Here is a 144,179-nt window from a genome sequence, read left to right on the forward strand (position 1 = left end):
TCTGTATATATTCCTAAATATTTATATTCACTTTCAAATTGAATAATATTGCAGTTATAGTAAAATAGAATTTTATTATGCAGACAGTTGACATTATGGGCAATAAAATTTTGAAGTATAATATACAGGTGTTCTTTAAACCCTGTCACATCCGAAACCACGATGATCAGTATAAGCAAGAAGACATATTATCACTTAAATTTTTTTTAACGAATAAAATTTAGAAAAATAAAACATCATTAATGGCTCCTTACTTCTGAAAGGATATTAAGCAACTCTCCGATATCCAGTCGGATAGTAAAATTAAGCCGGGTAGCCGGATACTGGACACCCCAGTGAGGGAACATTATTCTGTATAAAAAAAAAAATACAAAATTGTAAAAGTATAAATAAATAAAGCTGTTTCATCTCTAATATATACAGTCGTAGTCGAATTCAAAGTATACAAAATATATATTATTATTTTTGTCCCGTTTGGTCTTTGATATGAATATAATGTAATGTAAATTAGTCTCCTGGAGATGCACTCTGGATAAAGTTAAATGAACTGACACAATTAGCGCCGAACAATCCTCACCTTGAGAGAAACGTAGTCCGTATTTTTCTCCTGAATTATGGCACTAGAGCAATGATTTTTTTTACATACTATACTTGATTTTGTATGTTACTTATGTATTTTTAAATTCGTTTTGATTAATTAAAAAATCAAACAAACCTCAACCCGTTCTCTCAGTAATTAAAATAATTACTATGGAGGATTTTATGCGTCCATTTTGGTAAAATAAAATAAGTAACTACGATTAGTTATTTTAAACCTTTACCAGATTAAACTTTTTATACTTTGCGGGTCGTAGGTCAGTAAACTTGAATAAAAGTTACAAATGGGATCGGAAAAGTCATTATTCATTTTACTTGTAACTGTACGCAACGCAGCGGGGAATACGCGCATTCTCAAATAAAAATTATAAAAAACCTTTACTAACTTATTGCTGCTAGAAATTTCTTACAATCTGACCAAAAACAAATAAAATATATAAAGATGTTTTCTTTTTAACCTTTCCTTTTTTTATTTACATATGCTAGATCTTTACCTACTATTTTTTTCCTTTTTTTTCTAATGTTTAAAATATGTTCATATTTATTTTTCTAATATATTCATATGTTTGTTATTCTTTAATTTAATTGTAATTTTTTTTCTCTATTTAGAAAAATAGTAGATAAGTAGAAACTTTTTAAAAAATGTTTTAAACCATTGAATCTGGTTCTTAATATATATTTTTTCAAAGCATCAAAAACAACATAAATATACTTATATTCATTATTTTACATGTGTACAATATTATGTTTGTACTCTTTAATTTGAACATTAATTAATTAAAAACAAATGTATGAGCACCCGATGACAAACTCGGGACAAATATGTAATTACGTTATGTTATATATTGAAATAACATGTGTATTTATTAAATAAATACTCTATATAATACTAAAAGTAAAATATAAAAATAATAATAAACAATTAAAATAAAATAATAAAAAAATTAAAGTTTAAAGTTATGGTGTCTGGTGCTTACATTATTTATATTAATTTACATTTACTCCGTTGCATCTTCCAAATATTCAGAAAAAACCTCTAAATTATTGGAATTAATTCAGGACTTATTATACTTACTAGTACCCACGTCAAAAGCTAAAGCGGCGCGATATAGCAGAATATTCTAGCAACGAAAAAGATTATTCTAGAAAGATAACACAAAATAAAGAAAAACAAACCTAAATAAATAGCAAAAGTGACGCAGTATAACAGCAGGCTTATTCTGTCACAATTTCGTTTCGTTAGTTCGTTCGTTCGTCCATTTCACTCTTCGACGCGACGCATCCGAAGCAATCAAAATCGTTCATATTTCGCCCTCGTTCACTCTCATATGATATTTATATTAATGAATTTACGAAACGAGTTAGTTAAGATTATTATATTATAGAAAGAAGCACAAACACGCGCATGGCACAAGACACAAGACACAAGAGTACGCAAAGTACCTACTTATCACCATGAGGAATTTCAGCCCTACGGGAAATTGGATACAAAAATGTTTTCTTGCACGCGGTAAAAATTAAAGCATTAAATTGCACGACAAAGTTTCTTGAAAATGCGGGAGAAAATTTAAAAAACGCTCTACTTTGAACGACGTCACTGGTTCATATGAACCAACCAACTGTACGACAGCTGTGACGGATATACGGTTTGCTTACCGTAAACGAACCAATCGTCAGAACTGGCAGAAAATAACCTCTGCGTCGCACGTGGAGTTATTTCAGAAACACAAAACTTTAAAAAATCATAGAGCTGATAATACTACAAAAAGCTTTAATAAAAATTATGTTAAGAGTCCCAATTCGTAAATCATCATGTAACATCTGTTAAACAACTTAATGTAAAAGCTCTGTTACTGTACGTACACAAACATTATTCTCTACCTTCCATAATTCATTTCATAAGTACAAGAGTTACTAGATAATCCACCCCGATGCTGCAAAAACAATTTAAGATTAATACAACTTTCGGTCAAAGAGGATTAGCCTACTACTCGGTTAAAGTGTACAATCTACTTCCGTTGTCCATAAGGAAAATTAGTAAATACTTACAATATAAAATTGCTATAAAGAAGTGGAGGTGGGATAGCCACGGATCGATGAGTGGATCAAGCCAAATCGTTAAAAAAATGTGTCTTGATTATGAAATTTTGTTTAATATGAATTTATTATGATTTTTATAATTATTTTAGTTTATATTGCTTATTATGTTAACGATGATAATTAGGTTAATTAGATTAATTGCGTTTTTATTTTCTTATTATGTTAACTATGTTAAATAACTAATTTAAGGCACGTTTCATTATACTTATTGTAAAATGTTTCCCTCAGCACGGACCCCAGTGAGGGAACATTATTCTGTATTTTAAAAAAATACAAAAATTGTAAAAGTATAAATAAATAAATAAATACAAAAAAAAAGAAAAAACAAAAATGGCTCAGTAAAATAGTCTATTAACAAATAAAAAAAACTGAGCTTCCTCATTAGCTACCTATAAAACCAATAAAACCGAACTGCTTTCTTACTGTGTAGACACATAGTACCTACATACGTACGTCGTACATGTATGTACATAGGTAGGTATTTGTTGAAAAAGTTAAAATATATCTCAGAGCAGAATAACTAGATCATAAAAATATATTAAAATTTCGAAATGTCTTTAAGGATTTAATTAAAGATGAAAGCAATTAACAGGACCATCATTCCAGAGATAAATCTAAAATAATCGAGTCATTGATTCTGAACATTTATTTGCCTACAAAAGTATGATTGATGTTTTCTTCTTATCTTTCCTCTCCCCGATGGACCTTGGAAATCATCGCAGCAATTCTCACTTTGTTAGCAATGTTGGCAGCTGCCCTGAACAAGGACTAAGTGCTACAATGGAATCAGTCGCGCAAGTTCTTTAGCCGAGAGATGCGCCTTCTACCCGCACCTAGTCTTCCTTCAATCCTTCCCTGTAGAATGACTAGTAAAATTTTATGTTTTTACACGTCCTCAAGTTTTTGTTTCTTTATGGTCTTCAGTACCTCTTTACCTCATTTCATCCGTCGGAGAACGCCATCGTTTCGGACTCAGTCCATCCAGGAGATTTTTAATATATTTATGTAGCACCACATTTCAAGGGCTCTTTTTTTAAATGTCCAAGTTTCGTCGTAAAAAAGTACTGAGAAGACGTAACATTGTACAATGCCCATTCGGAGGTCTAAACTAAAGTTCCTACTGCAAAGGAGGTCACGTATCCGAAAAACCGGCCTCGCCCCATCTCTATTGTTCCTTTGATCTCTTATAAGTGATCCCATTTATCATTCAGCCAGCATCCTAAATATTTATATTGATAGACTTGCTCAATAACCTGCGCTCCAAATTTTAAAGTCACTGGGAATGTTTGTGGCTTTTTCCGAATAACCATATATTTAGTCTTGGAAATATTCATTTCTAGCCCTTTGTTCAAACTAGCGTCTGCTAGAACAGAGATTCCCAACCCAGTGCCCGCGGGCACCATGGCGCCCGCGGAACGATTTGTATGTGCTCGCCACTATTCGACAGAGACATAATTTTTTCATAAACATTAATTAAAAATGTGAATTATTTATATTTATCTGTTAGAGTTTTAATTTTATTGAGTGCCTAGGTTTATTAAATACGTTCGTATGTTGAGTGGTTCCTTTGCTGAGAGTACTCGTTGCAACTTGTCTAGCGGCGAGCCAGAATGCACTCTTCATGCTAGCCTGGAACGGGGAGTGCTATTTGCACATCACTCCTTGTACACGCAGAAAACCCGAAGTGAACTTGAAATGATAAGCTCTGTAAATTCATTTAAAGCTAAATTGGATTTGTTGATATCACATCTGCAAATCATTTCTCTCGTGCATTTCAGACATATGAAGAAAATGCTAGGTAACAATGAATTAAACGGGTCATTATTTATTAAGCATCTTCAAGTGATCAAAAAAAACAGTTTGAAGAGAGATTTTTGCAGTTTACACATCGAGCCAATTGTTTCCTTCTGTATTAATCGTTTTTTTTCCAAATAAATGTTATGGAAATGGCCGCATGTTTTGCAGATTTTGTTCAAGGTAAGACAGAAGAACTAGAGTTAGAAATTTTGGACCTTAAGAATGATATTTTGCTGAAATCCTTAATATCAGAGGACTTTTGGAATACCGTGGACAGAGAAAAGTTCCCATTTTCGAAAAAAGCGGTACATAAAATTTAATCATTTTTCGGTTCGACATATTTATGCGAATCATTGTTTTCAAACATGAACTTAATAAAATCAAGATATAGATCTGGACTCACCGATGAGCATCTTTATGATTGTTTTCTAGCGGGATTATCGCCATACTCTCCTAATTATGAGGCACTGGCCAATGATATGCAGTGCCAAAGATCACATTGACATATTGATATTATATTTTTTTGTAGAATGTTTTCTTTGTATTTGTGTTTTTTGTTTGCGTTTTGTAAATATGCGATTTGAATAATAATTTTGTTATTTTGAAATATTTTTGTTTATTATTTATTAATAAATTATGAATATAAGAAAATAAATTATGGGAAAATGAGAAGTTATGGAAGGAGTTTGTCGATTAAAAATAGGCGGTGCCCGCCACCCTACCGATATTTTAGAATTCAAATTATTTATTCACAAAATAACATAACAAATAACAAACGATTTAAGACGTTAAATTGGAACTTTATATCAAACCAAGAACCCCTGAGCAATGGTTCGACATTATTAAGGTATAATACTCTCTAATAGCAAGAGTATTTGCCTCTTAAACATAGTTTCACTAATGTGAAAGATGTCGATCTCCAAAGTTATAATGTTCAGCTGCTTGACTGCTCTTCCAATCGGCATGACCAGAGGCAGGTTGGTTCTGGAAACCGGGAGGTAAAACAGTCTGTGCTGACGCTGTCGGAGATAGCCATCAGGAACATAAAAATTGATACTCTCTAAAATGGCCGAGTTATCGATGAAACCCCTTAACAGTCTGAAAAGTTCAAAGTTAAGTTGCAAACTATTGGTCCCAAACACACCCAAGAGGAACCCAGTGGGATAGAGCCACGGATAACTACCAGAATGTGCTCTAGAGTACAAAAAAGGTTGGGAACCCGTGCTAGAAGGACAGTATATTTTTTAAACCATTTATGCCAATGCCGTCAGTTAATTCGATTAGTGCATCTCTAAAAATAAATAGTAAAAAAGTTATTTTTTAGTGGATAAAAATAACTTTTTTATCTGTTTATAGTTTTATTATTATTATGGTTATTTACACGTTTTAATTTATTTTATTAACTTAATAATTACACAGATCTCAATCGCTACGTGAAATTAAAAAAAATACAAAGTTCGCTGAATAAAGTATTTGATTGTACAAATAATTCATTCTTGTTTTTAATTCAATTTTTAGACAGAGAATGAAGACGTTCAGTGGTTTTCTTATGAACAATCGTAATTGTTTACTTGTTCACATAAGTTATTAATTATTGTAGAATTGCCAAGCGATTTCGTCAGTTTCCATTTAAATTGCTCGCCGCTATGTCAGCTATCACCTTCCAATCAGCAAAAACCACGCGGTATAACGTATTTACACATATGCATAACAGAAACCAGAACTATTTAGGTACATAGATTATTTTATTTTATTTATTTCATTTTATTTTATTTGGGATTTTTACAGCTATTACATAAACAAAATAATTAGAAAAATCTTAACAATACTAAAGCCAATTAAAAAAATCCACTGTAAATATAATGACACATAATATATAGGAAAAGAAGTTTAGTAATTGTATTTGTGTGACGTTTGTATTCATGTGTATGTGAATGTGTGTATGCGTGAATGAATGAGGGAGAAGATACAAGTGCGTGTGGGAATGAAAGAGGGAGAGGGTGCGTGTGTATGGGTGCGTAAGTATGAAAATAATATATTTGCTTAAAACTTGTAAATTGTATTAAAAATGGTACAATAAAGAGCTTAGTAAAAAGTTAGAAACCTTTTTGTTAAAATTCAAATGACGAAATGATATAAATTGTTTTTTTTTTTTTTTTTAAGTATGTTAAATTTCAAAACCGTATTCTGAAAAAAAAAAGCATTTTATTTTTTAAATTAAACTGAAAATTATTCTAGAAAAACACTATTAAAATACAAGCACGGTACCTACATACTACGCACCTACCTAGCCCATATATATCTTCTATCTATATATATAAAAATGAGTTTATGATAAATAGATCCTTTCCTTAATAGACTCGATAACTACTGGACGAATTTACATGCGGTTTTTTGCAAAATAATCCAATTCACGTGGCTTAGGTTTGTGAATAATAATTTCTTCGACATGTTCATCGGAAAAAAAGTTAGGAGCGAATATGCGTTTTTCATCGAACCCCCAGGGTTGCATTCGACTGAAATGCATATTCCAAAATATTTGGAGAATGTTGTTTTTTTCAGTTAATTAAAAAAGTTTGTAAACCAAAATATGTGTAGGTAGGAAGTAGGTTTGGAAAACATTATTTCTTAAGGACTATTTTTCTTTAAGATGATACTTTTGACATATGACTCGCAACATATGTGGTGCTCGACGCGGCCGTTTTTGGCATTATTAATTTCTAGAAAAAATCGGCCAGTTGACATTTCAATCGTAATGAGAATACCGAAAACTGACTGAATTAATTGTGCTATTTTTTTAAAACTTTTACATAAGTTATGTGTTAAATTAATGGACAATATAGCTACACAATATAATATATCACAAAGTTGCGTCGTTTGAGTTGATTTCATAGACGAGAGTTGTTTGTATCACACAGAACCACAGAATAAATAGCAATTTATAGTAGGTATCTTACATTATATTATGTACCTACTATGTAGGTACAAATAAACGATATTTTTTATAGCTTACTTGTAAATAAAATCACCGTTCGCCACTGCCGCACGTCACTGCTTTACATACTTATATTTTCTGCATACTCCGCGTATCAACTAACCCCGCAGTCCCCTACATAACAATTATATAACAATACAACACAACACAATACAAAATCCTTTTTTATTCTTCTACAAAACACACAGTTTACCCTGAATATGGCTCCTGCAATGGTAGCCGAACGTCGGAATGAATCCAACTTGCAAGAAAATAAAAATCTACAAACTATCACGCCGTTTCCCCGTAAGGGTAGGCAGAAATTATAGAACGCCACATCACTCTATCTTTGCATACAGACCTCGCTTCCTCTACATTTATTCTTCTTCTCATGCACGCACCCCGATTATTCCTACCTTTGACATGTCCATCTTTAAGTATTTGATGGAATTGATTTTGCCATGTCTTTCTCGGTCTTCCTCGTTTTCTGCATCCATCAACATTCACATTGTAAATATTTTTAGCCGTTCTTTCGCTGTCCATTCGCTTTACACGTCCAAACCAACGCCTCTGCGCTCTCTCCTTTCTTGATTTTGTCGTTAATGCTTACCTCAGCCTTACATAATGTGCGGATCTCAACATTTGTGCATTTATCGTACATAGTTTTACAGCACATTCGCCTGAGAGATCACATTTCGACAGCATTCAGACTACTTTTATTCTTGCTTTTCCAAGTCCATACTTCCCTTCCATACATCAGGGTCAGGACCAGGACTCCATTGTGAACTGCCAATTTTGCCTCTTGTGACAAACATTTATTTGCCAAGGTTGATTTAAGTGCACCGTTCACTCTATTCCCGGCACTCACCCTCCTTTCAATATCTTTCTCAGTCATTCCATCCCTAGTAAACATACTTCCCAGATACACACATTCCTTTACTTGTTTTAGTATAACTCCATTCACAGTGATTTCACATTTAGTCATACTTTCATTTGTTTCAAAAACCATCACATTCGATTTGTCGACATTCATCAGCAAATCGCTTCCCTTGCATACATCGTAGATCTTTGTTACCAAGAATTGCAGTTCATCTTTGGTGTTAGCAAGAAGCACGGCATCATCAGCATACAAAAGACAATTGACAGTTAAATCACCCATTTTTGCTTCCATTATTAAACCTTTCAGTTCCTTCATACAGTTATCGATGTATACGTTAAACAGCTATGGTGACATCACACATCCCTGTTTGACTTCTTTATGAATGTCAAACCAAGATGAGTATGATCCATTTACCCTAACACCTGCTGTGCTGTCTTCATACAGAGAAGCAATAGGTTTCCGCTTACTCCATACTCCGATAACACCTTCCATAATTTTTATCTGTCAACTCCATCAAACGCTTTTTGCAGATCGACAAATGCGCAGAAAAGCTTTTGGTTACTAGCCAGATTTTTTTCTGTCATGTTTCGTAAAGCAAATATTTGATCCATACATCCTCTTCCATTCATAAAACCGCTCTGTATATCCCACACTCTATCCTTAGTAACTTTTCCTACTCTCTTAATGGCTTACAACTAATAAATAGCAAAAAATATACATTAAAACGAGGTAAGAATAGTCTCGTGAACCAAGTTAAAAATGATACATACATGCATTATATCGACTACAATTATGTAGGTACCACTGTGTTTTAGTTAGCATATTTTTTATAATGTATTACAACTAATTAGGCCTAAAAACTATATACATATATTAACTCATTACAACAGAGATAGAGAGACTTTAGTGAAGGAAATATGGAAGTCTAAGCATTTCAAACAAAGGCAGAATGGTGAATGTTACACAGTGTGTAATGTGGCCACTCAAATCAGCCATGATAGGCCATAAGTTCCTGTTAATGCATAGACTTCTATATTTCCTTTTCTAAAATTTCTCTGTCTCTGTTGTAATTTGTAAATCTTAATAGCGCCCTAGTAGGTGAAATCCAGTATTTTGTCTACAAACATTTGGACAAACTGAAAATATTGACGAAAATCTTTACAATCTTTACTCTCCACAATTATTCTGTTCGTTGGTTTTGCCTACGTTACACCTACTTCATATTTATTTGTCTCCTTGTTTTATTACAACGTTGCCAAAAACTATAAACATAGCCTTTTCTCTTTCTCTCTCATTGAAAGGGGAATTCAGTGCTTCTATAAGGCTACTAAAAAGTCGTAAAAATATTAATTTCAATTAGATAAATTTTAAATCCTATTTTAATTATTATTAGTAATTCTAAAAGCAACACAACACATTATCCTATTACTAAAAATCTGACGTGGATAATGAGGAACTTCAGCCCTACGGGAAATTGGATACAAAAATATTTTCTTGCACTGGGTAAAAATTAGAGCATTGAATTGTTCTGCAAAGTTTCTTAAAAATATACGAAAAAAATATTTTAATAAAAACGCACAACGATTTCCGGTCTGCTTGCCGTTTCTGGCCCAACGGGGAGAACTGAATGCGAATAAGCAGAAATGAACCTCTGACGTCACACGCGGAGTTATTTCAGAAATACAAAACTTTAAAAAATCGTAGCACTGATAATACGATATATAAAAATTGAAAAAAACATTTCTTGGCTTAGTTTAACAGGTAGTCTATTAACAAATAATTTTTTTTAAACCACTGAACTTCCTCATTGATTTTTTTGTTTAAACTTCAAGTACAATTGTTAAATTAAAATAAAACAACTTTGCTTTTAATCACAAGTGTTTAAAAACAAAGCAGTTTTGTTTTATTTTTTTATTATGATAAATAACAACAAAGTAAGTGATCCAAATTTCTTATATTATTGTTCTAAAAATGATTGATTGTGCCTGCCATGTACGGGCCCGTTTCACACTTATTGTGCAAATCCACTTGGTCCGATAAAATTAGGGTGGGTGTATACTTATTTATTGTTTTTTTTTCGGTTTTATGTATTTAGTTTCTAGTATTTTATGTAGTATTTTATGTATCTAGTATTTTATGTATTTAGTTTCTAATATTTAGTAGAGATTAGTCGGTTTTATGATGTACTGTTCCGTGTGTTTATAAATGAAATAATAATTTTAAAAAATATTAATAAATACACCCTATGTTATTTTGTGGTGCCGTGCTATGTTGAACGTTCGACTAAATTGCCGAATTAGAATTTGACCTATATCCTTTAAGTAAATCAAACTCATTTTCATTTGATAAAATTTTTCGTTTAAAGCTCATTTGGTATTGCACCGTCTAAGAGGTCAGACAGCCGTCTCTCATATAAGGTTGCATAGTTCGAGGAGCGCTTTTATGCCTTTGTCTCCTAATTTCTTCGATGGCTTAGCTTGAATATTATCATTCCCAGGGGATTTGTTGCATTTGAGTTTTTTAAACGCATCCCGAATCTTTATTTCCAATATGTCAGGCTCTTCACTTTGGTCATTATTTTTTGGCTCTCATTTGTTGAAATTTCTATATAGAGTCCAGAACAGTATTCTCGCTACTTCTCTAGGTGTAATCTAAAGCTAGGGTTTCCTAGGACAGCGGTGCCCGCATCTTAACGGCCGTAGTGAACGGTGATGCGGTGAACAGCCGTCGTAACATCGACTTGAGAGTGGTTTCCTAGGGAAACGGTGTTAAATGGTGTTGATAACACCGTTTTCCTAGGAAACCACACTCTAGTCACCGTTACGACGGCTATCTACCGCATCACCGTTCACTACGGCCGTTAAAATACGGGCACCGCTGTCCTAGGAAACCCTAGCTTAAGTCACTAAAAATGATTTTTAAAATCAACAAATAAAAAACAATAATACATTGAACAGTAAGTTTGAGATAAAAGTAAATGGTTAAAAATTTAACAAATATAGCAAGGTTAGCAATATGAAATTGCAATGGCTGATAACCAAAGGGTAGGTATTGTGGGTGTACAGCATCCGCTGTCCTCTGCCTATTTAAGTAATATAAAAAAAACAGTTTTTTTTTCTAAAGACAAAGAAAAAAAACATTCTTTCGAATTAGCAACTTTTTGTCATTGAAATGAGGACATAAAGAATAAATATAAAATATATCTTACACAAATAATGTAAATTTAGTTAGAAGAATTTTTTATTGAACTTTATCAAAAACCTTACGAAAGACTCTGTAGACGACATCAACCTTAATATTGTCTTCAAAAGCTTTAGTAATAGCAGTAGTAAAAGAACGCTGATTGGTTGTGGTTGGTTGTTGATCAATTAATACATTTTGAAAACAAGATGTTATTTTTTTTATTAAAATAGATTCAAACATTTTTGGAATAATAGTTAACATTGGTAAATACATGTTTTAGCTTATTTATTTAAATACCTTGTAGGCATGTTTTACATATAAAAAGACAGGCATGTATTTTACACAAAAGCAGCAAAAAATACAAATGAATTAAGAAGAATAAGAAAAAATATATTTATGAAAAAACATTTACAAATTGGTAAAAAATATATGGTAAACATATAGTATATACATTTATTGCAGTGGAGAGAACAGAAGTGCATTTTTCCTATAAGTTATATTTAAAAGAATCTAAAAATTAGAAGAAGTTAGAAAAATAATAATCAAGAAAACAGATATAAGGTTATAAAAGGTACACAATTTATCACATGATTTAAAGATTGATCTGATATATATATGAAGTTTTCCAAGAATAGGAAAATGTGTCACAAGAAAGAGACAATTGTCGTAGCGCCGGCAATATCTATTAAATGATTTTTCGTTTTTAAAGGTATTTTTAAGTTCTCGTTAAGGTTTCACAATTTTGTTTCAACGAAATATACTTTTAAAACAAAAATTAAAACTATATTATGCATTTTTCCTTTTGTGAGCAATAAAAAAATATGCGGAAAAAATCTTAAAAGATATTGCTGGCGCGACGACGATATTAATGCAAATGCATATCAGTATACATTTGTATTTACTTAGCAATAATTCAGGAATACCATCAGGACAAATCTTTTTTTCTTCCTTATTATAGTTTAAACAATGGAATGCTTCACTAATAGGTATTTATTTCCCTCTTACATGTATATCAACAGTATAAAGTACACCAAAAATAACAAAACTGAATTTATACATATTATATAGGGCTATAAATTGAACTCTCTGAAATTATTAATATAATTAACATTTGAATGATTTTATCGATTGGTTCATGGAAAATATTTAGTCTACAAAATACAGTAAGTAACTTTATAATCACTGAGTATAATACGGACACGTCAATTGATTAGGGCGTAGTGAGCATGCGCGTCCCTCTCCATTCTCTCTCTCCCCTCCCCTTTCAGGCGGCGCGCGGCGGTACCGAGCTGGCTCCGGTGGCTACGTGACGCCGCACATCAGTCGGAAAAGAAACATCGAACGTTGGGCGCGTACTATGGATCGCTAACACAGGGAATTATTTGTCTTTCCACACAGCAGGGCCTTTGTCCGCCGATTCGCATTCTACTTTTTCTTTTCTTCATATCCTTTCTTCCGCGTAGTGAAATACTATCGTATTTTGAGTGCCAAATTGATGTGAATTTTAAGCGGCTGATCTCTACAACTGCTTTTTGTTTACTTCCCGATTCTATTGTCATAAAATATTTTGTTTTGTGGTATTATCTTTATTCTTCTTCAAATAATCGTCATCTACCTATCTACAATGGTTGAAAAAATTTTGGAAGAAGCCAATTACGAAGGTAAGCCTTTTTACCATTGCATCATTTATCGCCTAGTACCTACAATATTTTTTTATTATTTTCTAGTGTTGACTGTTCACATAGTTACTATGACGTTTATATAACAGATTACTCGCGTTTTATGCTTTCATTAAGTAGGCAATAATAGGATCCGCGGCTGAGTTGGCTTCTTGTAGGTTGTAGGCAGATGTGTCGTGTTGTTCTAATCACCTGATCACCGGTCTATCGTTGTGTAGGTGTGTACGGGCGTGAATGTGGCGTTTTGTGTATGTGTATAAGTATAATAGTGCTTGTACAAGTGTGCGACTAGTCGCCGCGCCGTACTGCTGGCTGTTGCGCAGTTTCGAAGGCGTCGGTGTTGGCCCTTGTGTAGAAAACAAACCCAAATACTCTGGAATACCGGTTTCTCTCGCTTATGATATACCCACACCGGTAGGAGTGCCTATAATATTAGCGTAGCCGCGGATCAAAGATTGTGTTTGTTGTACTGCTTTGTACATGCGCTCGCCGAATCCGACAGAGTTTTCCAATTTATGCGAACGCCCTGACAACCGCTTTCCCAATATCGCCTAAAAATGTCAGATGTCAAATAACGCCGGCTGTAAAATGAACTCAATCGGACTACCGTTGCAGTTTTAAGGAATGGCTTTCGGGATAAGTTTAATCCATATGTTTTTTATTTATGCTTCAAATGACATTCTTATAATTTTAATGCAAAGTTACTTAATTATCTCTCGACGACGTGAGGTAGGCATGCCTTACATTTTGTAGTACTTGCGTACATCATATAAATACACAGTTACATCACCCTCGTATAATAAATATTAGGTACGTTTCAGTTTTTTGGCAGGTGCGTACGGTACCCAGTTTTGCCTGCGAAACCGGCTTCGCCGCTGTATGCGTGATACCTGCATACCTTATTAATCGAAGTATCTCGATTGAACTACTACCAACAGCGGTTCCCTATTCCTCATATTCAAGCTGTGGACAGCGACGGTAGAACAATATCAGCCAACGCAACGTGCGATCGAGTGCACAATGTACCACTCCCACTTACAGTTTATTCTCTTCTATCTTCTAAGTCGATCTACGACGAATTCAACGCATAGGAATAATTATTGTGCGTTTATCTCTGGCGTTTTGCCGGAGTGTTGCCCCTTATTTTTATAATTAGGACTCAGGACGGCTAGCTCTAGCAGATGCTGCCCATTTGCGCTGCGAACGAACGCGTTCATCGAGTTACAAAATATCTGCTAGGAAAATCTTTAATTCCGTCGTGATTTTACTATTTTCCTAAACTTTCCCGTAGCGGTACGTAATCGCTTATGAAACTGGGCCTAGGCACGTGTGAAATTACCCAAGTTTCAAATCTTTTCGCTACCCTCTAATTTACGTGAAACTGGAAATGTAGCTTAGCAGTTTCTTAGCTTATAATACTTAGCCAATTCGCGGTACATCGATGTTTATTTAACTATCCCACGGTTGTAAACTTAATAACAAAAATATATTAAAGAAAATAAGACTTCGAGAAAGTAATGTTGATATTACACATGTCCAATTTATTCAACAATAGTTTGAGAAAAATAAGATACACAGTACGATTCGCCTTAGCAGATCCTACAGCAATCTCAATAGTAGTATTTAGTGCACTGCACAATCCGTTTTATAAGAAAAAGTTAAAAATTGATCAAGGTGCTATTAATTCGACTGGAATTCGAAAAAATGCTAACAGTATTCTAGAAGTTCGGAGTTCTGTAGATCTCGCAATTCGCAATGCACGCAGGGCGGGTCAGCAACTGGCAGTGCTGGCACTTGGCGTCAAAATACATTTTGGCACTTTCTTCACCGTTCACGTAATCGGATCTTCCATTTTGTCTATCGAATACAGCTCTGTGAAGACAAGTATCGAGGAAATTACCGTATACCTAAGATTAATAATTCGCTTCGCTCAAAGAGAAGCCCTTTAGCTCTATCGCATAGAACAATAGCGTTCCAAATTTTCGGTTCGGTTTTTTGTTTAACAACAAACGTGTAACGGACGGTTTTCGGCTTGCTTGCAATTCTCGACCTGAGTACATACGGCCCGTTGTATTACTATGAACTGTATGTACCTAACTCGGGTCCCCAAAAAGGTAATCGAGGGGAGATCATTGTGTAGTGATTGACGCGTTCGCCTACCATTCTTGAGGTCTCGGGTTCGATTCCTGGCTGGGTGGACGTGAAATGTTGATTTATAAGGTTTTTCGAACTGCAATATTTTATTCTGATCAACATTCCTTCGTGTAACAGGTGATCGAACTACGCTGCATTTGGTTTACCAGTGCTCTATGCACCGTTAGGTACGGAAGGGGGGATAGTGATGAATAGTAGTGAAATTAATTGGTCAAAATAGCGCAAATTAACTTACAGGATAAATATCGTTAGTCCAAAGCAACATTGAGATACTTTCCGAGTAAACCGGACTTTGAGGTTATAGTATGCAAAGGGCTGACTGAATTAAATTATGAATTTATATTTTCACATAGTAACCTATCTAACTTCAGTATTTTATTATTTGAAAACATTCATTTATGATCATATCTACATGCGTATTTTGAAATTGGAAATTTCCGGTTTATCTCACTGTCGCTTTGGGCTAGCGACATGTAGAAGAATGAACTAAAGCAGAAACGGCTGCAGGAGCGACTATTGCTGCGGAAAGTCGGGAAAGGGTAGAATAAAATAACGGATATTATAGTGAGATTTTGTACCTAGTCACTCCTGCCGCATTTTATATTCTTATTGTCATATTATTTCATAAGAATTATTACTGCTTGGGTACGTTTATTGAATTTACTAATGACCTGCTCCAAAAGCTGAAATATTCTATTCTCTAACTATTATGTGTCGGATCCTTGGGAACGTCGGAACCGAGTCACTATTTTAAAAATAGGTGTCGCTTTAGCGCCCATAGTAACCATTAACTACTGACCCATTTTTTAAACAAAATTGTACCATAATTACTAGAAACATACCTTGTATACTCATACTCGCCTTAACATAATATATTTCGTATAGTGAGCAAAATAAAAATACATTTGACTTCGATTATAAGTTATAATAATTGAACAAGTATGTTTAACAATTCGATGGAATATTATTTTGTGGTATCATTCATTCATCACGAAAGGGAGTAGGTATTTTATACGATGCACAAAAACACGTTTTTCGTAGGTACATGTATCAACAATGCCTCGAGCGGCGCGACGTCTGTCCGGCTCCAATTTTTATCTCAGACTATTTAAAAAAAAATAATTAAAGACTAAGCGTTCGACAGATAATAGTTTACTCCGTACAAATTTATATGAAAATCGCGCACATTAAAATCAATGAAAATGAATAATGTATAAGTAAACGATAGAACAAATACACGTAATTTTTTTAAAAGTTTTATAATGTTCATATTAGTTTTAGTATTAAGGAAAAAAAAGTACTTATAATACTTAATTTTGCCCATAGCTAAGGCATTTTTTAACGTTTTTGACCATTTGTACATACGTTTATAGATTATAATATGTTCACGTCTTACATATAGACATAATAGTTTGTTTATAGTAAACTTAACGTATTTTTCTTAGCGTACATATTTTCAAAATATATATTTAACAGTGTTTTGAGTATGTCCAAATGCTTGCAGACTGGCTGGATCCTCTCTCTAAGGAGTTGTTCATATTTAAATTTGTTGCAACAGAGAGGGGAAACACTTTTGAGAAGGGAATAAAAACCAGCTAATGACAGGTCATTGGCTGGTTTAAGGTCATCTGCCCTGTAAATGCCTAGACTCCCATATTCCCTTCTCAAAAGTGTTTTCCCTCTCTGTTTTTTTTAACAAATTTAAATATATATTTATTTGTTTGTTATCGATATCATACAGTCTTTCAATAAAATACAAGGTATAAGAAAACAAAAAAAAGTAAGACCAATTGCAGATTTCGCATTCACATTTATTATATAGGTAGATAGAGAAAGAAAGGGGATTTTTTTTTTCATGATTAAAAATTTATTTAAAATATATAAATGGACAAGAACAGTAGTTACAGCGCCCACGTTATTTCTCGCCCTTATTTCTGTTATTGGGTGAATCAAAACTCGTCATAATTCGACCACCCTTGTAATAAAATCATGTTTCGACTTTTCGATAGACAATGACCGTTATTGCCTATATTTAATATTTATCCCCGCGGTACCACGCCCCCTAGTGATCATGTTTTAAAAATAAAACCATTTTTGTATTGCGAAAGGGGTTTTAAAAATAATTAAAATTAATTACTTTTAACGGCGTCACCAGTTCTCCGAAATGAGTTTTGTAATAGATTTCCAGCTACCGGGAAATTAACTCCACAATCAGGACACCTCATCAAAGAGAACTTGTGTCGTCACAGGCGAGTAATTTCAAAATCGCAAAACTTTTGAAAAAATCTTAGCGCTAATAATACGATACATACCGTATTTATCGGACCACAAGACGCACATTTTTAAACTGAAAATGGAGTGCGCCGTATGGTCCGATGCGTTTTATCGTTCGCAAAATACGTTTTTTTTTTTTTTTTTAAGAACCGCGGCAACGTTGTGTCCGACCTTGTTACGTTTATTTTAATCCTGCGATAGATAGTGGTTAGTGGCTGTATATTATAATGTACCTACTGAGGTAATGACTAAAAGTATAAAAATGGTTATACCTGCGGCGGACTTAGGTACTGCGTCCTGCGAACGTTTCGCGAGTCTGCTACTTTCTACTTTACTTACGTCTCTCTCTGTACAGTATCTCTACGCATCGAATACTGGTCGATTAATTAGAGCTGGCGCGTTCGCAAAATTTACACAAACGCATTTTAAATCTACGGCATGTTGATTTTTAAAATGTCATTTCAAATTTTTACCAAATGTAATATCTTTCAAAAAAAATCAGTGCTGGAGTAGAGGTTTTGTGTGTATGAAAAAAAATACAATGGGTTAGAAAATGTATAGTATAGTATTTTGTTTTCATCATTTTCGACAAACAAAATAATAAAAAGGCTTGATTTTTGGCAGATTTTTTTTTTGGGAGCGACACGTTATTAAATTTATATATATGTCATTTTTTTAACTGGTTGTTTTTTACTCCTTATCAAAAAGGGATTAAAAAAAAACAGCATATTTGACTAAACTTAAATATTAAGGTTTTTTTATTTATCAATATTCTGTACATTAAGACTGTTTTTGTGTAAGTTTAGCGAACGCGCCAGCACTAGATACTCGACCTATACATGATTAGATTTAAAATAAAAAATGTATTTATAAACCGGTGTTTTTAATCCATAGCTAAACATTGAATATTTATTTTTACTATTACGAATCGCAGCTAAATTAGCAACTAACTAAGCAATAGTAGTCAATGTCACGAGCGCGAGAAAGACGGATATTATTTTCATAATGCGTATGCCGTGCGATGTCATACCATGAGCTTATTCACAGATACTACACAATGCGTTTGTGTAAGTTTTGAGATCGCGCCAGCTTTAAATAATCGACCAGTAGGTACCGTGACGCATGACGCTATTAGTACGACTCCGCTTTGCTCGGAAAAACAATAGCGAAATTCACAGTGAATAATGTGAGATATCGGGAAATTCTTGGAAAATCTCGCTCACTTTCACTGTCGTACAATATATGCTATCCCTAATAACGATAGGCCCGTTTCACACGTGTCGTGCTGATCCACCCGGCCCGGTAAAATTAAGGCAGGTGGATACGTATTTACTATTTTCTTTTTTCGTTTTACTTCTCGTTTCTACTCGCGGGTGATATTTTGTCGGAAATCGAGTGAAGATCAGTCGGCCTCACGGTGTACCGGTTCGTGCGTTTACTTGCCAATCAATAAATAAAATGATTTATTATACGGTAAAGGTCAATCAATGTTTTTTTTTTATTGGGCCGGGTGGATTTTTTACTTTGGTGTGTAGACGGCCTTACGCTCGTAATATATTTTTTTTACGTTATGTAGGTAGCGGGTATTTTCGAACCAAATAAATTTTAATAAAAAAGGTTGTTGACACCCTATAAACATACTCGACATTTGGCGATCGTCAAGCTACGATAAATTAATATCGATCGTTCAATAATGTCGCGGGTTGCCACCAAAATGATATGCTCGATGTTTTGCGGTCGTCATTTGTCGCAGACACGTAGCCACTAGATATGCTTGAAATTGACGATCGTCCAGGTTGGAGACAAATATCGATTATGTTTGCATGGACTAGGTTAAGTGATTAAAATATTTAGGGAAATCAAAAATATGTCATTGATAACTGGTTTCAGCAAAATGTGTCGATGTCCCCTGTTTTTTACAACCAAAATGAATTTTCTCATTTACAGGGCAGGAGCACGAGGGTTCCTTGAGTAACTCCGGCAGTGAGCGGGAGTGCGAGGGGCGCGGGGCCGGCGGAGGCGGGGGGGGGCACACGGGGCCCGAGTCGGCCGAGGATCTCCAGCGCCGGAAGGAAGAGGCGCGCCGCCGCAGGAAGAAGAAGAAGCGCGCCGCCAGCTCCGTCGTATCCTCTTGCTTTCAAGGTCAGTTTTATATTACTCGCTTAATCTTTTCCCTTTATGTTACGAACCTCGGAACTCGGAACCTTAAAGCTCAAATTGTACTTGTTCAATTGCAGAGTTGTACAAACTAACCGGGGAAGTGTTGGGCGAAGGTGCTTACGCCTCCGTGCAGACTTGTGTCAACATCTACACGGAAATGGAATTTGCCGTGAAGATCATCGACAAAGTGCCGGGACACGCTCGGGCGCGAGTCTTCCGCGAGGTGGAAACCTTCCACCATTGCCATGGCCACCCCAGCATCATACAACTCATTGAATTCTTCGAGGATGAAGAGAAGTTTTATCTGGTGTTTGAAAAGGTACAAATTATTTATTATTATTGTTTTATTTAAAAAATATATTTATGCTTTATTAAGTTAGTTCATAACATCTTCAGAACTAATATAAACTTTTAATAACATGACATTTTTAATAAAAATTTATCATGAGCGTATTTTAAAAAAAAATTGGTTTGAAATATTTCAAGGCTTTCTGTTTTATTAGGTGTACAACTTTGATTTTGGCATTTTCTTTTCCAAAATTCGAGGCCTTATAGTAAGAAACCGGTTACACATTTATAATTCTTTTTAACACTTAACACTTTTTTCTCCCATCTTTCCAAGTATGTCCTGACCACTTTCACATCGTAGGGTCGAGCATTGTCATGCTGCAAAATCAATTTATTGTGTCTCTCGTTGTATTGCGGCCGTCCGTCTTTCAATGTTTGGCTCAAACGCAGTAATTGCTTTCCATAACGATCGCCTGTGATTGTTTCACTCGGTTTTAACAGCTCAATACAATACGCCAAGCTGGTCTCACCAAATACAGAGCATGATCATGAGTGAATATTCGTTTTGGCCATCAACATGATTTTCTGCTTTTGGGGTTATCGTAATAGACCCATTTTTCTTACCCAGTTGCAATGGGATGCAGAAATCCCTTCCGTTTTGCCTTTCAAACAACTGTTCACAAGCAAACAAACGCCGTTCAACATCTCTCGGTTTCAACGCGTACGCCATCCAATTTCCTTGCTTCTGAATCATTCCCAATGTTTTTGAGGCGTTTTAAAATCGCTTGTTTAGTCACTTCCAATGATTTAACTTTCACTCTAGTCTTCGTCAAGTAATGCCTCCAATTCAACATCTCTCGGTTTCAACGCGTACGCCATCCAATTTCCTTGCTTCTGAATCATTCCCAATGTTTTTGAGGCGTTTTAAAATCGCTTGTTTAGTCACTTCCAATGATTTAACTTTCACTCTAGTCTTCGTCAAGTAATGCCTCCAATTCTTCCACTGCTATGACTGTCTTCGATGTGAAAATCACCATTCTTAAAGCGTTGAAACCACTTGCATATCGAAACAGAAAATTAAAACTTCCCGCAAATTGTGAGAATTTGGCTCGTAAAATGGCATTTTCAATCGAGAATAACTTTATTTATTATTTAATAACGCCCAAAAGCCACAAATACAGAGGTTATAAACATTATACAAATATAAAAATACAATTGAAAATTTAAAAAATATATTTAAAAAAAAAACAAATAATAATTTATGATGCAGAAACAAATATGTTTGTTGACAAAAGTTTATTGCATGAAGTGTATGCTCTATTAAAATTTATTTTAACAGAGAGAGAAAACATTTTCGAGAAGGGAATATGGAAGTCTAGGTATTTACAGGGCTTATGACCCGTCATTGGCTGGTTTAAGTGGCCACTTTACACAATGTGTACCATTCACCATTCTGCCCGTGTTTGAACATCCATATTTCCTCAACTCTTCCATCTGTTGACTTATGTGAAGTAAAAGAGCTGAAACTTTTATCACGTGGGTGAGATTCATCCGGCTGAACCAAATCACCCACTAGGCAACGCCTGAAAACAATTTTCCAATTTGTATACTTCTTCTTTTACCAGGTAGTTAATTCAACAATGTTTGAGCATGTCCAAATGCTTGCAGACTGGGTGGACATACTCTAACATTGTTGTATGATCTAGTTATTTGGAGCACTATCTACGGCTCGCCACCTACAAGAAAACAGCAGAAGCAAAGTTGTGCACCTAATATTTATTCATGGAACTCACTGCGTAGTTTAAATCCCTTGGTACAATGAGTTTCAATTTTTCTCATCATTTATTTTTATTTCATATGTGTAGCATTGTTAGTTAAATTTTATTATAATTTTAGTTTGATACAACCCCTTAATTACTTTATGAATGAAAATTGACCTGCGGCAAGTGTTTAAATTTCACGATTTCCATTTGATATTAATATTCTATAAATCTTGACAGATTGTAGGCGGGCAACTGCTAACACGGATACAGGAGCACCAACACTTCTCGGAGCAGCAAGCAGCGGAGATCGTGCGAGAAATTGCTTCCGCCTTGAGCTTCTTGCACGCTAAAGGTATCGCTCATCGTGATCTTAAGCCTGAGAACATCTTGTGTGTGTATCCTGATCGTCTCTGCCCCATCAAGATCTGTGATTTTGACCTCGGCTCGGGGATCAACTTCAGCGCTAGCCTTACGAGCCCGCTGGCTACTCCCCAGTTGCGCACTCCGGTGGGCAGTGCGGAGTTCATGGCCCCCGAGGTTGTATCGCTGTTCGTGGGTTCCTCGGCCGCCTACGATAAGCGCTGTGACCTCTGGTCTCTCGGAGTAATAGCATACATTCTGCTATGCGGGTACCCGCCCTTCTACGGTAACTGCGGCGCGGATTGCGGCTGGGAGCGCGGGGAGAACTGCCCCCAGTGCCAGCGGCTTCTCTTCTCGTCTATCGAAGAGGGTCGCTACTACTTTCCGCAGGAGGAGTGGGGCCACATCTCCCCGGAAGCCAAGGACCTCATCGACAAGTTGTTGGTGCGGGCGCCGTCGCGGCGCTTGAGCGCGGCGCGTATACTTCAACACCCCTGGCTGGAGCGCTGGGGGCAGGAGAGCCCGCAGCTAAAGACCCCGGCCAACATGCGGCGCAACCGTTCTGCGCGGGACCTGTCCACTTTCGCCGACTCTGCCATGCAGGCCAACCGCGTAATCATGCAACACTTTTCCATGAATTACTCGTACATGGAACGGCCCAACATATACCGACCGAGGGCGACGCAGTCAGTCTACTGCCTGCCTAGGAAGCGGCCCGCAACGCTCATCCGCCGCAGCAAGCACGTTCCCCAGGATGTGAATAGCATCTATCAACTGGAACTTCACAGTGAAAACATCAATTCGGTAGATTTGGAGAACAGAATTAAAAAGAATGTCGCTTTTTCCAAAGTTCGCTGCGGAATGGAGAATGCAAACAGCCTATATCTAGCTGACGGTGATGATGATGCATTTGCGGATGAGCCTAAATTACGATGTATATCTCAAACTTTAAGTTCGCAGGAACAGGCTGACAGCGATGTTAATGGTATGCTGAAAAGGCTTGAAATTTCAAGTGAAAAGAAAGTTTACGAGAATTGGCGCGACCGACCTTCGCCAATTCCTGCGGAAACTAATTGGAGAGCTTCTACAGATAAAGCTACTCCGCTCGGGCTGTCACCGCCCGCAGAGTCTCACCTTATGAAGAGGAGACTTAAAGCTCATACCTCTGTGGATAAAGTGCCACTAGGTATTTGTTAATTTCTATACTCGTTTAAATGTTCTCTAAATTATTTTAATATTCTGAAAGAGTTAATATCCAATCGGAATGTGACTCTACAATCTTACGCTGTGAAGAGAACATTTGCGAGAGTTCTACAAAGTATTTTACCTTTTTTTTTTTGGATTTCATGGTGAATTTTGAAAAAAAATAATGATTTGCAATACCCGTACTCTTTTTTTTTCATTTTTGTAGCCTGAAAACAGTTACAATGTCAGGTTAAATAATTATTGTAAACCTCTTCGTTATCCCATCCACACAAACTGAAGACGTTCTGCTGCTGCCTCAGTAGTGGTGTTAAATTCATTCTGTATTTCCTACTCCAGTGGAATCTCTAGTAAGGTATTATTTGAGGTTTTATTAGTTCATTCACCGGAATCGGGTACAAACCAGATTCATTTTTTCATGTTTCTATATTCCAAGCAGAAAGACAATATTATCAAGTCTTATTCTAATTTTTCAAGTCAATTAAACCATTGTTTTAATAATTCCTATGATTGATTACCTGCGTCACACTTAGTGAATGCAATACTTGATAAATTTCTTTAGTTGATTTTCCTTAGTAATTAATGTAATGTTTTGAATTTTGGGACTGAATAAAAATATATTATGTACGATTATGAAATGTATTTATAGAGGAAGCGCAACATATGATATAAATGCTGAGCGTGTGTGATTCTTATGGCTAAGATATTTCTCGAGTTCTTCCTTAGTAAGGATGCTGAAACTGGAACGAAGCATTTATTATTCTAGTAATGTAGTTCTGTGGTATTTATTGGTATTGCGACCTATGTTAATTTTTAATTACCGAAATAATGATTCAAATCAATAATTTTTGTTTAATGAAATTTACATAAAATATTCAGTAACTAATTTTAATTTTCAACATTCTTAGGATTGTGGTAAAGTTATTTTTTATATAACTACTTCAGTCGAAGAATCTCTGCAAAGACTAATTAAGAATAGCATATTCATCAACTATCCAATATTCATTCAGAAAGAATGAGTTTATTTTCTCTGTGCTATTTTGGTTTTTGACTTCGGGGTAACGATTTTAAGTATTATTAAGCAAATATTTCATTTTAATTTGCATTATTTTATTGTCTATATTTTGATGATAATAATTCATTCCATACATAAAAAAAATAGACTATCGTATATTCAAAATTATATTTTAAGCAACGAGAATGTATGTACAATAACAATATTCAAAACTCTGCCAAATTTTGTTATTTTTGTTTATATGTATTTAAAATTCCTTCAATTATTATGAAATATATATTTCGGGAAAGATTTGCCGCACAACATGGATTTGGTAATGGTAGTGATTGGTAGTGAATGATGGTGGTGTGAATTGTGATAATATACTTTCTCTCCTCCCAGTGATTAGGATTCCGCTCCTAATGCACGAACCTGTGATCTTTTGCCGATGTGTTTCTTGTTCGGGATTAACATGGACTATTTTCTCTGGATTATTGTTATTGTGTCGGTTGTAAAGGAAGCAGAAAACTTTATTTAACATTAATATAATTCTTGTAAGGAATAAGTCCGAAATATGTTACACAAGTTCACTACTAATTTGTACATTTAAAGTGCACTGGAATGTTGAGTTATGTTTGAAATATTCGATCAATTCAATTTTGTACTTGAAAACATATTTAGGGTTTAATTCTAAAATATCCAAAAATTGTATTATTTTTTATGTACTTTTAAGAGTGCACTCTTAATATGATCACCGTTGTTGACATTTAATTTACAACCCATGTATGATTTGTGATATATGCATAAGCAATAATGAAACGCCGACATGCGGGCATAGTAAACCTGGTTGTCGGTATTCGTAAAGTAAAATATGTAATACTTCTTCGGTCCAACAAATAGTTTAGGTTTGCAACCAGATTATTGGTTTGTCTCTTTATGAATAAAAACACGATTGTTATTATACCAGTCATATAATATATGTAAAAGCTGGTCATAAATTTTACTTTATCGAATAATAATAAATTTTAATGTTCATAGATATTTTATAAACAAGTAAAAATATACATTTAGTTTTGTAATTTTTCTTCAAAGTCACCGTTAATTTATCAATGACAAATTGTATTGTTGGATTTTATTTCCTCTATATATGTTGATTATGAAAATTTTGTTAGATTTTAAGGTCTTAGCAGTCTACTATAAAATTGTGTACCTTATAAATGTAACTCGGGTTATCATCGTCGTACCTGCCCGAGGTGCTTGTGGGAAGTTGTGCCCTGTTCTGTAGAACTGAGCCGGTCGTCCAGAACGGACGTGTTCTGGAACAAGTCCTAAACAGACTCCTGAAGAATGCTTACTAGTTTTAAGAATTAAAAGTGTACAAAGATATTTTTTAAAAACACAAAACTTTTATATGTCTGTAAGATGGTTATCCTTAAATGTAGAACTCAAATGGTTCATTCTATACTGTGGCCTGAATAAAGTAAAAAGTTACATATTTGCAAACCAGTAAAGGTAGAAAAAAGTGATAAAATGACCATTTTGAGTTTGGAAGTCCTAATAGTAGGTAAACCAGCATTTCCAGTGTATTAAGGTGTTAAGTGAGATTGGAATCGGTGCCATTTTGGAATGGGTAAACATCCCACGTGAGGTGGTTATAATATACAACAATTGCACACAAACTTCTTGTGTGCGTTTGTTTTGTATTGTCGACATATTTTGATAGGTTTATATATTGTTACATCTATCAAACTGTGCTTTATCTTGTATTTTTTCCAAATAAAGCAGTTTTTTTACTGGCTAAAATATGTTTTATTGCGCTTCAACGTACCCCACTTATTTAATTAATAGCAATCAAAAAATGAATCTATACAAACCAACTGTAATATGAATTAGACTCATGTAATGTAATATTCAAATAGGGACTTAACTACTATAGGTTTTTGAATCAGCTAATAGCTAGATCGAGCTTTATTAAAATGACGAGATTTTGTCCAATGAGAGTACAAATAAGAAAGAGGAGTGTTTTGTTTTCAAATATTTATTTGTCAACACTACAATTATTTTTTAAATTCCCGCTTTCATTTTTTGACATCTAGTTTTATGGATTCTGTGGAATTTTTTCAAACCGGCGTTTATGATTGGCAAACAAGTGAATGATGATGACATGGCACACGTACTTTAAATGTGGTAAATTTTAGTTTCACCGTACAATAATATCCATGTTTGTCATCGGGTCCACGATTAGTTGGTGAAATTTCTTTGTGGAATATTATTGCTATTATACAATAATACAAAAAATATATGTATTATTAAATAACAATATGGTGGCATTTTTTAGTGTATTTATAAAAGTATTAGAAGGTGTTTTTCTGAAAGCACCTATTGGACGCAATTATTTTTCAGTGTTAAATATTTGGGTTTTGTCAAATTTTATAAACGAGACAGAATTGTAGTCATTATGTCATTAAGATGCTAATAGTGAAATTATGAGTAAGATCTATTAGTTCACATAGATGCGTTCTATATAATAAACACAAAGGCTTAGAGTTCGCAGTAAACTGGCATCTACGCATTTTGCACAGAAATGTTCACGCGAAAAAGCTCATTTTTGGAACATATTTTCAAACAATCGTTCTATTAGGCATCATCTCTTTTTAATTAGACATAAAATTTATGAAAACTGTTAATTTATAAATATTCATACCATGAATTTTTAAACAGTCTGGACCATATTACGTCTAGGCATAGTGGTAGAATAAGGATGGTATAGCAGTGGCCTCGTTTATTAAAAAAATATGCCGTACTATGCGCATATTTGCACACACATCTAATGCTTGTGTTGTTCACTCCCTCCGGAGGCAGCTACATCATAATATCCCTCTTGTGTTTCTCTCGGCAACTTATTTGTGTAAAAAAACAAATAATTTCATTTTGTATATCATGATGGGTTATATTCGATAACTTTAATACAAACAAAAATCAACAGAGACATTGAGGAAGAGTAAGGTAGGAAATTACTGTGTTATTCCACCGGGTTCTACAAACATTGGTACAATGAAAACAAACACAATGTATAAATTGGCATTTATTAATTATTAATAAAAGTATTATTTTTTACTTTTAGACTTGAAATTTTGTCTACGAGATTTACCTGGCCTTTGGCTTTTACCAACTGTTTTTTTACCTTTATTAGATTTATGGAAGTCTCCGAAATCTGCTGAAGACTCTCTTGTATTTAATTTATTTCCTCGTTTTTTGCCTCCAAAGCCATACTTGCTATTTTTCATATTTCTTTTAGCAATACTCTTGTTTTGAAGCATCATATTTTTCTTAGTCGTTTTCTTATCCATGAAATCATCTTGACCTTTGAGGCCTTTGCGAATTTTCTTAACTTGATTTAACATATCTTTCTTCTCAGTAGCTCGCTGCTGTTTTGTTTGAGCCTAAAAACAAAACACACATCGATTAAAAAAGTTAACATATAACAGCAGTAAGCGAAAGGCATTACACATTTGACAGATATCCCAGCGGGGATTGAAAACGACTTTCAGAAGAGATTGTGGAAATCTAGGCATTTACCGGCTTATATATTACATACTACAAAGCTCAGTAATACTTAATTACAATCTCACTCAATAAAGTTTAGCCCTTTTTACTAAACAAAATCAACATAAAGAATAATTGAGGAGGTTAAATGCAAAACCACTACTGTGCATTCTTTTTCACGACGGCAGAACGAATATAATGAAGGTATTTTACAATGAACTGTAGAAAACATACAGGCTACAGCGTAAGCTACACCTATTAATTACTTGCCAGATATGAGGCCACTAGAAGCAAACGTTTAGTTTAAACAGATGTTCAGATTATGATGAAAAACACTATGTTATTGTATGTTTTTGGTAAAAAAAAGTAGCTTTACATAAAATAATAATAAGCCAATTTCATTGTGAGGTATTTTTTTTCTTAAATAAGTTGAATTGTGGTTACGGAGAACGTTTCATTAAAATTTACAAAAAAATTATGACACTCTTACCCCAACTGGCCTTAATAAATTTTAAGTCAAATTAAATGAAATACTGCAAAGGAATCTCTTTTGTAAAGCGCCTTTGAGGTATTATATAACAAAAATGGGGCTAGAAAATGGTTTCGAGGCTATTTGGGAATAATATGTATTATGTAAGGCTGAGACAAGCATTATCGTCGAAAGGTGTGCTGCATTTTTTTGGACATGTAGAATGAATAGACAGTGAAAAAACGGCTAAAAATATGAACGATGTGAATGTTGAGGAATACAGAAAATGAAGAACAAAAAATATGACCAAATTCAACAAATACTTTAAGATGGACTAATTCTGTGCCTTGGGACTAAAAGGCCGATGTCGTAAATTGCAATATCAAAGGAGAGTAATTTTTAAGCCATTTTGTGGTGTTTAAATAAACTATTCTAGGTTTTTGAAACTAGTATTAATAAAAAAACACTACCCCATACGTATGTGTAAATAAAATAGTAAAATATATACTTTTGAAAATTACCATTGACCCTCTACAAAATGTTGGCAAGAAAAAAAATAAATCTGACATTGGCCCTTTTATACCCAAGACACGTAATTGTCACATTTGTAAGAGGATGTATGAATGTAGAGGAAGCGAGGTCTGTACGCAAAGAAAGAGAAAAGTGGAGTCGTATCCACTCTGCCTATCCCTACATAAAATTGCATGATAGTTTATTTGTTTGAGATTTCTAATTTTGGATTCAGTGCCCTCATATTTCAACATGATAGATAATTTTTTTGAGAGGGTAATTTGGAAGTCTAGCCATTTACCGTGCTTATGACCTGTCATTGGATGGTTCAAGTGATCACTTTATACAGTGTGCAAAATTCACTTTTCTGGCTATGTTGTAACAGCCATATTTCGTGAATTCTCCTCTGTCAATTTTCATGAAGTAAAATATAATTATCCGTGTATTTACGATATTATTTACTCACTTGAAGCTGCTTGCCCATCTTCTTTTGTTGGCGCAGTTGACGTACCTTCTCAGCCCTCACTTGTCCAGCTTGTTTAGCCATAAGATTTTGTCTTACTTTTTGCATATGATTATCTGTTTTCGCCATTTCAGCGAAGTATGTGTCTGGACTGGAAAGCATATTTATTGGACATGATTAACTAGTGACCGTGATAGTCTTATATAAAAAAATATTAGCAATCTGTACAATATTAAAAAAATGCAGATTTTTCATATTTCCATGTAAACAGGGTGGAAATCTCTCCGCTTGATAAAATCTTTATTATTTTAATAAAATCTGGTAGTGAGGATCACATTGCACAACTATGGCTACTAAGCAGAGAAGACAAGGCAGGGTGAAAACCAGTGAATAATGATGAAAAAAAATTTTCAACAGAGATGGAGAAAAATATTTGTCAATCTAAATGAATTCTCCAGCGGATCAAATCCATTAATTGTCTACACACATTTCAACATATGTACTAAAAATACAGTTAAATACCTTAAGACATAAAGTGTAGTGATAAAACAAATATTTTAATATTTCATGGTCCATTACCAATAGAGATAAATACTCTTTAAAATGTTTGAAGTTCCACTATCAATATAATGTTCCTATCCACTTTTAATGGTGTATAAGCCACTGCGTTGATTCTAGAGGTGGTGAAAAAAATTAAACAGTTGTTTAAAAGGTGTTTCACAAAACGGTTTAATTTGTGTAACGGTCTCCTTTTCAATAACCTTTTAAATAACACCAACCGTAGCCTATATCGATCATTTTTCATTACACGAAGGAAAGATGATCAGTGATACATTCCAGATGCCAGTCCAGAGTGACAATTACAAACGCTATCGTCATCGGTATGTATTGAGACGGTAAACTTAACTTCCCTACTATCTTTACTAACCCCAGTACGGTGAAGCTGGCTATACCGACATGCCAATACATGTGCCATTGCACCTTGCGAAGCATGTGCATTATGTCATCTGAAACGTCAATGATCTGATGCATGCTCTGTAATTACCTGGAATTTTCAAATCTTAACCACTAGATGGGGCTAACTGTCAAATTTTACTCCCCGTTTAATATAAAATAGTGAAGGCGTGGCTTCTGTACCTTCCAATTGTAATCGCCTCCCACGGACTATTTAATATTCTGGTGCAAAATCATAATTTTTAAATAAATAGTTCATGGCAACAATATTAAGAATCGAACCCTAGACCTCTCACATGGTAAATAAACACACTGACTATTAGACCACGAGGTAGACAATTGAAGTTTCAACTTCTGCATATAATTTCTACTACCAACAAGCACACAAGCACATTTCATCAACGCAACCATAATTTATAAAAATACTTCTAACAGAATATGTGTTTATTTACTAACCGTTTGGTAACGATACCTAATTGTTTAAGCCGTTGAATACCTTCAACAACACAAGCTTGCGCTTGTCGATGTAGTAATGTTTCCCTTTTAAATTCGTTTACAACAGGATCCTCGCTTACGTTTATTGAAGGCAGTTTGGCATTATTAGCTCGTATATTCCTAAAAAAAAACAATTGGTATTATTTATTTTTTACAAATCATACTTACATGGATTGCCTAGTATATTTAAAGCATTTTTATAGATAATTACTAAAACAGAAATGTGGTATTTTCAATAAGGTTACATTTTAATATCACGTTACTAATTTTTATGAGTACAGTAACCTTTTCAGATACTGTAAAGAAAAGTATTAGAAATAAGATACACACATTTGTCTTTTAGCAGTTTCTTGGAGTTGGACAGCAACATCAGGGGCCATAGGTGCAGGATTACTGATTATATCCATTGTCTCAATCCAGGGTAATTTCAAATGAATCTCATTTATCTTTAACTTCATATCAGGAATATTGTTAAGAGTATTTTTTTTCTCCTGGATTACAACTCTGTTGAGGCCAGGTTTAATTAATCCTTTTTCAAAAGCATCTTGTAGCTGTAAAAAACAAACATGTTTTCAACCACCTATCTGAAAAGTCAGAATTTTTGGAATAAAAACAATTCAAATTCTTTAAGATGACCCGAATTGACGAGACCCAAATAGCGTATACTACATTTGGTTTTAAAAAAGGCAAATAATGATTTTAATTAGGCTCAATATACCTACAGTGGTGATCAATAAAAAAACCTGCATTTCAAAGAAACCTTAACTATCAAACTCAATGGTAATTTTACTATTTATAAAGTAATTTTTTTTTTTTTAAACTTATGGAATACATGTGTTTGTTATTTTTAATTTCAAAAGCAAGCAAAATGAAGTTACGAAAGCTTAAGATGATCAAATAAATTACAATTATGTTCCAAGAACTGATATCGCCCAATATGGGCTTGACTCGCTAAGGAGTTAACAATAGTTGAATTTTCTGCTTTTGTTGTAACGGTATAATTTTGTTTTCTTTTGTGTTATATTATTTGGTACTTAAACTCTGCATTGAAATTAATTTATGGTAAATACAATTCTAGTATTAATAATATTAATGATTTAATATTTTGTAACATCTCCCTTATTCTCAATAACAAATTGTATCCTGTTAGGCATAGATTCATACTGTGAACTAAAAATGTTTTGTCTCTTTTCTTTCTCCCAGACATCAATCATTAGTTTTTTGAGCTCTATGATGTTTTCCCCCTCTTTTTTCGGCTAATTTTCCCTTCCTAATTGCCCATAAGTTTTCAATGGGATTCAGGTCGAGACTGTTTCCGGGCCATTTCATAGACGTTATTATATATTAGGATTACTCTTTTACTACGAACGCAACATGCGACACATTGGTAAGCTTTCTATTGTATTGGTGGTATCTCCGATTTTTTTATAAAACGCTTTTTATGTTTCCAATAAGCATTAATTATTTAATGAAAAAAACATTTTTACCGATACGTAAATGTATAACGAAGGAATATCGAAAATCTCAACCCATCATTTATTATATTTAAGGAGATATTAAAGTTATTAGATGCAATGTGTACTAGCTACACATCACCGGGAAGGGAGTTAATAGAAAATTATATTTTGTAATTTTCCCTAGTATATTATATTTTCTAGGTGCATTCTCAAATGTAAGAATTATATATATATATATATTGTGAAGTGTCCTCGGCACGGGTTATCCCCCAGTGAGGACATATTATTAATTTTCAATATTTAATTCGGTATACATTTCAAAAATTTAAATGCTTCGTACATCAAAATATAAAAAAATAAGCTCAATAAGCTAATGAGTTCATATCTCATTTATAAAAGTTTATTTTACTATAAAAAAAATTGATTTAAATGAAATATTTTAAGTTTATTAAAAAAATATATAATGAAAAAAAAAATGTGGAAGATCGGGTAGATTGTAATTATTAAGGGAAGATTTCGATTTATTGTGGTCCGATGATGATTTCAGAGAAGTAATTCATAAATTCTAAAAAAAAACGTTTGGTCATTGGACAGTCCAAATCTAATATTCGAATAATAAATTCGATCATGTAACTATTTCTTATTTACCTCTGTATCAGAATCGCTTATTTCTGAATCACTGCTATTCATTTCAAACTCAGACATGTCTAATTTAACAAAATCCTATTTGTAATTGTATATTTTGACAAAATATAACACGTGAGTAACCCGGAGCTTTTTGTGTCAAAGTTTCTATGGCCAATGGCCATAGAAATTCAAATAGAAAAGAGTGACCCCTCTCTATTAAGTCCTCAGCACTGCCAGAACTCATAGCGGCAGAATTTGCAAAAAGATACCAAAATTGTCATACTTCAACATAATATTAATAGACTTAACTTAATGCACAAAGAGGCGGGACGTCGGGTTAATAGTAATTTATAATACGAAAATTTTGAGAAATTACGAAAAAGTGCTAATTTATACAGGGCTCTTATTGCCTTTTTTATGCACATGTGTAATATTAGCCTTTTTCCATATTTCAGGAAACGTGCCTTCCTTTATTGATAATTGAAAAAAATAAGTAAGAGGACGCGCAAGCTGTTTACTACATTTAGAAATAAAAAAGGGTGTATGCTATCAAAGCCAGCACCTTTGCTGACTTTAAGTTTTTTGAGATATTTTGTTACTAATGACTTATTTATTTCTATTGCATTAAGATCAATTAAAATATTTTCATCGGCAGGAACACTACAACTAGATGCATTAGTTTCCAAAAATTCAGAATGGAAATATTCCGCAAAAGCATTACAAACATTCTGACCGCCAATCACCAAATTATCTTTGTAGGACATTTGAAGAGGCACATCACACTTAGCTCGCTTGGACTTGACAAAAGACCAGAAAAGTTTAGGTTCTCGGTTAGTGTTATATTCAGCAGTTGTGATAAAATGTAAGTAACATTCCTTATTCTTGCGTTTTTGTCTTTCCCCCAGCAAAGAAAAAGTATGATAATCAGACGCTTGAGAGTACTTTTCCATTTTTTGCGAATTTTTTTTTCTGAAATTTACTTAATTAACGGTCGAGTGTACCATGGAGGATATCGGCAATTGTTATTTGTGAGACGCTTGGGAACAAAATAGTTTATAACTCCATTTAGAACAACGTAAAATTGCTGGGTTGCGTCTAACATTAGACAAAGTATCGAACCAATTAATATCATCTTAATGGGCACAAACATCATCGTAGTTTGCCTTATGAAATAAACGAACAAATCTTTGATTATCGGGAAGAATTTTTAATTGTAAATTGAGCAAAATTACAAGAGTCTTATGATGGGCGTCTTCCAGTGTTAATGGGGATACACATTCGGTGACTCCGCAGTCAAAATTGGAGATAACTAGATCTAGAATACGGCCACGAGTATTGGCATGCGAATTGAACTGGTAGAAGTAATTAAATGACATAAAATTCCATAAAGACTTGCTAAGTGGATCATCCTTAGGATCGAAGGTGCAGTGAGTAAAACTGGAATTTGAAAGCCAGGCAGCATTAGATTTATTGAAATCACCAATAATCAGGAAAATTTCATTAAGGGTCGTTAAGAGTGTATCGGAAACTTTGTCAAAAAACTCGGATATCACTCGCAAATGTGAACTTCCATGAGGAAAGTAGGAACAGAACATATTTAAGGTTTTGTGATGTGTGATTGTGTTTACTTTAATCCAAATAACTTCCGCCGTTAGGTCCCAAAAATCTACTACAAAACATTTTTTTGACAGCTATAAGCACGCCTCCACCGAGAGTTTGTTGTGTTTTCTCATAATCACGGTCTCTTCGAAATACGTTATATCTACTATCAAAAATTTCGCTATCATTGATACTTGGAAGGAGCCATATTTCAGATAAAAAATCATATCATAATCATTAATCAAGACGTTATTTAAAAAATCATGAGTTTTGGAGCGAATGCCGCGTACGTTTTGGTAGTAAATAGATAGACTATTTATGGGATTAGCGCCTGAGAATCTTAAAATATTTCAACCTATTAAACAAAAAACTTAAAATACACCAGTAAAATTCATTTAAATTATATTATACCTGTAAAAGGAGTCTCTATATATAAATGCAGTCACTAAAAACAAGTAGTTCGCTAAATTAAACACATTAAAAAAGTTGAAAATAGTACAAAGAAAATGTAAAAACAAAAAATAAGGATAACAAGAAATAACACTAGTCAGCTGCTTCAAAAGTCATATTATTTTTTCAAGATCAGCGTCTGATGAGATTTTGGATATGGGTTGATCCTTCATTTTTCCTAAGAAATATGTTGCCATTTTTCACCCAAAGGAATGCGTACTCTTTATCTATTTTCAACTGCCTCGCTTTACGCAGTAAAAGCTTGTTTGCGGGTGAGTGGATTATAATATGGATAATAAAAACTATCAATGATATTCCGATTGCAACGGTCTGTCATTTTACTATTCATATTTTTCTCTTACAAACTATAATTAATAATAACGTGACCTCACTGGGGTTTCCCGTGCCAAGGACACTTAACAATATTGTTACGGACGTCAAACGGAAAGCGGCCCTTGTAGGGACCGCCCCTGCGCTATATTAAAATGTTTAGACTTAGGGATCTCGGTATGTGTTAGAAATGAGCTGCCCCTCCAATAAAGACTAGTATTTGTCACTTTTGGGGGTGGCCTTTTCCATACCGAGACATTTAGAATAGGCATTTAGTTACAAATTAGTTTTAAGTATATTTTTGAATGTGCATCGTTTCGCGCTGCGTTGCCGCCGCAAGAATGCCGTGAGAACTGGAGGGGGTAGTGCCTATATACGTGGAGGGAGGGAGACGGATGGAGCGGGCGTGCGGCCTTCTCTATCGCTCTCTCTCTCTCCGCGCGGCATACGACGGCTAGACCCGCTCGGCGGGGTGAATGGTGGGGCACGTAGCGCGAACGGTATATAACGTGTACAAATGAAAATAAATGACACTTCTTCTCTGACGTTTGGCTTTTACTCATCTCTACTCGCTTCTCCCCGACCCGGTTTTCTACTCGATTCTTCTTCACTTCGCTTGACACCTTCGCTTCACCCTGGACTTGGATTTTGGACTTCTCTCCCTACGGATTCCTGACCACGGCGAACCGGCAACTTCAACCTGAAATAAGAGGCCCTTCTGAGGACATCTCCGGCCCTGACGAGTTAGACAAGATCGCCTAGCCTCTGCTGCCTTACAACCAGTGGATCGGGACGTGTGCGTTAGTGACTGCAGCGGAACCACAACACGACGCCGGTAGCGCGTTAGCTACAAATATACTTTTTTAATGTGTTCACGGTTAAAACACTATATTGCTCACTTGTTCGTCCTCTTTTAAAATATGCATCCGTGATCTGGTCTCCCTTCTATGTAGGCCGGATAAATCATATCGAATCGGTGCAACATCGTTTGCTAAAAAAAGTAGCATGCATGATTGGCCTCGAGAGGGGAGACTACACTTACGGAGAAATGGAGTCAATGTTAAAAATCTCAAGTCTACAAAAACGTAGAAATATCATTGACTTCATATTTCTGTTTAAATTGCTAAATGGCTTAATTGATGTACCATCGTTACTGGAACAAGTGGCATTCAATGTTCCGATCCACCGGCTGCGAAATAATAATGTGCTGTTCCTCGATCAACACACACAAACTATAGCTTGCATGCACCAATGTCCCGATTGTATCTTATTGTAAACTCAAGACAAGATCTGGACTTTTTTGGTGTAAGTCTTTATAGATTTTAAAATTCGCTAAGATAGACCGGATCTTGTTGGATCGATATTGTTTTTTTGTCCTAGATTTAATTTTATTTAATTGTATTTTATTTGTGCCTGTATTAATTTTAAGAAATTGTATTTACCATTGTTAGAATGAACTGCATAAGTCCGTTAAATAAATAAAAAAATTAATAGAAATAAAAATAACAAATCGAAATGATAACAAAAACTTAAGCTGTATAAATAATAATAATAAATGATGTTGTATAAATCTTGATGTTTATGAAAACGATTTTTATGAAATTTATCTTTAAAAATATCTTAAAAATTAGATAACCACGAATCAATTTTCGTAGATGAGGTTGTTTTAAATATTTGTTGTTTTGAAGTACAAATTAATTTAAAACTTTAATTTTTTTATGTTCGTTTGAGGTAGAGTGGATATTGGCGAAATAAAAAAATTGATAGGCAGTGGAGGCTAGGTGACCCAGTAAACTCGTCAAGGCCGTAGATATCCTCAGAAGGGCCTTTTACTTCAGGTTGAAGTTTCCAGTTCACCGTGGTCAGGAATCCGTAGGGAGAGAAGTCCGAAATCCAAGTCCAGGGTGCAGTGAAGGCGTCAAGCGAAGTGAAGTGAAGTCGAGTAGAAAGCCGGGTCGGGAGTAGAGAGTAGAGATGAGTAAAAGCCAAACGTCAGAGAAGAAGTGGTGTTTATTTTTAAAAGAACACATTATATACAGTTAGCGCTGCGTGCCCCACCATTCACCCACCGAGCGAGCCTAGCCGTCGCATACCATGTAGAGAGAGAGAGAGAGAGCGGTAGAAGAGGCCACCTGCCTGCTCTATCCATCTTCCTTCCTCCGTGTATATAGGCATTACCCCCTCCAATTCTTACGGCATTCTAGCGGTAGAAGAGCAGCGTGAAACAATGGACATTCAAAAATATTCTTATACTAATACGAATTATTAATAAATACTTATTCTAAATTCCTTGGTATGGAAAAAGGCCACCCCCAAAAGTTACAAATACTAGTCTTTATTGAAAGGTAGCACATTTTTTAACTCGTACCAAAGTCCCTAATTTTTAGTACATAATCTGGCTCGGTGGCGGCCGCCACTTAGTGCAATGCGTAACACTTAGTATTCATTATTTGTCCAAAACTTGACCTTGAATGAAAATCTAGTATTTGAATGCAAGTGGTAAACTACGGTAACTTCAAATATTATGAAATTGAATTATTACTACGCCGAAACTAAATGCTTCGTCCTCTAATTCAAGGTAAATAGCATTAACTTCTAATTTCTTCAATAACAAAGATTAGGTTTATTTTTTTGCTGTAACTCCACACCACATTAAAAGTAAAGGACAATGAGAAAACATATAGTACTAAAAAAAAAAAAAAAAACACAATTAATTTGTTTCACAATTTTTTTTTTACGAAAAATCATTTATTAGAGTTCTTTGTTTTCTGACAAAATTACATTATTCTTGGTTTATCAAAAATCTAGACTAATTTTGTGTGACAATTAACTCTTGAAAATTAAAACCAATTTTTGGTATGTAGGCCCCTTTTAACATTTTAATAAACTATATATTATCTTTACAAAAGATATTTTTTACTTTTCATAAATGACTTTTTTTTTTACTTCTGTAACTACCTACTTATCAGATAAATAAAAATATTTTACACCTACTACTTCGATAATACAGACATTGCAGTTTTTATCAACTCGTGATGAAAATTCGTATATTTTTCCATTACTAGTTTATTGAGCTCAACAGAATAGCTATTAGTGAAAAATAATAATTTCAAATATTTCAATACCTGTAATATTTCTCAGTGCTTTGGTCTATATTTTCTTTATTTTGAAAAGAAAACCCGACTTTTTATTAGTTTATCTTTATCTAAAGGGGCGTATTTTATTAGAACTGCATATTTCTACAAATACTGATTACATTTTCAGGGATGGTATTCTAAATCATCTCTACCCCCTAGAGAGTGGTTAATTTTGATTTTTTTTTTAAACGACGACACTTTGCTTCATTTAATTACACTGATGATTAAACGTCAAATGATGTATAAAACTGTTAAAAAATGGAAAAAAAATCGGGTTGTGGTCCGTGGCTAGTGTCTCGGACTCACGGATCAAAGGTCCGTGGTTCGAATCCCACTCTACCCCAACTTGATTCCCATTTTCTAATAGTGAGCTATGTACAACTTGCTGAAAATGGCCCTCAAAATTAAATATTTGCGTAAATTATAAGAACAAAATATTTATAAAAAAAATAAAAATATATAGTTTGGTCGATTAAACTAATTAAGTGTTTTGTGTAATTATTATTATGGACAACTTATAAAGCGCCGGTTTTACTACTCGCCATCAAGGGCGCTAAATTTAAGTTATTCTCCGTCATTGTTTGAAACGTTATCATGCAAATTCATTTTACTTAGGTATAGTTCAAAATTTTTTTTGTATTTAAATTTTTCTTCTTCTTTTTCTATAGTTACTCTACCAATCACAGGGATGCATTATGGTCTGAAACATTCAGGCATGAGAATAATCAAATCAAATCCGGAAGTCGTGTGATAGATTTTTATTATTTAGTATATTAGGTACATAATGCAAAGTACCTACTCAATCCTTAGACAAATTCGTAGAAGTCTACTTTATGATATTACTTCTTATTTTTCTATGACCACTATGCATGTATCATGCTTATGGTTACATCATCCAATCAGAAGTTGTTATTTTGTACGCCCTTCCAATAAAATGGAGTTACCGGAAACCGGATATGGGTATTCTGAGGGTTTGTGGCTAAAAGTGGTTCTTTTGTGAAGGCCCCATGTTTTGTTCATAGATGAACTATGGCCGCCATCTTTAGTTTAGATGTATGTTTTTCGACGTTGATTGAAAGAGTTTTGTCAAATATCGTTTTTCGTCGAAAGTGTAATCTTATGTGAGTCTGAAAAGAATATACCTACGTCATTTCTTCTCCGGACAATTATAATAAAGCCGATTGTTCCGAGTTTTTACGTGTTTTGACTATGTTTACATCCATGTTAGAATTTTTTTGTTGTGTTGCTGTCAATTAAAAGGTAAGAGTTTTGTATTTATTGCCTAGAAATCTTTATTTTTGTATTACTTATGTGTTCAGGTAATTATCTTACTTCGTATTTTTCTTTAAATAAGCTACGGGTGGAATTCCGTTAACCGTTTTGATCTATTTATGATAATTGATATATTTTTCCATCTAGTATTGCTTCTACGTGTCTTAATTCTTTTAGATTTTAATGATAATTATCTTAAATTATCAAAGGCAATAACACTGAATTGTGCAATTGTGAGGTTACCCCCATAGTTAATAACATACCCCTTAGATCAGTATTGTCAAACATGCTAGTCGCCTTACGTCTCAATTTTGCAAAACATTAATGATGTTATGAGTATTGTTTTGTTTTTAAGTTATAAATCCGTTCCTTGATTTTATATTCTTAGCCTTTTGTTTTTAAGTAGGATCCGACTGAAGTCTTCCGTTTTTTTTGCAGACACTTCGGTGTCTGTAGGTAGTGTAAGATTAAGCCTGATATAATTTTATGATATAAATATAAACAAATGATATTAACGTAATACATTGGTGAGATTTATGCTCGTACGTTTAACTAAAATAAATCTTCACTGAATCAAGTTAAATAATTTAAAATGTGTTTATATTTTGTTTTAGTAAAAATAAACAAGTGAACATCTCTTAAAAAAAAATATTTTACTTCTTTATATTAGGAGTTATTATATTGTAGTATGTATTTATGTTTCATGATTATAAAGCTTCCCATCATCGTATAATAATGTATTATATTTATAGTCCTCAGATAAGTGGGTATCACTTCCCCGCCATCTGCATTTAAAGTGAAACAGTTTAAGGCATTTTGATATCAAATTCATAGATGGCAGTACAGCACTACCTACCAATAATAATAATAAAAATAATTTAGATAATATTGATCCTCATTGCCCTTATAGATAGAGCTGAATAATAGTGTGTTACTTATGTCTGGGCTGATGTATTAAAAAAATACAGTACTTTGGAACGGGGTGACTTCGGATATGGCAGGCGAAGTCAGACAGCGGCATATAGATTCGCATTACTGGTATCCGTGGGAGGGTATAACGCGAAGCACAGTCCTCCAGCGTCAGTACACTCGGAAAGGACTGTCCCCGTGCACCTGTGATTTTGTTGCTAGTGTTGCAATTTGTTATTTAAAAGCAGTTTTACTATGTCTGCCAAACTTGAATTTTCGTAAAGTTTTCACTAATCCCATGCCCATGCCAGTACAATAAAATTATATATTTTTTGATTCACTGATTTGATTTACAGGTTATTCATTAACCCTTAAGGATAAGTTTTATACAAATATCGTATTTTGCGGGATGAAGTCGGACATGCCGCGTTTTATACAAGCGGAAGGTTGGAAGACGATAGATCTAGCATTACGATTTACAAAATATGAATACCGCTATCTTGGAACTACAGGGCAGTAAATTATATGTTTGAAATGCAGCTGCCAAGTTTTCAGTATCAAAACGTACTTTGCTGGACAGATTATCAAAAAAATACTTAAAAACATAGTGGTTAGACAATTTTATTGGAAACTGAAGAGTTTAAACTTAATAAAAGAAGTTTAGAGTGTGCTAAGTGGATATTTCCATTGAAGGTTATTTATGTGTACTGGTGCAATATTATTTGAATACAGTCGAAAAATGGTAGAAGTGCTTTAATAACTGGTAAATATTGATTTGATTTCAATCGGTCAATTATGTGGTCGATCTGTCAATTACAGAATAAATTCCTTGATTCTGTACAAGCGTAACTGTAACTGAGGTTTTATGTTGTGTCTCTCTTAGCTAACCCACCCTTTTATATTTTTAAAGATTTACATGATTTGAATGGTTTTAAAAATAATAATTGTTTGATTGAATAAACAAATATTTTTTTCCATTCAATTGTTATATTTCTTACTTTTGTCAACCCTTCGTTACTAACCCAGAACAAACATTTTGGTAATTTCATTTTGTCTACTTGTTGAAATTATTTTATCTACCCGAATCTTCGCAAACTTACAAATTTAGGAGAAAGTGTCCAGAGTCACCCTGTTCCGTGGTAACTCGCACGATGGAAGCTTTCTATTTAATAAAAAGCTTATGCAAGACGTATGATCTTCACCATCATCAATCCCTTATCCACACCTAATGGTGCATAGGGCACTGCGTTGGTATTTGAATCTCAGCGAATCGGCAATCATTCAAAGGAAGATGGTCACTCTTACGAAATATGAACTACATACCAATTAAATAAGTCCTAAATATGCATTCTTTACTCATGGCCTGGAGTAATGTTGATCTGACATCAAATGCACACTATCTATTGCGTATTGAAAATTACTGCTAGTGTAAAAATCAAACGCGTGTTGATGGATATCTAGTGTTACAGATTTTATATGCCTTCGATTGGATTCTTGTTAACGGATTCATCAGTTTCAGTACACATTTTCCACATTAGCCGCCTGTGCTTTTATCCACGTCGTTCACATTTATTTGATTTATTATCTCTTTTATAGATATTACAATAGAAAAGAAGAAGGGAGTATGGAAGCTCAGGCATTTACATTTACAGGGATTATGACCTGTCATTAGCTCACCTTGATCACTGATCACATTACTATTCTGCCTTTGTTTCAACATACATATTTCTTCAGTTCATTCATATGTTGATTTTTATGAAGTAAAATAGCCGTAACCTTAATTGATGCGGGTGAGATTCTACCTAATTATTTCACCTTAGTACTAGGAAATGCCTGACAATACTTTTCATTGATTGTCTCCGTAGGGGGTATAATCTAGTCTTGGACATAGATTTGGACGAAGATTTAAACATAATCTGAATATTGTACATTCATTATTATTGTAATTATACTTGCATTCCTATAAGAAATTCATATAAGCCACTTCTGTGCTGGCAGTGCCTAAAATTGGAATTATTGATCACCTATGGTTTATGTCAAGTGACATTTCCATGGCAATTTTCATTCCTACTCGAATATTTTGCTATTGCTCCTATTTTATTCATTAAATAATTTGTACAAAATTTAAAATTACAGTTTTAGTGTCCCTTTATTAATCCAAGAAACTGTAGATTATAATTTATACAATAAATAGTAGTATTGTAATTAATTGATTAGTTATAGTGAAAAGTAAATCAGCGGAAACATCTAAGAAAAAATAATAAAAACTTCATGGAATGCATTTCGCCTTAATAGAAGCCATGAGTCATTGAAAGAGCTAACCTCTATACTGTAATGTGCGTTCGAAAAATGTTTTGAATGTTCTGTTTTTTATCCGGGTTTTTTCTTTAAAAAAGCATTGTTTGGAATAAATTTCTTTATCCTTACTGATTTTCTATACAATTTTATAGTAAAAATATCAGTCCCGAAGATGTCACGAAAGCGATGAAACCAGTTGGTTATTTTGAATTTGTTGATTTAAATATGAATAAGTACTAGTTTCTTATTTCTTAATAAATTACAATTTTATCATTAATGATATAATACATCACTAAATTATTAAATAAAAAATTTGGATCAATAATTAAATTTTTACAATATGTCGGTATTCTAGCTCAAGATATGGGTTTATATCCAGAAAACCTTTTTTTCCCCTTCGATATGTCTAATATGCTCGTTCGTATGTAAGTGAATATCCAGAAAATCTTTTTTCTTTACCTTCGATATGTCTAATATGCTCGTTCGTATGTAAGTGTATATCCAGAAAATCTTTTTTCTTTTCCTTCGTCTAATATGCTCGTTCGTATATAAAGGCACAAAATGAATTAAATGACGATGTTATAAAGGTAAATAACCTCTCCTGTTTTTAGGAATGTCATAAAACTCCCGCATAGTATTGCGACTTTTTCTTATTTCAAGTTCAACGGGAGACTTATACTTAAACCACATGTATTGTGTGATTTGGAGGTATTGTTCCTGTTCTGTTAAAATAACAGGGGGTTAAAGTCCAATTTGTCTTCATATTTAATTAAAAACACAGAAATGGTTTATTGATTCACGCTTCTGCTAATAGTCTTCCATTGTAAAGAGATTGTGATGTTTAAACTTTTCTTTTTTAAATTAGCGCAAAGTCTCGGTGGCATGGAAAAAAACTGTGTCTAGAGCCGAGGAACTTTTATTTAATACTTCTAAAGAATACACAATTTTAGTTTAGTTTGATTTATTTATTTTTTACACAAAGAATAGATTTAGAATAGACTTTACATAAATAAACAAATTGTCAACTGATATTCATAGTCCGATTCCTACACGTTGATACGAAACCTGAATTAAAACAAATAGCAAAGTCATGTATGACAAATAATAAAGGTAACATATTTATAATACACCGCAAATTAACAATGCGGATATTTAAGTTGTTTGATAAAATATGTTAACATGACAACAAAATTCTCAAAATAATTCAAACTTTACAAGACTGTTTTCTTCTTCAATCAGACATTAACTCTTTTAACCAATGGTGTAAGGTCAATAAATTAGAACTAAATATTAAAAAATGCAAAATAATGTTATTTCATAGAACAAAACAACCGATTTCCTTCGAGTACCTATTAGAAAACTCCAAAATTGATGTAGTCAAGTCCATCAGAGATTTAGGAGTTGTTTTGGACTATAAACTGACATACAACGAGCACATAGATAATACAGTAAATAAATCACTGAAATTAACAGAATATCCTCTGATTTTACTAATGTCCGTACAATCAAAACTCTTTATTGCTCAACTGTTCGTCCTCTTCTAGAAGATGCCTCCGTGGTCTGGTCTCCATTCTATTTCATTGCATACATCACATTGAATCAGTCCAACATTACTTGCTTCGAAAAGTAGCTTGAATGCTTGGAATAGAAAGGTAATTGTTCTTATGCTGATATAGAGTCAATGTTAAATATTTCTAGTCTACAAAAACATAGAACTAATATTGATTCAATATATATGTTCGGCATACTAAATGGTATAATCGATGTTCCATCATTACGGGAACAAGTAAAATTTAATATTCTGACTCGTAGGTTGAGAAACAATGAAGTACTATTCATCGATCAGCATAGAACAAACTATGACCTTAATTCTCCAATGACCCGTCTTTGTCGTATTGTTAACTCACGACAAGATCAGGACTTTTTTGGTTTTAGTTTACAACGATTTAAACGAGCACTAAATAAATAGTCCAGATCTTGTCTCGATGTCCCTTATGTTTGTCAATGCTTCTTTTCTTTTTTTTTATTTGTTTTAAAGTATTCTTTTATTGTAATATTTAAACCCTATATATTGTATACATGGACAATGTCCGTTTATAAATAAATAAATAAAATAATCAAGATTGTGAAATTTATTCAACATCCCGATTTCTGGTCATATGCTGAATGCCATAATTGGTCCCGTGATGACCGAACAGTATCTCATTATTCCCAAGCAAATTTTTGTAGACAGGGACTGGATTCAACTCCCTGGGGAGCTGTTTATATTAACATATCACAACAGAGATGAAGAACATTTTAGAGAAGGAAATATATAAGTCTAAGCATCTACAGGGCTTATGACCTGTCGTTGGCTGGTTTAATTGGCAACTTCACACACTGTGTAACATTCACCATTCTGCCCATATTTGAATATCTATATTCCTTCGATCCTTTCATCTGTTGATGTTTGTGAAGTTAAAGAGCTGAAACCTTTATTTATGCGGGTGAGATTCATCTAACCCCTTTAGACTCCTAGACTTCTATATTACCTCCTCTAAAATGTTCTTCATCTCTGCTGTAATATGTTCATAATTTTAACTTCATTAATACGTGATTGTATTATGGTGGTTGACGTAATAAATTTCAGGTAGGTACCTATGCCATGTAATTATAAAATGAAATTTATTATGCAAATAATACGTATGTAACTTATGGTCACCCTGCACTCTCATTTATTATTATTATTATTATGGTACTAGATACTAGACTAGCTACTACCGCTAGGTCCCGGTAAACAATGAAGTAAAGCGAGGCAAAACCATTATTTACTACTATCTCGGAGCGAGTATCGTCACTTTATAACATCGATCCATATAATAGACGTTGTTCCATCATTTCTGATATACTACTGTCGAAATTTTTGAATAATTATTTCTCATATCAAAATAATCAAAACGGTCTATATTTTATTGGCAGGATTGATTCAACTGTGCCAAGTTAAGTTTACAATTACATTATGTTGGTAGGTCGGTCGATGTTGCGCGCGCGTCGGCGCGGCGGCGAACGATCGCCGCGGTCTGGCGGGTGCGGGTGGCGGGCGGCGCGAGGCGGGCGGGGGGTGAAGAGAATCACTGCCCGTGTTCACCCAGAATAGGCCTCTACACTGCGCCGCGCCGTACGCCGTACGCCGCACATTAACTTTACTGTCTTCATGCGTTGGAGCAGGAACACACACATATATATATATATATATAAATATATAAATAAAACAGGGAAAAAAAAATCGAAAGAAAACCTTGTTTGTATTTTTTGAATTACGTCAGTAAAATGTGTTGCTTTTATAAATTAGCACTATGCGTAGGAACTTTTTATGGGGACAATATTTTTGCTGTAAATTTCCGTAAAATATTTTTGCCGAAGAATAAATATTTTTTTTCTTCTAATTTTTTTGCAACATAGAGGGAAAACATTTTGAGAAGGGAATATGGAAGTCTGGGCATTTACAGGGCTTACGACCTGTCATTGGCTGGTTTAAGTGGCCACTTTACACACCGTGTAACATTCACCATTCTGCCCACGTTGAACATCCACACTTCCTCAACTCTTCCATCTGTTGACTTTTGTGAAGTAAAAGAGCTGAGACCTTTATCACGTTCGTGAGATTCATCCGGCTGAACCAAATCATCTACTAGGCAACGCCTGAAAACAATTTTCTAATTTTTATGCTTCTTATACCAGCTAGTTCGATCAAGAATCCAGCCTGTCTACAAACATTTGGACACACTCAAATCATTGTTAATTACTTTTTTCTGTTAACTATTTATTTTTCAGCATACACATATTGAATTTTGTTCTTACTTAAACAAAACAATTCTTTGTTCCTGACCTAATCACCTCACCTATACTGATAACCTGTTCCATCTAATAAATTAGTTCTTTTTATAATAATATTTAATGACTAAGTTGTGGGTTGCAATGCTTATCCACCAAAATATAATTTACATGTAAATGTAAACACATATAATATTTTTTCTTTGTAAAACTGAATGCTACTGTTATTGAATTGGTTAACATCTACACCTGACTAGTAGTATACATATTTTAAGTCACATATCGGTATACATAGGGGTCCAAACTGACCCTAGTTATGTCTAAACTGACCCGAGTTATGTAAGTCATGCATACTTTTGCATAGTTTAAAATGTATCTTTTTTAACTAGTGACCGACCGAAACAAGATTTTTAACCGAAATTGAAACCGAATTTCGGCTTCGGTTCTAGTTTCAGCCGAAACAAAAACTTATTTAAATAAGTTCAAAATCATTTCAAAATGCACAAAATTTGACTTTTTTATTGTTAAACCATATAAGTTCGTTAAAATAAGTGTTTAATAAAATACACAATGAAATTGAAGGCATCAATTTAATGGGAATATTTGGTTTTATTGTTAGCGCTTTTTGGTTCTTTGTTGTGATATACATATACAGTGGCTTGCCATATTATTAGACATGGAAAAACCGAGAATTCTCCATACAATTGATTTTTTGTGGTTTATTTTTCTGTTTATGAGCTTTTTTTATATTTAGAGCTTGGATAAATAAAATACACAGTTTTTTTTTTTTATTAAAATAAAAGTATTTAATACACAAAAAATAATAGTAATTAAAATTAAATGATATTTTTAATATTTTGTGTGATAACCTTTTGCTGCAATTACGGCTTGTATTCGTTGCGGCACGCTCAAAATACAGCTTTTTACCGTGTTTTGCAGATCTTCATTGTGGTTCCAAACTAAAAATAATCTTTCCGTTAATTGTTGCTTGGTATTTATTTCATTTTTAGACATTTCTCTTTTGAGAAGCCCCCAAACATTCTCTATGGATTCATATCCGGAAAATTTCCAGGCTAATCCAAAACATTAATTTTTTTGTCTAGTGAAAATTTCGTGATGAACTTGGCGTTATGGCATGGTGCTCCATCATCCATAAAAATGTAATTTTTGCCATTAGGGAACCATTGTGACAGCTGTGGCAACAGTCTATCTTGGAGAATTTCCCGGTATTCGTCTTGCCTCATTGTTCCTTTGATTATTTGAAGTCTTCCAGTGCCCTGGTAGTTAATAACGAACCATATCATGATAGATGGGTATTTCGTTGAGAGACAGAAAAACCAATACATGGATTAGAGCGAGAACAAAGATCGCCGATGTGGTCCATAGGGCTGCCAACCAGAAATGGAGCTGGGCTGGTCATATAGCCAGAATCACAGACTCTAGATGGACCAAAAAAGTCCTGGAATGGCGACCCAGAACGGGTAGAAGAAGTGTCGGCAGGCCTCAGACAAGGTGGTCTGATGACATAAGACGAGTTGCAGGAAGTGGTTGGATGCGGTTGGCTCAGGATAGGGAAATATGGAGACTAAAGGGGGAAGCCTATGTTCAACATTGGACAAGAGACGGCTGATGATGATGATGATGATGATGATGATGATGATGATGATCATGATAGATGAAGATGTTCCGCTGTTGGCACAATACAGTCCGTACTCTTCTCCTGACAAAACTCGATTTATCAGACATTATTTGAAAAACTGATTCATCCGAAAAGCAAACGTAAAGCAACAAAGAAATGTTATAAAACCTACTTAAACAAATAAAATATTTGAAATTTAGAATTGTAAATTATAATTACCATTTTCTAGTCATGTACTGTAATTTTTTTATATTTTTTTGCCCATTCCAGGCGTTTCTTGACTGTTGTAGGAGTTAACTTGGGTTTGCGTGCAGGACGACGAGAAGTCAACCCAATTTCTTTAAGGCGTCTCTGCACTGTGCGTTGTGAAATCTCAATTCCCTGTTCCTTTACTTGTTTGGTCAATAAATTAACAGGGTGTTTTTTGACAGTTCGAACCTCATATCATTGCCTTGTAGTGACCGATATTGGTTACTATGCAATATGTAAATTTTTTAATTTAAGCAAATATTTCAATGCAAAAAAAATATTATTTTATTCAAATAAATCACACAATTATTTTTTAAATGTGTCTGAAAGAATCGAGGAAGAAAACAGACAAGCATATCGGATTATTAAAACAATCATTCATTTAAGGATCATTTCATTTTCAGAAATAAAATACTATTAATATAATAGAAAATTATCTAGTGATCAGCATTATATTCCTGGTATCCCTGGATGATTGTTTTCCTTCGTGCAGATCAAGTGGCGGCATGGCATCACTATTACAAACATAATTATTGTGTCTATTTTTTTATATAAAATAAATAAATAAAATATAAAACCACAATGCCATCAAAAAGTCAGTGCTGGTGAAGCCAAAAATAAGAAATCAATTTCATGGGTTTTTAGCTATTCCCTTTCCATATCTGATGGTGCTTAAGGCACTGCATCAGTCTTACGCTTCAGGTTCCAATCTTGGGAATTTGAAATATTATTGTGTAAAAATGTATACATATTATATAGGTATATTTTAAAACCTCGTGCATGGTAGGGGATACATGGTACACATTGCCCATCACACGAGGCTGACTGGTTAATAAAACTAATAACTTGAAACAATTTAGGTAATAGTACTAACATTTGAACAATAAAAGTAAAACTTTGTACCCTAATTTTTATTTTTTTTTTACAAATAGGCCTTTTTATTTATTTTAATTCAATCATATTTTCTTAAAATAAATAAGGAAATAAAATAAGGTATACATTTCGCATGAAAAATAAAATTTACTCGGAAGTTACAAAGACAACTTATTACAACAACAAAAAAACATAGAGTCACACAGGTTTAATCAAACAGAAGCAATTAAAATTCTTATTATGGATAACTTTGAGAATTCGGAATATACCTCAACTGCACACGCGATAAGGAATTACGTTAATTAACACGCACCAAACTCTGCACTGTTATTTGTTTTAACAAGACAATTCTCACTGGAGTTTTTGAAAGAGACACAAATTAAATGGGATGATTAGGAGAACTAGATAAAAAAAATGCAGAATACATAAAATAATAAATACAATACATAAATAATAATATCTGGTACATAAAATCATTGAGTACGATAGACATACATAAAAAATGTATGACCAGTACAAAATAAAGTAATAAAATAAAAGTGCCAATACCAAATAAATAAAAACGCAATAACCATGGCGATAGGGAAATTTTGTTTTCACCATATTTCATCTATTTTGGTTTTCCACACATTATAATCTCTGTTTATATATTCGGTTTTGAGAGGTTGGTTAGGTCCACTCCATAGAATAAAATCACAGGTCTTCTTTTCTGCAATATGGAATTGTCCTCGGACTTGGTAATGGGCACCAGTCCTAATTGGAGGGGCCAAGTGGCCCTGCGGAGAGGTGCAGTAAGAATTAAGAAGATGGGTTTGAATCCCAGCGGATAAGTTAAATGGAATATAAATATCGACCCTATACGCCTCGGTTAATCAGCTCTTCGGGCCTTAGTTAATTAGGATTTCGAGCACCTATGAATATCGGCCCTATGGGCTTCGGGCCTTAGTGGATTAGGATCTTAGGCACCTATAAATATCGGCCCTATGGGCTTCAGAATTTGTATTTTGCTGTTCAGCGCAGTCTAAATGTAAAAAGAAGAATCTCTCACTCAAAATAATGCTAGCAATACCACAAAAAATTTCCAGATATCTTCAATATCTACATAAAAGTTTGGTTAGTAAGCAATTAAAATGGCCGATTGTTACATGATACTCAATAAGTCAGCCCCGCGGACTTAAATGCATCTGTCTTTTTGGCCTCATTATATTGACCCTACACCCGCCTTGGTTAATTGGAATCTTGGATGCGCTATATTAGTTATCCATAATACAAATTAAAATCCTTATTCACGAATGCATGTGTAAAGTGGCCACTTAAACCATCCAATGACAGCTCATAAGCCCTGTAAATGCCTAGACTTCCATATTCCCTTCTTTAAGGTATTTTCCATCCCTGTTTAATTTGTTAATCTTAATAATTAAATATATCCGCATTTATAAATACATTCTCTGAGTCATTTAAATTTTATCAGCAAATAAAGAAGATCGTAGAATTAAGTTATTGCATCAACATTATACTGCAAAAGGATCTCTCGGCCAATTGTGGGCAAAAATAAAACTAGACATAAAACCAACTTATAATTCCTTGATCTTCCTTTACAGATAGAAGTGCTGGCACTCAACAGAGCTGCTGTTGGGTGTCTGTGATCCGATAGCGGTGGACACTGCAAAATGAAATTGATGGCAGTATGTTTGCTCAAAAAGGAGATTATGATACAGAGTCCCGGCTGGTAAGTAATGGATATGCAAATATTTTAGTAAATGAGTATCTATCAACAGAGATTAATAAATAAATTAAGAAAGGGATATAGAGGTCTAATCAATTTATACGCTGTAAACATTCATCATTCTGTCTGTTATTGAACTTTCATACTTCTTAAACATTTGTATACTAGGTGTTTGTCGGTATGTTTCTAAAAAATAGGTAGCTAGCTTACAGTCTCCGACTTATTGATATTGGTACTTGGTACAATTAAAACGATCTGAAAAATCAAATTCACCAGCTAATAACTTTACGCTTGTCCAGAGTTCTGGTCCTTTTTTACAATCAGAACTGTATTTTTTATTCTCCTGGACACAGAATACTATGTAGCAGTGGCGAGCCGTGATTTATTTTATAGGTAATCTATTAAAAATGTTCATTAATTTGTACTACATATAAGTACTTACATAACATGTAAGTAATGTTATTATAAATTACTACTTTTTCTGTGGTTCTGTGAAAATCAACTCAAACAACAATTATTACTAACCACGCGATATTGCGTAGCTTTTATCAACACTATTTTATTAGAATACTAAACTTGTACAAAAGTTTATTAACACATACCACAATGACATTCAACAGATATTTTCATTATGATCTGTCATTGACAGTACTGTCAAGACTTGAGCACTGGCCGATTTCTTTTAAAATGAATAATGCCTAAAACGGCCACTGCGAACGGCACCTGTCCTATGTGATACATAATATGTCAACGGTATCCCATCAAAGAAAAATAGTCCTTCGGAAATAAGGTTCGAAATACTAGTTTCCAAATAGAGAATCTTCTAAAAATATTTGTAATCTGCAAGTTTGTTTTAGTACTAAAAAAGCCGACTTGGGTTAAAGACGAAAAATACAGTGTACTTTTTTGTATGGAAGAATAAGCTGAGGTAATCGGCTAGTTTTATCGTACAGTGAGAATGGACTGGGCGCTGGCGCTGGGCGCACTTCATAGATATTTTTTTGTAGAAAGATATAAACGGTGATTTATAATAAATAACAATTACTTTATATATTTTCCCATAAACATGGTTACTATAAATTATTATAATTTAAAGTCAAATATAATGGTAAGCTGTGCATAATCGCTTACTTTGACGATTCGCCCCTGCTATGTAGTAGTGAATAAAATTAAAAACAAGTGAATCTATAGCAAAGCGATATTATGATATAAATTTGAAAAATATGTTGCATTTTGTAATAAAATGTGTAAGTTGAAAGTAATAATGATAGTAAACTTTGTATTCATTTGAAAAATTATAAAAAGAGTCTAGAAATTAAATTGAGAAGGTATGAGGTAAAAGTATAATGTATTATCAAGATAAACCGATGACATCCAAAGTTAGGAATAAGAATTTGTGATAATCATATTCCGATGATTTCTCAAATTTATAATCTTTAAAATATTTTTCTATTAGAAAAAAGGTAAGGTTAATAACATTGACAGTTACAGATATTATTCTAATTCCAGGACTGCGGACCGGCCGCCGCCGGGGAAGGCAAGGCACCCCCGATGGACCTACTACTAGTGAACGGTCTCAACCACCACAGTATGGATACTTGTACCCAAAGTCCAGTTTCAGTGCTCTCCAGTGATTTACATGCTGCTGACTCGAGTATTCCTTACGAAGAAGATAGTGATCAATTTCAATCATATGTTAAAAGTGATTCAGATAATAATTTAAACCACATTGACGATGATATTGAACCCTCTGAACATTCAAACCAAGTTTCCAATTTGCTCTCCATTGAAGAGGGAGAGGAGCGAGACACTTCTAACCGAGTCTCCGATCTGATCTCTATAGAAGAGGGATCGGAACAACCCCGTTGTAACTCATCCAACCAGTTCTCCGCACAAGAGGCGACTACTGAAAATACGACCTTGTTTTCTAACAGCCTGAAAGATGATGCTCACAATGGGCAACTCGAATCCGGGTCTGACGATGCTTGGGAACCCGTGGAAAGTATTCCCAAGTTGACGTTGAATGTCGGCTCGGCTGTTGGGAATATTACAGCTATACAAAATGTTGTTCAGAGTGTTTCCAGTGGAAATCAAACATTGTGGCTGCCTACAATAATATCTTCAAATGCCTCATCCATTAATGAAGATGCGGGAATACAAAATGAAATGGAAGGACCATCCACCACCGTGTCTCAAATTATTCTCGCAAGTTCGGGTCAACATTTCACTACTCCTCTATTATCTAGCCCCAACTCCAGCAATGCCGTATCTCACCATAAATACTCTCCCAAGGTGCAAATACTCAGCAGTATAACTATTCCCAAGCATGGCTCCATAACTTCTAATATGAAAGGTGTTATACATACTAACTATTTAAGTCCTAATGACATCAGCAAACTGAATACTGGAACATCGGCTCAAAATTCTAAGCAATTGGTGCATAATTCTGTACTCAACAATAAATTATCGAGCAAAGGTTCGGCTAGCAACTCTTGTGGCAGCGGTAGAATGCAGGGTGGCCATGGAAACACTAGAGGTGCATCAGTCACCACATCGGGGGGTTTCCAAATGAAAAGTGCGACAAATAAACCTGCGAACAAATCCAACAACGGCTTGGCCAATAGCAAACCCAATAGTAATCCGCTGTCAACTGGCAATACACACAGTCATGTGCTGTCCAGAGTTGTACCTGGTCCCAAAATGTCTTTACAGTCTATGGGAAGAGGATTAAAAACGAACAGCTCTTTTCAATATAGTCAAAAAGTATCCAATAGATCTGGATCATTTCCAAATATAGTTCAATCTCAAAATATTCATTCACCAATGCCTGTGAAAATTGTACAGCAGCAAAATACGCCTACTCATATTAAAGGAGGTCTGAAAACTTTGCCACCTTCCAGAACTGGCATAGGAAGTAAAGGGTCCCACCACCTTCATGCGAAGTCATGGTCAACAGGATCTACTAATTATTTCAATCAAGCAAACATTAAAAAATCAACCAATTACCCGAAGAATCTGTCTGCAAGTATTGGTATACAAAATAGTAAGAATACTTCGCAACGATTAATGCTGCAGCAAGCATCCAGCCAAATGATTTCCTCCTATTCAGCACAGAAAAGTAGAACAAATTACTTCCAACCGTCGAATGGTGCAGATAATTCTGTTAGATATATCCAAAGCTATCTAGGAATAGAGAGCAATCAAAATAGTGTGTCTTCTAATCAGAATCTTACAGCTCAAATATTGCAATCCCTTTCTCATCCAAAAGGTCATCATACATTCTCCCAGCAATCGTCGCAACCTTCTGTTGACGCTCGACGACTATCTAGACATAACCACAGCCACACGATGGATCAGCGCGATCAGTGGAAGCAGTTACAGTGAGTAATGCATTATTTATTATTCAAAACACTACAAATTATTACTATTCCTGTCACCCAAGTATTGTGCTAGTACTAAAATCTACAAAAATGAAGCAGACATTTAAAAAAAAGTGCCCTGTCAGTTTGGCACGCCTTAATAAAACTGGTTTATGAGCAAAAAAATTATGTTATTGAAGAGTTATGGTTAAGGTCAGAGGTTTAAACCCAACTACCACAACTGTTTTCCTCTTTCTAACAGAGTTCTTTACGACTCTAAGAAAAACTGAAATATTTAGGTAAATTGTAAGAATGTAAATATTCCTTTTTTAATTTATATAAAAAATGTATTTATGTAACATTTATTGAGACACAAATCCCAACTCCATGAAACCAAAGTCCTGTTGAGTTGGGACAAATATATGCATAACACTTAAACAACATACATATCAACATATAAAAGAACATACAATGAAAAAAACATTAAAAGTACATGAAAAAATCTAATTGAAATAAACTAAGTCAAATATTTGAAAAACCATCAAGGAGTTACAATTAATTCAATCCATGTGTTACAATTAATTGTATTTTTATTTACAGTGGAGATCCATCAACATTGTTACTTTCTGATGACATACCCGGGACAGAAGAACGGCCAAATTTATCAGATGATTCTTTGTCATACCATTACTATACTTTGCAGTTAGTAATGTTAGATCATAATTATGCGGGGACTCCTCAAGCCACCAACAGTACTACCAGTAGTGCTGTTACTGTGGCAATAAGTAATACTTCCCCAATTAATAATTCTTCTATAATCTCACCTCTCAATAGTCCCATCAAACCCACTTCTATAACTCTGTCCTCCCCGGTCAACTGCTCGCTATCAAACCAATCTCCGATATACACTACAGGCACCCTGACAGGTCCAACTATCGGTTGTTTAGTTCAAAGCAGTTACCAGTATAGCAGTCTCCTTCCTCAGGAAAAAGATGACGATGATGCAGCTTCTGTCATATCATCAATCGATGGAGATGAGAGGAGACAAACAGAAAGAAATGGGAGTGATACAGAAACTGCTCCCGAAGGAGAGGAGGAGGGGAAGACACGTTGCGTGTGTGATTTCACCCATGACGATGGCTACATGATATGTTGTGATAGATGTGGCGAGTGGCAGCATGTAGATTGCATGGCCATTGACCGTCAAAATATTCCTGATGACTATATGTGCGAAAAATGTCAGCCCAGATTGGTAGATCGGAAAAGAGCCCGTTCAATTCAAATGAGGAAACGAGAGGAACTCACGGGTCTCGGATCGTCAGGTAGTGAATCATCTAGCATATCTTTTAATGTTCAAAGGAATAAAAAACTTATAATCGGGGGAGTCCCGCAAGGTCCACAGAAGAAACGCCCACTAACGGTGACAACATACAGCAATACCGTGGGTGGTATTAGTCGCGCTGTACCGACACTTCCCCCCCATCCATCTCCACTGTATTCTTTACCCGCTGCGGTGGTTCCAGTCACTGCCGGTAACACTAAGCGTGGATCCAAGCGCCCAAGAAGGGTGGATAATGGTCGTAAAGGTCCAAAAAGAAAAATTCCTGAGAAAAAAATGAAAAGAAAAAGTGATATAGCCAAGTACAGAAACAAATACTTCTCTCCACCAAATTCAATCCAAGTGAACCAAATGAATGAAAGCTACGAATTAGCTACAACCAATCATTATAGTCCAGAATTAAGAGCAAAAATAGCTCGGTACTATTCCAACAAAGCAATAAGTAATCCGTCAGCCATGTCTGTTGTGCTCACCGCTCACAACTGCACAACGGTGCCCCATGCAGGAGCAAAGATACTTATAGCCACTAAAGATATGAAAGAGAACACTCCTATTATTGAACTGCGCGGTAAATATATGCTATCCACTCAACACAGGCCTCAAGCGCACCCCGCACCGAGGGCAGGTAGTCAAAGACCAGGCCCTTATTTGTTCTTTTATCGATTTCCAAAAGATTCAACCCAAGTTTGCATTGATACTCGAACTTATGGGAACGAAGCCCGTTTTGTCCGACGGTCCTGTAAACCCAATGCGGAACTTCAACACTGTATTGTGAAAGGTGCCTTGCATGTTTATTTGGTCACTATAAATAGTGTCCAATCCAATACAGAAATAAGTATTGGGCATGAATCATCAGGAAGCTGGCAGCCTTGCGCCTGCGGTAACCCCAATCACTGCAAACAGACGAGTCCAGGAAGCGCACTATCTCACCGAAATAATGGCGCCACTTCTGAACGAGACCGCCGTGGACGAACTCGTCACTCCAGTTCTTCAGCTCCTTTCTCCCCGCCTTCAGCTTCAATGGCAATGCCGAAAGAAAACATTTCTCCTAAACTCTCGAGTCCTAAAAAATTATCTACCTTAAAAATGGATAAGAGACGCCGCAGTGAACAAGACTCGGCGTTGAATGTTGTAGTGAAGCAGGAGATAGAAGATAAAACTTCAGCTTTTCTTATTAAAAGGGAAGAGATAAATATAGAACCGAAAATAGAAGCCATTTTAGATCTCAAGCCACTTATTGAAAATGAGTTGTCTGTTTCCATAAAAGAAGAGCTTATTACTGTAGTTGAAATGGATCTTGCAAAAATAATAAAAGAGGAAGTGAAAAAAGAGAAAGACTTATCTCCTGTATCATCCCCGGTAAAAGTACAAATTATTCCTAAAAGCCCAGAAACAGTATCTGAACTGACGGAGGTAGTAAAAAGTGAACCGGTTTTCCTAACTGAATCAGACGCAAGTGAATTGGTGGAAACCATTTCTCAATTTATTCCAAAGGAGTTGGAGAAACCCAAGGATAGTATTATCTCTAATCGCAGGACTTCCACTCACTCCACAAGAACTACTAGAGCATCTGTAGCGGCAACTGCAGGCGAGTCTGGTGATGAAAAGAGCGACTCTCAAAGCGAATCAAAACCACAATCGACCAAGGATAAAAAGAAAATGGTTAGTCAAAAATATATCACTTCATTCACTTTTTTAAATATGAATAATCTTTTAATTTCTGTATCGCAAATCCTATTTACTACAATGGTTTGTGCCTGGAATATGGAAATATTGACTTTTTTTTAAAAATTACAAGTATGAATTAATGGGTCTATGAAATACAGTCAAGTAATTTTTTTTATTATTAGTAGCAAAAAAAATATTTTTAAATTTAAAGTTAAGCAAAAACGCTTCATTCCATAGCCCATGCCCTTAATGTCACGATTTGTTAAATTTTTAAAGGTCGTTAGTGACCATTTAAATAGACCATCGTATACTTCACAAATTTTGACACCACGATTTTCAAGGCCAATCTTGTCGCGTTTCTGTGGAGGCATGTTTTTAACAGTTTTATTTTAAAAATTATGAATGAAACAACCCTTTTTCCACAATATCCATAATGATTTTTAAAATAAAATTATATTTTTCTTTCATATATTTTTATCAGTATTCGTAGTATGTAATATTTCCCCATTCTACTGTATTCTATGGATGATTTCAAAATAAAAGTGTTAAAAAATTCAGTACTCCCTTTAATCTCTCTGATCTGGGGTAACACTCGCCCTCTTTCTTCTGCTCTACGTAGCCGCTGATCAACTCATTATTATCATCATCATCATCATCATCAGCCGTCTCTTGTCCAATGTTGAACATAGGCCACCCACCCCCTTTAGTCTCCATATTTCCCTATCCTGAGCCAACCGCATCCAACCACTTCCTGCAACTCATCTTATCAGACCACCTTGTCTGAGGCCTGCCGACACATCTTCTACCCGTTCTGGGTCGCCATTCCAGGACTTTTTTGGTCCATCTAGAGTCTGTGATTCTGGCTATATGACCAGCCCAGCTCCATTTCTGGTTGGCAGCCCTATGGACCACATCGGTGATCTTTGTTCTCGCTCTAATCCATGTATTGGTTTTTCTGTCTCTTAATGAAATACCCAGCATTCTCCTTTCCGTGGCTCTGTGTCACTGATAATTTGTGTAATTTTTTTTTCATGAACACAAAAGTTTCACAGCCAGCACAGGGAGAACACAAGCATCAAAAAGTTTCTTCTTTAAGTAATGTAAATACTTCGGAGATTTTAGGATATATGAGAGCTTACCAAAGGCGGCCCATGCTAAACCTCGCCTTCTTTCTATTTCTACCTCTTAATTATCTTTGCCGAGCTTTATTTCATGTCCTAGGTATATATGACTATCAATCTTTTCAATTATTTCTCCATTTACTAAGATGTTACATAATTGGTTTGCATCACTCATTACTTTAGTTTTTGAAGCATTCATTTTCAAGCCTATTTTCAGGGATGCTGTATTAACTTCGTTCATCATGTTTTCGAGTTCTTTCTCATCTTTAGCAAATAGGACTATATCATCTGCAAATCTGAGATTGCTAATGAGTTCGCCGTTGATGTTAATACCCTTGTCGTTCCAGTCAAGAGTTTTGAAGACATCTTTCAGAGCTAGTGTAAATAATTTTGGGGATATTGTATCACCCTGTCTTACTCATCTTCTTATGCGGAACTTTTCGCTTGGTTCATGGAGCTGTACAATAGAGGTGGCATTATTGTATATGTTTTTTAGGAGTTCTGAGTACCTGTGATCCACTCTACAATTATCTAAACCTTTCATTACTGCCCATATCTCTACAGAATCAAAAGCTTTCTCAAAATCAATGAATTCTAGTTGTATAATTAGTTATCATATAATTAATTAATTTTTAGTCCAGCACTTTTGCCATTTATTGCATTCTCAAAGCAACCATCTTATCAACTCTCATAATGGACACTGTAACGCGATCTAAAATGTCAGCAATGGTTGCAAATGACACGGCATAATAACCCAGGAAACTCTTATAGTTAATTAAAAATTTTATTTAATTTTTCTAAAACTTTTATTTAACATCAAAACACACAAAGGAAAAAATGGAAATTCAGGTTGAACTTGTCAAAAAAGAGTCAGGCTCTTGTGTTTGGCATTTGATTATATGTCGAAACTTTTCTAAACTGCACAAAAAATAATCACAATAGACAGATATTTCAATAGTAATCGAGAACCTCAGGGCATATTACCGGGCTTATGACCTTTCATTGGCTGGTTTAAACATTGTAGTATTCACCACTCTCTTTGCTTTTAGCATTCTATTTCTTCTGTCAGTTGACTTCTTCAAAATAAAAACTTTATTGATTAATCTGTGTTACACATTTGTAGTTTCAATATATGCTACAGTCCCGTTTAACAAATTTCCGGATCAACCGAATCACCGAAATACTTTTTGTATTACCATATTCTATACTGCTTTCATACAGTCTCGCTCGCGCGTCACGATAAAGAAGAAAAGAAAGGGCCAAACCATTCAGAAGCAACTGGGATGTTTGAAGACCTCACGGTGTACCCTGAACAACAAGAGGAAACATCTCCAGTTGAGTTGCTTCTCTTTAAACGCCTTAAGAGATGGTGCTGCAAAGAAACATTCTTCTCATATGAAGCAGAACAAAATATCACATGTTTTTACCTCCTCGATTTAGTTTTGTATTCTATCATGCAGAAATGTTTTTATGAGTTTTTAGAAATTTCATATCTTTACTCTTTTATGCCACACATTTTCGCCATGTGCATATTTTCCGGTTTAACCAAAATTTCTTTTAATCGAAGCCCCATCGGTCCCATCAAATTCCGTTAAACGGGACTGCGGTGTACCTATTTATAAACATTTATAAATGTTTTCTTTTTTAAATATGAATTATGTATTTGTCAATATTTGTCCAAATGTTTGTAGACAAAAACTGGATTTCCCCCTTCTCTTATATTGTTTTCCATTTCTGTTCTAATATGTTAAGTATTTTTTCTTTAAATAATAGACGCGTGAAGAAAGAAAAATGGAAGCAATAGTGAAGGCTTTCGAACGCATGGAGAAAGCTGAACAGAGGAAGCTGGAAAACCGTGACAAACAAACCAAACGCAGGGAATCTGACCCACAGCAGTCTTGTTCTGTTACCTCTACTAGTGATTGCAAAGAGAGCTCCAACCAACAATCAGAGGAGTCCATGCTGAAAGGCCGACCGAGGTAATCAATTTAAATTATGTCAATATGAATTAAGTTGCTAACAATTTTAGCTAGTGAGGATGCATATACAGGACTTTTGAACTAATTTCGGCACATCACAGCATATTTAATATGGAATAAGACAGATTTTGGAATATAGCTAGTGAATAATGTCAGAGAAACATTCAAATATAATGAATTTTTAATGCAAAGGATGTGTTTATTTTGCCATTAATTTTTCTATGTCTGGCTCTGTTTTACAAAATATATTTTATAAGTTTAAAATATCGCATTCCTCCTTTTTGCTTCCATTGCCCTATTTCCTACTTTTCCCAAGACCAGCATTGCCTCCTTGCGCCCCCGATGAGCAGATATCACCGCTTTGGGATCCTGTGCTTTAGATCATTGTTTCTCAATTTCTATGGGGGTCACAACCCCCAAATTGAGAAGATGCCTTGGATAAATTGATATTAATCACCAGAATTTTTGTTTACTGTTACAGGCGAAAAGGAAGGGCTCGTACTGCAAGTCAAAATAGTAGTAATAGGCTCAACTCTGTGGACAGTGATATGCTGACCTCTGAGGAGGAGCAAGCTTCCCTCATGTCTCCCCCCCGTAGCACTGCCCCTCCCGCCGTGCTCGACCACTTCACTCCCGAGGACACTTTTCGGGAACTAGCCGAGACCAACATTGCTCTTGGAGAATCCATTAATGTATGTCACTTAACACTTCATCCTTATTATTATTTGGTAGTTTTTTTTCAGATTTGAAATATCCTGTAAATTGTAATCATTTCGACTGATTATGTGATTATGACGTCATTAGGAAATGAGATTATAGTCTATTTTTTTAAAATTCATCCAGAGTGGGTTTTGTAACTTTACGACTCATTTTTTTCTCAATATTTTGTGTTCCAGAGAATGAAAGCAGGCTTAAGTTCCGCATGTCTGCTCGTCGAAGCAGCTGTGGGGCCACTTGAAACAACCTTTAAATTTCCTAAAACAAAGAAAGCCATCATGAACGAATGGCTCAATCAATCTCCCGAATCGCACACTTCCTACGACTTGAGCGCATCTGCAGAGTACTCGAGTCTCACTGAGAGCGACCGTTTCTTAGAAAAACAAACATTTCTAGGACGAAAGTCAATTGAAAACCTCGTAAAGGTCGCAAATACCATGATCGGGACTCTGAGTGGAGGCACCATCAGCGCTGACTCTTCTCCAGAAAAGAGCCAGCAGGAATCAGAGGCTGCAGTCTGTGCCGACTTATCCTGCTCTCGGTCACCATCTCCCGTGGAGCTGAGGCGAGGGAAGCGGGCCGCACGGGAGCTGTCCATGGCCAGCAAGCGGCCGCGGCGGGGGGGTAAGCTGGAGGCGGGGAGCACCAAGCGTTCCCTGCGCAGTGCGACATGCGCAGTGCCCCCACCTCGCTCTCCGGACCCCCCTGCGGCCCCGTATCTCCCTCCTCCCCCTCAGCACTCTGCCAAAAAGCGATGGTTGAGACAAGCTATCAGTGAAGAAAGTGACTCTCCTACTACTGGTAATTTGGTCATTTCATTTTAACAATTCGGTATATTTTATCAAAATGTCAATTTCTGTTCCAAAATTCTTTTTTTTTTTTCAAATTTAATAGTATTTTTAATGTGCATGTTTATTGAAGGTTTTTTACAGATTGAATTTTAAAAAAGTATCAGAAAATAACCGTATTTTGCGGACGATAAGATGCACCTCAAAATTTATCTATCAATTTTTAGAACAAAATATGTTTTGGACGTTAAGACGCATCGGACCATACGACTAGACGCACCCCAATTTTGGTCAACATTTATTTTTTACAGTTCTGGGTCTGTTCTTTCATTAGTTTTTTTCATTACCAAGGCCTTCAGAAAGTCAATGTATCGTTCTGCAGTAGCTTCATTTTTAATTCCTCTGGGTTTTCAAAAATTTGGCAAATTTGGCATTCCAACATTTGTTTGCAATTCAACTTCTCGGTGCCAAACATAGGACAGTCGTGTAATATATGGAGGATGTCCTGAGAGATGAGTCCATCGCAATGCCAGCAATCATAATCTCTTTTTTTCAATCTATGAACATATTTTCGGAAAGCACCATTTTCCGAAAGTGTTATATACGGGTGTTTGGTAACCCTATCACATCTGAAACTATGATTATCGGTATGAACAAGAACACATATTGGCAAATTAAAAAAAAATATTTAGTAGCGTTTCAAATCCCAAAAAAATATTTTAAAAAACAAATGGTTACTTACACCTGCAGGGAAGATCGGGAGTGCGGTGGAGGGGTACCTAGATGCTCCGTCTGCCATGCGCCCCTATTCCACCCGCTTTCCTCGCTCCGTAAATCCGAGCGGCAATGTGTAGTGAAAAATTAAAAATAAGAAAACATTGTTTCAATTTTACAATTTTAGATGCTTAAAAATTGAGTTATTTTTGATATTTGATTTATTCATTCATAAATAATTGCTTTGTTTTATATTTTTAGCAAAATAAATTTAAAAAATAGTTGCGTTTTCTTTTTACACAGCTAACTAGCTTTGAACCCTCTGGAATGTGACTTAATTTGAAATAACATTGATTTTGCTGGTTTCTTCCGCATATAAAGCATATTATAACGTTTCTTCCGCCTACAATAGGTGCATTTTCATATTTATCTGTACTTATAATACTATTCCTTGCTTATATATTCACTATTTTTTTTTTAGTCTTTTGTAATAAAGCAACTTTAAAAATTTAGATTACTTACAAATACGGGAAAACCTTATTTATTAGAACAACGATAATTTGGAATTCGTATTTTTTGTGCAATTCCCAGCTCTTATCAGAAAAGTTTCGATGAAATTTAATAATTCGAAATTTTAGGTTGGCATCCTTCAAATTTCATGTTGAAGTTTTATTTTGACCTAAAAAATGCAGTGCAAAACACGTGCGGATATTCCCGATCTTGAAAGCGAGATTTTTATGGTATGTTTTTTTTGTCAAAAGTAGAAAGTCTATGAGATTTCAGTTCTTTGCTGACATTTTCAAGAATAGTCACATTTTTTCATTCATTTTTTGTAAAGTAATTTGTAAATTTGAACATTTTTTGCGCACCATATTCGTATTTCGGTTTAAATAAACATTTTTTATAAATAATAAAATAATAAATATAAATAATAAAATAATAAAAATAATCATTTTTTAATAATATACAAGCTAAACCCGGCAATGCTTTGCTATTGCTAGTGATATATAATTTGTGTATTATTATCAACATAAAAAAATAATTTAATGTAGTTTTTTTCTGTTTTTCGCAAGATGGTTTGTAAACTTATAATAATAATAAATATCAAAATGACTTGAATATTTTATGACTTTACAAGCAAACAATAAATTCGTAATATTACATACGTTGAATTTACCAGATACATAAAAAAAATTATGCGAAGTAAAAAAGTGTAAAAGTGAGAAGTGATCCATCATAGATTGCGAATTTCAAATTAATAAAGCATTATTATTTTGATATATTTCCTGGGTGTCGGCGGCAGTTACCACAAGTCGGCTGTCAACTAAAAAAAGTACCTAAATCTTATTTATGTTTACATTGAAATTGGTTTATTATTTATTTTGTTGTTTTATTCAATTTATTGTTTATTTCACCCTTATGTCTTGGTAATGCGAAAATATATATAGACAGTAGGGAAAACACAACCGTCACAATCTCAGAGTAAAATTGGCATGCAAATTCAAACTTAGTGTTTGTGTAATTCGTAATTTGCATTTTCTTTTTAGAAATTCGGTCCCATGAATTTTGAATTGATGTACTTTTCCTGTATGCAAAAAAAGATAAGCTTTGCATTTATCGGTCATATTTGATTTTTCATAATCATTTAAGTCTTGTAAAAACACCTACTCAATATTTTCATATAAGAAAATAAAATCATACTCCAAAATATGTCAAAATTTATAGCAAAAAATTTACCTACTTTATAATATGTAAATGTTTATGTATTCATTAATAAATATTACATTTATATTATATTTTTATGTTTGGCGGAAGAAAATAATAATAAATTGTAGGGGTAGTTACAGAATGTTTATTTTTTTATAGAATCTCCACCCAGTGAAATGGTGACTCCACTTAAGAAGAGGCGCCTGGCTCGAGAGTCTTTATCACAAGAACCAGTTACCTGCAACAATGTAAGAATCTTTATCTCTATGTGTTTTATTAGGTTTTTTTCAAAAATATGATTATCCAAGGTTTTGATAAAAAATGCAGTTTGTTCCATCATTGAAAACACCTCATGAATTCTGTTTTTGAAATGGTGTTCAGATGCTTCTGCGATTTTTGTTTTATCTCCTCTTTAGTTTCAACACTTTGTCCATTTATTGTTCTTTTGATTTTCGCAAAATATAATTTTAAAATCCAATCGCCATCATCACATATTGTCACTAAGTAAACAAATAAATATTCGTATAGTTCATACAGATAATCAAAAAATAAAACTATTAAGGAAAATTATAATGAATGCTAACAAACATACTACAGTAAAACCTCGTTTTTACGTTCCTCAATTTTACATTTTTCCGCTTTTACACCGAAATGTTCAGGACCCATTTTTCTTCATACATTCTCATACAAATATTCCCCCCAATTAACATTTTTTACATTTTTCATCACCCCGGTTTTACATTTAATTTTTTTCGGAATTCATTTGATGTGTCAAAATAATGTTGTAATAATGGTGCCGCGGTCTGCGCGCCACCGCGTGTGCTACCCGAATTAAGAATAAAACAGGGAAACCGCTAATAATGGATAAATTATTGTCTTAACCTAAATGCAAAGCAGGTGCAGTGTAATTGACATTTTTGTTCAAGTGTCTTCATTTAGAGTTTGTTTTAGTTTGCATTTGAACAAAAACGTCATATTGACTTGTACAAATCATGATACGCAGTTGACAAACATTAAGAAACAATAAAGTTTTGATATCATTAAACTGCGATGTTTAAAACATTTAAAGAAATATTTAAAGTTATAAAAACCCCCGAAATAAGGATGTCATTCATAAACTACAAAAGAAGTTGTAAATTATAATGTGGTGCGGAACCATTACTTACTGGGTACTTAGCTTGAATTTGCCAGTACTTTTTTTTTTCTACAGATTTTTCACACGCTATTTCAACCATATGTGATACTTTTCAATGTTGTCGGCGAAAACACCAATTAGGTACTTAGACACTTATCTATTTACTTACTAGACACAATCCTAAGTAAGCCGCCGTTTAAATTTTATTCTCTGGTTCTTATTTTTAAAATTATTTTTTAAAATGATTTAAAAGTTTTTGCTCAACTGTTGACAATATTTTTTTATTACGAGAATTAGCTCGTTATAAAGGTGAATAAATGTATGGAGAAAACCATAAACTAAAATGCCGATGAATGTTTCCTTGTTACATCTGAGATCTTGCTATTTCCGTGATCATTATAACCAAGTTTGGCTGGGTTACATTTTTCCTCATCTTCCTGAAAACATGTATCGACATGTTGATAAAGCTGGCTTTTTAATACTGAGGTAGTTAGAGGTAGAGCCTTCTTTGTAATACCGAGGTAGATAGAGATAGAAGAAAAGTTAAGCATACCATTTTGGGAATTGTCAAATTTCTTATAAAAATCATGTTCAAGCGAGCCCTTCTTGCAATTTACTTAAATTTTGAATTAAACGTGTAGTGACAACACCATCTATTGGTTGAATTTAACTTAAATAAACTGAATTAGTAGATAAACTAAATAAACTTAGTAAGTGCAAATCAATTATTTTCTGTCAAAAAAAAACCCCTATTATGTATGGATACACTATAAATGACATATTGCTTGAAAGGGTGAGCGAAATAAGAGACCTGGGTATAGTGTTTGATGTAAAACTAGATTTCGTTAACCATATTAACAACATAACTAACAAAAGCATGAAAACATTAGGTTTCCTGCTTCGCATTGTCAAAGACTTCACTTCGCTTAAAGTAATAAATATTTTATACGTAGCACTAGTTCATAGTAGCATTAGTTCGTAGTAGAATATAATTCCACTGTGTGGTCTCCTCAGTATAAATTACACATTAGGAACATAGAGAGAATTCAAAGAAAGTATTTGAGATTCGTAAATTTTAAATTAAATATTCCCTTAGAAAACATAAATTACACATATCTATTAGACACTTTAAATTTAATTTTATTAGAAGTTCTTAGAAAAATAACTTTCTTTTTTTATTTTAAATTTTGAATTCGGAGCTCGATTGTTGTTAACTCCTAAATATTATTAACTTCAAAATACCGAATTGTGTCACTAGAAGTACGGAGTTGTTTGCAATTTCATTCGTCGGTACTAACTATACACGAAACTCTCCGATTCTGCGTTTACATTCCTCAGCCAACAAATTTACTTGTTATATAGACATTTTTAATACAACAGTTATTCATTTTAAAACTAATTATTAGTCGTAATAAAACTTTCTTTTTCATGCAATTTTTTATCTGTTTTTGAAGTGTATTATCTTATCTCTTTCTGAAATTAATTTATCTAATATTTTTGTGTACCATATATTATATTATTATCTTATATATACTAACTGTAAACTAATTTTTATTATTTGTTTTTAACATTAATTTGTTAATACCATTTTTTTATGCGTAAATATATATATATATTTTAAAATTCTTTACAAGTTATTTACAATTTGCTTTTTAATTCTTACATTTTTCTTATGTCCATATTTTTTTCTTTTTTACTTTGCAACGTCTCACTTTTTATTTTGCATTGCAGCATGCTTTTTTTTTTCTATATGTATACAAAAAAAAGAAAAAAAGTGTTGTTTATTTTTATTTTATTTTTTACCTGTATAATTTTTGGAAATGCCCCTTGGGCGTATTGTAAAATTAAAAAAAAAATAATAAAATAAATAAAATTTGTAAACTCGAGGTTGTAACAGTGCATGTTTCAGATCATGTGATATTTGAGATGGCATAATGCGCATGCGTCTCAAGATGCAATGACAACACTTTGTTAAAAATGTTGCCACTCAGAAAAATAAATTAATATGGTAATCCATTAATTTTTTTTTTCATCGACAGTCCTATCTTCCTGAAAATGCATATCAACATGTCAGTCAGATCAGAAGTCGTCATACCAAGGTAGAGAACGATAGTAGAAAAGTTAAATATACCGTCTCAATACGTAGGCCCAGGGAATCCATATAAAACTAGTGCTGTGGTTTGGATATTGGTTCTTTGCGGAAGGCCATCTGCAACATGTCTGCCTCACTTAATTGTATTTTTAATGCAAAATTTAATGAAAATACTTCGATCGGTTTTCTCAAAAAATAAATCATCGCAGTGCATCACAAAATTTGTATTAGTCAATTGGCTATGAAATAAAAACTTTGCACTGAATATGTCCAAAACTTAACAAGTTCCCAACGTGTTTCTCTCCATCTGAAAATGACTAAAATATTGAGGTTCCGTGTAAGTCAAGTTTGCAATAATCATATTTATGTTTGCAGAATGAAGATGCGCAATACCGTTTATTGGGAACACCGACGAAGGAAAATCGAGAAATTCTTTTCCCCCTTAACAGTTTGTCAGAAAAACCGCTGTTACCAATTATGATGGCCAGTTTTCAATCGGATAAAAATTTGACCCAGGACTTTACCAAAAATCAAATAGAAAAAGCGACTCCAGAATTAATTACAGAAGAAGTTCCAACTGTAATCTCCGAAACTAAATTAGATAGTTGTAATAACAATGAAGACTTACCTATTTGTCTAGAATATTCTACAAAGGCGGAAAGAGAAGATTCTTCCTTACCTACGGATGCTGAAATTGTTCATTCGGAAAATAGTAATCATATTTTAGAAAATATTCCTTGTGTGCAAGGTGCCGTAGAAACATCCGTTACAAATGATGAAACAATTGATAAAGTCTACGGGGATACAAAAAGTGAATGTACTAGTATTATTAATTCCACCGAGACCAGTGGAAATTCCTCACCCGTGCTAGATGAAATGGACGATATACAGAAGAAAATACACTCTTTTCACACTGAAAACATTCAGATACTTAAAATTAGAAATAAGAAAGCCCCCAAGGAGAAACGCAAGAAAGTCAATCTTAATTTTGATTTGAGTGTATTGGATGACCAAACTGTTGAAGTTAAACTAACATCGGAATTGAATACTCTGGAAGAACAGATGGAAGATGGAATTCTGAAATCAGATGTAGGAGGATTTGGTGAGGATCAAGCACAAGAGAATAAGCTTATATCCCAAGTGAGTGTGCTACAAGAGAACTATGCTTCTGGCAGTAAACTGCAATCTGATGAAGTGATCGAGCCCACTGTGGATGGCAAAATATGTGAAAAGGAGCTGACTACGGATTTGGATAGTAAAGAAAAACAAAAGGAAATATCACCGACTATATTTCCTTCGATCTCTCCTGTCAATAGCAATTTAGATCACAGTTCAGACCGAGATGATAGCGGCATATTCAGAAACTCTGAAGACATTTCTCAGCATCAACCCGCACTTAAAAAAGATTTAAACTTCATTGAATTAACTAATAATAATTTTCCATCAGCAAACCTGTTTGCAGGAAGTTATCATATGAAAACATTTGCGGAAAAATCTCCCGATTTGAATGAAGATTCTCCATCTATTCCTGATTTGAATGTAATTAAAAATGCGATAGACATGACGGCTAGTTTGGAAAGTAGCGTGTTTAAGGATGGAACAGTGTTGAACCCAGTGGATGAGTATAAAAACGTTCAAGAGATACTCAGTCATGTAAACCAGATGGATTCGCGCAACAGTGTTCTCTTATCGGGAGTACTGAAGGATACCAATCAAGGCATTGGTAGCGAGGCAATCACTCCCACCAAATTGAGTTCAGGCCGCTCCAATGATCCCCGTCTAAATCCTCCACCAACAGAAACGCCAAAACCTGTTAGGAGAAAGGTTTGTTCAATTTTGTAGCTTAATATTGGTTGTTTGTTGTGGTTCTTTATTAGTAGAAATAAGTTATTATTTATCTAAACATTGATATTTCGCATAAACATATTCTGAATAAGAATTGGATATAAAACTCTTTATTTATCTATTTGAATATTAATTTGTTTATAAAAACATGTGACGTTTTCATATCAGAGGTACGATTTACCACTTTAAAAGGGTTCCAGGAATAGTCATCATCATTTCTTTTTTTTTGTTGAGAAAGTGCGAATAATATCCATGGCATTATCCCACTGAGTTTCTCCAGGGTATACTTAGTTACACCAGTTTAAAGGGCAGAAGGGATGTGTATCTAACTTTCTGCATTTCTTTCGATTGTTGCGGGGGGGGGGGGGGTATTGTCGACAACCCTGAAATTGTGCAGAGAATCAGTTCTTTTGTTCCCATAATTACCTTAGACAGTGTCAATATGTACTGCTCCACATCCTAATATACATGACCAACCTGCCGATGGTTATTTATGCCTGTCGGAAGGGCTACCTCTATGTTGAACGATATTACTAAGGACATTGATATTTTTCACGTCTCCGAGGGAGTGTTGTAAAATACTCTTGCTTTTTTAACATATTCTCAAGCTATATGTACCTATGTGTATTTTAAACTTATTTTTATTATGTATGTATGTATGAATTAAGATGTAATATTTTGTAATGTATGTATATATATATATATATATATATAAATAAATTAAATAATTAAATTAATTAAACAAATATATATATACATATATATTATATTTACGATTATCTGAATAAATTCCTGAAACTTTTTAATTGGGTGATGTATGTACTTATTGTGCAGACAATGAAATATATCGAGGAATGAAAATTTATTCTTCCGTACTATTTTATTATTTATTACAAGTAAATTTCAAAATCAAATTAAACAATATGTTCCCATGTCCTCGATAGAACTCTGCAATTTGATTATATAAGTAGCTCAGTGGTGTTGATTATTCAAAAATTAAAAAAATAATAATTTGTATCTAGCTATCTATAAGCGAGTACCGGCGGCGATACAGTATGGCCAACCCTTCAGAGAGTGGTTCTCCCCCTTCTACTCCCGGAGACATGACAGATATGGCTGATGAGGAAGATATCTCTCGGCTAGAAAAAAACCTCGAGGATACCATCAACACTCTCAGTGTGCTCTCTGACATAAGCATTGGTAAGTTCACGGAATTACTTTGTAACTGCTATTATTTTCCAAGAGCAGATACGAGTGTGCTCACCATGTTATGTATCATTTAAATAAATGTACAGTATAACTTGCTGAAAATATGAATGCAATTTGTAGTAGTAGTAAATATAGACAGTAAGCGGTAGCTCTTGCTCGGTGTTCTCTCACCGAGTACAAGCCTATGTCGTCTGTTGTTAAAGACGTTTACCCCGAATGCTGGTAATTTGCATTTTGTTCATCTATGAATTATTTATAGCTAAGTGCGCTACACTATTTACAAGTATTAACTGATTTTTAACAATCTGTTACATTTTTAGATTGCCTCGACAAACTAAAAAAAAATGCTCTCAAAGTAAAGTTCTGCGATTTGTTAGATTGCCAAATATGTCAAATAAATTAACTATGTTCGTAAAAGAGGTTGAGAAAAATTTTTATTGAAAAAAATGATTATGGGTAACAGTCAGTAAAATGTTGTAGGTGTTTATAATGCTCAACCATCAGTGATAGGGAGACAAACAGAGAGAGAAAAGCTTAGTGACAGGCTCCGAAGGGAATTTGGTCTTTCACTTCCTGAGGATGAAGAAGCTCGGGCTGCCACACTGCAAGGTAACCAACACTCTTTAGTCATCATGTGAACAGTCAGACATCTTGCATTCTAATTAGCTTGTTATCCGCTGTACGGTCCCCCTTCCGGCGTAGTGGCCACTGAGAGTGCACGCTCTTGTCTTGCAGGAGAGAGTGAAGGAGGCGAGGAAGCGAGCCTGAAGGACGACCGCACTGAAGCTGCGGCCGCAGCTCTGCACCCTCTCGTCCAGTCCCCCGACTAGACAGACTACTTCACGTGCTCCGCAGAGTGCACACAAATTACTACTCTAAGTGTTATCCTCGCATGTAAATTCCTGTTGTATATTTGTGTATCTGCTTTTTATATTTCTGCGAGTACAAACTGTAAGTTCATAATTTTGTACATATTGTTGTATATAATGTTTATAATAATTTTTATAATATACCCAGTTATGTGACTTCGTGGTATATTAAGTTGGTATTTAAACTAAATCTGTAAGTAATGTATATATTTATATCTACTAAAGTGTGAGAGGATAGCGCGACGAATGTGCCCATAAAGTGATATAATATTTGTTAGTTATATGTGTAATGGCACCAAAATAAAATTTGTCCTTGTCAATTTAACTGGTTATATTATGTTTATGTAGTTCCCTCTATTGCATTCTGGGGGGCAATTACAACCGGAAGTTAACAGTTATCTTCGACTGTCTATAAAGTATAATCGATATTTAAGTATGAAAATATGTATATTTGTATGAAAATTTAAAGTATCTTCGTCGGTAACTTGTAATTGAACATGTTTAGAAAAACAAATTGTATGCGTATTCTATTTTTCGTGCAGAAAACTTAAATTTACTTTGTAGATAAAATTGAAGGTAAATTTTAACTCCCCATTGTAATACGGGCCCTGGTCATATTATAAACAGAATTTTTATTTAATACATCAATATTATTGAAAATAATTTACTTACTTTAAGATTGGTCCATTTACAATATTCCAATCACACACTGTGATACAGGCAAAATAAGTACTACGCGTTTTTGATCAGAATATATATTCATTAATGTTTATCTTTCAATTCAACGTTGGATAGAATCATAGAAAATATTTTCCTTCGCATTTCTCCACTGTAGGAACTTTCTAGTTAATAACCGATATAAGAAATATTATATTACATACAAATTTTTCTGCGTAATCTGTACATGAAGTTTGGGTGAAAGCTATAAACAGGAATATTTAATGAATGGTTTCTCAAAATGGCCAATTAGAAATGATACGACTTAAAATTTAAATTACTCTTGGATAACAAAAAATTAGTGACAAATATGGCAAATAAAGCCCACTCCACCTCTTTCCATAGATCTTTCAACATCAGTATAACATCTGCCTATTTGAATATCCATATTTCTTCAATTCTTATGATTTTTGTGTAGTAAAAGAGCTGAAACCTTTGTTGATGTGGGTGAGATTCAAACGAATTATTTCACCTACTAAGAAACCCTTAAAAAAAGACTTTTTAATTTATATATTTCTTCTCAGACCGGCAACACGGGCCCGAGCATTGTCATGCAGAAGGCATACCCTATTTGTCAGCATACCACGCCTTTGATTTTTTCTGGATCTGCGCAGTTTTTTCAGCATCTCACATTAAAAGGTCACTTTGATTTTGGTCCCCATAAACGTGCAACCCTTTCCCGTCCCACAGTGGCCACAACCTTCTGAGCAGATTGTGTTACTTTCACCCCCTTTTTTTTGGAGAGCGAGTTCCTCCACTCGAGTGATAGCTGTATCGACTCAGGTGTGAAATGGTAAACCCTTATTTCATCGATCATTACTATGGTGTCCCAAAAAGATTCTTCATTGGCATATCGGTCTAAATAATAAGCCGAGTTTGCATTGATACTAGTCGGGAAGTTCCGGGAAATTCATTGTAAATGCGTGTCCCGCGCAAACTAAGCATCCAATCGGCTCACCCCAGGGTTAATTGTAAAGGGGATACGCTCGACTACGTAGCAGTTTTGATAATTTCTTCGAACCTTACTTTTGGTACATACCTTAAGTAAATTGAAAAATTATACACACTTCAAATAGATGCTCCCTTAAATGTTGATTAAGAAAAGTAAGATCATGTTATTTTAAATAACAAAATATTTTCAGTTTTTGTTAAAATGTAGTGTGAGGTAATTGCATTTTGTTTGAAATGATATAATTTGTAAGTAAGGAAGTTTTTCATTAAATTTCTAATGTTATTGTGAGATGTTTCTGAGATTAATGAAAAATTAAATATTTATAAAACTGACACTACAATTTTTTTTGTCTACTTTGCTGTGTTTTCTTTCTTCAATTTAAATTCGCTCTATAGATCTTATTTTTATATCAATTGATGGAATGGGATTTTCCAGCTTTATTTAAATATATTTATGTTACAATTTCAGTTTTTTTACAATCAGATACAGATCAGAAATAGTATAATCCAAGATTTGGTCAATTAAAAACATTATTTTTTCCTGAGGATATTATCAGTAATAAATGACACAAATACAGTAGAACCTCGTTTTTACCTTCCTCAATTTTACTTTCTCTCGTTTTTTACACTGAAATGCTCAGGTCCTATTTTTCTTCATACATTCTCATGTAAGATTCCCCCAAATAATGTTTTTTTTACATTTTTCATCACCTCGGATTTACGGTTAAAAATTTTCAAAATTCATATGGTGTATCAAAAAATCCAAACTTATGTTAGCATAAAAACACTACTGCACACCACCGCGTGTGCCTAAACTGAAGAGTAAAAGCAGGTTAACAGCTAATAAAGGGTTAATTATTGTCTTGAACTAAATTCAAACTGGATGCAGTGTTAACTAACTACGTTAAGTGTCTAATTTTCTTAAAGGCTAATTTGTGACATTCCGATTTCCTTTAGAGTTAGTTTTGATTTGAACAAATTCGCCATATTGACATGTTACTAATATGTGACATGTTTACGAACAATAAAGTCTTAATATCAATAAATTTTGATAAAGTTTAAAAATGTAGTAATAGAAATATTAAAAGTTATAAACATGATGTGAAAAGAAGGTGGTTTAAAAAGTTATAAAAGTATGAAATTTCCGCTATCTAAATTGGCCTAAATGACAGTTGAAATTCCAGTGAATTTTAGTAATGCCATAATAAGAAAAGTAATACCATATAAATAAAATTTCCCCCTCGTTTAGGGAAAAATAATTGTTTGTATTTTATGCTAATACAAAAAAATTTTCATGTCAAATTAAAATTTGTTTTTAAAATAAACAAAAAAATGATATTATATTGTCTAAAAAAATATCAAAATCTTTCTAATGAAATCATTAAAGAGGGAACAATATTCAACATCCCCATTTATGCCGGTTTTTACAATTACAATATTATATATTTTTTTATTTATTATAGAAATAAAAGAAGAGTGATACTTTCATCCACAAATTTGGAAAAACCAGTTGCCGGTTTCATCGCTTTCGTGACATCTTCGAGATTGATATCTTTATTATAAAATTCAACATATTTATAATAAAAAGTAAGGATAGAGACAACATTATATTATTTAAAATTATATAAAATTATCTGTATCACCCGTCTTTTATTTCTATAATAAATTACAATGAACTTCCATCAAGGATTTTCACTTACAAACTTGAATGTTTTTACAATATTTATAGTGGTATATTTACATGTCTGGAACATCAATTAAATATTTGTGTAATTATTCTGTTTTTTCCCCATACATTTAAATTTTTTATCACTTTAGCGTTTGCCTCAGTTTTATACTTTTTTTGTCCCTCCCATTGAAAAACGTAAAAAATGGGTTTTACTGTACTTTTTTATCTGTCGAATGCTTCTGGTCTGTATTATTCTTACTAATACAAACCGTTACAGGTACATTTACAATCTTTATATGAATAACGTACCTTGTTTTGACCAAATATATTTTCTTAAAATTGCCACCATATAATATAGCTACTATAGAAGTTGAAAAATACTCTGTTAAGCAAAAACAAAAAAGGATAAAATTAATGCTGTTGAACTAATCGTTTTACAGATGTTTAACCGCTTATTTACCTTAACCGACAATTGTGCATTTTACAGGAGATTAAATAAACATTATTGATAACCATTTTTATGATAGAACATTTATTTGAATAATAACAACACGGTTACCAAAGTGTCTGTTTTATGACATAATTCTATTTTTCTAAATTATTAGCTATCGAAACACTTTTAAAATGTGTAGGTGGTCAAAATTGTCATTCAAGATATTTTAGCTGCTAATCATTGATATTAGTGACCAGCCAAGCGAGAATTGTCCCTTCATCAGAGTTGGTAGTTTTTATTTCACGTTACACAATAATGGGTGGTATAAAATTGAGTTATATATCATACATATTGTGCATTTACATATTTTCATCAGGACTTTGAGAACATTGGTCTAGTCCATGTTGACTTGAACAAAGAACCTGTTGAAAATAAGCTTCACAGGGCAAATGACTTTGGATTTCCGTAGTTATTATTCCTATTAACACATGTAGTGTTTTGTTTTTCTCTTTATTTAATTTTTTACTTGGTTTTATGATTCGAAAGCTAAATTAAATTTTTAGCAATAACAAATCTTGTGTAAACATCTCACCACTTAACCTTGCCTACTATGAGTTTATCTTATGAGCGTAGGCAAGCTTAGATACCGAGATGTTTACATAGTTTTAAGATGTATGCGCATTTTTGCAAATTCTGTTGCGTCCTCTTAAAATTTGATAAAAAAATAATAAATCTATGATGTCATAAGTATTTATATATTTTCAAAACAATTCTACGAAGAATATTATTTATATTATATAATACATTTTCGAATGTATTCTGGTCATGCTAAACCGACCGCTACTTATCTTACTTGATTTTATAGCTAAAAATTTTCATTATAATTACCTTATTTGCATTTTTTTTTAAAAACGAAAGTATATGTTAATTTAAAATTGCTGTTTTAATCGTTTTATAGATCTTGATAATTTTAATGAAAATGTAGCTGTGAAAACAAAGAAATCTTTATGTAAAGTTAGTACAAATATATTATAGGAGTGAATTTCTGCCTTATAAAATTAAGTCCACTGTGTAAATCACTAGTGTTTTTTTATCACTCGCTATATGTTTTATACATTATGTATTCAATCTAATATTTGTATACAAGATGTTCGTACATTGGTTTGCTGTACAATATGTAATCAGTAATCATCATCTGCTTACTGTAAAATATGAAGTCTGTTAATCAAACTTGAAGAAACCACTCGAACATCCGTTTTCTACTTCGTTGTGATGTAATCAACTTATTGAATAGCACTAGAAAACCGTACTACTTTTGCACAGGGTTATGCATATTTAAAGGAACTGTTTGAAATGTTGAGATCATAAACAACGAATATGAAGCAATCGCTCATTAATCTGCATGCATTACCATTACCATTGCGTTAGAGTGATGACCTCGTTAGTGTTAATAGGCGAGCGGGAGTCACAATTGCACAATGGCGATTTCTCCCTCTTAAGAGTTGTAAAAAATATTTCTTTTTATATTGTACCACAGTCCTCTCATCAACCACCTGTTTCAAAATAATGCATTTGCATGATATACTGTTATTTCACACAACTATATTTTTTTTAAATTTTGTTATAACATTTAAAATAAAGCTTTTAGTTGCTGGTGATATTAAATGCAGGAAGATCAGGAATTGATGTTTTTAAAAAAAGATGATTTTTATTACTTTTATATTGTATTTTATTTTTTGAACTTTGGACCATAATTGTATTATGAAGCACACAACTATAGTCCATATTATATTTCCCTTAATAAATCAATAAAGAACAACAGTTGGTGAACTGTTTTGCATTTATATTATCGGGTAGTCAATAATCTTTCAAATAAAACACAGATTTGGTGAAGTCCATTATAAAAAGTATTTATTTTGTAATTTTAACCCAATTACACTAAGAAATTAATACTATTTAATTTTTACTAAATCTTGATAAATAATAAATAGAAATCAAGGGAACTATATTATTTTTCAAAATCTCCCCTAAAACATTCTCAGATAAATCACCAACTAATGGGTTTACCATATATGCTCTAGAACTTAGGCACTTGGAAAAGCTCTCTGTCGGTGCTTTTCTGCTTCGACTTATGAATAGGTAAAAATCGCCTTTATCTGGCCACTTCCATAAGTTGCCATACATTTTATATAAGCCCCATTGTCCTCCACATTCGTAACTTGCCCAGGCCGATATTCTCCCCTGAAAATATACACCACAAATTCCTCTCTTGTAGGGAGGTAACCATCATTCAATGCTCTCTTCAATGTCTGAAAAGTTCAATGAAGATCTCGAGGTCAAGGAATGTCCATCGCTTTTGTCTTCCTCGCTAAAATGTAAATATATGGACCATAGTTGAACTTAGTGTTATTTTTCATTATTTTTACAATAACATTATAACATTACCTGTAATCTACACTAGCTGGAAAAGGGAACGGTTTGTTGAAATGACAGGTGGCCAAGAAAGTTTGAAGCTAACGAAATGAACTTCTCACTAGAAATCGCTCATATTTCAGTTATCGGTTTTTTCAAGCACACATCTATTTGGATCATAGTTGTGGCTTAATAACATAGTTGTGTGAAATTACGGTACCTATGTACTGTGAAGATGGACTTGACATTATAGTAAAACCTCTTTTTTATGTTCCTTAATTTTATAACGTCATTGTAAAATATTTAATAATTTATTTAATCCATACTCATTTTATTGTTTACTCCCATTATTCTTTGCTTTTTAAAGATCACTCTTTTATAATGGAGCCTTTGTTGTACCTTTTAATAAAAAAAAAATTTGACTGCACTATTTAAATTTCCACTAAAAAATTATGTTTTAAATAATCATCAGCTAGGGTGGGGATGATGTTTTCTGGGTTATTATGCTGTGTGTTTTTCGTCCTTTTACCGACGTTTCGAACTGCACTGTAGCTTCCATCGTTGCCCCAAAAAATTATCTGTAAAAGGCCTTAAATACGGGTGCTGCATTGCCATCTCCCTAGTTTTGTAGGTGGATAAATGCTATCCGAGGTACAATCTTTTTAAATTTCTGAAAACTACAATATAGAAAGTTTTATCTTATGTAGTTTTGAAAAGAACGTCAGACGAGTGATGCCCGTCGTTGTCTAAACAGTCCTGCGAGAGATCTCTGAAGCGTACATAACTTTCTGGAGCATTTCTTGGGGGTATGAGGCGAATTTTATCGCAGATTGCCTCCTTCAGGTTTTGCAAGTTCCTTGGGCGATGCTTATGTGATGATTTAGATAATATTACGCCTAAGAAGGCATCTTCAGGACTGGTTCTTAGGCGAAACCGCTCGTTGGTCAAATTAAATAAAAGGGAAACTAAACCAAGAAGTTTTATTTATAATTTTATCTAAATCATTAACCATAGAGTTTAATCAAGAAATATCTACAAAAAACATTAATATGATGTTTATATACTTCAGTTTTGAGACAACCCCACAAGAAAAACTTGCTGGGGACCAAATCTGGCGAGTATGGGGGCCACTGAATATCTGCTCTCAGGGAGATCGAATTCCCGGAAAACTTTCACATACTGCAAATCTGGGTGATGACCATCTTGTAAGGATGAACAACATCTTGTAAGAAGTCTTTATGGTGAATTCTCCTCGCAGAGACAAAACAACCCCATCTCGACAAAAAAAAGTAAATTGACAAATATGATATTTTTAAGACCACACCTCATTATTTGCATGTCGTAATGTTCGATTTAAAAAGAGACTAAATTTTTTATTTAAAATCTACTGCACGTATTTAATGTGGAGTTTTTTTTTTTTTCGGCGAAGACTGTCTGTTTTCTACGACAATACGTCTTAACTTTCGGAACCCGGATTCGCTGCTTTAGGTGACTGCAAAACCGAGCGCCTGACTGCGTCGACATTCTCGGGTGTTCAAGCTGTTAGAGGACTTGCACCTCTTTTTTCTAACAAACATCCTGTTTCCCTGAATTTTTTCACCCACAACGGAATCGATTTTCGGTATGTAACTAGTTGGCACCGAGTACTTAACAGGAATTTGGAATCGAGTACGGATACGTTGCGTGGCTACTACATACCTGTTTTGACAGATATATGCTTCTACAGCAAAAGTGCGCTGTTCATTTCTCCACACCATGTGTGCTCGATCAACGTATGATCAATCCTCGCGTCACACAAACTAGGGAGATAGCAATGCCGCACCCTGTATCTAAGAAATTAAATATACTGAGGTGTAGTAAGTTGGAATAAATGATTAAACCTGTGATCTACTCGATTGTCTTCCTTTCTATTGATTCATTTTAAATAATAAGTGGATGTAAATGAAAAACAGATTGCTAAATAAAAACATTATATTATATCGATTTCTGTTTTACCCACTAACATTTATATACTTTTAATACAAAATTTCAAACATTATTCCATAATGTGTCCTGTGTTCTTAACGTCGAGGACCTGCATTTTCAGGCCAGAGTTGGAACTTGCAAAATTGAATTCTGATGCAATTTTTTCTCGACACTCGGTAAATAAATATTCAAAATGGTTCACACCTAACTAAATTCTAATATTCTCATTGTCACATTTGTCTCGTAAGAATGAAAAAAAAAATACAACTACATTATTACACCATACATCTCAATTTAGACAGGTTTTTACAAAGAACAATAAACCCTTTAGTTTAATAAAAAAGGTCGAAACTATTTTTGTATGAGTAATCTTGAAAAGTTCAAATTATGTAAATCACGTGTTGGTGCGTATAGTTTTAATAAAATAAAATGCATTTTTCGAGATACGCAGTGTTATGATTTAAGCGCTGATATTTGTTGAACCGGGAAAAATATGCAATCCAAATTAGACACATTTTCTGGGAAGCTATTTCTTTTGTTTGTATTGTAACTTTTGGTAACTACCATCACAATGTACAGAATCGTGTAACTATTTAAATCTATCATGATTGATCTGATTTTCTGTCGAAATTGATAATTCTTCACCTGTCTGTTACTATTTCCTTTGGTAATTTTACTTTGATGTTTTCTTCGGTGACAATTATTATAAATTAGGATTAACTTAAGCATTTAAAAGCTTTTCTCAATTTTTATCCAGTGAAAATCAATACTGTGTTCAATCAATTTCTTCAAAGTCCTTGTCAGCATAAAATTAACAAAGCTCCATATTTTAATTAATGTAGATAGCTATGTAATATATTTTTATAGTTATATGACGGGAATACTTTCAACAGTGTACATATATATATATAAGTTGTATAAAAGCAAATATGCCAATATTTTTGACAAAATATTAATGATTTGGTCATAGAGCTACGCATTTACTGCTCGATTTGTATAAGTATGCATGTAAATATGGAATATCAAAAGAGGCTTTGGTTGTATTCTTTCCGTGTTTCTGAAAATTGCCTGCTAATAGTAAACATTAGTGCGATTGATTTAACTTTGCGTATTATATAAAACTTCGAATAGCCTTCCGAAACATTTTGGAACAGTAAGTAATGTGCCATGTGTCTTATTTAATGTGGTTTATCTTGCCAATATGATTTTAGTTATTCATATTAAAAATTACTGTAACGTTAGAAATACTCTATTTTACATATTGAGAAGTAGACTATGTAATCAATACAACCGAGATAAATAATTAATAATTCAACGCGCAATCTGCATTCTATGAATTGACAAATGGTCTACTTCCCGAGATAAAATCATCAGAGATAAGTCCATTCCCGGTGTACAAGTTTGATGCTCTTTTTTCTAAAATCTGTTCTGGTTTCAATTGGCGGAATAGTGTACATTTGCTCCCCTTTATAGTTAGCTTATAGATATAGGAAAAATACACAGATTTTTTATACCTATTATTAAATGTATGTGATTTCGGATTAACAAAGAAAGGAAAAAAGTTGTATTATGTAATAATAAAAACAAATGATGATTTAAAAACATAAATATATTATAAAAATCTGCTAGCAGTACATAAGTTTAGAGAATATGTGGATAAAAGTGTTGTATAATAAACATTTCTGTGCAGTTGGGTTCCTTAATACAAATCATATTGGTTGTGGATCTCATGTTCGAGGCCTAATACTGCAGCTATGACAAACAATTTATTGTACATTTTTATATTAAATTTCCACACACATGTATATATAAGTACATATTATATTATTTCTATCTAACAGTCTATGTATAAATTTGTGAAATAAATTATAAGCAAAGTAGATGTTATTGTGTATAAAATATAAGCATCACATTATAATATGTCAAAATAAGTGTTTAAATATATTTTATTCTAATTAATAAAAAAAACTTTAGTTCAGCTGAGTCTTTTCCCCCCTTAAGTTTTCCTTTATTACCTTTGAATTGTTATTGGGTGCATACGTAGTATACATACTGCCCAACCGAATTGGAATAAAATTTATCAAAAGAGTAAGCATTTATTTGTTACCCTTGTTTTTTGGTTTGTAAAACATTTTCCCAGAGATTCACAAAACCACGGCATAAGTAGTCAGCACCTACCTCATTCATCAAGGTAATCAACACAACATCTATAAAAATAAAGGACAAGTGATACTAATACCCGTATGCAGAGACAAACGTCTTCACCTTCGGGTTATTCTCTGCATTTGAAATTAGAATGTACTTTCCTCACCTTAAGTTTTGTCTCTGCATACGGGTATTAAATCCGCAATATTTTATACCTACCAAAGAAGCCCGACAAAAATTTGGCCTAACAATAACTGCATGGTTGAACTAAAAATGTTAGTCATAGGAATTCTTCCGAAACGGTAAGTAATAGCGACGTGAAATCTGAACACGTCATTCTATTTGATGAAATTTACAGGTCAACGGCTCCATTTTCATTCCAAATTTCTGTTGGCTTTCCTCAGTATAAAAAAGATCTTTTTGAAATTTATAATGAACATGTAAAACGCCGTTTCTAGATCAACTGTGCTTCTTTTATGACAATTTCTTCAGAATTATTTATTTTATTATAAAAATCTAACTTTTGATGGTAAGCTGTGAAATGTGACATTTTTAACCAACATGTAAAATGAGATTTCGAGATCAACCAGGCTGTTATCAAGCCAATTTGTTCTCTGGCTTCTTCGGTATAAAATCGAACTTTTTAACAATGAGTCGTACCAACATGAAATTTAGAATCAACATTAAAAATGCTATTTCTAGATCAACTGTGAAGAAGTCCGAGGAAAATTTGGTTCGAAATAGCATGGTTCATCTATAAATTACATTTTACATAAATTTCATGTTGCGTCATTATGAATTACTGTTGAAAATTCAATTATATACTTATTCTTAAAGGTGGTATTTAGTGCTATTCAAGCTCTTGACGGTCACTGCAACCTGTGAAGATCTATTGTGACAGATCCCCGTGAATAGTTTTCGCCCTCCAAGTGCAGGTCTATAAAGAGCCTGGCTACTGTTTGGAAGGTGAGAATTTACATTTTGCTAAATCTCCCCCTCCAAGCCCAGGTCTATAAAGAGCCATTTCACGTCGCCGCGACTTACTGTTAAAATGTTCAATTTAATACTGAGGAAGGCCGAGAAAAATTTGGCTCGAAAAAAGCACAGTTGATTTAGATATTGCATTTCAAATGTTATCAAATTTCCTCAATGCTACGACAAGCCGTTAAAAAATTTGTGAAAAAATGAACACACCTGTTTTTTCAGTTTTATAATGTAGATAGTATTTTTTAAATTTTTATATAATGGCAGGCGAATGCGAAACCAGTAGTACACCATGAGGCTGGCTTATCTCCACTCTGTCAACTTTTGTAGGATTTTTATCTATTCACCATAATTTTACTGTCATGTAGACTTGTACTTTCGCGACCAGTGTGAAGCTGCCTTAGGCCCATTTCACACGAATCGTACAAATCCACACAGTACGGCGAATTTAGGGTGGATTGGAATTTATTTTATTATTTTGCATTTATTACAATTTTTATTCAGCAGTTACCCCCAGATAATAAATAATCCTGCAAAAAAAGAATCGAGTGGAGATTAGTCGGCCTCGTGGTGTACTGGTTGTTGAGTTTGCCTTATAAAATAAAAAATATCAATCTACCATGTTATACCCTGCCTTGTGGATTTTTACCATGGTGAGATATGGGCCCATTTCACACGTATAATTGGCCTCATGGTGAACTGGTAGTGTGTTATAATGAAAGTAATCCTAAAACTGTTCGTCACAGCAACTCCTCCGAAACGTAGAGTCGTGAAAATTGGATACCTCATTCTAAATGCGATTTCTAGGTCAACGGTGCTATTTTTGAGCCAAATTTGACTCGGTCTCTGCTCGATAGAATATTTTTTTTAAACGGCAAAGTCGTAGAAATGTGAAATTTAAAATCAACATTATTAAAAATCTATTTTAAATCAATATTTTATAGGAAATCCTGGGTACAAATAGAGATGCAAGGCGGTAACATTACCCCAGTATTTTACCAGATTTTGGTAAAATACGGTATTTTACGGTAATTTTTGGTAAAAAACGAATATGACGTACTATTTTTTTTTCGAAGATATAAAAAATACGAGTAGCTTTGTTTTAGGACGCGTTACATGACCAAAAACTAGGTGTATATCCAATCGCGGGTGATTGTCGAGATTTATTATACGTATGGGACGTTCAAGGTCATTCGGTATGTACTTTTTTCACTTCTTTTGATGAAAAAGGTTATAATGTTTTGAAACTTAATACGATCAGTGGACATAGGTCCCTTAGTAAAACCTCAAGTTTGTGACCTTGAACGACCACTGCTCAAGCCGCCATAAAAAAAAACAGACTTGCGTATAATTACGTCCCTATTGATTTTGTAGAAAAAAATATACGAAAGTCTGAGAAAATAAATTTACTTCAAAATAGTACCTAATAATTTGTTTTCTTCGGACCAATACTTTCCAAGTTACACGTTTGAACATCAAATACATTTTATCAAAAATGCGGTATTAGCACTAACTTTTTACTAATTATTTGATAGTTGACCAATCTAAAGTCATCACCATCTTCATCATTCCATGTCCGCTACCTAGTTGGAGCATATGGTGTTCACAAAAATTCTTCGGGCATCACGGTCGGCTGCCAGCTCCTGTGCATCCCCACAAGTCAGGTTCGCATTTCGTAGTTCTGACACGAAATGCCAACTAAATTAGCAGCGGACGTCCAGGACGTCGAGAACCTGATGCCTTGTAAAGCGGGCAAACCTTGAAGTAGCATTATGTATTATAAAATTTAAAATGTGAACTCCTATTTTTTATATCTTCGAAAAAAAAAACAGGACGTCATAATCGATTTATACCGTAAATTACGGTATTTTACCGCGCTCTTTGGTACAATTACGTAATTTTACATCCATAGTACAAAATTGACTTTTTAGTGGTAAGTCGTAGCGACTTGAAATTTAGAATCAACGTTTAGGGGAAAACAGGGGAATCAGCACCACGTAACTTACTTTTACGTAACGTACTTTTTTTTCCAATCACAACTTAATATCGTGGGTATACTGGCAAAAAACGTTAACTCGTAAATATACGGATTTGACTTAATGATGCAGTTTTGTAAAGTTCTTAACGGCAAAATACACTAAGTTTATTAAATTTCATATTTCTGTAGGTAGTTTTTAAAATACATTTATGGTTAAGTTGTATACCCGGTATTTTATTCAGGCTAAAAGCTTTAAATAACTTAATATTTACTTGATAGAAAATGAAGAAACAGAAAAATTCAAAACATGTTCTTAAATGAGCACTTAAAATTCTATTATATTTAAATAAGATAAAAAAAGAGTAAAATTGGAGCAAAACTTAATTGCTTGATTTCTCAAAACAGGGATTTGAGAGTTAAAGCTTTTTGCCAGTATACCCACGATATGATTTTTGATGTTTGATACATAGTCACTAATGTGCTTCAATAAGAAAACCTATTGAAAATTATCGAAATAAAAAAAATGTGTTTTACAAAAGCAGTTGTATGTTCGGAAATGACCACCTGCGTTGGAAAAAGTATAGAAATTTCGTGTTCGATCATGTCCGAAATATATTGGACGACAGTATCTGTTAGATGATGGTGTTTTATTTTCCCATAAAAAAAGCATTTCATGTCCTGATTCTAAATTTTTCGTAGCTAAGACTAACCGTTCGAGGAAGGCCGATAAAAGTTTGGCTCTAAACCATTGCGGTTAATCTTGAAATGGCATTTTACACTTTTTTCTCGACTGTAGCCTTTAGCCCTGAATAAATAATATAGAAATAAACTAAATAAATCAATCCGCCCTCATTTTACCGTATCGTCTGGATTTGTACGATCCATCTGAATTTTTTTTATTTATTTTTTATTTATTTACTTAAGTTAGTTAATATTACATTGTATATTAACTAATATATTTACAATTATAACAAATACTTATTAAATATTTCTTACATAACTACATTATTACAATAAACATAACATTTTTTTTTTAAATCCGTAAGTTTTCTTTCATTCTTCATACTTTCAGGCATCTCATCATACAGTTTAACCCTTTATACATTAAGCTATTTTGTGATTTTGTTTTTTTCTTAAGTGGTAGTCTTATCCTATTTCTATTTCTTGTCCTATATTTATGTACATTTCTATTTAATATAATTTCACTTATAAAATACTTTGAAATGAGCCTTAGACCGTTTTTATACCACAGTAAAAATCCATCCGGCACGATAAAATAACGTATGGTGTATTGGTTTTTATCGTATTACAATTATTTTTTCAAATTATATTATTATTATTATTATTTAATGACAGGTAAACGAACTAACCAGAACACCACGAAGCTAACTAATCTCCACTCGATTTCCATTTGCATTTTTTTTGCCTACGATTAGAATATTAATAAAGAAAACAAAGTTAATAAATAAGCACCCACCCACCCTAACTTTGCCGTGCCTTCGGATTTGAACGATACGTGTGAAATAGGCTTTTCAGGTAACATATAAAAATATCAAAGGTGCTAAAACTATGCAACGTTGATAAAGTAAAAGTTGTCAATATGTGACGATAACACAGAAAGATAATATCGTGGGGTTACTGCCAAAAGTTGGTAAGTCCACATTTTAGGTATATGGAGTTAGGGTTGAATTATGTCTTTACGTGAATATCTAAGCCTGGAAAAAGTTTGTAGCTTCTCCGATCTCAGTAAAGCAGCTTTATAGTTAATGATTTTTTCAAGAAAATATTTTCAGTCCAGTTTTTTCTATAATCAAACAAGAATAAGTTTGTAAAAATAATAACAAAATAACTTAGGCAGTGAACAAACTAAAATTGGCATTTATCATTACTGCCAAAACATTATAATATCACTAACCATTTTTTTCTAGTAATTTTCTCATTTACGTCTTCAGATTGTAAGAAAACTTACGGACACAAAATGAGTCAAATTAAATGTATAATTACAGCCAAAAAAACACTAAGGTGCCTACAGTATTAATCCAGACAATGAATGAACCAAATTAAACGTATTATTACAACCAAAACATTGTAATATTACTAACCAATTTCTTTGTGTTCAATTGATTGCATTTTAAGTAAAAAAATGGGCAGCTAAAAGTTTGTAACTGCTCTTACAATCTTTTCATAGTCTACCAAAGACCATAATGTAGTGTATTTTGTCCATTTTCTATAGATTTTGCCGCCATTGTTAGTCAACTGTCAAAGCAAGTTAAAGCGTTGGTGTTTGTTTTACAGTTATTAAAGGTGAATTATTGTTACTAAAATGGATAAAAAATATATTCCGAAGTGTGTATTTTCGTCGAAAAAAAAAAAACAGTTGAAATTTCCGACGATAGTAGTCATAACCTAACTTTTAAAGTAACTAAAATATTGTGTGAAGTACTAATTATATTAAATTATATATATCAAATTATTATTGTTTTAGAGGCCTGCACTATTTTCAAAGCCTATTATGGAAAATGACATTTTAAAAAAATATGCAGCTTTTTTGGAAGAACATAGTGATATACAAGTCTATCTAGAGCAGTGTTTCCCAAGGTGGGGCGTACGCCTCACCGGTGGGGCATAACGCCTCAGAGGTGGGGAGAGGTCGGCATTCCACATATAAAGGGGAATACTCATCGGTCATACAAAAAAATGCCTGAGATGTGCAAAATTAAAATATCCCACTGAGTTCCTCCAGGGTATGCTTGGTTACAGCAGTTTGAAGACCAGAAGGAATGTGTATTTAACTACACACTTCTTTCGATTGTTACGTGGTATTATTGACAACCCTGAAATTATGTGGAGCATTGGCTTTGATGTTCCGGATAGTTACCTTAGACAGCGTCAGCATAGACTGTTTCACATTCCAATATACAGGACCAACCTGTCAATGGTGCCTGTTGGAAGGGCTATCTCTATGTTGAACAATATTACTTTGGACATTGACATTTTTCACGTCTCTGAGGGAGTTTTTCTTTACAAGATTCTCTTTAACTTCGTAAAATTAGAGTAACTTTCCCTTTTAATCATTTTTGTTTTATTTCTTCATAATGTGCGTCTGTTTTCTTTAAGTAAATACAATTGTTTTTGAAATTCTACTTCCCAAACACTTTTACCTCAAAGTGACTCAATAAACGTTGTATTACTTCCTCCCTACAAAAAGCACTGTAACTATGTAAATTGTATTCAATCTCAACTGTAAAAAGTTGGTAAGTACAACCTTGATTTGAAAAATAATATATGGATTTCGTGTCATTTATTACAATAGTTGGTTATTTCAATGTGTTTTGGTAATAAGTCATACTTCGGGTTATTTGAAAAAATACTTTTTATCATTGAGTCTGATTTTAGAGAGAACGTCAAACTTTAAAATTGCGATAACTCCATAACATGTTTTATGGACTTACTAACTTTTGGCAGTAACCCCTCGATATTTAGAAGCTCCTCACGTGTCACGCCGTCACGCGTCACGTGTACTCGAGCGTGCTATTACATTATCCATAGTTACATAGTAACTACGTATATTTGTAATTTAGTGAATGTTTAAAGTGTAATAATAACTCAGTGTGTGTTTTTGATGATCCCTAGGTGTATGCGATATCTGAAAGTGCGCTGCGTCCGCACGTCTGCAGCCCGGTAGCCTACGGATGCTGCTCGTCGCGTTTGTGGTGTACCTACTAAAACGACATTTCATCACTTAAATGCCTATTATAAAATCATTTAAGATTATTGTGATATAAGTATTAAAATGAACTAATTTAGTGATTCTGGACGAGGACATTAGCGGCGGCAATGAACTGGATACTGATTTATTCTTACCTCTCTTTTGCTGATAGCTGAGACCTGGGACTCGAGACTAAGTTCTATGTTTAGTATTTCGCGAATTGTGTTAGCTTGTTTATTTGAGTACAATAAGCGGGTGTTACTTGCGAACTTGTTTCTAATGTGTGGTATAACTGGTACGGTGATGAACTCAGTGCGATAGGTACTGCGTACCTATTCACTATCTAACAGGTTACCGGCAATACTTTATACTGTCTCCCACTTCCGCCCTTCGAGCCCTGGACCCGCGCTGGACCCGCGCTGGACCGCTGGACTCCCGGCGCGATCTTGTTCCTCAGGATGCTGAGTTCCGCGGGTTCTCCCGTCCGCCTGATTGGACACAGTCCATCCCACCCCAATGTAAAATGCGAGAAGTATGTCAAAAGCGCGTTGGAATTTATTTATGGGCTAGAATTATTTTATTCCTCGTTATAATATACTTTTTTATTGTTTTAAAACCAACAAAAGTCAACAAAACAAATTGCCGTGGCCGTGGTGTCCTTAAAACGAAAACGTGACTGGGAACTGGGATGGATGAGCACCCGTTGCGGGTCGTTGGTTGGATCCGGATAATATTATAATAAATAGCACTCGCCTACAAAAAATCGACGTGTTTTTTTGCTTTTTCCAGCTGATTAAATAGTATGGGCATTTAAGTAAGAAAAATCTGTAGCTCAATCACAAATAACTATCGAAGTGCTAATAAGCGACTTGATAACAAATTCTCACCGTGGTTAAACAACGATAAACATCGTATTCGCGATCAAATGGAACATCCATGAACACCTAATATGAAATGTCAAAATATTTACGTTTCGCGACGTATAATCCTGCTGCGCAATCACATGTTTGATTTTCACCAGTGTGAATATGGAAAATATTCCAAAACTGCTATTTTTATTTATTTATTTATCATTTATCACGCTATTCATTGCATTTAGCCGGTAGTTGGCAAGCCAAATGTCAAGAAAAGCAGTCGCCTTTGTAATTAAATTTTCACTTTTTTGTATTAGATACTCCTTATTTTTTTGCAAATGCAATATATTGTATTATTTAATAGAGTAAACGCCGATTTTTTGCCAGTGAACTGTATTTATTAACGAGGATAATAAAAAACGAACTGACTCGAGCGTTGACTCGAGATTTGTGATCGCTCAAATGCTTAGCATGTTTTTAAGCACGTCGATAGTTACTTGTGATTGAACTACAGCGCGTGATTTCCGGCAGAGAATGGCCCGTTACACACATATCGTCTAAATTCTAAATCCTCACGGCGCGCTAAAATTAGGGACGTAGGGAGTAGACGGCTAACTGTGTAGCTGGTGTCGCGGGTTTGATTTCCGTCAGTTGCGAGAAAGAAATACAAAAATATATTTTTTCGATTGATCTGTTTGTTGTGGTGTATTTTTTATAGTTTCCTTCCACGTCCTCTCTTTCCCACCTGCTGACAGGCCTCCTAGCGGGTTATTCGCAGAGTAATAACGCGCTGTCCTCTTAGAGAAATGTTATTTCGCTCTATTGAATAGAACAAAAGCGTTGCAAATTTTTGGTTTGACAACAGACATGTAACGGATGGTTTCGTCGCTGTGGTTGAAATAATTCTCAACCTGAGTACCTAAGGCCCATTGTTTTGCTGCAAACTGTAGCTAACTTCGCGATTGTTAATCCTAAAAATGGTCCTAGGCATAGTTTTTGTCCGTATGGGCGGCTCTATAAAGGATAGCGCGTTATTACTCTGAGGGGTTAATTCTTTTTTTAAAGACTTAAATAATATTATATTATGTTGTGTTACTTTAAAATTTATTCAGCGGCTGCCCTTAAATAAAAATCCTTCAAAAGAAAATTGATTAGAGAATAGTCGGTCTCGTGGTGTACTAGTTAGTTACAATATTTTTGTTGTTGACAGATATTACAACAGAGATAATGAACATTTTTGGAAAGGGGATATGAAATTCTGGACATTTATACGGCTTATTACATGTAATCATAGCTTATATTTGTCATATGTTGCATACAGGCAAGATGTCCCCTCCCGGGCCCCGATTACAATGGAAAGCTAACAAATTAAGTTTTCTGTAAGAAAATCAGAATATGCATATATTTTTTTCTTTTAAACATGTTCAATTTATTATAGGTTACCGACGAAGATACTTTAAATGTTCATTCAAATATACTCATTTTCGTACAAAACGATCGATTTTTCGTTATAGACAGTGGAAGATAACTCTGTTCACTTCCTATTGTATTTGGGGCCCAGGGCCCCGATTACAATGAAAAGTTAACATTTATCTTCAATTTATCTACAAAGTATACTTAAGTTTTCTGTATGAAAAGCAGAATATGCATACATTTTTTTCTTTTATGCATGTTCTTATATAGATTACCGACGAAGATACTTTAAATGTTCATGAAAATATATTCATTTTCATACCCAAATATCGGTTTCTGTTTATAGACAGTCGAGGATAACTCTGTTAACTTCTCATTGTAATCGGGGCCCAGGGACAGTTGATAACTATAGCAGAGGAAAAACGCCGTTTAAAATCATGTCGACCATGTCAGGAATTGAACATAAAACCAGAAATTGTTTTAATTTTGCGAATTTGAGCATGTGCAAATGTTTTAATTAAATACCATTGCGCACACCTCTACATTTTACGTCGGAAGTCGGAATGCTCTTTGCTGGTGAGACGAGATGACGAGAACGAGAACGAGACTCGTGCAGTGATGGCGTTGTTGGTAGAGGGTGGTCAGGTGAGGTTAGGCGGGGGGTGAGGTGCGGTGCGGCGCCACGCGCGCCATCACGTTTCCTCACCACGTGACTCGTGACGTATGGCCACATGACACATGACCGGTGATCTGTCACTGGTCACCGTACACAATAACATGCAGTTAGTAGGCTGGATCACGTTTGTGTGGAGAATAAATTAAAACCTTCAATATGTAGGGGAGCGCGGGGGAATTGGAGCCTACTAAGGAAAAATGTTGATAAAAACCACATTTGTTTACTAAGTTGTCATTTTTGATTGGTAACTTAAATCTGCTTTATTATATCTTTTCATCATAGTTTAAATCAACTACAGCCATGCATTAAGGTACAATAAAGATTTTTTTTTTAATGTCAATCGCTCCCATTACCCCACACATGCGGGTAATGAGTAATGAGAGCCCATCTAACGCTCATATAGCAAATGGGAGCCATAATTTTGACTTCTCACAAAAATATAGTTAAACATATTTAGTTGTTAATACAAAGAACTATTTGTAACACAAATAAAAAAATCAACTTTTTATTTTATTAGTTATAACTTATAACGGACATAATGTCCAATAAAAAAGTATAAAAAAAAACATACAAATAATATTAAAGGAAAAATATACATAAACATGTTGAAAAAATAAAGATTTTAATATTCAAAATATTTAAACAAAACAAAGAAATAAATATCGAAAATTGCTTTTATTAAAGGAATAATTATTATTAAAGGAAAATTACTAAATTATTTAAGGAATTGTTAAACGAAAACAAAACTAGACCCTTTAAAAGGACCCAAACAAAAAACACAAACACAAACTTACTTACACTTAATGAAAAAAAAAGCAATATTATCCATTTTGAATCTAGAAAAAAATGTCACAAAGTAGATGCTTACATAAATAATGAACGACTAACTGAAATTGAACATGTTAAATACTTAGGACTAACAATAGACAGACAATTGACATGGACAATTCATATCAACAATTTAATTAACAAAGTGGCAACTTTATCGAGTCTATTTTTTAAAATCAAAAACTTTGTTCCAATAAAGGAAAAAAAATTAATGTATGAAGCATACGTTAAAACTAAAATATGTTATATGCAACTACTATGGGGAACAGGATATCAAAATGACATAAACAGACTACAAAGACAGCAAAATAAAATATAAGTATAATAAATAAGTTAGTATATGACCTTCCCTATCTAACAGCAACTAAAGAACTTTTTGAACAAACTAAACAATTAAACGTAACTGAACTCTTTAAAATAGAATCTTTAAAATTTATTCATAAATTAGCCACTGATGTAATTGTAGACGAAGAATTAAAACTTGAAAAAAATTGTAGTAAACATGATCACAATACGAGAATATCAGAAAAATATCATATACAATCTTTTAAAACGAGAAAAGGACAATCGAGACTTATAAACCATGGACTGAAATTATACAATAAACTACCAGACAAAACTAAACAAAAGACTCAGGCAACCTTTACAAAAGATGTTAAAAATATTATTATTAACAGTAGAATGTGAATTTTAAAAGTGAAAACATTTTGTTAAATGTATGTAACCCGTAAGGGTTTATCAATAAAATTTAAATAAAAAAATAAAAAAATAAAAAAAAGAATCTGGACTATTGTTGCCAGACCCTTATTTATGGACCCACTTTCCGCAACTTCTGCATCGGTACCACAACTCCCATTACCCGCTGACTACCATCATTAAAAGTAAAAACAAAAATATCTTTTTCGACTTTCAATCTCAATTTGACGAATGACACTTGAAATAAGACGAATCTAGGTATACAATAAGCATAAACATAATACAATAGAATGCATCTTCATCCTTACCTTGACGCTGGCTATTGGCAGTTTATTTATAAACTCGGACCGAAAAACTAACAGCCGTATCCCGTGACCAACGTAGGGACCTACCAGCTCATGCAGATGAGGCGAACATTTCCGATGGTTGACAGAAACGGCCGAGTGCTTAAAGCCACCCGAATGTGCATAGGTTTCGTACAATCGCCATCGCTCCGATTACCCGCCCGCTCTCATTACCCCGCGCTCCCCTGTCATCATTTTTGGAATTCAACATAGCTGGGATAACCTAAAAAAGACGATACATATTGATAATATTAACCGTGAAAATCTACGAACCTGGAACAGGATGCGCGGTCTGGCTTTTCTTCATACAAATGTATTTCGTAATTTCTCCCCGATTATGACACTAGAGCCGCTACCGCATCGAGCGTAGCCGATAAAAAGCGGGGTGGAGGGGGTTTCTTATCGTTTTATGCTTATTTAACTTCGTTATTAAAATGTTATTTTCTACTTGTTTTTGATTCTTTTGAATTCCCTGTTGCTCTACGAGATGCAGTTAAAACTAGGAATGATTCTTTCGAATGCATTCGATAAGTTAAATCATTTTAATGAAAGTCCGGATGCCGAATGCAGTAATTCAGTAGAATGAATTAGTAATTGAATGAATGAAATGATTTTTTCCCCGAATTCGGTGGGCATCCCCACCCCCCATGTTTTTTAGTGACCATAAGTCAACGAATGATTCATTTGACTATTTTATTCATTAAATTACTAATCATTCGATTAGTTAATTTATTCGATTATTTTCATCTCTAGTTAAAACTCGTTTGTGCGCTGGTCAGTGTTGGGATGCCGAAAAAATAAATCTCCCCAGATATTTGCCAAAACTCCCCAGATTTAAATAATCACCGAATTCTAAAAATTCTTTAAAAAACATGCAAATGCAAAAAAAACGGATCTTTAACAGGCATAATAGGTATCGATGAGCGGGGGAAGGGTATAAAAATGAAGTACGTATTTTTTTCTGTTGCACGTATTTTTTTAAAATTTCTTAAATCATAATTAATATACGAGTATCGTATTAGAATACTTTTTATTGTTCGAACAGAGAAATCAATACTTTTTTGATACAAAACTTAACTTACGAGTATAATGTGTAATATTATTTCTCATTAATAGTGTTTCGTAATATATAAAATTTTAGGTATGCTTCATTATATTTATATTCAGGACTTTCGGGTTTCAAGACAGCAAAAAAACCATTCTTATTAAATAGCATTTTTACATAATATTGGCAACATTAATAAGATATATGATGAAATTAAAATTAAGAACTGCGAATTAAAGTAGAAGTAAGAGTTAACAAAATAAAATTATTGCATGGATCATTTTTCTAATACATACTTCTGAAACAAACACCATAAATTTGCATTTGCATTGATTTAAGTATAACAGTATTAACCGAAAAGAAATTAAGTTAAAAAAATTAACATTTAAGAAAGTAAATTAACAAAATAAAGTAAATGCAAATTTAAAATGAATGCAGATCAGTAATTATTTTAGGTCTCGGGATCGATTCTGGTAGGGTAGACCGGGGACGGTTGTAACAGGGGACGGAAGTACCATTGCAAATATCTCTGTAACCCCATCCTGCATATCCTGCACACCCGGGTCAGAAAAATGCTAGAACACGTCTCGAGAAACTGCCAGTCATACGAAAGCGTAGCATGAAGTGAACGTCTGTGACAGAGAGGAGAAATTTTTACGCACTCAAAGTAAGTTATTGCCACTTTATATTATTGATCAGAACTCAAATTCGAGACATATTTTTCAACTCAATGTCAGATTAAACGTTTCTTACTGTTGTTGGCTCTATATTCTAATTATATTTATGTAGCATCGAGTTGAGATTCATGAGAATTTTAGCAATTTAAACAAAATTACATTAAGGGGACAATTGCAGTGATTTTTTGGGGACGGTTGTGACGGTACAACTATCCCCGTGGTGCAAATTGTACAATTGACTCCTTGAGATTTCCAGTTTTTTCTATCGTAATTTAATAAGGATTCTAAAGAAACCGTTTTTAATTGGCCGTTTTCGCAAACGAATTTTCTCGCTAGGCGGAGAGAATATAATATTAAAACTTTGTCAACTCATCGATTTATATACAAAATATAATACATTTAACTTACAAGTTTAATGGAGCTTTTGCAAATAATTTTGGGGATTCGCTTTGGTTTTTTTTTTGTTATTCTATAAATAGAACAGAATACATTTAAATATATCTCGGGTGTTTAGTTTTGGATTCTGTTTTTGTGTGCGACTCCTAGCGGAATTTTTTTAATCGTTCCCAGAAAACGCCCTATTTAACAGTATGTATAAATATAGTCATTTTCTCAATCGATAATTATTTTTTTATCAGATTCCGCGTACCAGAACCAAAACAACTGACAAAGCGTCGAAAGACACCTAGCTTTATGAACAAGCGTATGAAGAAATCTTAACTGGAAAATCGATACGCGCAGCAGCTGATATGTTTGGCTTGTGCCATGTTACTCTTTTCAGATACAAAAAGAAACCAGAAAATTGTGAAAATGGAGCTGTAGTTTCAACGGGTTACAATTCTGCAAGATTGATATTCTTTATTGTTTTTTTACTGATTGTAAAATTTAATTTTAAACAAAAAATTTAATAAAAAAAATAATTTACATTAAAACAACAAAAATGTAGTTAACTAAACTAACGGAATAATGTTTTGTAGTCCTTAACTCAGATTTTGTTGTTTAATAAGAAAGACGACTTGTTTTACGTTTTATTATTTATTTTATGTTGATTTTCTTTGAAAAGGTCGCTGTGTTTTGATTTTGGTCAATTAAAAGCTGCTCTGTTATTTTATTACCATTTAAAAGAATACATTTTTCTAGCTCAAACATTGTATTTTCATTCATAAAATCTCTGGTACAATTAACCCCGGGTAGGGGACGTTTATACCAATCAACTTGATCGGCTAAAAGGTCAAATATCTCTGTTAACATTGATTAAATACATTTAAAAGTTATGCCAACTTCTAGTCTAATAAAACAAGTATATGAAAATATTAGTACTACCGCAATAGTATTCAAAATTACCCCAGAATACAACGTTAAAGATAAAATGGTACAATTGTCCCCGGTCTACCCTACCTAAAAGGTAAGACTGATCATCTTACCTTCTTGTAACAAAAATGATCAAGATATACTGCGATTGGTGTACCAATTCAGTGTCTCATGCACCATTAGGTGCGGAAAAGGAATGATGAAGATAATATTTAATTCAATACCTATCAAAATTAATCATGCAATAATACACTAAACACTATTATTTATTTCTAATCTAGGTTCTATAGGTCTTATACACTGTAATATGCAGATAATATTATATATTTCTCTTTTTACAGGGAAATCTAGGTATTTACAGGGCATATGACCTGTAATTTGGTAGTTTAGGTATCCGCTTTACACACTATATAACATTTACTATTCTGCCAATATTTGAACATCCATATTTCTTTAATTTTTCGAATTGTGTTATTCTGTGAAATTAAAGAGTTAAAATGTTTATCGGTTTGGATGAGATGACTAAATTTTATTTTAATTTTATTATTATTTTTACCACGACAGAATTTACGCAAGCGTAGGATTTTTTGATTTTGGAATTTTTTAAATTTTTTTACTCGGGTCAATAAATGTTAAGAATAGTTATTTTAGTAGACCTCGATAGTCGCATCAATGAAAAAGTTTACCCAGTTAGAGAATAAGAAAATAAAAAAAACACAAAATAGACCCTCCATGGCACGTACCTAAATATCAAATAACCGGTTTAAAGTAAAGTACATACCATGTTTTGGATGAACATTACAGCACAATAACAACAAACACCAAATTTTGCGGTAAAATTACTCGTTGCGGGAATGACCCACTGATTGTACTGAGTACTAGTCACCAATGCAAAAAATATAATAAATTTGAATATAAGTATTTATAGTTCATGAAAGTTTGACTATTGGTCACCGTTATTATTATTTTTTAAATGTGACCTTTATATATATATATATATATATATATATATGTATTATGTATGTGTCCTATGTGCATTGGCGTGCCTCTGTCGTTTTTTGTTTATTTTATAAATTTCCTTTTACAGGAGCTAGGACCACCTAAAACATTTACTCTAAGGACGTAACGGTATACAAATATGCCGACTATATTTGAAGAAAGCAAAAAATGGTGTCACAATAAATTTCTAACTAATCCTTTTTTTATTAAAAAAATCCAAATTGGTTCAGTTTTGAGGTGTTAAAAACGGATTTACGAGACCTCGATGTTGTCGATTTTACAAACAAACAAACCATCATGCCGTTTCACCGTAGGGGTAGGCAGAGAGGATAGAACGCCATATCACTCTATCTTTGCATACAGACCTCGCTTCCTCTACATTCATGCATCTTCTCATGCACGCACGCTGATTATTCCTACTCTTGACAAGTCCATCATCAAGTACTTGATGGACTTGATCGTGTCATGCCTTTCTCGGTCTTCCTCGTTTTCTGCATCTATCAACATTCGCATCGTAGATCCTTTTAGCCGTTCTTTCGATGTTTATTCGCTCTTCATGTCCAAACCAACGCAGCACTCCTTTCTTGATTCTGTCGATAATGCAGGTCTCAGCCTTACACAGTTCACAGATCTTGACATTTGTGCACCTATCATACATCATTTTACCACACATTACGACAGCATTTAACCTACTTTCATCATCATTTTTCCAATTCCATACTTCGCTTTTATACATTAGAATATGTTATTTTATATCTTTTATTTTATACATTAGAATTGGCACTAGAACTCCATTGTGAACTGCTAGTTTAACCTCCTGCGATAAACATTTGTTTGCCAAAGTAGATTTCAGTGCACCGTTCACCCTGTTCCCGGCTCTCACCCTCCTTTCAATATCTTTCTCGGTTTTTCCATCCTTAGTAAACATACTTCTCAGATACACAAATTCTTCTACCTGATTCAGAATATCTCCGTTCACACTATCTCACATTTAGTTATATTTTCATTCCTTTCAAAAACCATCACTTTCGATTTATCAACATTCATAAGCAAATAGCTTTTCTTACATATATCGTAGACTTTTGAGACCAAGTATTGCGGGTCTTCTTTGCTGCTAGCAAGAAGCACGGCATCATCAGCATACAGAAGATAGTTTACAGTTATATCACTCATTTTTTCTCTCATTCTTAAATCTTTCAGTTCTTTCGTACAGTTATCGATGTACATGTTGAACACCCATGGTGATCCCTGTTTGACTTCTTTAGGAATGTTAAACCACAATGAGAATGACCCATTCACCTTTACACACAGTTTATTTACGCATAATCATTCCGACGCGACGTCTTTTTCGCACAATATTCGGGGAGGCATTAAAACTATACATAGAGTTGTATATATTATTGTTTTGTCCCAGGACTCGATCATTGTCCACGTGTAAAAGCAATCTGTAAGACAAAACATAGTTATTATTAATAAACATACTACAACAGAGATGGAGAACATTTCAGGGAAGGATTTATGGAAGTCACCCGGGGGCGTCCTTAGATAATAACATTTCCTATCAATGTCGATATTAAAGGGTTTAAATTGGGTGATGGATTTATTTATTTATTTTATTTATACTTCCCTTTGCCCCTACCTTGTAGACGATGAGGAGGGGTTTAGAGCGACAGTGAAAGGGACATTGAAAGTGGCAAATCGCTGCCCTGGTTCTTGTATGTTCAATAGACCATTTTTAGAAAATTGAGTTATGAATTCCAATATGTTATATCTTATAACGCGTCCATGTAGCTAAAGAATCATTATTTTTTCCGCTAGTAAATAGTATTTTCAGCATTTTTTGAGTGCCAATCTCCACTTACTGATTTTACTTATTTGACTTAAAAAACAAATAAAATGTATTTCGTAAAATTTGCAAAATGGTCTATTTAACACACAAGAATTAGGGCAGTGAAATGTTAATATTTGTTCGCGCTTTTTCTTACTGAATTTGGTTAAAAAAAGAAGAAATATAATCATTAGTAATGAAAAAAAAATGCCTGCTTGTATGAGTGAATCCGAAGATAGACATTTAGTATTTAAAACGGATTCGGATATGTGGTGGATGCTTTTTAGATGTTGATTCCACATCAATAAAGGTTTCAGCTCTTTCATCATCATCATACCCCTTGCAGCGATCAGTATTAGGCTTCTGGCGCCAGTCCAGGAAATATGAAATATTACTGTATGGAAACCTCAGTTGTTTGTTATTTTATTGTTGAATAAAAATACAGAGGCATTGAGGGGGATCCGGAGGGTGAAGACGAAGGGTTGGCTTCTGTCCATACATCCTCCTCTCCCCTCATTAATCTGCATAGGATTTGTATTCCTCAGGTATATTTTTGCCAACTTTCCTTTGGGTGACAGAGTTTCCAAAACATCTGCGGGCGTATGGTGGACTTTTGGATCCCCGCAATGCAGAAAAAAAAACACTCGTCCAGGGTTCTGGTTTTATGTTACACTTTGACTGTATTCTTCATCCGCCCGAACACGGTAAAATTACAAAAATAAACGCATTAAATCACGAGCAGAATGTTATTCATTGCATAAAGTGATCACTTAAACTAGCAATATACATGGAAATCATTATCAGAGGGTTTCTCGATTTATGTTAAAATATATAGCGATCTTAACAAGTTCTCTAGTGGGTTAAATTCAGTTCATTACTCATTGCTAGTTTTAAGTAAATAAAAATAAAAATTTCAAAACTTCCCATTGGTAGAAAGTTTAAAATAAATATGCCTTAATAGCTATTTTTACATATTTTATTTTAGTATATTATATTTTGTTACCTACCATTGTATAATGTACCTGCATTATAATTTATTGTTGTAAAAAGAGTTGATTTTATTTTGAGTTCATTTGTTCAGTTATTTATAAATCAAAAGTTTGTAAAAGGCGTGTGATTATGTAAATACGAATTCCGTAAAGCCATAAAAACTGTTTTGTTGAACTAATTACATTTAGAGAAATCAGGACCATAAAATATAAATAACTACGTTTAAAAAGTTTTTTCGGTCTAAGCCAACTTTTTCAAAGAAAGACTCGATCAATGCCTTCTTTGTTTGCAAAAAAAAACGGGTTCGGTGTTCTTAAATAAAACCATCGACCTATATAGACATAGACGCACCCTGAACCCTCTAAAATATTTTGTTATCAATATTCCTACAGAGATGAGGTAGAATTTTTTTCAAATTCAGGATTATCGATATTCGAGCGTTTACAGGGCTTATGACCTGTCATTGGCTGGGTTGAGTGGCCACTTTACGTACAACATTCCCCATTCCGCTTATTAGCGAATATCGACAATGGTATCATTTTTGATTCTTGTATATATCTTATTAAATGAGAAAGTTTTCACTAGCGTGTTGGAGCACCATCTATGTATTGATATTGAAGTTAAGTATTTTTAATTAAAAGTGAAAGCTTTCTCATTTAATAAGATATATACAAGAATCAAAAATGATACCATTGTCGATATTCGCTAATAAGCGGAATGGGGAATGTTGTACGTAAAGTGGCCACTCAACCCAGCCAATGACAGGTCATAAGCCCTGTAAACGCTCGAATATCGATAATCCTGAATTTGAAAAAAATTCTACCTCATCTCTGTAGGAATATTGATAACAAAATATATACCTACTTCCCCTCGGGAGAAATCCAGATTTGTGTATGTACAAAAAATACACATACCAAAAAATAATGTTGTGCCTCTAAAATAGCCTAGCTAAAAATGTCTAGCTTGCCAACCGCCGGCTAAATGCAATAAATAGCATAATAAATGATAAATAAAAGTAATAGTTTAGTAATATTTTCCATATTTACACAGGTAAAATTCAAATATGTGATTGCGCAACAGGATTATACTTTGCGAAACGTAAATATTTTGACATTAAATATTAGGTGTTCACAGATGTTGCATTGTGATCGCGAATACGATAAAAAACTATGGTGAGAATTTGTTATTACGTCGCTTATTAGCACGTCGATAGTTATTTGTGACTGAGGTACAGGTAATATTATTTTAGTAAAATCAAAAAGTACAGTTAAAATATAATAAAATATAATAAATAAAATTTAATTAATATGGGTAGAAATTGTAAAGAATTGAAGAAAAGAATCTGATTGGGATCCATAAAAAACTAATGTTGTTTGTAAACATTCAAATAAAAACTTTTTTATACACAAAAACATAACAGCAGCCCTGGTGGGTCAATGAATAAAACATTTACGCTCCTAACTTTTTTCCAACTTAACAGATTGAAGATTTTAAGAGCTATAGAAATGCCAAATGTTACACTGTAATGGTCACCCTATACTTATTAAACTCAAGCCCCTCCCTTCATCCTCTTTTTTCAACCATTTCTCCTTCAACATAAAATATGTTCATAACCTACCTAATCAGTGCATGTAACGGTTGCTTATTAAAATGCATGTCGTGGTGGTTTTATCTTTTTGCGCAACAACTATGGTGTAGGTGTATAGTGGGTTTTGCATGTTGGTTCAATTGGTGACCTGACGAAGAGATGGGTACGTCTCGAAACCGGTAGACATAGAAAAGTCGATGGAAAATTGGTTATTTACAAATATTTGATAACATTTAGGAAGCTGCGTTTAGTTCATATAATATAAAAGAAATCGTTTATCTTTTTTTTAAATGTTTAACTTATATCGTATTATGTGAGAGCCAAAACCTAATTTAAAAAAAGAGTTTCAGGGTTGGATCTTCCTCAGGGGAAGGGATTTGAGTGAGAAACTCCTTGATGGTTTTTCAAACATTTGACTTAGTTTATTTCAATTTGATTTTTTCAAATACTTTGAATGTTTTTTCATTGCATGTTCTTTTATATATTGATATGCCATGTATTTTATACTGATGTTTTTGTATATGGTGATATGTATGTTGTTAAAGTGCTTTGCAAGTTTAAATTTGTTGCAACAGAGAGGGAAAGCATTTTTGAGAGGGGGAAACGGAAGTCTAGGCATTTACAGGGATTATGACCTGTCATTGGCTAGTTTAAGTGGCCACCTTACGCTCGTGTAACATTCACCATTCTGCCTATGTTTGAACATTCACGTTTCCTCAGCTCTTCCATCTGTTGACTTTTGTGAAGTAAAAAATCTAAACCTTATCATGTGGGTGAGATTCATCCGGCTGAACCAATTCACCTACGAGGCAACGCCTGAAAATAATTTTCCAATTTTCTATACTTCTTCTTTTACAAGGTAGTTAATTCAACGATGTTTTAAGTATGTATACTTTAAACATTGTTGATTTGCAGACATATATTAAATATCTACGCAAGAAGTTCGATTAGTAAGTTGTAAGTACGCGATTAAAATTTAATAGCGAAGAGTCTGTAATTTAATTTAAATGTCAGCTGTTCCGACTGTTACATGCTAATAAAATCGTTCCTTCGTGCATCATTTAATCTGCTCTTCGGGTCTTAAATGAATCTGTCCTTTTGGCCTTATGGAACATATGTCTTTCGAACTTTTCAATTCAAATGTTAAACTTTTCGCCTTAAACTTTCATTTGATTATTCTCTCTTCCAGTTTTAGTTTGCGGAGATTAAATTACTGGAATAGCGATTCGTCCCAAATAAACAGACGAAAGCTAGTACTGAAAGGAATCATACAAATAAAAATACTTTTTGCATTATTCGCGTGAAACAGAAACACCAAATTCAAAGAATAATTATGTTGATCCATAAATTAAAATTAGATCACCTCATAAAATTATATTAACAGAGATATTAAATAAAATCTTTGGAATCCAGTTTTTAAATAAACCAGCCAATGAGTACTTAAATCTTCTTTATACTGCAGGCTTTTTATCATATATAAATACATGTACTAGGCCAAACATTCTCACAAATTCCTGTGGGTGAGATTCATCCGGCTGAACCAATTCACCTACTAGGCATTGCCTGAAAACAACTTTCCAATTGTTTTCCTTCTCTGTTGCAACACATTTAGATATGAATAACTCCCTAGGGAGGAAATCCAGCTAGTCTGGAAGCATTTGGATATACTCAAAACAATGTTGTTATGCATTCGTCCCAACTCAACACATGACTTTGGTTCAATGAATTTGGGATTTGTCTCAATAAATGTTGCATAAATAAATAGTGAATAAAATAAATAAATAAAAGCGTTCTTAAAAATGTTATTTAAAAATAAACATTGTTATCGCTGTATTATTTCAGAAAAAAATGTTAAATAGAAACTGTAATTGTCTCTAAATATAAACTTCTCCCCTTTTCGCGTTTTTTTCTCTCCCTTATCCAAACCATTAACTCCTTCGCACCTGAATTAATTCCCTTGGAACGATATTTAAAAAAAACTATGAGGCCAAGGGCCCTGTGTTCAAGAAGAGCATTTCTATATACTTTTGATTCGGAAGTTTCAACGGAAATAGAACATTCTAAGCGTATTAAATAAACTCATTATTTGTCATAGTTAATAAGTACTGAATGACAATAATTATTCTATACAGTGCTTCCATTTTATCGATTTTAGCCAAAGTTACAAGTTTCTTTCCTCATATTCTACGGCATAGGCACAGCAACGCAAATAAAGAAATTCAATTTAGCAATCTGTTTTCTCGGTAAATGCATAGTTGCTAGACTATTTTTATTTACTCCCCTAATAATTCATATCAGTCAAAGCCTCATCGAAGCGTGGCCGGGTTCAGCTAGTTTCTGATAAAACATGAATTAGTTACCCGCATTCATCTTAAGGTACCACAGAGACAAACGCGTTATACACAACTTTTCCATATACCTAAATGCAGAACAAATTTTACAAAAACCACTACGATTAACCGTATTATGGATACTTATAACAGGAAATTTAACCACATAGATATATTTACAAAAAATATTACATTTATCAAAAAGTCAGAGGTCGTTACCCGCTTCCTCCTCTCCGTTCCTCTCTTTCCCTACATAAAAATCAGTTATATATAAAGAAGATCTTTAGACATAATTATAAATCCCCTTACTTTTTTTATTCGAATTTTAGAATTCGAATAATTTATATCAAACTTATATGTTATTCTGATTAACATATTATGTAGGTGCATAAAATATGTATTTGCATGTTCATTTTGTACCAACGTACGCGTATTATCATCCGTACCTTGTTTTATTGTTGACATTACATCATATTTAATGCATTTTGTGGTTTCCTACCGTATTGTATGGGACTCGTTGCAAATTATTCATTGAATGTGTATCAATTAAATTTTAAAATAAAATGTTTTTTTTCAGACTAAGGTTTTGAAATTTACCATGGTTTTGAAAAATACCATTATAACATTACTTAGCTAAAATATTTTTAAAAAGGTTTTGAAAGTAGGTTTAAACTATTTTTTTATAATCATACCTTTTACCAAGCTCTCTCCTATACACTATGTTCAATATAAATACACGTTTTAAATTATATATTTTTATATACTTACACACGCACCCACCCTAACCCTTTCATTCACACACACACATAAACACACATTCACATACACACACATGAATTCAAACGTTACACACATACAATCATGTAAACATTTTTCTTATATATTATGTATTATTAGATTAACAGTGGATTTTTTTGATAAGCCCTAGTATTGTTAATATATTTTTACTTATATTTTATCTAATAGCCGTAAAAATCCCAAATAATAAAAAATTAAAATAAAATAAAATAAAATTATAAGTTTAGAGGGGTTAACAGTAAGATCTCGAAATACAATTAAAATTCAGGGGAAACTCCATAAACAATAGGTAGCCACCTACCCCTCCACCGTCAAACGATCCGAGTAATTAAAAATCAGTTTTAACAAACACTCGCTAAAGAGAGGTCTTGTTTTTCACAAGACAAGACGTCATTTTAATTTAAAAAACTGCAGCATTAAAAAATAAATTTCAAAAATGAAATCGACGATAAAATTGTAAGATTTTATTGATTGTAACAATAATTTTGTTATCCTTTTACTATTATTTAATATTAACTTAATATACCTAATAAATAATAATAAATCCTACTTGAATTTCATGCCAACTCACATTCTCTGATTGAAGGGGTAAAAATATTAGAAAATGCATTTCGTAAAAATAACAGAAAAAACTGTACAATAAAATATACAATAAAATAAAATTCTGTAAAATAAGAAAATACTTTTAAAATATCTAAAAAAAGATGAAATATTTTTTCTATTATATGAAATCGATATATTGCTAAGTGAAAGTTAGTTGATTGTTTAATTGTGATTTGTTATAGATATATAACCTTAGAGTATATACATCTGGTTATAACAATATTTCTAGATAAAAAACGTGAATATTTTTTTCTAATAATACATGCATAAAAAAACATTATTGTGTTAACACTATTAAAAGCAACAATGGCAAAATATTAATTTTTAAAAAAATATTTATATGTACACATTTGTTATTTACTTCTGATATATATTTTTTTCAGTCTAAAATTTTCATCATGTATCTTTCCTTTTTTCTCTAGTTTCGCTGATAGTAAAATAATAAATAAAAAAAATAGTTTTTGTAAATAACCCCAAAAAGCTTGGAGAGTCTTTAGATGACTTTTTTTGTTAATATTTTTGCCTTAAACATTATTTATACACGGTGTTTCAGGGCCAGACCGCGAAACTTCAGAGGAACATTCCTCATGGTAAACTTGTTTAAAAATCCTGATATTTTTTTTCCAAAAAATCTTTTGTCACGTTTTTTTTTTAATTTTTAAAATGGAGTAAATCCTTTATTTCTCAAACTAGCATCCTTTCTCCTCAGAGTAAATGGCGTGTTATTACTCCAAGCATTCCACAGACCCCCATCCCTCTCCTACCCAGTCGCTTCCCTTGTCAGCGTCCAGTGCTTATTGTTTTTTGTTAAATACGTTTTTTATCCCAATTTTTTTCGTAAGGTAAGTGTAGAGCACTATGATAAGGATGCTAGTCCAAGAAATGAAATATTTTCTCCATTTTCAAATAGAGAAAAAAATTGTTTTTGAAAAAAAATCTTTATATTTAAAAAAAGTTTACCATGAAGAATTTTCCTTTGAGGTTTCGCAGTCTGGCCCTGAAACATCGTGTATATTACTTATATAAATTTAAGTACAAAAAATTAAATAAAAAATCGGCATTTCACTGAATAATTTTGTTACAGGTTTGAGAGTAGTAACAACATCTTGAGGGAAAATAGTGATTCTGACAGTCATATGATGATTTCGAAACATACCCGAGTAAGTACATTACAAGTTTATTTATACAGGGTGGACGGAGAAGTGACGTCCAAAGGGAAAATGAAGGTGCCTCATATTGAGGGGTATCCGAATCACCCCCATGTATGTATGTTCCGCGATTTTGCGTAGTTAGCCCAAAACATAATTATGGAAGGCTTTAACAGCTTTTTTAGATGATAAAAATCGCTTTCCACGCATTTTTTGTTTGATATTCGGAAACACAAAGAGGTCTTTTTTTATCTATTATTCTTATTCTTAGAGGTGGGGGTTAGTGCTATGCTAGCTCCTGACATCATTGCGACCTGTGAAGATCTATTGTGACGGGTCCCCGTAAATAGCTATCGCCTTCCAAGCCCAGCAGGTCTATAAAGATCCTGGCCACTGTGTGGATGGCGAGAGCTTATATTTTGCTAATCTCCCTCTCATAGCCCACATCTGTAAAGTATCAGGGTATTAGGTAGGGGGCAAGCTCTTTAAAATCCTCAGGTTTAACGGTTCGAATACAATCTAAAATGCCTAAATAAGATTTTTTCTTTATCATTTTCCAATCCGTCGAAAGGAGTTTGGAACAATTGGCGTATGTTGTAAGTACATTTTGAGGATGATTTTGGTCTAACGGTTGTATAAATGAAGTGCAGTTAGGAGGAAAAAAAAAAGATTTTCACATCTGCGCTGATATTCTGAATATTCTCTACCCTAGGGGGTGATTAAAATGGGGATGTTTATTTGTTGCATGCGTTTAATTTCTGCTTCATATCTGGTCACACTGATCATTAAATGACAAATAAATATGAACACGTGAAATTAAACATGATTTAAAACGTGGCAGTTTTTTTTCAATATAATGCTGATTCATCAGCGATAAAAAAAATCTTTTTATTTTACATGACCGGACCGGTAACCGAATCCAGATCGCTGTGTTAGCCTATTTTTATGAGTTAAAAAAACGTGATCTAAAATGACATGTTACTAAATGATAGCTTGATTTGCAGCAAGATCCTACATCACATCGGATTATTGAGAAGCGGCGCCGTGACCGCATGAACAACTGTCTGGCTGACCTGTCTCGCCTGATTCCACCTGAATTTCTCAAGAAGGGCCGCGGTCGTATTGAGAAGACGGAAATCATCGAGATGGCATCACGGTACATAGAGCATTTGCATCAAAAATGCCGGAAAACCAGTGCGTAAATATCCACCCTTGAAATATACCATAAGGAATTATATCTGTACCTCAGAGGCAGACGTATGCAAATCCAAACATCAAATGTTCAAAACAAGCCTAAAGAATCTACTTTCTCTAAGTAATTTCTAATAATTTAGAACATTAATTTACATTTTTAGTATCTTAATACATTGGTTCTTTCATTACAAGGCTTACCTTTCTTCAAAATCAATGGACATGATCACGAAAATCGAAATGTCATTTCACCAAATTCTGGATTTGCATGTCTGCCTTTGAGGTACAGATATTATATTTTGGAAATTTGTAGCACTAACTTTGTAGTTCATTGTTATATTTTAAAGGTATAAATAAAATTACTTTGTTTTATGAACCACTTTTTTTGTCACAACCGACTAGTTTCGGCAAGTCACGTTGCGACAATTGGAAATGGAAGGAAAGAGACTTGCAGTCTAACCAATACCACTAACCGTCTTGCGTAGTAATTGGTCCGTCTCAAATGTATAGTTATATTGGAGTTATGCGCAGTAATAAACAATTTTTTATCAAAATCCGAACATTCTTAGGAGAACTAGACTACACTTATTTTTTGTCCACCAATGTCATTCATAAAAAAAACTTATGGAATTTTCTTCTAAATAAAAAACAAGTAATGTTATTTAAGTAATTATTTGTACAATAAATTTTGTTGTTTTATTGTGCGTTTTATAATATAAAAAATATAGGTGTACATACATTTAATATAAACTTAAATACGTAGTGTTTAAACCTTTCTGAACATTTTGTAAATTGTCTCTGTATATTAAGTCTTATTTGTTTATTCGCACATGTAATTTTTTTAAAAATCGGCACGGGTAACTCCAGTAAGGACTCGTGATTTTTATTATTAATCTTAGTTTATAATGGGAAAAAAATGAATGAATGAATATACTTTTGCCTGAGAGATTGCATATCGGGAGGCTGATTCCTGCGACAAATATTTTTTATTTGTTAACATGTTACAACAGAGATGGAGAACATTTTAAAGATGCTTTTTTAGAGGAAATTAAAGAACTGAAACCTTTATCGATCACAAACATCAACTAATGGAAGAATTGAAGGAATATTGATGTTCAAATATAGGCAAATTGGTGAATGTAGTGTGTAAAGTGGCCACTTAAACCGGCAATGACCGGTCATAAGCCCTGTAGATGCCTAGATTTCTATATTCCCTTCTCTAAAATGTTCTCCATCTATGTTGTAATATGGTATCAGAAACAACTCCCTAGGGGGTTGAATTCGGTTCTCGTTCACAAAAATTTGGCCAAACTCAAAACATTGTTCACTATTTATTTGCCAACAATATTTCAAATAATTTGAGATTATTTAAATCAACACTATTATGTAAGTTCTACTTACAAGATAATGAAAATAAAGTGACTAATTATTTCTCATATGAGTGAATACAGGATTAATTAATGATAATAATGATATTTTATTCGTGTTTTCCATAGCCAAATTTAGATAGAAATTGTAATAAAAGTAAATTGAGTGGAGATTGGTCAGCCGCAATCTTGTAATTGTCACATTCGCCTACCACGCTCGTGGTTCCGGGTTCGATTCCTGGCAAGGTCGACATGAAAATATTAGTTTAAAATATGGTGTTAAAACAATAATATTTCAGTGTCCCTTGACTTGGATCTGAAGCGTAAGACTGATATATTTGGTGTAGCAATGCAGTGCCTTATAGGCATGATGAAGTTAAAATTATTAACAAGTTATAACAATCATAATATTATATATACATAATATTATACAAGAATTTTGCTACATCAGCTAGGAAAATTGATTTATCTTGTTTATTTTTATGCAAATATTCACATTCTTTGGGTACAAAATGACGAAATTCTGTTACTCAAGTTCAAGGTTTTTAATTAAGCAAAAAAATAATATTCTCTACTACCTTTAAATTTGTGGATGTGTGATAAAAATATGTCAATCTTTTTTATTTTTTTTTATGTTTGTAGGTATGGAAGCACAAAAGATTGAGCTTATGTCTTACTTCAACATAGGATATAGGGAGTGTATATCTGAATGCTCAAGGTTTTTGTCCTCTTCGCACGCTTACTACAGCCAACTTATCAATCATCTTCAACATCAGTCTGAAAATATTTCGAAAGGTAACGGTTCTCGGTTTTAAGTTTGTATTTAGTGTTAGTCACAACACTAAGTTGAAATTTGTTGAAGAGTTGTTTAGAAATTGAATGCATTGATCACACTGTCGTGTTTTCGGATCAATTTAAAATTACTGTTTACATTTGAATGAGTATCAATCATTTACAAATTTTGATTAATCTTTTTTTTCAAGGTTACTTTTCTTCGAGACGCTGTTGCAACACCGAAGAATCCTGTGATCGCTCACTTGATTTTAATTCTTACGGACAAATCGAACAGTCAACTACTAAAGAGCTGGATTATCAACTGAATACTGCTAAAATGAAATATGGGAAGTATTCAGAAATGTTGGCTATTCATGATAATTCGTATATAAACATGGAACATTCTCAGATATCCTCGGAAAATTGGGGAAATTCAGAAAAGCAGATGGCAAATGATCCAAAGTGTCAAAACCAAAACCTATCACCTATCACAACATCTCAAGACGTTGACAAAAATTACGTTTTCTCTCCAATACCTTCTGCTCATACCCACATGAAGTCGTGCCCTGAATCTTTTCTCCGAGAATTTAGAAAAACAAAGTCATTATTACCGAATGATAATTGTTTGAGCATGACCGAGGATAACCGTAATTTATATAAGTTTAAAAATACAATAAAACATAGATTTTCACAATCGCAGGTGAGAGATTATAGTTCATCTAGTCCCAGTGAAGGAAATATTAATGAATCTATTAGCCCGAGGGACTCGTCACCCGGAAGAGAATATTTACCAGAGAACAATAGATTCACCCAGAAAAGAACGAATGAAAATCACGCTAGATATAATAATTATCAACCGAAAAATAATAATGTGTCCAATGGGTTCCCCCTTAAATTCAAATGTTCATGCTTAAAAAATCAAGCGGAACATCACAATTTTAGAGATGGTACGCAGGATAATAGAACTGATCGAGAGTTATTAAAATCAAAAGACAATTCCATCGATATGGCCAGTGAAAATGATTCATCAAATCACCCGCCTCCTATTGGAGTTCCAATATTTGCCCTACACTCTAAAGGTTCTTTTTATATACCATTAAACATAGACTACGATAGTTTAGTTCCTTTTTTGGGAACATATGATTTACTTAATACTATTTCCTCCCAACCTAACATAAATTTGCATCCTATTACCATAAATGTTAACTATCAATATGTGTAAACTTAATATTTTGCGATACACATCTACCATATTGGCAGTCCTAAGCAAAAATGCAAAAACTCGCTAATCGCAGTTTTGTTTCTTCAATGCCATAACTTTTAAGGATTATCTTGCAAAAAATTGTACATCCGCAAAGATCACTTTGCGGTGATACTGAATCGATAGATTTATCTATAAAATACACTGTTCTGTTTATACAGTACCATGTTTCAATGTTCTATAATCATTACAAATATGCTACACAAATCTGTAACTGGGAGGTAAAATATAAAAATTTGAAAAGTTTTTCAAAAGCAGAATTGTACATTAGCCACAGCCACAACACACACAAAACTATAAAAAATATTCACTACGTTTTTGTATTACATTAGCTTCAAAGTATGCTTTTATTGAGCATTATTTTCTAATGCATTTTAATAAGGATTGCAGTTTAGTCAATGATGTGATACACATCATTTGATTTTATTTGCCTACCCCAAATATACTGAGTCATTTGAAAAAAATAATAATTTAATTAACAAATATATGGTTTTAAGGTTTTTTTTTCAACTTGTGGATATGCCTATAGTCATTACAATACAGTGCAGTATGGAATCATAGGCTGCAGAGGAGCTTACAAGACAAATTTTATGTCCACTTTTGACTGTCCCAAAAACCGTCGCTAAAATTATATTTTAAAAGCCTAGAACTTACCCTTCAAATTTAATTTTTAAAGAACTAGATATACCCTCAATTGATGACATCTTTGAAAAAGTATCTATTGTACAAACTTTCAAATAAAAAAAAACCCACTAATTTACAAAATTCTCGAAACTCTAGATTTACAAATAATTTAACTTTACACAGATGCAATACAACTGCAGCTTTAAATTACAATTCATATCTTGGGGAAAAAAACTTTAATGATCTTCCAGAAATCTTAATTAAATCAAATACTAAAACATTATAATTTAAATTTTAAAAACACCCGAGACCCACCCCCATCCTGAACTTCATACAGTATAAAATTGTGTATCTTTTAGAATATAATATATTATTTTAAATAATCTGTTTTAGATAGTAAAAATGAAATGTAAATAAAATATAATACATGTACTTTTTAAAAAAATGTAAAACGAACTCCCTCTCTAAAAATGAGTTTTTACTCTATTAGAGAGGTAGAAACGTTATTATTATTTTTGTATATATAAACCATTTGTAATTTTATACTTTATTCTGTCAACATTTTTTTTCAATAAATAAAAAAAATAGAAAAAATGAAGATTGATAACGACTTGGCAACTCTCATTCTGAGTACGACCCATAGTTTTTCTGCAAACCGTAGATCTTCTATAAGCGGTAGTGCGTTATTACCCAGAGAATGTAAAACAGCCAATATTAAGTGTGTGATAGGGAAAAAATGTTCTGAAAATGTATGTAAAACGTACTATTCATCGTATTTCAAAGTTATCGTATTATGTACTTCTTACTATAAACAATAAAAAATTCAAAACCATTATAGTTTATTTAAAGGACAGTATGATATACTGGAGGTACTAAAATTTAGTATCGCCACAAAATTACCCCTTTCCCAAAATAAGAAAATGATTATATAAATGAAACTAGTTTATTTGATAAATTAAAATTAAAAGATTTTTTTTACACCAATTTATTTTTTGTATAACTAGTTTCGGCAAAACTAGCATGATTTCTTCAGGGTTAATTACAAACTAACATAATATATACAGGTTGTTCATTAAACCATGTCACATCCGAATCCACGATGATCAGTATGAGCAAGAAGACATATTGGCGCATCAAAATATTTTTTTAGAACGAATAAAATTTAAACAAATAAAATATCAAAAAAAGCAAATGGTTGCTTACTTCTGCAGGGGTGAAACGAGGAGGGGGGAGGGGGGGTATGATACTGCGCCGCGCTCTCCTCACTTCTCCCCTACAGAAGTAATAAACCATTTGCTTTTTTAATATTTTTTTTTTTTTAAATCTTTGTTCTAAATATTTTTTAAATATGGTAATATGTCTTCTTGCTGATCATCGTGGTTTCGGATGTGACAGGGTTTAAAGAACACCCTGTATAAAATTTACACTGTAACAGACGCGGCGGATCACTGGCTTCCGTAGCAATCGCGCCAGTCACAAGAACTGTATACTGTAGGTGCTGATGTCAATGCAGAGTGGCCGGGCGTAGGCGGGCCTCGGCCGACGAACGATAAGCTCCGGGGGAGGTATCGCTGCCTAGAGATCCCTTGCGGGGTCACTAGTGAGTAGCACTGGCGGCCGCAATCCTGAAGCAGGCAACCGGGTTGTAAGGCCGGTATCTCTCCGTCGGCGGGAACGGCGGGGTGTGTTCCGGGGAAGAAGCCAAGGGTCCAAATTATCCGGGGTCCAAAATCCAATTCAAAGAGTATCCGAGTTCCAAGTTCAGGGGTAGCGGCGGTCGAATATTACAGGTGGCGGTGAGGTCCAGTTTGAAGCGAGGCAGGGAGACGAGGTGGAGAGTAAAAGCCCTTAGTAGAGTGACGATTTGACTGATTTATTATTTGGGCTATATATACAATACATTTTGCCGTGCGGCGGCGATGTTAGGCCAATAGCGGGCTGTACTAGGTTGACCAATCACGCGGCGAGAGAGATAGCGAGCACGTTCGCCCCCTCTATCGGTCTCTCTCGTGCCACGTATAAGGACGCCCCCCTCCCGCTACCCGGCTGCAGTTCCCCGCCGACCGCGCGGCGATCAACATTCAAACATAATAATGAATAATTTTCTCTAATACACAGTAAATAATTTAATAGACAGTCAGTAATATTTTAGTAAATCCTATTCTATATGTGCTTCAGTATGGCGATGACCACCCCCGAAAGCGACAAACGTTAGTCTTTATTGGGGAGGTAGTACCTCGCATACACATACTGAAGTTCCTTATTAAAATATATTGAAAGGCCCCAGGAAGGGCCGCCAAGTTGGCATATGCCGCGTTACGTCGGCACCATACACAGTGAGGGTAAAGCGGATATGGCTAAGGGAGAAACTGGGGGTTTATCTGTGGATTTAGGGAGATTAAACATATTTAAATAGGACTATTGCTTATATTCATTTGATTATTAATAATATTTCAAATGTTATTTACAGCCTTTCTAATTTATTTGAATTGTGATACTATTTTTATGGAGAACCTTAAACAAATTAATTAAAATGTATCACGAAAATAAAAATAAACTTATCATTGAAAAACAATACAAAATTTAATAGGTATATCGGATATTTGATAATAACTACCAAGGGAGACGAACAATTTAGGAATTAATTTATGTTTCGTATAAAAAATATGTATTTTTTTTAAAACATGAGAAATTTGCAGCAGTATTTCACTGAAATACAACAACTGCAATTCAATTTCCAAAAGCAATAAAGTGCTTGTTTCTGATAGGGAACAATGGCTGCCCGGTAGTCCCCTCCCTTCCTACAGGGAATAAGACATTGTATGCTATATTTGATGGCTCCAAGAAATATGGACAAGCGGGTGTGGGAAAATACGGAGATCAACCTGTTAAAAAGTTTTTTTTTATAGAATAAATGAATAGCTCTAGAAGAGCTCCATCCCTCTTGTTACAAATAAATAGCTACATAAAAAAAACAAAATTATTTAATTTAAATTTATCAAATAAACTAGTTCCTAATTATTTCTAGTTAAAATTTTTAGGGAAAAAATAGATGAAAAATTTTCGTCCATGGAAGAAAAATGAGTAGAAATGACGTAATTTCCGGATGGACAATAAAATGATTTATGTCGTTCTTCGTGGTATTTTAAGTGCCAATTAAAAAAATGGACTGCCTATAGCTTCAAAGGGGATTGTTTTGACATATAATGAATGATGGTTGACGTCTTTTGTTGAACTGTTTTACTGGTCAGCAGAACCCATAGCATTTAAAGAGCTAAGCGATGGACGATATTCCCAAGGCGGGGTTTGGGAATACTAATGAAAGCAACACATCAAGAACATTTTTTGCTGACCCAAAGTGCTCTTCACCAATCACTGACATTAATTTATATTGAACCATACAGTTCAAAGTTATCTAAGAAGTGATTTCGAGTGGTTATAGCTTTATGCTAACAAATTTGATGTTTTTGCAAAAAAAACACCAAAAATGTACACAAATTTGTATGGTTGGCATCCCATGTCAGCAACTTTAAACGAAATTTAAATGCATGGTACCAAATTCATATTGCATGCAATCTTACCAAATGGCCAGTTATCGGAGGAAGCAGCTTAAGCTCGCAATAAGCATTTCCGACAATATTGACTAAAATTTGAACGAAAGTTTATGCAAGTCGATTGTAACAGAGTTGTATTAAATATACAACTTTTAAGTTCAGACCCATATTTTTATCAATTTGAAACCACGGCAGCAGAAAAAACTAAGTCATTTTCGAAAGAGGTAGTAAATCTGATAAATTCAAGTACACCTCTAAATCCGGAAGATTTTGAAAATGAAGAAGAAGAAGAAGGTGACAACGAACAGTTTGAGTCTGATTGAAGGTAATTTTTAATGTCATTCAACACTGATTTCCCAATACTCCGTGAAAAATCTTCAAAATTAAGAAAAAGAAGAAGTTTATTTTCGAAATTTATATTCTTTTTAAGAAACATTGAATTATGGTCAAGTATTGTATTTTATATGGTTTAATTGCCAAAAAACGCGTTATATAATTGTGACCGGTTTTTCTGTACAAATACTCCTTTGTGCGACGGTTGAAAGTTTAAACAATATGAATAATAAATATACTATATTATATTAAAATAAAAGAAATATGGACAAAAAAGGAGATAGTAGGAAGGAAAAAAAGGAAATTGATAAGGAGTGGTGAAGGAAGATTGAAGGAAATTAGGAGTGGAAAATTGCATTTGATTTCATGATTACGAGGAAGAAAAAAGACAAAACGTCTATTCTCTGTTATTCTGAATCGAGCCTATTATTTCTCTTCTGTACCTATTATATGGAGTGTTAAATATATCAAGACTATTAAAATTCTTGTTAAATACTTTACATATACGAGGGACCGTAGAATGTTTCCGATGAATTAGTTTTATTATTACGAATATAGAAAATATCAGAGAGTCTAGTTGGTCTGGAGGGGACACGGTAAGTAAGTAAATGAATTAGTGCTGGAGAATCAAATTTATTATTTACAACTTTGTAAAGCAGGGTCTGATCGAAAATATCTCTTCTGTGTACTAATGAATCAAGGTAATGAAATTTTAAAGAAGCTATATAATTTGAAAAATGCAAATGAAATTTGTATTTGACTTGTTTCAGGATTTTTTTTTGAACACTCTCGATTCTATTGATATTTAATTAATAAACCGGGGACCAGATAGCAGTGCAATAGTCAAGATAAGGGCGTACGTATGGCATATAAAGCGTTATAAATGTGCCTAAGTTTTTAAAAGATTTACACAGCCGCATGATAAATCTAGTCATTTTGTATGCCTTGTTAATTATTGTTTCCATACGATTATTGTAATTTAATTTTGAGTCCAAAAGAATTCCTAAATCACGTATTTCGTTTGTTTCTCTAATTGTATTTTCATTTATCATACAGTCACACTTTTTATTTTATTTTTACTTCGAGTGAAAAATATTTTGTAACATTTTGAAACATTGATATGAAGTTTGTTTTCAATACAGTAATTTGATAATGCATATAAGTCTTGTTGTAATTTTCCACAATCATCTCTACACTTGACTTTAAGGTTTTTTTTTTATCGTCAGCATAACAAAGGTAATGAGCATTTTTGAAACATAATTGAAAATCATAAACATAGGCATTAAATAAAAGTGGTCCAAGGTGTGATCCCTGTGGTACACCAGAAGGAATGGAGATGAAATCAGATTTATATCTTTCAACCATAATTGACTGAAGTCTATTATCTAAGTAAGAGATAAACCATCTGTGTAAGTCACCGTGTATTCCCAGATATTCTAATTTACGCTTATGCATTCTTATGAATTCGGTGATCCACCTTATCAAACGCTTTAGAATAATCTGTGTATATGACATCTTGCGTTCTGTCATCCATATTGGATGTGACGTATTCGGTGAAATTTACCATATTGGTTAATACAGAGCGCCTTTTCAGAAAACCATGTTGAAAATTTTGTATATTTTTCGGAATGATTTTATCATAAACCGTGAGTTCAAATAATTCCGAATTTTAAAAAACAAAACATCCCGCGCGTCGCATGTTTGACATTTGTCAGATTTACTAGGTTATGCATGTGTGTCCTGTGCGCATGCGAATTTATAGCTTGTTATAACGATACTTATTACAAAATTCGTCCAGAATAACAAGATGATTTTAACGTGGTAGCAGAACTCTTTCTATCCCCACGAGATTGGTTTAGAATAACACCCTTGTGGTGGTATTCTGAACGCAAAAGCGCGAAACGAAAACGCATTTTTAACGCCTATCCCAGCCCTGGGCTGCTATTCCAAACGCTCTCGCGGCCTTGTAAAATACTTTTATAGCGCATATTTACATACTAAATACGCGCAATAAAAGGTTTTTCCAAGGCCGCGAGAGAGTAGGTTATTATTTTATTAAAAAATATTTATAGATGGTCACCCCAAAAACAGTGGTGAAACACTGATATGACTAAAATTTGACAATCGGGCTGTGGCAAAGTGCATGTTGTCAATGTTGTTCGCTGTCATTCTTCATTGATAAATAATTCGAATCTACTCCACCGGTTCGCCCAAATATTTTCTTTGGTCCCGGTAGCGTCAAAGAAAGTATTTTACAATGTTGGCTTTAATTAATCGAATTTTGGATTGGTTTAAAAGCCTTTTTTGGAAGGAGGAAATGGAATTAACGTTAGTCGGATTACAGTACTCTGGAAAAACAACGTTTGTCAATGTCATAGCAGTAAGTTTTACGCTTTATTTTTATTTATTTATCAATTCTAACACACCTCCCTGTTTTTTTGTAATCAATTTTAATTTATTTCAATATGTGCGCCCATTTTTCAGTAATCTTACTCGTTTCTCATTTCAACCACTTTTTATTTGTTACAGTCTGGTCAGTTTAATGAAGATATGATTCCAACAGTCGGATTCAATATGCGAAAAATAACAAAAGGAAATGTCACAATAAAGGTGAAGTCATAATTATACTTTTAATGTCTTACTTACCTAATTGCAATCATAAAATTAGCAATTTCGATGAATCGATAGAAAAGTTATGTAAATCACGAATTGTATGAATTATGTACAATTTCAAACATCGTCCGTCATACTGTAATACCGCGTAACTATCAATGGAATTTTTTGGCAGGTGGAACCTAAAAAGCGTTCCGTTAATATATTACTTACTATTTGAATTAACCAAAAATACCGCTGGAGTATCAGAAAGAGTATCATTATTTAGAGTAAAAATTGCAATAATTTAAAACTAGCTGATATTTTCTTTAAAAAAAGCAGGTTATGTAGTATTGCAGTATCACCGACGATATATCTACATTAACATTTAAATGTGGATACAATTGGCTTATATCTAACACATTGTTGATTTTTTCCATCAAAACACCTTATTTTAAGATACTGTCCGCAGCAAAGCATTGTAGTTTTTCTTTTTTTTTTCAAAACTTCACAACACTCATAATGTCTTTCCAATTTGGATAACGTCAGTGAGTCACACGAATTATCTCATTGGCCCTTATTGTGTGCTTTAAATCATACTTATGTATTTTTGTTTGATTTATTGAAAAACAAATACTTAATACATATGTGTATATACACGCAAATATAACAGTGTTTCAACTAATATAATAGAGCAAATATAACGGCATATGAACTAATAGAATAGAGCAAATATAACAGCATATTAGCTAATAAAATAGATCAAATGTAACAGCATATCAACTAATAAAATAGCTCAAATAAAACAGCATATCAACCAATAGAATAGAGCAAATATAACAGCATATCAACTAATAAAATAGAGCAAATATAACAGCATATCAACTAATGGAATAGGGCAAATATAATGGCATATCAGCTAATTGAATAAAGCAAATGTAACTGCATATCAACTAATGAAATAGAGCAAATATAAAAGCATATGAAAATTAAACTAATTTATGAGAAGATAAAATAATATGATATACACATGAACACTAGTATTCTTATCTATAAAACAATAATACCTTGGCACAACATATAAAACCTTCGCGAAACATAACATTGAACACATTTATAGCTCCATGTGCTGATTGTTGGCCTATCGTTCCCACGATAAAAATGACAATAGACGTAAAGGCTAATCTAAAATGACCAAGAATACATAAAACAGACATGAACAAATAAAGGAAGAAACAACATCCGAAAAATCTACTTAACATTGTTACTTTTGATCTAAATTTGTTGTAGATCTTAATTTATTGCAAGAAGAAAAACATTTTAGAGAAGGGAATGCGATAGTTCTTCCCACTTTCAAGGCTTATGACCTATTAGCTATTTTCTAAATTATTTTTTTTTTTATGAAAGAATACTTTTATTTCTTACAATTTACCCTAATATTTTAATTTTAGTGGCCATGTTTAAATAGTTGTAATTAACTCACCATTAGAAATTGAATTCAAGTTGGGGTAGAGTGGTGTTAGAACCTTGAACCTCTGATCCGTGAGTCCACAACACTAGCTACAAGACCAAACCTGTTTAAGTGGCCATTTTACACTCTGTGTAACATTCACCCTGCCTATGTTTAAACACCCACATTTCCTCAACTCCTCCATCTGTAAAAGAGCTAAAACTTTAATCTGCTTACTGTTTTTTCGTGCATATCTTTATTATTATTGTTTTTTTTTTTTTTTACTTTTAGAACGATTTTTTAACTAATTTCACATATTTCACATATATTCTGTGTTTATTATTTAGTATGTTAGCATGTATTTCACTTTTATTTTTTGTAAATGCCTTTTGGGCGTTAATGAACAAAATAAATAAATAAATACAATAGTAAGCCCAAATGTAAATGACTATTCATTGATGCTTTTCGCATGTACAAAGGGGAAATCAAATACATTTTAACTTTACATAATAAGGCAATGAGACTCTAATAAATAAATATATTAAAATTAATATATTTTACTCAAATGTAGAGAAGAAGCAGCCTCCGTGATGTAGTGGTTAAGACAATTGATTGGATTGAATTCGATTCCCACTGAGTACACAAAAAAGTGGTTTTTCTCAAGCCTGGGTGTTCCGTGCTGTAATTCACATCTCGTTCATTAATTGTAATTGGGCCTCCTGGCCTGTTGTGGTGCAAAAAAAATAATTTTAAAAAAATTGTCTTCATACAGTAAAGCAACTAATAAAATATAGTTTTGCAATTTTCATTCATAAAATAATTATAGGGTTAAATCAAATAAAAAGTATTGTACAATTCAACCTACAATATGCATATAAAACTAAAAATAAATAGGAGACAAAAAGAGTCTCGAAACTCTAAGGGTTTAAAATCGCACAATGAGTTACTTGAAGAAATAAAAGAAATGGAAAGCCTCAAAATATTTTAAATCAATTTTGAAAAATGTATTCTGGATAATTTATTTACAGTTTATTAGTCCTTAAGATTTTATGAAATAACTGAACTTAATAAATTATAAATAAATAAAATAGGTGTAAATAACATCTAACTTGAAGATTTTTTTATTGGTAAAAGTAAAATTCTGAGTGCATAAGTCCGGAAGCATTTTTAGTTACATGGTGTGACTTTTGTCATTGTTTTTTAAAAATATAAATTACTTTGGGCATTTTTAATTGATTTAAATTTATGTCATTTTTATATTAAAGATATATTTTCACTCATATGATTTACCCATATATTTTGATTTTGGGGCCATTCTGAAATAGTTTATTTAATAATCACCGTGCGAGAAAATGGAAATTCTGTTGTGATCGAGCGGATTTCAGACCTCGAATCTCTGATCTTTGACACTACCATTACCTACGGGACCATTACCCATTCAGACGCAACTGTGCAATTAAGAATGACTATCATCAGATATAAAGTTGTTGGTAAAAAATCATTAAATGCTTATGAATATTCCAAACTCCTTATGAAAAAATCAAGTTTACCATATAATTTGTAAATTGATAACCATTCATAATTGTGCGACTGGTAATAACATATTCAAAATAATCTCACCCACATCAATAAAGGTTTCAACTCTTTTACTTCATAAAAATCAATACTTAAATGAAGAAATATGGATATTCAAACAAGGGCAAAATGGTGTCAAGTGATCACTTAAACTTTGTTCATAATCTTAATTTAATTTATAAATTATTATGTATTTGCAGCTTTAGAACAGGTATTTTTATACCCAGTGAAGCTGCTATGAATATTTCCTTGCAAGTTTACATGTCGAATTGTTTTTACCACTACTTTATACTAATGACTTATTTCTATTTTATTTTTCATATTGCAAGTAAATTATATGTAGGGGAGCAAATTTTTTTTTTTTAAATTACTATTTTTCCAAACAATTATCTTATTCCCTATCATCAAACGTTAAATCTGCGTTCTACGCAACTAATAAAATGGGAACATTAGTAACAAATCACAAAGATACAGTTCCTAAATATAATAAATCTGGCATATATGAATTAATTTTTAATGATTGTTAGAGTTTCTGTATCCACAAACCATGCGTTAGAAAATAATCATAATTTTAATAAAGACACTAGATTAAAAGTTCTTCATCTTGAAAATAGAATATTAAAATTAGACAACTTGAAAATCGTAGAACGATTCATAATAAGCTAAGTTTAACAAATAACAGAATAAACAATATTTCCTTTAATCCACTCCTGTCTAGTTTTAATTTTTAGCCATCTCACTTTACACTTACCATCCTTACAAGAACAACATGACAAAAAGACTTGACTTGTTAGTTCCAAATGTTGAGATTTGATATTTAGTAAGCTCTGTTAAAATAAAATAGGATAAGATTAATTTCTAAATTATACCTTGATATAGAAGCTTGCGTAGCTTTGAAACCGGTTGGTAGAAAAAATAAGTGTTTAAAAACAGAACTGTCAAAAGTCAATTTTATTTTAATGAATAACCACAAAGTTAATGCCTAAAATATACTTGTAATTGAATTATTTAAGAAAAATATATATTTTAAAAGGAATAACCCGCTATGCCTCTATTTAGAGGCTTGTCAGCAGGTAGGAAAGAGGGGATATGGAAGGAGGTAATGAAATATACACCCCAACACCCAGCTAATTAAGAAAAAATCTTTCTCTTGATTTAATGTATAAGTTATTTTATTTATGATGTTTATAACCAAATAATGTAAGAAAGTATGATCTGGTTGTCTGACATAATTAATCTGGTTTTTCTTCAGGTTTGGGATATTGGCGGCCAACCTAGATTCCGCTCAATGTGGGAGAGATACTGTAGAGGTGTTAATGCTATTGTGTGAGTACATAAATAAATAAAACAGCCTTGTCAGTATTAATTGGAAGCAATTTTCTTGATGTTTATTATTTTTTAAAAACGCATTAATATAAGAAAATAATTCTGTATATTTTTACTTTGCTGTCATTTATATATGTAACAAGTTACAGGATGACTCTAAATGACAGAGTTATATTGGAGAATAAGTAATCATGTATTATCTTAAATTTTTAGTTAGTAAATGTGGGCCAAGGTTGATTACATTTTCATATTACTTAGTTTTTATTATTTGTCATGATTTGCTGTTCATTTTGATGATATGGTGTCAGGTACATGGTGGATGCTGCTGATGCAGATAAGATAGAAGCATCCAGGAATGAACTTCATAGTCTTCTAGATAAGCAGCAGCTAACTGGGATCCCCGTTTTGGTTCTGGGAAATAAAAGGGATTTGCCGCACGCTCTCGATGAAAATGGACTAATAGAACGAATGTAAGTAGTATATTTGTATTATTTATTTAAACTACATACAACATGTTACATACTCACTAGGTAGTATAATAAAGTGTTACAATTTCTCTTTTATTATTTTTTTCAATCAAAGGCCCTGGTGTTGTCGCATTATACAAATAAAGCAAAAGGTCTGCTTTTTGTATGATTTCTTCCAGTATTATCTTTTATTAGGTGATCCGGGCCTTTTGCTTACCCGGTGATTTGCCTCCCGTAACCTTAAACTGGAAGAAATTATGGTAAAATAAAAGTTTCAAAAAATCAACTAAGGCCCAAATTAAATATCATAATATAACAGTCACCAACAGCTGACTGATATTATTTTAAATTACAAATTCTTCACCATTCAATGTTTATCGCTTACTAACCAAACTTTTTGGGTAGATATTCTGCAAAATTTAAAGATGATTGGGCATTATTTTGATTGACAGATTCTTCTTTATTACATTTAGATTGGTCCAAATAACAAAAAAAAAATTGAGGCCCAAAGAGGCGACATTTTAAGGTGCCCAAGATCCTAAACAATGGAAGCCCAAAGGGTCGATCAACTGAGGCGATAAAATAAGGCGCGGAGGGCCGATTACATCAATTTCGAAGTTCCGAATTCCCTAGCATGTATCTATTTATATTTAAAAGTAAAAAACGTTTTATGAAAACATCTTTTTACATTTTGATTAGAAAAATTGTTTTAATTTGTAATAATATGTATGTACATTCTATCAAATAAATACCGGGACAGTAATTTATAAGGCCCGTGTAAATGATTTTGCAGAATTTAGTTAAGTTGGTACAACTGTACTCTATATCAAAGGTAAGTTTGAGCGCAATCTGTCATTTAGTTTGTTGTCAGCAGTCAAAAACATTAGTTGTACTCGAGTGCCCGTTATGATTTTTATTATGGAGAAAAAAATTGAACAAAGAATTTTTCTTAAATTTTTTCTTGCGAACGAAATTTTGGGTTCAGACGCATTGAAAATGTTGCAGAAAGCCTACGGTGACTACTATATCGAGGACTAGAGTGTTTGAGTGGTACAAAGCATTCAAAGAGGTTTGTGAAGTGGTTGAATACCCATCTCGTCCTAGATATCCTTCAACGTCGAATACTAAAGAAAACATCGACCAGGGAAGAAATTAGCGCTTGAAAATCAACATTATAGCTTGAGAGAGCTTGCACGTGAACTAAACATCTCTCACAAATCGGTTTAAATGATTTTGGTTGATGTTTTGGGCATGAGACATGTCGCAGCGCGGCTTATTCCAAAAGCGCTGTTTTTTTTTCAAATGCAGCAACGAACTCAATTAGCTGAGGACATGCTGGAACGAGTCAGAATGGACCCTGCATTCATAGAGCTCATGGTAACTGCTGACGAGACACGGGTTTATGAGTACGACATGCAAACTAGCCAACAGGCATCCGAATGGTACTTGCCTGATGAGCCAAAACCTAAAAATTCACATCAAAATTGCTCGAAAATCAAGGTCATGTTCACTGTTTTCTTTGATATTCGTGGTATTGTTTACTCGGAATTTCTCCCTGATGGCCAAACAGTGAATAAACAATATTATTTTAGCGTTCTGAGACGTTAGAGAGAGAATATCCGCAGAAAAAGGCCAGATTTGTGGAAGAACAACTCTTGGATTCAGCACCCCGATAATGCACCATCTCACAAAGCTATCATTGTGAAAACTCTTCGAATTTCATCTAACAACCCCCATATTCTCCTGACTTGGCTCCCTGGGACTTTTTTATGTTCCCCAAACTGAAATTACCGCTTCGTGGAACTTGTTTTGACTCAATTGAAGACATAAAATAAAATTTGCTTAGAGAACTCAATAACTCAACTCAGTACATCAATAAGCAGTCGTCCTGGCTGCGAAATATAAAAGTAGCACAGGACAGATACATATGTCGGGGGGACCCGGCAAGGCACTAGAAGAAGAAGAGAACTCAACACTTTTCCGGAGTGTGCCTACAAAAAGTGTATGGATGACTGGATTGTTTGTTGGAAAAAATGTATCGCTTCAGAAGGAGCCTATTTTGATAAAGATTCAAAAAATTTTGAAGAATAATTGATTTGTTGTTGTTTTTTTGGTTCAGTCCTGGTATTTATTAGACAGAATGTACATTGGACATTAAAGGTTAATGTTTGAACATTAGTACGTTTTAAGTAATTTTTTGAAAATCTATTTATTTATTAATATTTCTATAAATTTCAAGATTAATAAATATGGCGATACCAAAAATTAAATATAAATACGTACTTTATAATATAAGTTTTTTTCATAGGGTAAGATGAAGCACGAAAAATTCACTAAAAAATAATTGGTATTACATTACAGTGGATAACCTAAAGATAATGTAAATAATATTTATATATTTGAGTACATTATGTACTTTTATCATTTAATGATAATATTAAGTGCCTTACCAATATTGACCTTGTATGATTGTTGTTATTTGCAGGAACTTGTCCGCCATACAAGATCGTGAAATATGCTGCTACTCTATTTCATGTAAAGAAAAAGATAATATCGATATAACTTTGCAATGGCTGATTGCACACAGTAAGTCTGGAGCTACTCGTTAAATGTAGGATCACCTGTTGATAGATGACTTTAGCTGGTAATATTCATTACGAATATGTATGAATTATTAATCAATATTGTAAAAGAGTTAATATCTAGGAATACTTGTTCCAGTACATTTCATTTGCAATCTTAAAATTTTGGTCAATTGCTACCCAATACATCGTTTTTTTTATGTCTACATTATAAATCAATAAAATGTTTACTGACTATGCAGAACTTATTAACAGTACTTATATTTGTCACCATAAACAATGTAGTACTTGTGTAATCTCACTTTATTCAAAATTAGATTAAATAAACGGATGTTCAAATTTTCATTAAAAGTAGTTATCATGCATCATTGTTCTCGGACTTTGCAACAATGGTGATTGCGCACATCAAACTAATTAACCAGAATCAATTATCAATATTCCAATTTCCAAGATAATAAATCGCGATTTTTCCAGAGTACCATAGCCTTGTAAAAGACATTAACATTTAAATTAATTTGCATGTGTCTATATCCAGACACTAGCCATTGTGTGATTATTGTTTATGCTACGTAAAATAGAGGAATCTAAAGCAACTCATTGTTATTATCCCAAATTAAATTAAATAAACTGCCTACTCGTCATAATGTAACTAATATATTTATACATATTTTGAAAAATACAGTTTTCATATTTCCTGACTAAGGAGTATTAGTTTAATACATATATATATTTTCAATTTATAAAATATTGTTGACAAACTATTTTATTTATCTGTTGCTTATATTATAACATCTTTTTATTTCACATGAAATTAAAAAAATATTTAGCCGTTTTGATGCATTTAAAGCATTCTTCAGTTTTAATCGATAAAAAATTACATTAGTGTTTGTCTTTTAGACTTAAAGTTTAGTATGCGTTCATGTAAAGGCCTGAAATATTGGATAGTAAATATCAATCAAATTTATTTTGTTAATCTCCAAATGTAGTCAAGTTATTTAATATATTATTTGATAAATCCACTTTTTTAAAATTGTGTATTTGTATTAGTTTGATTAGAGTTCCATAACTTTAAAAAAGTTTGCTAAAAAAAAATTATAACCATATGATAAAAACACCCCTTTGTGCCGGAAATAGTAAGATATGTATGTACATCAACATTTGGCTAATGATACCTAAAATAAGTAAACATATATTTAAAATATTCCTGCATTTTTAAGCAGTTTGCGCTGAAAAATTAGTACACGCCTATGACTCTGTAGTTTATTGCGCTCAAAAATCAAGATACCTCATTGTCGCAATCAGAATACCTTATTGTCACAATAGTAATTTAGTTTTCTTATTAAAACTTTTGTATGAAATTCTAGTCAAAATATTCCGTAAACAATGGTATTTTTTAAAACTATGTAATTGATGAAACTACGAGTAAATCAGCTTCATTGCTAAAATTAGGATGTTAAAAATTATGTACGTTTAATTTTATTGAGATTTATTGCACTCGGAACATGAATAATTATTATAACACATACACTGAACCCAAATCTACTAATTTATTTGTTTTACTTATCACTATGTTCACATAGTCATATAAAAATTATTTGTTGATCAACTACATCACCAGTGCAAAAATACATACTACATTTTCACCGTTTTGCCTCAATTTGGTAAATACATATTCTATGAAAACATTCTTTGACAAATTTTCATCTATTACAAAATTATTTTTACAAACTTTTGATTTAGGAAAAGCAGTTGATTACATTTATTTTTGTGTTTTACTTTACAATTTTTAATATTGTAAAAAATCTACCCCCTTTAACTTCTCAAAACAATATTATGCAGGAGGTGTTTTTATAATTATTATTGTTTGTGGATGTAAATGCACATTTGTGCTTATTATAATTGAATTGGTATATCTTCTTTTATTTTTTAATAAATTATTGATTATTGAGCAGAATCGTAATCTCATTTATGCAAATGATCGGAGTTACAATTAAAAAGGTAATAATATTCAAGTATATAACCTTTGTTAAATGATGTTAATTTTAGAATAATTTATAATCATGTTGTTTTTGTAATCAATGTCAACAATAGTTGTAATCAAATTTAAGGTGCAGCTTATTTGTATAAAAATGTACCATTGCAAGATGTCTATTGAAAAAAATATACATGCTGCATATTTAATCAATTAATTTAGAATGTTACATGATAAATAAACTTAAGTTTCAGTGTGGTTTGATTTGATGTATCAATGTTGTGAAACAAGGAACTTTTAGTAAAAGTATGTCACTTTTATACACAATAATTATTTACTTTATTATTTTAATTTGCAAACTGCATTGCGGTTTACTTTATACTGCTATAATACATTTCACCCCTGAATGTAAAGTGTTCAATATTATTCATATTTAAAGCATTAACTTTGTGGTCAAACATTTTACTAAATGTTATTTAATATTTGTATGTAACCACTTACCGACTTTTCTATGTCTACCGGTTTAGAGGCGTACAAACCCACTCTACACCCTCACCATAGTTGTTGCACAAAAATATAAAACCACCATGACGTGCATTTTAAAAAGCAACCGCTACATGCACCGATTAGGTTGTGAAATTATTTTATGTCGTGGGAGAAATAGTTGAAAAAAGAGGGATGTTAATAGGTATAGGGTGACCATTACAATGGAACATGTTATTTGTTTAAAAAACAGGTTTGATATTACTTGGTAAAAAAATTGATACTTTGTGGTATTCAATATAGCCCGTTATACGTGGCATATTGGTTTTATGTTTTTGTGAAGGTGTATAGTGGGTTTTACATGTTGGTTTAATTGGTGTCCTGACGAAAATACGGGTACGTCTCAAAACCGGTAGACATAGAAAAGTCGGTAAGTGGTTATATAAAAATATTCAATAACATATAGTAAAGTGTTTAATTTTAAACTACATTTTGATTATTTATATAAAATATACATGTAAAAATTAAGATAAAATTTCTGACAAAGATAAGAAGTGAAGTCGGATGTTCAGATTAGCTAAAATTGAAAATCCGCTATCTCGATATTTGCAGATGCTGCAAACTGTAATAATAAAACGGTTTTTAGGATAAGTACTAACATAAGATATGTTTGGATCATTCCTTGAAAGAAAGTCACCAATTCTACGCGTTTTAACAGTAAATTTAGCGGATTCCTCTTCTCTGAACCTTTATAAAAAAATGTTGCGTTATCGGCGTAGATTTTATATCAGCCTGATCATTTGTTTCAAAGAGTAACTGGCTGGTTTCAGAAATTAATATTTATTTTATCACTTTTGTAATTATTATTATGATAACTACTCGGAATTTGTTGTCATTAATTTTAAAAAGCGGTATTTTAATGACTATCAAAAAAATAAATCTTATTACAAAATCCATAACATGTAAACCTTAAATTGGAAAATCAAATTGAAGAGTCCCTTTTTAATGAGCAATATGAGAATATTGCGCTTTTTGGTGTCATTATAACATTATAACTATAACCAACCATTATAACTGAGCCGAAAATAGTTCACACTCTTGTTAGGGAATGAAGAATGTTAGCTGTTTTAATGGGAAGGTGTACATCTTTAAATATTTGGCTGACTTTAAACTGGTATGAACGAAAGAAAACTCTAAAATATTATTGATTAAACTGCATTTTTGATACGAACCCTATATCACATTTTCATTTGGCAATATTAACAAAACTTACACAAAAACTCAGTGAATTACATGGACATATTGACTCTATTTGTTACAAATTACCAAATTTGTTAAATTTTTCTTTGACAGTTGTAACTCGTGCTTAGTGAGACTAGAGTTATCCCACTTTCCTTTTCCGGAATATTTAACTTTATATTTTACAATATGTCAATGAGTTCTAATAATAATAATACGATGTTGATTTACAAAGAATTATGTTCTGCAATGTTTTTCTTTAAGTTTTGATCAACTTGCCAATGTTTAAGAAATACACTATTATATGATGTGCCACCCCACTCTACACTGTATGGTGTGCTAAGGCCAATTTTTTAAATTTATATTATTATTTACTTACTGTTTTTTAAATATTTATTTTGCGTAAAAATACAAAATCCAAACTATGGGGGAAGCAATATCATGGTAGGACTTGTATAACCGTATTAGCCCGAATATTATGTGACCTTTGTATTTAAAGCAGGAATGAAAGGAAAAATTCACTTATCTTAACCCCAAATATAATGCGAATGTTTTTTTTAAAACAAGATTTTTAATAAAAAACATTGGGTTATATTCGGGCTAATACAGTATTTATTTGCTGTTTATAAATAAAAATAACTAGAAACACTGATAAGGGAGTGCTGTTCTTATTTCTTATAGCATACTATTATAGCTGAGATTAGGAATAGGTATGCTTTTTTAATAAATTTTATGCTTCAAATTAAAATATGTAGGAAATTTCATGAATCCTTATTAATAAAGACTAACATAAATTTTCTTTTAAAGGTTTATCTGAATATAAACCAGTGTCTTACCAATGAAAATTTCAATTAAATGGATGCATAACAAAAACCAAATTGTTTGTATAATTGACTATCTTTTATTTCTTATCATCAAAAATAAAACTAATTTTATTTTACAGTTAGCTCTCAAAACTATGTACAAAAAAGGAATAAGTTTCATAAAAAGCAAATGATCACATAATTATATCTCAAATACATAATATGCAAACAAAAGGTTTATTTTTAAGCCAACGAATCGCACATACCATAGAAAATACATTATCATGTAGACTGTTGTAAGTAATTTTTTTTTAAAAAGGTTACGATTTATAAAATTTTGTCCATCACTGGACACAGGTACAAAAGTAGGTACTCCTGGGAAGGAATGCTGTTGTTTTATTAAATAACTCATATTATCAACAGCGAAACCAAATATTGACTTATAATTTCTTTGGTATGTGCGATATAATATATTTACCGACAAGAATATATAGGGTGTTAGGCAGACGGTTATCCAAATGGAATAGGCGGCCAGGGAAGGTCTTTGCCAACTCGATCAGCCCCAATAACCTGGACTTGGCCTTAGTCACGGTTTTTTTTTGGTTTTTAGAAAAAAGTCCAATATTAATATCTTAAACCGAAATTTTAAAAAAAAGTCGTGGCACAACCCTCAAAATGATATTTTATTTTTATGTTCTAGTAAAATTATTATATGGTGCAGGTATCAACTTGAAAAATAATTATGAGCTATCGAAGTTTCTTAAAGAGCTAAAAAAAACAAAGTTCAGCTTTCCATTACTTTGAAAAAAAAAACTAAAAGTGACTTAGATCTTCGAACTCTTTGAAAACTTCTCCAGTTTATGAACTTTTTAATGGTATGCCACATGCATTTCAAACCTTTCATAAAAGTACAGTAATTTGTTAATTTTGTCCACCCGGACAATAACAATACAAGTTCGACTTATTTATTGTTTTCAGTTGTTATTGTTCGGAAATTGCACTGATGTGTGAAAAAACCTTACGTAAAAAACAGATAAAAATACTGTCACTCTTACGAACTTCAAAGTACATCTCTTGTCTCTTTCTTTTATTGGGTACGCGACTAAACACAATATGAATGTACGAAGTACCTATACACCTTGATTTTTATTAGTTTTGTATTTATCCTTTTTTTATTTAGTTAATGGCGATTAAATTACTCGTATTTACAAAGATGTCTGCCTAAACTAGATTAAAGAACGAAACAATAAGAAACAAAAGATAACTTCAATCATTTATTTATAAAAATTGTTTAAAGTGCTGGTCTCAGTTCCTTATGCATGCTCGCAATGCATGCAATAAAATACGCGTAAGAATTGATTAAATGAGAGTGTTTAAACCTTAAAACAAACTTAGAACATGTTGATTATTCATTATCATTCAAAAACTGTAAATAATTAATAGCGCTTTAATTTAAAAGCTTCTGCAATAAGTCATTCTGTACAAAAAGTTACCTTGCACTGGAGTATAGTGAAAAGGATGCCGGCCATTTGCACGAATGACTGACCACACTTTTCATATATTTAGGCCAAGTATCCCAGCTACGTTTCTAATGCTCCGAGTGGGATCTTGGTCAAATAGTTCCAGTACTAGTCATCGACAGAAACAGCATGCTGTCTTTTATTCATTCGAGGTTCTTGAAACTGAAAATTACCGGTCTCCCGTAAACGCCGGTAAGTATTTAAGAATGTGCGGCGATCGGGTAAATTCCTGTTTGGATAATGTCCAGGTGGACAAAATTAGCAATTTTCCTCTACTTCAATTATAGGTATGTATGTGGCATACCATTAAAAAGGGCATAAACTGGGAAAGTTTTCAGAGAGTTTGAAGATCTCAATCACTTGCAGTATTTTTTTCAAAGTAATGCAACGTTGAACTTATTTTTTTTTCTTTACCTCTAAGAAACTTTGATAGCTCATAATTATTTTCATCTGCACCAAATAATACATTTTACTAGAACCTAACAGCATTTAACACTAAAAAAATATAGTTTTAGCAGTTGTGCATATTAATAACGGTTTTTTTTTTTAAACTAAAAAAAAACCCCCGTGATAGTCTAGGTTATTGGGGCTAATCGAGTCGGCAACGGCCTTCCCCGGCGGCCTATTCCGTTTGGACAACCGTCTGCCTAACACCCAGTATTTATGATTCATAAGCTGCACTATGATCTATTTAACTTTATATGGCATTCCTATATATCAGTTGCATAAGAAATTAGGATAATTATTATAAGTTTGTATAAAGAGCTCAATGTTTTCTCAATAAATAATATCAATCAACTAGTGTTTTTTTTTTAGTGGAGCTGTCTCTTGAAAGTTGACATTTATATGGGTGAGTATTAACATCTAGAATATTGTTTCTCCGTGTGTTTTTCTTACGTTATACATACTATACTTCGTGCGAGGGGAGATTTTTCAGGTTATATCTACATAATGTAAGCAAAAGTGTTAATCAATGAACAATCGTAATTTTCAAAAAAACATGTAGGTAGTCTGTCAAAATGTCGCACTATATTAATACTAATCTTGCTAAAGTATTATAAACGTATACAAGAGGCTAAAGTATTATAAAATCATAGGGAATAAAAAAAAAAAACACAAAATAACTTATGTTCAACTTGCACACAGAAAGTTCCGGGTTCAATTTCAAGTGAGAAAACAAAAAAAGAGATTTTTCTCAAACCCGGTGTTCTGTTCTGTAATTGAGTCTTCTGTCCTGTTGTGGTGTAAAAAAATAAACTACAGCTATAAAATGTTAAATAAATGTATTACGGTCCTAAAGAGGACCAATGTAATGTTCATTGCACTGTATGTGTTGTGTACGCCGCAGTCACAGGTTTAATGGACCGTCCAGGTTCTAGGCCCCGCCTTTTACAGACTCAGTCAAGGTAGAGCCTGGCGCTGAGTAAGGGCCATTTCGCTCAAGTCCGGTGCGTAGTATATTACCTCCACAGATATATTACATCGGTCCTTTTTAGGACCGCAATACATAGCCATAGTTTACTATTTTTGCATACCACAACAGGCGGCCTCCGTGGTGTAGTGGTCAAGACGCTTGACTCGCGCACGGAAGGTTCCGGGTTCGATTCCCGGTGAGAACACAAAAATTAAAATGTGATTTTTCTCAAGCCTGGTTGTTCTGTAATGTAATTCACTACTGTAATTGGGCCTCCTGGCCTGTTGTGGTGCAAATTTTTTTTAAAATGAAATGAAAGGCCAGGAAGCCCAATTACAGTGGTGAATTACATTACAGAACACCCAGGCTTGAGAAAAATATCTTTTTTTTTTGTATTCTCACCGGGAAATGAATTCTGAACAATCTATTTAAAAAATAATTTCGCCCCATTACTTGTCCTTCATAATCAGCTCATTTAATAAAATATCTCTGCGGAACATGATCACAACTTATTAAGGTTAAATAGTAACATGTAGAGGAATCATAAACTCAAAAAGGGCAATATGTTTCTTTTTTGGGTGATACCGTGTGCGTTGGATTTGTTCCGACGTTTCGGCTATCATTTCAAGAGCCATCTTCAGGGTAAACTGAGTGTCTCCTGCAATGGTAGCCGAAACGTCAGAACAAATCCAACACACGGTATCACCCAAAAAAGAAACATATTGATAACAGTGACCGTGAAAATATTCACACCTATCAAAAAAGGCATTAATGAAATATTAATATTCCTTAAATGAGGCATTTAAAACACTGAAACCTGTTTCTATTCTCTCCAAATTACAGTACCGCTTGTTAAAATCCTGGATTTACATCTTTTCAATCAATTTATTAATAGCAAAAAAATTTGAGAATTTAAAAATTCTTAAACGTCAAATAAGTAATATTATGTATATTTTGTCATATTTCTATCATAAGATATGAATTTTGCAAAAGATATACAACTGGTATGTAAAAAAAAGTATTTTTATTATTTCAAATATCATATTCTATTTTATTTCAAGACTACTATGAAACTAGTTTGCATATAACATTACTTCCTGCGTTTACTCTTCATTTGAGCTAAATATTTTTGAGCATTAAAATTATCTTCGATGTCATCTTCAATTTTCACCATTTTCCTTGGTTTTCTTCGTTCCATGTGAGCTTTGCGTTCTTGATCAGAAAATTTGTTTAAATCAATAGGCATCTGAAAAAAAAGGAAAATATTAATATCTACTCAATGAAATATTCTGTGAAAAACTTTTTATCCTTGTTACGTAACTGTTTTTGTAATTTTGAATGGCAATTATATTTCATATACTTCACGAGAGTTGATTATGGAGTAAATAATTAAACTAATAACCAAAGCTCAAAAAAAGGTTCAAGATGGTCACGGGGTCTAACCGCCCAGGAACAGAATATAAGTTGAATAACAATACAACACAACATCTGGCATCCAAAGTCCGCAATGTCGGGTTCCGTTGGATCAGAACTTGAATAATAAATAAAAACAATACATGATAAATCACAATCTTTTGCGTATCATTGTTTCTCTTAAGCTAAAAAAAATCAATTTACTATCTGCTTTTATAACTAGTTATATATGGGTAGTTTATTCCCCCTTCCGCTGATGTTTAATAGGATAAACCGCATTACGTATGAGACAACCTAATACAAATATGATATAATTATTTTAAAGAACGGGCAGAAAATGATCCACATAGGTAGTAGGCGGCCCCTGTAGGTTAATAGCTAAGACGCTTTCTTAATCTGAAGTAAACACTCTAACGGTCAAACAGCACTAGAGCAGCACTGCATGGCGCGCCCGAAATATTGTTTTCAAAGATTTAGATTAAACAAACAGCACAACAGCTGTGCTACATTGCGCCGCACTTGCAGTGACGCTGTACAGCGGTTTGACATAAATGATCAGAAATACATAAAAACTTCCAAGACCAGAGGGAATTGCTAATATCACAAGACAGTCTGCTCAGGCGTGACGGGCAGCTGATAATAGAAACGTATGTAAGTACTCACTTGTATTATTCTTCTTGGTTCATGATATCTAATATTTATACTTGAACCATCTTCAAGAACTAAGACAGTAGGATAAGTTCTTGCATATAAATTTCTGTGAATCTTCGTGATACTAGCTGTGTTAGTATTCAAATGTCGAACAGATACAGTAATTTTGAGAAAACAGAAACGATTTATAATATTTTTGAACATTTTTATTTGCAAACAAATGTCACGAAAGTTCTTTAACGTTTTAGGTTAGACCACAGACTAAAGATATATATACTGGGTTAGAGAGAGACAAATTTCGGTATCCATCTTTAGTCTATGACAAATTTAATGTGAACAAATTCCATCTTTTTAAAACAAGGGGTAGTTTGTTATGAAATGGTGATTGAGATAAAAATAAAGACAAGATTAGATAATCTTGGAGGCTGTAAAATAAAGTTACGCGATCATGCGTATGAATAGACGGACGTCGTCCGTCACTCCTCTAACTAAGAGGAACGGGAATATCCATCGATCGGAAACTTGAGGTTAAATAAAAGTTCGCGTCTTTCTCGTGCCATATCGGGAATATGATAAGTGGGTTAAAATTAATTTGCCGTGTGTTTTCCCTGTTTAAATATTTTGTCATGATAATGTAAATCCGTAGAATTGAATATTTGTAATTCTATGTGTAAATCTTATTACACATAACATTTTAGCTTCTTCCACATTCATACATCTTGTCATACATGCCTTTTGGTTGTGTCTGCTTTTGACATGATCAGACTTAAGATTTTCGTTTATCTGATCATGCCACGTCTTTCTAGATCATCCTGGTCATACTTCATACGTTACCATTCATTTTTACCATGTTTATCTGTTTTATCATTTCTTTGTTATCAATTCGTATTTAGATTCAAATTTTGAATAAATTAACGATAAGATTTAAATATTTCTAGTAGTGTTATTAAATAAATATGATCAATTTCTCAACCGTTATTTTCATTTGACTTCATCGTTATTTTTTACTATTTTTCAAATGTAATTTATTGTAATATTTTTTATAGTAAATACCGGTTTTTCGCCAATGAACTGTTTTTATTTACGAAGAAAACAAAATACAAACCCACACGAGCGTTGACTTAGAGATTACACACGCGTCGACTTATGACTGCGATAACTTAAGCATGTTCATTATTGTTCATTGTGATCGCTCAAATGCTTAACATGTTTTTAAGCACGTCGATAGCTATTTGTGGTTGAGCTACTGGCTGGTTTTACTGTGCGGAGAGTTGACGGATGATAGTTCATGGGAAGATAGTTTTAATTTGTTGTCCCTTTTCAACGTTATCTTATTACTCGGTACATATAATTTATATAATAATTGGGAATATATCCGCCTCCCAGCATAGTGGTTGGAGGGTTCACCCACCACGTTTGAGGTCCTAGGTTCGATTCCTGGCAAAGTTAATTAACATTATTGATTTTAAATATATTTATACACTCAGGATCATCGCTTTAATAAAAGCACGAGCTCAGGCCCCCTAGTCTCATTGGTGCTTCGAAATTCTAAAAGGGCTCCTTTTCTAAAAACTCCAACCTCTGTGTCCCAAGGGCCCCTGCATGGTCTAAGATGGCCCTGTTCAATCTGCAATGTTTCATAGCTCCTGTACTGGAACCTGAAGCGTTTGACTGCCCATTTTGCCTTAAAAGATATTATAAATAATCGCTATTACGTTGCGATTGGAGTATTAATGCATTATTTTATGCACCATGGGCGCGAAAAAGAAAATTATGGTGTATAAATTGAGTAGGTTTTAATGACTATTTCATAATTAGGAATGATCGAGGCACCTACATAAGATGTATGAATATCGAGGAGCGAGGTTTGTTTAAAAAACACAGTAATATGGTGTTATATATTCTTTGCTTACGCCTATGGGGAAAGGCGTAATGTTCGTGGGTTTTGTTTTGTTTATTTTTTAAAAAATATGTAGGTTTTTAAAATACATATGTATATTATTAATGGATATCGATTGGCGATTATTATTTTTACTTGAATTACATTTAAAAAAATATTTTTTCTCCACCGGGAAACACAGGCCGACATGCATCGTTAATGTTGATTACATTTTTCAAAGAAAGGTTTTTGGAATTCTAGGTAATTCATCGCTAGGCGAATTTATTTGAAGGGATTTTTTTGCATGTTCAAAAGAACTTATTCCGAGTGCTTCATATATCTTCAATTTATAGTGTGCATTGCTGGGAAAATACTCGATTTAAAGGCCATGAATTTTATTTAAAAACATATTTTCTTCCATCTCTTTTTTCCACTCTAGTATGTTTCTTCGGTTTCTGTCAACATTGTAAGTTGCTTTCTCTTTCTGACTCACATTAAAACAGCGTATGAGAAGAAGACAGAATGTATCACGCATAAAATTACTTCAACTAAAGATGGTCTAAAAACAGTCTAAAATGGCAGCTACAAAAGTTGATGGTTCGTTTCGCTCGTCCGGTGAAAGCATAAATTACATTCTGCGTTCAATTCGTATTTTGTTTTGAATTGGATAACTCTTCAATGCTTTTTGAATTTGAATTGTTTTATGTGTTCTCAAAAACTAATGTTTAAGCTACTAATTGTATCAGTGCGTGTTACAGTGTTATGATATTATTGATACCCATCACAAATTATCTCGAGTTAATCTTATTTGACATCAGTGTTTAACTTAATATATTTTTTTATAATAGTGCTATCTATTCCGAGTTTCTAGTTTTTTAAAAAGATATTTAACATGATATATTCGATAGTGGGAATCTCAAAGATAAAATTGTGTTTAGTGCGTATACAATTTTTCAATCACAAGGAAGATTACATTTTCTCTGAAATACCGATCGCTCGAGTGATAAAGGAGTTGATATGATAATACTTTATCGTCTTATCTTACTCGAAAGTACCACTTGTCATTGTAAAAAAAAGTAAGCCAACATGTACGAAGTTGGCTAGTCTACCAGGTATGACTTTGAGCAATAATTACAAAACTTTCCTGAAAGCCTTATCTTTATAATGCAAGTGAATGATCTAAACGATGGGGGCTACAGGAATATTAGAAAGTCTCCTTCGGCGGAAGACAAATCTAAGTTGAGATCTTCTAAAGTGTTGAAGATAGCGGAGAGTTTCACTAACAAGGATCTAGAACTGTCAAAATTTAAACGAAACAGAGGCCCCGACTATGAGGAGAATACGCGAAGTGCTCCAGAGGGGTCGCGGCTGGAGTCTGGACCGGCGAAGGACAGAGAAGGTTCCGGTAGACCGCGCAAGCTGACCAAGTGCCCCCCTATGAGACTGAACGACCCGAGTGATGTTCCTTTAGATCCAAAATTATCCAGCGATTGTGACTCTACAAATAGTGGCAGTAATAATTGCGTAGTGAATGTACCTAACAAGATACAAACAGCGAGTGTTGTGTGTGAGTCACCGTCCAGTGATCGGAGGGTGACAGGCTCTTCTTGTAAGGCCTTACGGACCGCAGTGGCTGCGCTTTATCCCTTCGATGACTTTATTCCTGAGAAAATTGGATCAGGGTTTTTCTCCGAAGTATTTAAGGTAAATTTGCTTTAAGTACTTGCATTTTATAACATTATCTCGGAATGTAATAAATGAGAACTGTGTTATGGCAGATTGTAATGGACGTCCGTAGATAGATTAACACTGCAACAAACCACAATTTATTAAATTTTTTTTTATTTTTAAATAATAAAATAGTACACACATATTTAAACATATTCACATACTCCTATATATGTTCTGATAATACCATTATATCGATAGTTCTAGAGTGCAACAAATCGATTTTGTACAGTTTGGAGTTAAGGATGCAAAAACGTTTAAAAAGTGTTCGTTGAAACTAGGGTTTGTTAAAACTTGGGTTTGTTAACGCTTGGGTTTGTTAAAGCTAGAGAGATTGTAATCCAAAAACACTTAACATATTGAAAGTACTCATGAAATACATTATAGATAAATGCTTATCTTGTGAAAAAAACATAAAAACGTCAGTATCAGAGAACTAGGTTTTTGTAAATGTTGCCCCCTTGAACTCAGGAATCCATATATATCACTATTTTATAAAATGTTTAATACTAACAGTGGCGGGTAAATAGGGACACAGACGCTTAATATAAAAAAGTAAAAAACCATCCATTTCACTACGTACTTATGGGTATCTTGTATATTTTTTGGTATAACAACTCTGGATGTTAAATAGAACAACTAAAGAGTACAAATGATTTATTTTAATACTTTCTATTTTTTACTACGAGCATTTAAATAGGTTTCTCCTGAGTGAAAAAAAGTCGTATTCCAATTTCTTTTACCTTTAAAACCGATCCACATCTTCTGGGCATAGATTCTATTGGCTTCTAGTATTTTTCTACTGGAATATTGTTTACCGCTTATTCAATGAATCGGTTTTACTCCGTGCCGCGACATACTACCACCCGTCATTACACTACTCTCTGCTCCTTTAACTATTCTGATTGCGTATTGAGGATACCCTCCCACTTTATTCTTTATACATATCTTTTCCCATCAGATCCAATACAATCAAACTTCGATTTGTCGCTGAAAAAAACTTGCCTTCTCTGGTTAGCCTTCTATTGGACATGGTCTAGTTTTTCAGATTTTTCCCTATTTGGAGCCTACTGCATCCACGAAAAGTCTCCAGACCTCTATCAGCTGCTAACTTTTGTGCGACCTCCTATGTTAGGTTCACTCCCTGCAGTTCGGATATGAATGTCCATGAGAACCTGATGCTTTCTTGTAAAGTGGGCCAGCGTGGCTGAGGGAGGCATCTGCTGTATAAGGCTCGGCTATCTGTATCATTCTGCTTCATGACAATTGTCACTGGAGTTTGCTGTGTCCGTTCTCTTATTTTTCATTCCTTACAAAGGCTAACCACCGCACACCCAACATTCTTCTGAAATGTCTATTTTCAAAACTCAGTATTTTGGTGTGATGGGCCCAATTGAGGTGCTACGATTTTCATCCGTAGAGAAGAATAGGTGTTATGCAGGCGTTACATAGGAGGCATTTGGTTTTTGCATAGTATACATCTGATCTCCGGATACCCTTCAAACTGTTAAAAGGCTTAAGTTAAATATATTAGCTGTGAACAAAAGTTGTCTATTTTTTTTTTCCAAATTTAAATATAAGCACTGAAATTCAAAACAAAATGGTAAAACTTATTTATTTTTATTTTTTTATTTTCTTTTATTCAGGAAACATACAGTACGGTTACATAGTTTTATATTTTACACAGTTAGACTTAAATCTAATGGACTAGTGAAGTTTCCATATTATATTATATCTTAAAAAATAAAGTGACCAACATATTTTTATCAAAAAGAGCAAATCATCTTCAGAGGATTGGGTTGGAATAATTATAATTTGATTGATTAATGTATTTTGTTATTTTATAATTTCTTTAATATATGTATTTCAAGTAATTAATAATGTGTACAGTACGAGTATATTAACATTTCATACTCGATTTTTTTTTTTTTTTTAAATATTTTTATTACTAAGCACTCTTTATACCACATATATGTAAATGGCAGAAATGCCGTATATAAATAAATAAATAAATAAATAAATATCTAAGGTTATCAATGAACATTTTTTTTTAAGTACAAAAAGAGAAGGAAAAAAAAAACATAAATAGAAGTTGTTTAAAAATTAAAATCAAAGTAAAAAAGTTATTTAAAAGTTTAAAAATATATAATATATAAAATATTTTAAAAATATGTCATTTAAAGAACATTTTTAAATATATAAGATATTGTTTTTACTTTTACGTTACATAAACATGTTATTTTAATTGATTACAAGCCTTCAAAATGAAATTTCAAGTAGATGAAAGTGAGCATTTTTGACACCTCCTGTTTGCGTTCAATCGAGGGAATAAAGCTGCTCGCAATATTTGTGTTGTTTACGGTGAAGATGCTATGAATTATTGACGAATTTGTTGTAAAATAATAAAGGAGCATACATTTTTGACTAATTTGTTGTAATTTTTTGTTTGTTCTCATTTGAAAAAATAGACACACTTATGTTGTTAACACACGATATATTTACTACTACTACCATCACGCCATTTCCCATAGGTGTAGGCAGAGAGGATGGACTGCCACACACGTCTATCCTAACATACATTTTAGCTTCTTCCACATTCATGCATCTTGTCATACATGCCCTTAGGTTGTGTCTGCTTTCGATATGACCAGATTTGAGATTTTGATTTTCTGATTATACCACGTCTTTCTTGGTCGTCCACGTCCTACGTTACCATTAATTCTCGCCATTCGTTCGTCATATTTATTCTCGCCGTATATATCTGCTTTACCATTTGTTCGTCATCCATTTGGTCTCCATGACCAAACCATCTTAAGAACCCTTTCTTAATTTTATCAATTACACCTATCTCAAATTTGCACTTTCGCCTGATTACATCATTCGTAACCCTGTCATACATTGATTTCCCACACATTCGTCTAAGCGACCGAATTTACTCTGCTTTCATCCTTCCTCTGCCAGTTCCATGTTTCACTCCCATACATGAGTGTTGGGACTACCCCGTGGGAAAACCCGTTGTGCACTGCTAGTCTAACTTAAATAGTATTTTTTAAAAATCTGTTACTTTTCTTTGGAATACACGTTCGTTCCGTTAAGAAACCACGTAATTCTTGTCTATTTCACACAAATTGAGCATGGTCTACTCGGCCGGTCAATAAAAACAATAATCAAAAACAAACAAAGAAAAAACAAATTATAAACAATATTTTTAGAAAAGGTGTTTAAACAAACAAACCATCACGCCGTTTCCCCGCAAGGGTAGGCAGATAGGATAGAACGCCACATCGCTCTATCTTTGCATACAGATCTCGCTTCCTCTACATTCATACATCTTCTCATGCACGTGCGCCGATTATTCCGACTTTTGACACTTTGTCAATCTTCAAGTATTTGTTGGATTTGGTCATGCCATGTCCGTATCGGTTTTTCTCTATTTCTGCATCCATCAACATTCGCATTGTAAATATTTTCTAGCCGTTCTTTCGCTGTCCATTCGCTCTGCATGTCCAAACCAACACAGAGCTCCTTTCTTGATTTTGTCGATAGTGCTTATCTCAGCCTTACGTAATGTACATATCTCAACATTTGTGCATCTATCGTTTTACCTACTTTTACCTAGTTTTACCACTTATTCGCCTGAGAGATCGCATTTCGACAGCATTCAGCCTACTTTCATCCCCGTTTTTCCAAGCCCATACATCAGAGTCGAGACCAGGACTTCATTGTGAACTGCCAATTTTGCGCTTGCGACAAACATTTGTCGACAAAATCAGTATTCATGAATTTTGGCGCTTTATAAGTTATCTATAATAATTAATGACATATCGCACTTTTATAAGAATAGTGACATGCACATTTTTTTTAATTTTGAGTAGTGTCACTTGTAATATTTAAAAAATATATTTTACAAAATTCTTACCTAAAAACGAACAATTGGTGCGCGTAGTATTGGTTTTGATAAATTATCAGATCTCTTCTATTTGGTCTTCCCGAAAAAATGTTTATGATCTCACTCATGGCGATGTTATGTTACTTAGGATATAACTGAATTATTTTAGCAATGCAAAAATATTTTTCCGCCTCGCAGTGTAATGTTCAGCGCGTTTGCCTACCATGCAAGAGGTCTCGGGTTCGATTCCCGACACCTGGGATAATCCACGTAAAAAAAAGGTTGGTGTACCAATGCAGTGTCCTGTACACTATTAAGTGCGGAAAGGGAGTGATGATGATGAAAACATAATTAAATTTAAGGTTATTTTTAAATATCTCCAAGTCATTTAAATTTTGAGTGCAAATAATAAATATCATACGATATTACCAAATTATTATGTTTCAAAAATCTTTAAAATTAGTTTTAGGGTTACGTTAAATTTTACCTCAAAATTGAAAAATATTTTGTCACAAAAAGAATTTGTGCCTAAATTGATTATGCTAATAACAATACGTTATCTCTCATAAATTATTTTTTTAAATAAATTGTGTGGTAAATATTGTAATAATAATATAAATATGGAGAGAATTATCTTAAAATTAATTATTTTTTATCTCTCACCACATTGCGCGAGTAACATACGATAATAAGTAAAAAGGGTCAATTGATCTTTAAGAATATTCAATTGAAGTCCTATCTTTTTTTATTTAAACATTAATTTAAATATCTGTTATTACGATTACAGACGCTATCTTCATCGGTATATATATCAAGACGGTATAAGGTAAAATCGGTATTTATTTATTTATGTACGAAAATGTGTATTTGTATGAAAATTCAAAGTATCTTCGCCGGTAACTTGTAAATTAACATGTTTAGGTAAAAAATGTATACATATTCTATTTTTTATACAGAAAACTTACTTTTATTTTTGAGATAAAATTTAAGATAAATGTTTACTTCCCATTGGTTTTTGCCAGAGCGTTATGCATCTCGAATATTTAATGCAGTATAAAAAAATAAATATTTAGATCTATTCTTGACACTCTTAAATATTTTATGAAAATGATTTTTAATGTTACATTAAATTTATTTATTTATAATGATTTAACCACGTATTTAGTTTGTGTAAAATCACCATGGTAAAAGTTTTATTTTTAAGACTTGATAAATGAACAGTTGTGTTCTAAAACCG

General features: G+C 33.2%; 6 protein-coding genes and 2 long non-coding RNA genes across 11 annotated transcripts; 4 read left to right on the forward strand and 4 right to left on the reverse strand.

Moving 5' to 3' along the window:
* The first annotated feature begins 12,852 nt into the window (after positions 1-12,852).
* Positions 12,853-26,209, forward strand: Lk6 (MAPK interacting serine/threonine Lk6 kinase). Its single transcript, XM_088242832.1, has 4 exons — positions 12,853-13,192; positions 19,586-19,780; positions 19,876-20,117; positions 22,087-26,209. The coding sequence occupies exons 1-4, from the start codon at positions 13,156-13,158 to the stop codon at positions 23,404-23,406; spliced, it is 1,794 nt and encodes a 597-aa protein (XP_088098958.1). The 5' UTR covers positions 12,853-13,155; the 3' UTR covers positions 23,407-26,209.
* Positions 26,210-27,475: 1,266 nt separating this feature from the next.
* Positions 27,476-33,109, reverse strand: LOC148284005 (putative rRNA-processing protein EBP2 homolog). The gene is made up of 5 exons (XM_088242833.1): positions 32,949-33,109; positions 31,174-31,394; positions 30,805-30,963; positions 29,398-29,545; positions 27,476-27,849 (listed from the first exon to the last, which is right to left on the reverse strand). The coding sequence occupies exons 1-5, from the start codon at positions 33,003-33,005 to the stop codon at positions 27,514-27,516; spliced, it is 921 nt and encodes a 306-aa protein (XP_088098959.1). The 5' UTR covers positions 33,006-33,109; the 3' UTR covers positions 27,476-27,513.
* Positions 33,110-39,461: 6,352 nt separating this feature from the next.
* upSET (SET domain-containing protein upSET) lies at positions 39,462-81,499 on the forward strand. 3 transcript variants are annotated; one of them, XR_015825445.1, is made up of 13 exons: positions 39,462-39,703; positions 51,098-51,225; positions 52,732-54,602; positions 55,182-57,582; positions 60,483-60,688; positions 61,170-61,380; positions 61,585-62,206; positions 64,774-64,862; positions 68,217-69,665; positions 70,709-70,886; positions 71,376-71,504; positions 71,631-71,846; positions 74,896-81,499. XR_015825445.1 is itself a non-coding variant. In XM_088242835.1 (12 exons), the coding sequence occupies exons 2-12, from the start codon at positions 51,184-51,186 to the stop codon at positions 71,723-71,725; spliced, it is 7,293 nt and encodes a 2,430-aa protein (XP_088098961.1). In that variant the 5' UTR covers positions 39,462-39,703; positions 51,098-51,183; the 3' UTR covers positions 71,726-74,734. The 3 variants fall into 3 exon arrangements, 2 of the variants coding, with proteins under 2 accessions (XP_088098961.1, XP_088098962.1); XM_088242835.1 differs by lacking the exon at positions 74,896-81,499 and having other exon boundaries at positions 71,631-74,734; XM_088242836.1 differs by lacking the exons at positions 71,376-71,504; positions 74,896-81,499 and having other exon boundaries at positions 71,631-74,734.
* LOC148284007 (uncharacterized) lies at positions 80,017-84,155 on the reverse strand. Its single transcript, XR_015825446.1, has 2 exons — positions 83,251-84,155; positions 80,017-82,118 (listed from the first exon to the last, which is right to left on the reverse strand). It is a non-coding gene; the product is annotated as an uncharacterized LOC148284007 (long non-coding RNA).
* Positions 84,156-88,040: 3,885 nt separating this feature from the next.
* cwo (transcription factor cwo) lies at positions 88,041-112,904 on the forward strand. Of its 2 annotated transcripts, XM_088242838.1 has the most exons (6): positions 88,041-89,259; positions 95,039-95,250; positions 106,792-106,867; positions 107,860-108,049; positions 110,056-110,208; positions 110,397-112,904. In XM_088242838.1, exons 3-6 carry the CDS (start codon positions 106,844-106,846, stop codon positions 111,407-111,409), a joined length of 1,380 nt encoding a protein of 459 aa, XP_088098964.1. In that variant the 5' UTR covers positions 88,041-89,259; positions 95,039-95,250; positions 106,792-106,843; the 3' UTR covers positions 111,410-112,904. The 2 variants fall into 2 exon arrangements, with proteins under 2 accessions (XP_088098964.1, XP_088098963.1); XM_088242837.1 differs by lacking the exon at positions 95,039-95,250.
* Positions 112,905-118,061: 5,157 nt separating this feature from the next.
* On the forward strand, positions 118,062-132,766 carry Arl8 (ADP-ribosylation factor-like protein 8). The gene is made up of 5 exons (XM_088242839.1): positions 118,062-118,339; positions 118,489-118,569; positions 122,829-122,902; positions 123,211-123,372; positions 125,855-132,766. Exons 1-5 carry the CDS (start codon positions 118,217-118,219, stop codon positions 125,976-125,978), a joined length of 564 nt encoding a protein of 187 aa, XP_088098965.1. The 5' UTR covers positions 118,062-118,216; the 3' UTR covers positions 125,979-132,766.
* On the reverse strand, positions 123,426-126,011 carry LOC148284010 (uncharacterized). Its single transcript, XR_015825448.1, has 4 exons — positions 125,991-126,011; positions 125,820-125,895; positions 125,653-125,702; positions 123,426-123,614 (listed from the first exon to the last, which is right to left on the reverse strand). It is a non-coding gene; the product is annotated as an uncharacterized LOC148284010 (long non-coding RNA).
* Positions 132,767-134,387: 1,621 nt separating the features above from the next.
* On the reverse strand, positions 134,388-135,700 carry mRpL55 (mitochondrial ribosomal protein L55). The gene is made up of 2 exons (XM_088242840.1): positions 135,459-135,700; positions 134,388-134,628 (listed from the first exon to the last, which is right to left on the reverse strand). The coding sequence occupies exons 1-2, from the start codon at positions 135,648-135,650 to the stop codon at positions 134,473-134,475; spliced, it is 348 nt and encodes a 115-aa protein (XP_088098966.1). The 5' UTR covers positions 135,651-135,700; the 3' UTR covers positions 134,388-134,472.
* Positions 135,701-144,179: the final 8,479 nt, after the last annotated feature.

The sequence above is a fragment of the Micrasema longulum genome, unplaced genomic scaffold (assembly GCF_059751315.1).
Source record: "Micrasema longulum isolate JH-2025_06_02 unplaced genomic scaffold, ASM5975131v1 h1tg000170l, whole genome shotgun sequence".
Lineage (NCBI taxonomy): Eukaryota > Metazoa > Arthropoda > Insecta > Trichoptera > Brachycentridae > Micrasema > Micrasema longulum.

Excerpts from the sequence above, each read along its gene's own strand:
- upSET (XM_088242835.1), top strand. The coding sequence starts at position 51,184 with ATGTTTGCTCAAAAAGGAGATTATGATACAGAGTCCCGGCTG. Across the intron at positions 60,689-61,169 it reads ATGCTGAAAGGCCGACCGAG|GCGAAAAGGAAGGGCTCGTA; the intron begins GTAATCAATTTA and ends TTACTGTTACAG. Across the intron at positions 62,207-64,773 it reads AAGTGACTCTCCTACTACTG|AATCTCCACCCAGTGAAATG; the intron begins GTAATTTGGTCA and ends ATTTTTTTATAG.
- cwo (XM_088242837.1), top strand. The coding sequence starts at position 89,186 with ATGCTGAGTTCCGCGGGTTCTCCCGTCCGCCTGATTGGACACAGTCCA. Across the intron at positions 106,868-107,859 it reads TGATTTCGAAACATACCCGA|CAAGATCCTACATCACATCG; the intron begins GTAAGTACATTA and ends CTTGATTTGCAG. Across the intron at positions 108,050-110,055 it reads TCAAAAATGCCGGAAAACCA|GTATGGAAGCACAAAAGATT; the intron begins GTGCGTAAATAT and ends TTATGTTTGTAG.
- LOC148284005 (XM_088242833.1), bottom strand. The coding sequence starts at position 33,005 with ATGTCTGAGTTTGAAATGAATAGCAGTGATTCAGAAATAAGCGATTCT. Across the intron at positions 30,964-31,173 it reads GAAACTGCTAAAAGACAAAT|GAATATACGAGCTAATAATG; the intron begins GTGTGTATCTTA and ends GTTTTTTTTTAG. Across the intron at positions 29,546-30,804 it reads TTAGGTATCGTTACCAAACG|TCCAGACACATACTTCGCTG; the intron begins GTTAGTAAATAA and ends TATGCTTTCCAG.
- Arl8 (XM_088242839.1), top strand. The coding sequence starts at position 118,217 with ATGTTGGCTTTAATTAATCGAATTTTGGATTGGTTTAAAAGCCTTTTT. Across the intron at positions 118,570-122,828 it reads AAGGAAATGTCACAATAAAG|GTTTGGGATATTGGCGGCCA; the intron begins GTGAAGTCATAA and ends GTTTTTCTTCAG. Across the intron at positions 122,903-123,210 it reads AGAGGTGTTAATGCTATTGT|GTACATGGTGGATGCTGCTG; the intron begins GTGAGTACATAA and ends ATATGGTGTCAG.
- Lk6 (XM_088242832.1), top strand. The coding sequence starts at position 13,156 with ATGGTTGAAAAAATTTTGGAAGAAGCCAATTACGAAG. Across the intron at positions 13,193-19,585 it reads GGAAGAAGCCAATTACGAAG|GGCAGGAGCACGAGGGTTCC; the intron begins GTAAGCCTTTTT and ends TCTCATTTACAG. Across the intron at positions 19,781-19,875 it reads CGTATCCTCTTGCTTTCAAG|AGTTGTACAAACTAACCGGG; the intron begins GTCAGTTTTATA and ends GTTCAATTGCAG.
- mRpL55 (XM_088242840.1), bottom strand. The coding sequence starts at position 135,650 with ATGTTCAAAAATATTATAAATCGTTTCTGTTTTCTCAAAATTACTGTA. Across the intron at positions 134,629-135,458 it reads AACCAAGAAGAATAATACAA|ATGCCTATTGATTTAAACAA; the intron begins GTGAGTACTTAC and ends CTTTTTTTTCAG.